Below are 144,179 nucleotides of genomic sequence, written 5' to 3' on the forward strand. Positions count from 1 at the left end.
AGTGATTTGTCCTGCATAATCATTATCAACAACTCTCTGACTTCGGGGGAGGTTTCTGGGCAGCGACCGTGGGTGAGCGGGTGACCACGAGTGATTGGGAAGGCTAGGATTGGGCTTTTAGTTTTCACTTTCTTTATGGGTTTGTTGGGGAGTGAGGGAGTCTGCATGGGGTTTGATGATGTTAGTTTGGCATCAAGGGCTTTAATCTCTTTAATGAGCTGAATATGTTCACGTTTTTGTTGCAAAATGTCTTTAAGTGAAGAAACTTCTTTGGTTAGAGAAATTTTTGCTTGTCGGATGGGGTCAATTGAAAGGGGAAATTTTTTGGATAACTCTAGATCAGGGATTTGAAATATAGGAGCACGTAGAGGGGAAATAGATTTATATGGAGGGGGTCTGAAGCTTTTATTAGAGGCACTATAAACGGCTGGCGCCGTAAGGCGCCAGGGTCTTCATTTGCATGATAGTGGACGGCTTGTTCTTCTAAGGACTCTTCATTGTTTACGTTTAAATGATTTGTTTGGTGTCTTAAAGACGTGAGTGAAGGATAAATACTTGGGATTTTAGGAGGATCAGGTTTATCGTGAGTGTCTGGAGATTTTATACTAGGTTGAGGTTTAGGAGATTCTTTAATATTAGCTGTGGGGTCTTCAGGGATATCTACGGATACTGAAGGACAGACAGAGGGTGGTCGGGAGTTTTCTTTAAGGGCTATTTCTCCTGTTTTAATTATATCTTTAATGTCAGGATCTTGAGAATGAACCTCAAGCATGTCATGAATAAGGTTCCAGTAAGAAAATGCTGAAACAGGGACTTTTTCAGGGCCAAAGGCCTGATAAAAATCTTGGAGGGCATCACCAACTCTTTTCCAACATTTATGATTGATAGTGCCTTCGAGGGGAAACCAGGGGCAAGTCTCATGAATAAAGGAAAAAAATTGTCTAAGATCTTTTCTTTTAACCCTTACTCCTCGTGTCCTGACGTACTCCTTGAGTCCGCTAAGAAATACCTCGTGGGAGTTCAGTGAGTTGCCCATTCGGACGGCTGGGATTTCAACTCTATGTAACTTGGAATTATACTAATGCGGCCGCAACCACACCAATGTTCTGAACTACTGGAGGCACTCTCATCAGCTCAGGCGAGCCCTTGCTTATGTAGGACAGTCGGCAAGTATAATTCGCTTGCTCTGACCCTCTAGGGCAGGGACTCTGTAGTCAGTGTCCCTTGTGCAGGCCCTAGAGGTGAACGACCATTAGCCCAAAGTAAGCACAAGGTTTACAGAGAGGAACAACCAGAGAACAAAACAAGGAATAAATCGCGGCAGCAAACTAGAGGGAGGGGATCAGTGAGAACTCACAAGAGGTATTTAAGATGCTTGCTTGGGTGATGTGTCTACTCACCTCTCCGGGATCTGTATTACGGATGGGTGATCCGCAGTGATCCTCAATGCAGAGTCCATATCAGGTCAATACCTGTGTGATGACTCAGAAGAATGCCTGGCCAGGGCTTCCGAACAGACGTTTCAGCAGGAGTCCCAGGGCCCCACGTTGGGCGCCAGTTGTCCCGGCCCGCGGGACGAACGTGGAGTGTACCGGAGACGCCTGCAGAAATGAGAAAAGCAAGAGACACAAAGAATGACCAGCAAGACAGGATGTCTGATCAAGCTGGCAAAGTTTATTGTTGACAGGCTCAATTTATACAAGTAGCAAGTAAGGGGTGGGTCAGGAGTTAACTGGACTTTAGGTTGCACCAGCGGGGAGGTGCAGAAGGGTGATTGGGTCTTGGTAGGCGCTGACGGGAACGGAGGACCCGAAAGAGAAGCGGGGGGTTCACCATTTTGGGGGCGGGGGAGGTGTTTCTTGCTTAACAAAGGACAGAAAAGGCACATGCTGTGAGGTAGCCCAACCGCTAACTCTGACTTAGAAATGCAAATGTTGCTAGGTAAATTAACCCCAGCTCTAACCTAGGAGTTCACTAAATGTGCTTCTTAGTGATAGGGGAAAACTTGTTTCTAACGTGTGGATGGGTTCATTGTTGCTGACTTTATAGGAAAGATTTCTAGCTGATTTTACAGGAAAGATTTTTACTCAAAACGTTGCTGTTGTCTTAAGGCTCCTGTGACCAAATCTGCTTAAAGGCCCACAGATTTGCTCCCAACATCAAAGGCCCACAGATTTGCTCCCAACAGCTTCTGGGTCTGATGTGAAGGGGAGCTCAAGATGGTGAATCAGGTTTATGGGGATGCATGGTTGACGTCAATTGTCAAGGTGACTCAGAACCACTAGGCAGGGGTACGTTTATGGTTAGCTTTTTGGAAAGCTATAGGGGCAGGGAATTGGTACGTTTAGACTGAGGGTCACTCTCCAAGGTTAGGGCAACTGTCCAATTTAGTCACAGAATTACAGTGAGGCAAGGGTGACATCCATGGTGATGGTGGAGTATCAAGCTACAGGTATGTGCTAGGGCTGGGTTAGGTAATTGTTAAAGTGTATGCTGTGGATGGGGTTATGTTTAGCTTTAGGATCCTAATCTGTTGTGTGGGCGAAGGCCAGTTTGAACTTCATCATTAAGGTATGGCATCAGTGACATCAATGCTTATGGTGAGCATTCAGGTTAAGGAACCTGAGCTAGGGATAGAGTTTTCTGTAAGGAAATGTTTATGCAGGTCTATGCAGAAAATATGGTTATGGATGGAATTAGGGTGCAATTCTGATGTGAGGGCGAGTGTGAGATCGAGTCAGAAAATTAAGGGAGTCATAGCTGATAGCAACAGTGAAGGTGAAGAATCTGGTTCAAGGGTCAGATCTAGGGTTAGGGTTATGGTTTCGATAAGGAGTACGGGTGAGATAGGGTTGCAGTTAGAATTCGGATCCGCCTCTGATGTGAGGGGGACTACAAGAATAAGTTTAAGGTTTAAGGTGAAGTGAGGGTGACATCAATGATGAAGGTGAAGTGTCAGATCCTCTCACCAGGGATAGGGTTAGCATTAGTTGTGAGGTAAGGAGTATGCAGAAGATTGAGCGAAAGTTAGAGTTCTGAACCAACGCTGACATGAGGGCAGTGGCCAGAACGAGCTTCAGGTTTATAGAGGGTAATGACAGACATCGATGCTGATGGTGACAATTCAGTGAAAGGGACCTGGGATAGGGTTAGGGTTAACTGTAATAGAAAATCTATGCAGAAGAGACGGTTACCGAGAGAATTAGGATTCTCTTCTGATGTAAGTGCGAGTGTGAGATTTAAGCTCAGTGTTAAGATGTGTCGTAGTTGACATCAATGTTGCAGGTTTAGAGTCCATTCAACGGCTTGGCACTAGGTTTAGGCTTAGATGATCAGTAAGACTTACAGGAATATGGAGTTACATTTAGTGTTCACATCTGACCGTGACGTGACAGCGAGAGCCACCTTGAGCTTCAGGCTTATGGTGTGGCATAACAGATGTTGAAGCTGTTTGTATTGGTTCAGGTAAAATGCCTAGGGTTAGAGTAAGTTTAGTGTTTTCTGTAAGGTGTACAGGAAGGATAGGGTTATGGAAAGATTTCGGGTTTATCTCTGATGGCAGGGCTAGTGCTGGATTGAGGTTAAGGTTTACGATGAAGCGCGGTTGTGTCAATGGTTACGGTGAATGGGCAGGTCCAAGAGTCATGGCTAGGTTTAGAATTACTGGTTTGGGCTGTTTTGCAGAGAAGATGAGTTAATTATTAGGGTTAGGGTCTAGCTATGATGTGAGAGAGTGTGTGAAATTGTGTTTCCGTGTTGAGGAGAACCCAGGGTGTCTCGGATGCTGACGCTTTGCATATAGGTCCAGGCATCAGTTTTAGGGTTAAAATTTTGTGTTCTCTTTGGTATACAGAGTCATTTGCATTATGGATAGAGTTAGCTTCTGGGTCTGATGTGACGGGGAGTGCAAGATGGTGGATCAGGTTTATGGTGATGCATGGTTGACGTCAATGGTCAAGGTGAGGTGTCAGGACCGCGAGCCAGGGCAAGTGTAAGGGTTAGTAGTTTGGAAAGCTGTAGGGGCAGGGTATTGGTACATTTAGACTGAGTGACCTTCTCCAAGTTCAGGGCAAGTGTCCAATTCAGTCGCAGGATTTCAATGAGGCAAGGGTGACATCCATGGGGATGGTGACGGGTCAGGCCAAAGGTATGTGCTAAGGCTAGTGTTAGGTAATTGTTAAAGTGTATGCGGTGCATGGAGTTATGTTTAGGTTTAGGATCCTACTCTGACGTGTGGGCAAAGGCCAGTTTGGACTTCATCATTACGGTATGGCATCAGTGACATCAATGCTGATGGTGAGCATTCAGGTTAAGGAACCTGGGCAAGGGTTAGGGTTTTCTGTAAGGAAAGGTCTATGCTGGTCTATGCAGATATTATGGTTATGGACAGAATTTGGGTACAATTCTGATGTGAGGCAAGTGTTAGATCGAGTCAGAGGATTAAGGGAGTCATAGTTGATAGCAACGGTGAATGTGAAGAATCTGGTTCAAGGGTCACATCTAGGGTTAGGGTTATGTGTTCGGTAAGGAGTACGGGTGAGATAGGGTCGCAGTTAGAATTCGGATCCGCCTCTGATGTGAGGGGGACTACAAGAATAAGTTTAAGGTTTAAGGTGAAGTGATGGTGACATCAATGATGAAGGTGAAGTGTCAGATCCTGGCACAAGGGATAGGGTTAGCATTAGTTGTAAGGTAAGTAGTATGCGGAAGATTGAGTGACAGTTAGTGTTCTGATCCGACTCTGACATGAGGGCAGTGGCCAGAACGAGCTTCAGGATTATGTGGAGGAATGACAGACGTTGATGCTGATGGTGGCAGTTCAGTGATGGGGCCGGGGATACGGTTAGGGTTATCTCTAAAAGAAAATCCTTGCAGTAGAGACGGTTACTGAGAGAATGAGGGTTCTCTTCTGATGTGAGTAGAGTGTGAGATTCAAGCTCCGAGTTAAGATGGGTCGTAGTTGACATGAATGTTCCAGGTGAAGAATTTAGTCCTGAGCTCGGCGCTAGTGTTAGGATTAGGTGTTCAGTAAGATTTATAAGAATATGGAGTTACATTTTGAGTTCGCATCTGACTCTGATGTGAGGGCGAGGGCCACCTTGAACTTCAGATTTATGGTGCGGCATGACAGACGTTGAAGCTGATGGTGTCGCTTCAGGTAAAGTGCCCAGGGTAGAGTAAGTGTTTTGTGTTGTGTAAGATGTACAGGAAGGATAGGGTTATGGAAAGATTTCGGTTTTGTCTCTGATTGGAGGGCAAGTGCGGGATTGAGGTTAAGGATTACGATGAAGCGTGGGTGATGCCAATGGTTACGGTGAACGGTCGGGTCCAACAGTCATGGCTAGTGTTAGAATTACTGGTTTGGGCTGTTGTACAGAAAGGATGAGTTAATTATAAGGGTTAGGGTCTAGCTCTGATGTGAGTGCGAATGTGAAATTGCATTTCCATGGTGAGGAGAACCCAGGGTGTCTCTCATGTTAATGCTTTGCGTATACGTTCAGGCAGCAATTTTAGGGTTAAAATTTTGTGTTCTCTATGGTATACAGAGACATAAACATTATGGACAGAGTTAGCTTCTGGGTCTGATGTGACGGGGAGTGCAAGAAGGTGGAACAGGTTTATGGTGAGGCATGGTTGACGTCAATGGACAAGGTGGCGAGTCAGGACCACAAGCCCAGGCTAGGGTCAGGGTAAGGTTTTGGAAAGCTATAGGGGCAGGTTGTTGGTACGTTTAGACTGAGGGTCCTTCTCCAAAGTTAGGGCATCTGTCCATTTGAGTAGCAGGATTACAGTGAGGCAAGTGTGACATCCATGGTGATAGTGGATGGTCAGGACACAGGTATGTGCTAGAGTTAGGATTAGGTAATAGTTTAAAATTTATGCGGTGGATGGGGTTATGTTTAGATTTAGAATCCTACTCTTCTGTGTGGGCATAGGCCAGTCTGGACTTCATCATTAAGGTGTGGCATCGGTGACATCAATGCTGACGGTGAGCATTCAGGTTAAGGATCCTGGGCTAGGGTTAGGGATTTCTCTAAGGAAAAGTTCATGCAGAAAATATGATGATGGAGAGATTTAGTGTGCAATTCTGATGTGATGGCGAGTGTGAGATCGAGTCAGAGGATTAAAGGAGTCATAGTTGATAGCAACGGTGAAGTTGAAGAATCTGGTTTAAGGGTCAGATCTGGGGTTAGGGTTATGTGTTCGATAAGGAGTATGGGTGAGATAGGGTTGCAGTTAGAATTCGGATCCGCCTCTGATGTGAGGGTGAATGCAAGAATAAATTTAAGGTTTACGATGAACTGAGGGTGACCTCAAAAATTAAGATGAAGTGTCTGATCCTGGCACCAGTGTAGGTTTTGCATTGGTTGTAAGGTAAGGAGTATGCGTAAGATTGAGTGTCAGTTAGAGGTCTGATCCGAGTCTGACATGAGGGCAGTGGCCAGAACGAGCTTCAGGATTATGGGGAGCAATGACATACGTCGATGTTGATGGTGGCGGATCAGTGCAAGGGTTCTGGGATAGGCTTAGGGTTATCTGTAAGAGAAAATCTATTTGGAAGCAACGGTTAAAGAGAGAATTAGGGTTCTCTTCTGATGTGAGAGCGAGTATGAGATTCAAGCTCAGTGTTAAGATGTGTCGTAGTTGACATCAATGTTGCAGGTGAAGAATCTAGTCCAGGGTTTGGCGCTAGGGTTAGAATTAGGTGTTCAGTAAGATTGACAGTAATACGCAGTAAGATTTAGTGTTCGCATCTTACCCTGACGTGAGGGCAAGGGCCACCTTGAGATTCAGGCTTATTGGGCGGCATGACAGACGTTGAAACTGATGGTGTCCGTTCAGATAAAGTGCCCAGGGCTAGAGTAAGTTTATTATGTTCTGTAAGGTGTACAGGAAGTGTAGGTTTATGGAAAGATTTCGGGTTTGTGTCTCATGGGAGGCCAAGCGCGGGATTGAGGTTAAGGATTACGATGAAGCGCAGGTGATGCTAATGGTTACGGTGAAGGGGCAGGTCCACGAGTCATGGCTAGGGTTAGAATTACTGGTTTGGGCTGTTATACAGAAAGGATAAGTTAATTATTAGCGTTAGGATCTAGCTCTGATGTGAGTGCAACTGTAAAATTGTACTTCCGTGTTGAGGAGATCCCTGGGTGTCTATGATGCTGACGCTTTGCATACAGATTCATGCATCAGTTTTAGGGTTAAAATTGTGTGTTCTCTCTGGTATACAGAGACATTCGCATTATGGATAGAGTTAGATTCTGCATCTGTTGTGACGGGGACCGCAAGATTGTGGATCAGATTTATGGTGCAGCATGGTTGACATCAATGGTCAAGGTGAGGTGCCAGGACCACGAGCCAGGGTAGGGTTAGGATTAGGATTTTGGAAAGCTGTAGGGGCAGGGTATTGGTTCATTTATACTGAGTTTTCTTCTCCAAGGTTAAGGCAACTGTCCAATTTAGTCGCTGGATTGCAGTGAGGCAAGGGTGACATCCATGGTGATGGTGGAGGTTCAGGCCACATGTATGTGCTAGGGTTACGGTTAGGTAATAGTTAAAGTGTAAGCGGTGGATGGGGTTATCTTTACATTTAGGATTCTACTCTGACGTGTGGGCGAATGCCAGTTTGGACTTCATCATTAAGGTATGGCATCGGTGACATCAATGCTGATGGTGAGCATTCAGGTTAAGGAACTTGTGCTAGGGTTTGGGTTATCTGTAAGGAAAGGTCTATGCAGAAAATGTGGTTATGGACAGAATTAGGGTGCAATTCTGATGTGAGGGTGAGTGAGAGATCGATTCAGAAGATTAAGGGAGTCATAGTTGATAGCAACCGTAAAGGTGAAGTATCTGGTTGAAGGGTCAGATCTAGGGTTAGAGTTATGTGTTCTGTAAAGAGTACGGGTGAGATAACGTTGCAGTTAGAATTCGGATCCACCTTTGATGTGAGGGTGAGTGTAAGAATAAGTTAAGGTTTAAGGTGAAGTGTGGGTGACATCAATGATGAAGGTGAAGTTTCAGATCCTGGCACCAGGGTTGGAGTTAGCATTAGTTGTAAGGTAAGGAGTATGCAGAAGATTGAGTGACAGAGTTCTGATCCTTCTCTGACATGAGGGCAGTGGCCAGAGCGAGCTTCAGGATTGTGGGGAGGAAAGACAGACTTCGATGCTGATTGTGGTGGTTCAGTGAATGGGGCCTGGGATGGGGTAGGGTTATCTGTAAGAGAAAATCTATGCTGAAGAGACGGTTACTGAGAGAATTATGGTTCTCTTCTGATGTGAGTGCCAGTGTGAGATTCGAGCTCAGTGTTAAGACGTGTCAAAGTTGACATCAATGTTGCCAGTGAAGAATCTAGTCCAGGGCTTGGCGCAAGTGTTAGGGTTAGGAGTTTAGTAAGATTTATAGGAATATGGAGTCACATTTAGAGTTCGCTTCTGACCCTGACGTGAGGGCTAGGGCCACCTTGACCTTCAAGCTAATGGTACGATATGACAGACGATGAAGCTGACGGTGTCGGTGCAGGCAAAGTGCACAGGGCTAGAGTAAGTGTATTGTGTTCTGTAACGTGTGCAGGAAGGAAAGGGTTATGGAAAGATTTAAGGTTTTTCTCTGATGGGAGGCCATGTTGCGGGATTGAGGTTAAGGATGATGATGAAGCACGGTGATGCCAATGGTTATGGTGAAGGGGCAAGTGCAAGAGTCATGGCTAGGGATATAATTATTGGTTTGGGCTTTTGTACAGAAAGGATGAGTTAATTATTATGGTTAGGTTCTATCTCTGATGTGAGTGCGAGTGTGAAATTGTGTTTCCGTGTTGAGGAGATCCCTGGGAGTCTCTGATGCTGACACTTTGCGTATAGGTCCATGCATCAGTTTTAGCGTTAAAATTTTGTGTTCTCTCTGGTATACAGAAATTCGCATTATGGATAGAGTTAGCTTCTTGGGCTGATGTGACGGGAAGCTAAAGATAGTGGATAAGGTTTATGGTGAGGCATGGTTCATGACAATGGACAAGGTGAGGTGTCAGGAACACGAGTCAGGACTATGGTTAGGGATAGGTTTTTGGAAAGCTGTAGGGGCAGGGTATTGGTATGTTTAGACTGAGGGTCCTTCTCCAAGGTTAGGGCAACTGTCCAATTCAGTCGCAGGTTTATAGTGAGGCAAGGGTGACATCCATGGTGATGGTGGAGGGTCATGCCACAGGTATGTGCTAGGGTTAAGGTTAGGTAATTGTTAAGGTGCATGCGGTGGATGGGGTTATGTTTAGATGTAGGTTCCTACTCTGATGTGTGGGCGAAGGACAGTTTGGACTTCATCATTAATGCATGTCATTGGTGACATCAATGCTGACGGTGAGCATTCATATTAAGGAACCTGGGCTAGGGAAAGGGTTTTCTTTAAGTAATGGTCTATGAAGAAAATATGGTTAAAGACAGAATTAGGGTGCAATTCTGATGTGAGGACGAGTGTGAGATCGAGTCAGAGGTTTAAGGGAGTCATAGTTGATAGCAACGGTGAATGTGAAGAATCTGGTTCAAGGGTCATATCTAGGTTTATGGTTATGTGTTCGATAAGGAGTTCGGGTGAAATAGAATTGCAATTAGAATTCGGATCCGCCTCTGATGTGAGGGTGAGTGCAAGAATAAGTTTAAGGTTTAAGGTGAAGTGAGTGTGACATCAATGATGAAGGTGAAGTGTCAGATCCTGGCACCAGGGATAGGGTTAGCATTAGTTGTAAGGTAAGGAGTATGTGGAAGATTGAGTGACAGTTAGAGTTCTGATCCCACTCCGACATGAGGGCAGTGGCAAGAACGAGCTTCAGGATTATGGGGAGGAATGACAGACGTTGATGTAGATGGTGGCGGTTCAGTGAAAGGGGCCTAGGATAGAGTTAGGGTTCTCTGTAACAGATAATCTATGCCGTGGAGATGGTTACCGAGAGAATTTGTGTTCCCTTCTGGTGTGAGTGCGAGTGTGAGATTCAATCTCCCAGTTAAGATGTGTTCTTGTTGATATCAATGTTGCAGGTGAAAAATCTAGTCCAGGGCTTGCCTCTAGGGTTAGGTTTAGGTGTTCAGTAAGACTTGAAGGATTATGGAGTTACATTTAGATTTCGCATCTGACATTGACATGTTGGTGAAGGCCTACTTCAGCTTCAGGCTTATGGTGCGGCATGACAGACATTGAAGCTGATGGTGTCGGTTCAGGTAAAGTGCCCAGGGCTTGAGTAAGTGTATTGTGTTCTGTAAGCTGTACAGGAAGGATACGGTTATGGAAAGAATTCGGGTTTTTCTCTGATGGGAGGGCACGTGCAGGATTTAGATTAAGGATTACGATGAATTGGGGGTGATGCCAATGGTTACGGTGATGGGGAAATTCCACGAGTCATGGCTAGGGTTAGAATTATTGGTTTGGGCTGTGCACACAAAGGATAAGTTAATTATTTGGGTTGGGGTCTAGCTCTGATGTGAGTGCCAGTGTGAAATTGCGTTTCCATGTTGAGGAGTTCCCTGGGTGTCTCTGATGCTGAGGCTTTGCATATAGGTCCAGGCATAAGTTCTAGGAGTAAAATTTTGTGTTCTCTCTGGTATAGAGAGACATTCGGATTATGGATAGAGTTAGCTTCTGGCTCTGATGTGGAGCGCAAGATTGTGGTTCAGGATTATGGGAAGGCATGGTTGACGTCATTGTTCAAGGTGAGGTGTCAGGACCAGGAGCCATGGCTAGGGTTTGGGGTAGGTTTTTGGACGGCTGTAGGGGCAGGATATTGGTACGTTTAGAAGGAGGGTCCATCTCCAAGGTTAGGGTAACTGTCCAATTCAGTCGCAGAATTACAGTGTGGCAAGTGTGACTTCCATGGTGATGGTATAGGGTCTGGCCACAGGTATGTTCTAGGTTTAGGGTTACGTACTTTTTAAAGTGTATGCGGTGGATGGGGTTATGTTTAGATTTAGGAAACTACTCTTACTTGTGGGCGAAGGCCAGTTTGGTCTTCATCATTAATGTATGGCATAGGTGACTTCAATGCTGATGGTGAGCATTCAGGTTAAGGAACCTGGGCTAGGTTTAGGGTTTTCTGTAAGGAAATGTCTATGCAGGAAATATGGTTATAGACAGAATTAGAGTGCAATTCTTATGTGAGGGCGTGTGAGAGATCGAGTCAGGGGATTAAGGGAGTCATAGTTGATAGTAGTGGTGAAGGTGAAGAATCTGATTCAAGGAACAGATCTAGGGTTACGGTTATGTGTTCGATAAGGAGTACGGGTGATATAAGTTTGCAGTTAGAATTCGCATCTGGCTCTGATGTGAGGGTGAGTGCAAGTATAAGTTTAAGGTTGAAGGTGAAGTGAGTGTGACATCAATGATGTAGGTGTAGTGTCAGATCTTGGCACCAGTAATAGGGTTAGCATTGGTTGTAAGTTAAGGAGTATGCGGAAGATTGAGTGACAGCTGGGTTCTGATCCGACTCTGACAGAAGGGCAGTGGCCAGAACGAACTTCAGAACTATGGGGAGGAATGACAGACGTCGATGCTGATGGTGACGGTTCAGTGAAAGGGGCCTGCGATAGGGTTACAGTTAGTGTAAGAAAATGTATGCATAAGAGACGGTTACTGAGAGAATTTGGGTTCTCTTCTGATGTGAGTGTGAGTGTGAGATTCAAGATCAGTGTTAAGATGTGTCGTAGTTGACATCAATGTTGCAGGTGATGAATCTAGTCCAGGGCTTGGTGTTAGTTTTAGGGTTAGGTGTTCAGTAGGATTTACAGGAATATGGAGTTTCATGTAGAGTTCGCATCTGACCCTGACATGAGGGTAAGGGGCACCTTCAGCTTCAGAATTATGGTGTGGCATTACAGACATTGAAGCTGATAGTGTCGGTTCAGGTAAAGTGCGCAGGGCTAGAGTAATTGATTTGTGTTCTGTACAGAGTACAGGAAGGATAGGGTTATGGAAAGATTTCGGGTTTGTCTCTGATGGGAGGGCAAGCGAGGGATTTAGATGAAGGATTACAATGAAACGCAGGTGATTCCAATGGTTTCGGTGAAGGTGCAGGTCCACGAGTCATGGCTAGGGTTAGAATTACTGGTTTGGGATGTTGCCCAGAAAGGATAAGTTAATTATTAGGGTTAGGATCTAGCTCTGATGTGAGTGTGAGTGTGAAATTGCGATTCCATGTTGAGGAAATCCCTGGGTGTCTCTGTTGCTGACGCTTTGCGAATAGGTCCAGGTATCAGTTTTAGGGTTAAAATTTTTTGTTCTCTCTGGTATACAGAGACATTCGCATTGCAGATAGAGTTAGCTTCTGAGTCTGATGTAAAGCGGAGTGCAAGATTGTGGATCAGGTTTATGGTGAGGCGTGGTTGACGTCAATGGACTAGGTGAGGTGTCAGGACCAAGAGCCAGGGCTAGGTTTAGGGTTAGGTTTTGGAAAGCTGTAGGGGCAGGGTATTGGTACATTTAGACTGAGGGTCCTTCTCCAAGGTTAGGGTAACTGTCCAATTCTTTCACAGGACTACAGTGAGGCAAGGGTGACACCCATGGTGATTGTGGAGGGTCAGGCTATAGGTATGTGCTAGGTTTAGGTTTAGGTAATTGTTAAAGTGTAAGCGGTGGATGGGGTTATGTTTAGATTTAGGATCCTACTCTGACGTGTGGGCGAAGGCAAGTTTGGACTTCATCATTAAGGTATGGCATAGGTGACATCAATGCTGACGGTGAGTATTCAGGTTAAGGAACATGGGCTAGGGTTAGAGTTTTCTGTAGGGAAGGTCTATGCAGGTCTATGCAGATAATATGGTTATGGACAGAATGAGGGTGCAATTCTGAACTGTGGGCGAGTGGAGATCGAATCAGTGGATTAAGGGAGTCATAGTTGATAGAAACGCTGAAGGTGAAGAATCTGGTTCAAGGGTCAGATCTAGGGTTAGGGTTATGTGTTTGATAAGGAGTACGGGAGAGATAGGATCGCAGTTAGAAATCGGATCCGCCTCTGATGTGAGGGTGAGTGCAAGAATAAGTTTATGGTTTAAGGTGTAGTGAGGGTGATATCAATGATGAAGGTGAAGTGTCAGATCCTGGCACCAGGGATGGGGTTAGCATTAGCTGTAAGGTAAGGAGTATGCGGAAGATTGAGTGTCAGTTAGAGTTCTGATCCGACTCTGACATGAGGGCAGTGGCCAGAACGAGCTTCAGGATTATGGGGAATAATGACCGACGTCGATGCTGATGGTGTCGTTTCAGTGAAAGGGGCCTGGGATAGGGTTAGGGTTATCTGTAAGAGAAAATCTGTGTGGAAGAGATGGTTACCGAGAGAATTAGGGTTCTCTTCTTATGTGAGTGCGAGTGTGACACTCAAGCTTCCAGTTAAGATGTGTCATAGTTGACATCAGTGTTACAGGTGAAGAATCTAGTCAAGGCCTTGGTGTTAGGGATAAGGTCAGGTGTTCAGCAGGATTTATTCTAATGTGGAGTTACATTTAGAGATCGCATCTGACCCTGAGGAGGGGACTAGGGCCACCTTGAGGTTCAGGTTTATGGTGAGGCATGACAGACGTCGAAGCTGATTTTGTCTGTTCAGGTAAAGTGCCCAGGGCTAGAGTAAGTGTATTCTGATCTGTAAGGTGTACTGTAAGGATAGGGTTATGGAAACATTTCGGTTTTGTCTCTGATGGGAGGGCAAGTGCGGGATTGAGGTTAATTATTACGATGAAGCGGGGGTGATGCCAATGGTAACAGTGAAGGGGCAGGTCCAAGAGACATGGCAGTGGTTAGAATTGCTGGTTTGGGCTGTTGTACAGAGAGGGTAATTTTATTATCAGGGTTAGGGTCTAGCTCTGAAGTGAGTGCCAGTGTGAATTTGTGTTTCCGTGTTGAGGAGATCCCTGGGTGTCTGTAATGATGACACTTTGCGTATAGGTTCAGACACCAGTTTTAGAGTTAAAATTTTTTGTTCTCTCTGGTATGCAGAGACATTAGCTTTATTGATAGAGTTGGCTTCTGGGTCTGATGTGACGGGGAGTGCAAGAGTGTGGATCAGGTTTATGGTGAGGCATGGTTTACATCAATGGACAAGATGAGGTGTCAGGACCACAAGCCAGGGCTAGGGTTACGGTTAAATTTTTGGAAAGCTGTAGGGGCAGGGTATTGGTACGGTTAGACTGAGGGTCCTTCTCCAAGGATAGGGCAACTGTTCAGTTCAGTAGCAGGATTACAGTGAGGCAAGAGTGACATCCATGGTTATGGTGGAGGGTCAGTCCACAGGTATGTGCTAGGGTTAGGGTTAGGTAATTGTTAAAGTGTATGCGGAGCATGGAGTTATGTTTAGGTATAGGATCCTACTCTGACATTTGGAATAAGGCCAGTTTGGACTTCATCATTAAGGTATGGCATCGGTGACAACAATGCTGATGGTGAGTATTCAGGTTAAGGAACCTGGGCTAGGTTTAGGGTTTTCTGTAAGGAAAGGTCTATGCAGAAAATAAGTTTATGAACAGATTTAGGGTGCATTTCTGATGTGAGGGCGAGTGAGACATCGAGTCAGAGGATTAAGGGAGTCATAGATGATAGTAACGGTGAAGGTGAAGAATCTGATTCAAGCGTCAGATCTATAGTTAGGGTTATGTCTTCGATAAGGAGTATGGGTGAGATATGGTTGCACTTAGAATTCGGATCCAACTCTGAAGTGACGGTGAGTGCCAGAATAAGATTAAGATTTAAGGTGAAGTGAGGATAACATCAATGATGAAGGTGAAGTGTCAGATCCTGGCACCAGGGATAGGGTTAGCGTTAGTTGTAAGGTAAGGCGTATGCGGAAGGTGACTGACAGTTAAAGCTCTGATCCGACTTTGACATGAGTGTAGTGGCCATTACGAGATTCAGAAAATGGGGAGGAAAGAGTGATGTCGATGCTGAGGGGGCAGTTCAGTGAAAGAGGCCTGGGACTGTGTTAGGGTTATCTTTAAGAGAAAATCTATGTGGAAGAAATGGTTACCAAGAGAATTAGGGTTCTCTTCTAATGTGACTGCGAGTGTGTCATTTCAGCTCAGTGTTAAGATGTGTCGTTGTTGACATCAATCTTGCAGGTGAAGAATCTACTTCAGTGCTTGGCGCTTGGGTTAGGGTTAGGGGTTCAGTAAGATTTACAAAAATATGGAGCTACATTTAGAGTTCGCATCTGACCCTGATGTGAGGACGAGGGCCTCCTTGAGCTTCAGCCTTATGGTGCGGCATGACAGACTTTGAAGCTGATGGTGTCGGTTCAGGTAAAGTGCCCAGGGCTAGAGTAAGTGTATAGTGTTCTGCAAGGTGTACAGGAAGTATAGGGATATGGAAAGATTTTGGGTTTGACTCTGATGTTAGGGCAAGTGCGGGATTGAGGCTAAGGGTAGCGATGAAGCGCAGGTGAAGCCAAAGGTTACGGTGAAGGGGCAGGTCCAAGAGTCATGGGTACAGTTAGAATTACTGGTTTGGCGCTGTTGTGCAGAAAGGATAAGTTAATTATTAGGGTTAGGATCTAGCTCTGATGTGAGTGCGAGTGTGAAATTGCGTTTTCGTGCTGAGGAGATCCTGGGTGTCTCTGATGCTGACGCTTTGCGTATAGGTCCAGGCATCAGATTTAGTGTTAAAATTTTGTATTCTCTCTGGAAAGAGAGACATTTGCATTATGGGTAGTGTTAGCTTCTGGATCTGATGTGACGGGGAGCGCAAGATGGTGGATCAGGTTTATGGTGAGGCATGGTTGATGTCAATGGTCAAGGTGAAGTGTCAGGACCACGAGAGAGGGGTAGGGCTAGGTTCAGGTTTTGGAATGCTGTTGGGGCAGGGTATTGGTACGTTTAGACTGAGGGTCCTTATCCAAGTTAAGGGCAACTGTGCAATTCAGTCGCAGGATAACAGTGATGCATGGGTGACATCCATGGTGATGGTGGAGGGTCAGGCCACAGGTATTGCTAGGGTAAGGGTTAGGTAATTGTTAAAATGTATGCGGTAGGTGGGGTTATGTTTAGATTTAGGATCCTTCTCTGACTAGTGGACGAAGGCCAGTTTGGACTTCATCACTAAGGTATGGCATCGGTGACATCAATACGGATGGTGAGCATTCAGGTTAAGGAACCTGGGCTAGGGTTAGGGTTTTCTGTAAGGAAAGGTCTATGAAGAAAATATGGTTACGGACAAAATTAGGGTGGAATTCTGATGTGAGGGTGAGTGTGAGATCGAGTCAGAGGATTAAGGGAGTCATAGTTGATAGCAACGGTGAAAGTGAGGAATCTGGTTCACAGGTCAGATCTAGGGTTAGGGTTATATGTTCGATAAGGATTACAGGTGAGATCGGGTTTCAGTTAGAATTCGGATCCGCCTCTGATGTGAGGGGGAGTGCAAGAATAAGTTTAAAATTTAAGGTGAAGTGAGGGTGTCATCAATGATGATGGTGAAGTGTCAGATCCTGGTACCAGGGATAGGTTTAGCCTTAGTTGTAAGGTAAGGAGAATGCGAAAGATTGAGTGACAGTTAAAGTTCTGAACCGACTTTGAGATGACTGCAGTGGCCAGAATGGGCTTCAGTATTATGGGGAGGAATGACAGACGTCGATGCTGATCGTGGTGGATCAGTGAAAGGGGCCTGGGATAGGGTTAGGGTTATCTGTAAGAGAATATCTAAGCAGAAGTGACGGTTACCGAGAGAATTAGGGTTCTCTTCGGATGTGAGTGTGAGTGCGACACTCAAGATCAGTGTTAGGATGTGTCGTAATTGACATCAATGTTGCAGGTGAAGAATCTAGTCCGGGGCTTGGTGCTAGGGTTAGGGTTAGCTGTTCAGTAAGATTTACAGCAATATGGAGATACATTTAGAGGTCGCATCTGACCCTGACGTGTGGTCGAGGGCCACCTTGAGCTTCAGGCTTATGGTGCGGCATGACAGATGTTGAAGGTGATGGTGTCAGTTCAGATAATGTGCCCAAGGCTAGTGCAAGTGCATTGTGTTCTGTATGGTGTACAGGAACAATAGGGGAATGGAAAGATTTCAGGTTTGTCTCTGATGGGAGGGCAAGTGAGGGACTGAGGTGAAGGATTACGATGAAGGGCAGTTGATGCCAAAGGTTATGGTGAAGTGTCAGGTCCAAGAGTGATAGCTACGTTTAGAATTACTGGTTTGAGCAGTTGTACAGAAAGGATAAGATAATTATTAATGTTTGGGCCTAGTTCTAATATGAGTGAAAGTGTGTAATTGTGTTTCCGTGTTGAGGAGATCCCTGGGTGTTTCTGACGCTGAAGCTTTGCGTATAGGTCCAGGTATCAGTTTTAGGTTTCAAATTTTGTGTTCTGTCTGGTATACAGAGACATTCGCATTATGAATAGAGTTAGCTTCCGGGTCTGATGTGTAGGGGAGCGAAAGATGGTGGATCAGGCATAAGGTGAGGCATGGTTGACGTCAATGGTGAAAGTGAGGTGTCAGGACCACCAGCCAGGGCTAGGGTTAGGGTTCGGTGTTTGGAAAGCTGTAGGGGAAGGGTATTGGTACGTTTAGACTGAGGGTCCTTACCCAAGGTTAGGGCAACTGTCCGATTCACTTGCAGGATTACAGTGAGGCAAAGGTGACATCCGTGGTGATGGTGGAGGGTCAGGCCACAGGTATGTGCTAGGATAAGATTTAGGTAAATTTTAAAGTGTATGCAGTGGATGAGGTTATGTTTACATTTAGGATCCTACTCTGATGTGTGGGCAAATGCCAGTTTGGAATTCATCATTAAGTTATGGCATCGGTGACATCAATGCTGACAGTGAGCATTCAGCTTAAGGAACCTGAGCTAGGGTTAGGGTTTTCTGTAAAGAAAGGTCCATTCATAAAATATGGTAATGGGCAGAATAAGGGTGCAATTCTGATGTGAGGGTGAGTGTGAGATCGAGTCAGAGGATTAAGGGAGTCATAGTTGATAGCAACGGTGAAGGTGAAGAATCTGGTTCAAGGGTCAGATCTAGGGATAGGGTTATGTGTTCGATAAGGTGTACCGGTGACATAGGGTTGCAGTTAGAATTTGGATCCGCCTCTGATGTGAGGGTGAGTGCAAGAATAAATTTAAGATTTAAGGTGAAGTGAGGGTGACATCAATGATGAAGGTGAAGTGTTAGATCCTGGCACCAGGGATAGGGTTAGCATTAGTGGTAAGGTAAGGAGTATGCGGAAGATTAAGTGACAGTTAGAGTTCTGCTCCGACTCTGACATGAGGGTGGTGGCGAGAACGAGCATCAGTATTATGGGGAGGAATGACAGACGTCGATGCTGATGGCGGCGGTTCAGTGAAAGTGGCCTGGGATAGGGTTAGGGTTATCTGTAAGAGAAAATCTATGCAGAAGAGACGGTTACCGAGAAAATTAGGATTCTCTTCTGATGTGAGTGCGAGTGTGAGATTCAATCTCACTGTTAAGATGTGTCGTAGTTGACATCAATGTTGTAGGTGAAGAATCTTATGCAGGGCTTGGCGCTAGGGTTAGGGTGAGCTGCTCAGTAAGATTTACAGGAATATGGAGTTACATTGAGAATTCGCATCTGACACTGATGTGAGGGTTAGGGCCACCTTGAGCTTCAGGCTTATGGTGCGGTATGACAGACAGTGAAGCTGAAGGTGTCGGTTCATGTAAAGTGCCCAGGGAAAGAGTAAGTTTATTGTGTTCTGTAAGGTGTAAAGGACCGATAGGTTTATAGAAAGGTTACGGGTTTGTCTCTGATGGGAGGGGAAGTGCGGGATTGACGTTAAGGATTATGATGAAACGCGGATTATGCCAATGTTTACGGTGAAAGGGCAGGTCCAAGAGTCATGGTTAGGGTTAGAATTACTGGTTTGGGCTGTTGTACAGAACGAATGAGTCAATTATTAGGGTTAGGATCTAGCTCTTTTGTGGGTGGGAGTGTGAAATTGCGTTTCCATGTTGAGGAGAACCCTAGGTGTCTCTGATGCTGATGCTTTGCGTATAGGTCCAGGCATCAGTTTTAGGGTTAAAATTTTGTGTTCTCTCTGGTATACAGACACATTCACATTATGTGTAGGTTTAGCTTCTGGGTCTGATGTGACGGGGAGTACAAGATGGTGGATCAGGTTTATGGTGAGGCATGGTTGACGTCAATGCTCAAGGTGAGTTGTCATTACCATGAGCCAGTGTTAGGGCTAGGGTAGGACATTGGAAAGCTTTAGGGGCAGGATATTCGTACGTTTAGACTGACGGTCTTTCTCCAAGGTTAGGGCATCTGTCCAATACAGTCAGAGGATTACAGTGAGGCAAGTGTGACATCCACAGTGATGGTGGTGGGTCAGGCCACAGGTATGTACTAGGGTTAGGGTTAAGTAAATGTTAAAGTGTATGTGGTGGATGGGGTTATGTTTAGATTTAGGATCCTACTCTGAGGTGTGGGTGAAGGCCAGTTTGGACTTCGTCACTAAGGTATGGCATCGGTAACATCAATGCTGATGTTGAACATTCAGGTTAAGGAACTTGGGCTAGGGTTAGAGTTTTCTGTGAGGAAAGGTCTACGTAGAAAATATGGTTATGGTCAGAATTAGGGTGCAAATCTGATGTGAGGGCGAGTGGGAATTCGACTCAGAGGATTAAGTAAGTCGTAGTTGATAGCAACGGTGAAGGTGAAGAATCTGCTTCAAAGGTCAGTTCTAGGGTTAGTGTTATGTGTTTGATAAGGAGTACGGGTGAGACAGAGTTGCCGTTAGAATTCAGATCCGCATCTGATGTCAGGGTGAGTGCTAGAACAAGTTTAAGGTTTAAGGTGAAGTGAGGGTGACATTAATGATGAAGGTGAAGTGTCAGATCTTGGCAGCAGGGATAGGGTTAGCATAAGTTGTCAGGTAAGGAGTATGCAGAAGATTGAGTGATAGTTAGAGTTGTGATCCGACTCTGACATGAGGGCAGTGACAGAACGAGCTTCAGGATTATGGGGAGGAATGACAGAAATTGATTGTGACGGTTGAGTGAAAGGGGCCTGGGATAGGTTTAGGGTTATCTGTAAGAGAAAATCTATGTGGAAGAGACGGTTACCGAGAGGATTAGGTTTCTCTTCTGGTGTGAGTGCGAGTGTGAGATTCAAACTCACTGTTTAGATGTGTTGTAGTTGACATCAATATTGCAGGTGAAGAATCTAGTCCAGGGCTTGGCGCTAGGGTTAGGGGTAGGTGTTCAGTAAGATTTACAGGAATATGGAGTAACATTTAGAGGTCGTATCTGACCCTGACATGAGGGCGAGGGCCACCTTGAGCTTCATGCTTTAGGTGCGGCATGAGAGACGTTGAAGCTGATGGTGTCAGTTCAGGTAAAGTGCCCAGGGCTAGAGTAAGTTTATTTTGTTCTGCTAGGTGTACAGGAAGGATAGGGTTATGGAAAGATTTCGGAGTTGTCTCTGATGGGAGGGCAACTGCGGTATTGAGGTTAAGGATTACGATGAAGCGGGGGTGAGGCCAATGGTTACGGTAAAGGGGCAGGTCGAAGAGTTATGGCTAGTGTTAGAATTACTGGTTTGGGCTGTTGTACAGCAAGGATAAGTTAATTATTTGGGTTAGGGTCTTGCTCTGATTTGAGTGCGAGTGTGAAATTGCTTGTCCATATTGAGTACATCCCTGGGTGTCTCTGATGTTGCCGCTTTGCGTACAGGTGCAGGCATCAGTTTCAGGGTTAAAAGTTTTTTGTTCTCTCTGGTATACAGAGACATTCGCATTATGGATAGAGTTAGCTTCTGTTTCTGATATGACGTGGAGCGCAAGATGGTGGATCAGTTTTATGGTGATGCATGGTTGACGTCAATGGTCAAGGTGAGGAGTCAGGACCACAAGCCAGGGCTAGAGTTATGGTTAGGCTTTTGGAAAGCTCTAGAGGCAGGGTATTGATACGTTTAGACTGAGGGTCCTTCTCCAAGTTTAGCGCAACTGTCCAATTCAGTCGCAGGATTACAGTGAGGCAAGGGTGACATCCATGGTGATGGTGGAGGCTCAGGCAACACTTATGTGCTAGGACTAGGGTTAGGTAATTGTTAAAGTGTATGTGGTGGATGGGGTTATGTTTAGGTTTAGGCCCCGACTTTGACGTGTGAGTGAAGGGCAGTTTGATCTTAATCATTAAGGTATGGAATCGGTGACATCAATGCTGAAGGAGAACATTCATGTTAAGGAACCTTGGGTAGGGTTTGGGTTTTCTGTAAGGAAATGTCTATGCAGAAAATATGGATATGGACAGAATTAGGGTGCAATTCTGATGTGACTGCGAGTGGGAGTTCGAGTCAGAGGATGAAGAGTGTGATAGTTTAGAGAAACGGTGAAGGTGAAGAATCTGGATCAAGGGTCACATCTAGGGTTAAGGTTATGTGTTCGATAAGGAGTATGGGTGAGATAGGGTTGCAGTTAGAATTCGGATCCGTCTGTGATGTGTGGGTGAGTGCAAGAATACGTTTAAGATCTAAGATGAAGTGAGGGTGATATCAATGACGAAGGTGAAGTGTCAGATCATGGCACCAGGGATAGGGTTGGCATTAGTTGTATGGTAAGGAGTATGCGGAATGAGTGACAGTGAGAGATCTGATCCGACTCTGACATGAGGGCAGAGGCCAGAACGAGCTTCAGGATTATTAGGAGGAATGACATACATCAATGCTGATTGTGGTGGTTCAGTAAACAGTGCCTGGCATAGGGTTAGGGTTATCTGTAAGAGAAAATCTACGTGGAAGAGACAGTTACCAAGAGAATTAGTGTTCTCTTCTGATGTGAGTGCGAGTGTGAGATACAAGCTCCGAGTTAAGATGAGTCATAGTTGACATCAATGTTGCAGGTGAAGAATCTAGTACAGGGATGGGCACTAGGGTTAGGGTTATGTGTTCAGTAAGATTTACAGGAATATGCAGTTATATTTAGAGTTCACATCTGACCCTGACCTGAGGTCGAGTGCCACCTTGAGCTTCAGGCTTATGGTGCGGCATAACAGGCGTTGAAGCTGTTGGGTTCTGGTCAGGTAAATTTCCCAGGGGTAGAGTATGTGTATTCTGCTCTGTAAGGTGAACAGGAAGGATAGGGTTATGGAAAGATTTCGGGTTTGTCTCTGATCGGAGGGCAAGTACGCGATTGAGTTTAAGGATTACGATGAATCGCTGGTGATACCAATGGTTTTTGTGAAGGGGCAGGTCCAACACTTATGGCTAGAGTTAGAATTACTGGTTTGGGTTGTTGTAGAGAAAGGATAAATTAATTATTAGGGATAGGGTCTAGCTGTGATGTGAGTGCAAGTCTGAAATTGCATTTCCATTTCGAGGAGATCACTCTGTTTCTCTGATGCTGACTCATTACGTATAGTTCCAGGCATCAGGTTTAGTGTTAAAATTTTGTGTTCCCTGGTATACAGAGACATTCGCATTATGGATAGAGTTAGCTTCTGGGTCGCACGTTACAGGGAGCGCAAGATGGTGGATCAGGTTTATGGTGAGGCTTGGTTGACATCTATGATCAAGGTGATGTGTCAGGACCACGAGCCAGGGCAAGGGTTAGGGTTAGGTTTTTGGAAAACTCTATCGGCAGGGTATTGGTACGTTTAGACCGAGGGCCCTTCTCCAAGGTTAGGGCAACTGTCCAACTCAGTCGCAGGATTACAGTGAGGCAAGAGTGACATCCATGGTGATGGTGGAGTGTCACGCCACAGGTATGTGCAAGAGTTAGCGTTAGGTAATTGTTAAAGCCTATGCGGTGGATGGCGTTATGTTTAGATTTAGGATCCTACTCTGATGTGTGGGCAAAGGCCAGTTTCGACTTCATTATTAAGGTATGACATTGGTGAGATCAATGCTGATGGTGAGCATTCAGGTTAAGGAACGTGGGCTACGGTTAGAGTATTCTTTAAAGAAATGTCCATGCAGAAAATATGGTTATGGACAGAATTAGGGTGAAATTCTGATGTGAGGGCGAGTGTTATATCGAGACAGAGGATTAAGTGAGACATAGTTGATAGCAACGGTGAAGGTGAAGAATCTGTTTCAAGGGTCAGATCTAGGATTAGGGTTACATGTTCGATAAAGATTATGGGTGAGATAGGGTTGCAGTTAGAATTCTGACCCGCCTCTGATGAGAGGGTGAGTGCAATAATAAGTTTAAGGTTTAAGGTGAAGAGAGGGTGACATCAATGATGAAGGTGAAGTGTCAGATCCTGGCACCAGGGATAGGGTTACCATTAGTTGCAAGGTAAGGAGTATGCGTAAGCTTGAGTTACAGTTAGAGTTCTGATCCGACTCTAACATGAGCTCAGTGGCCAGAACGAACTTCAGCACTATGGGGAGGAATGCAGATGTCGATACTGATGGTGGTGGTTCAGTGAAAGGGACCTCAGATAGGGTTAGCATTTCCTGTAAGAGAAAATCAATGCGGAAGAGATGGTTTCTGAGAGAATTAGGGTTATCTTCTGATGTGAGTGCGAGTGTGAGATTCATGCTCAGTGTTAAGATGTGTCGTAGGTGACTCAATGTTGCAGGTGAAGAATCTAGTCCAGGGCTTGGCGCTAGGGTTAGGGTTATGTGTTCAGTAGGATGTACAGGAATATGGAGTAACATTAAGAGTTCGCATCTGACCCTGACGTGACGGCGAGGGCCACCTTGAGCTTCAGGCTTATGGTGCCTCATGACAGATGTTGAAGCTGATGGTGTCGGTTCAGGTAAATTGCCCAGGGCTATAGTAAGTTTATTGTGTTCTATAAGGTGTAAAGAACGGATAGGGTTATGGAGAGATTTCGGGTTTGTCTCTGATGGGAGGGCAAGTGCGGGGTTGCAGTTAGAATTCGGATCCGCCTGTGATGTGAGGGTGAATGCAAGAATAAATTTAAGGTTTAAGATGAACTGAGTGCTACCTCAAAAATTAAGGTGAAGTGTCTGATCCTGGCACTGGGGTAGGGTTTGCATTAGTTGTAAGGTAAGGAGTATGCAGAAGATTGAGTGTCAGTTAGAGTTCTGATCTGAGTCTGACATGAGGGCAGTGGCCAGAACGAGCTTCAGGATTATGGGGAGGAATGACAGACGTCGATGCTGATCGTGGCGGATCAGTGAAAGGGTTCTGGGATAGGGTTAGGGTTATCTGTAAGAGGAAATCTATTTGGAAGTGACGGTTAAATAGAGAATTAGTGTTCTCTTCTGATGTGAGAGCGAGTGTGAGATTCAAGCTCAGTGTTAAGATGTGTCGTAGTTGACATCAATGTTCAAGGTGAAGAATCTAGTCCAGGGCTTGGCGCTAGGGTTAGGGTTAGGTGTTCAGGAAGATTTACAGTAATATGGAGTAACATTTAGAGTTCGCATCTTACCCTGACGTGAGGGCAAGGGCCACCTTGAGCTTCAGGCTTATTTGGCGGCATGACAGACATTGAAGCTGATGGTGTCCATTCAGGTAAAGTGCCCAGGGCTAGAGTAAGTTTATTATGTTCTGTAATGTGTACAGGAAGTGTAGTTTTATGGAAAGATTTAGGGTTTGTCTCTGATGGGAGGCCAAGCACGGGATTGAGGTTAAGGATGACGATGAAGCGCGGGTGATGCCAATGGTTACGGTGAAGGTGCAGGTCCACGAGTCATGGCTAGTGTTAGAATTACTGGTTTGGGCTGTGGTACAGAAAGGATGAGTTAATTATTAGGATTCGGGTCTAGCTCTGATGTGAGTGCGAGTGTGAAATTGCATTTTCGTGGTGAGGAGGTCTCTGTGTGTCTCTGATGCTGACGCTTTGCATATAGGCCCAAGCATCAGTTTTAGGGTTAAAATTTTATCAACTCTTTGGTATACAGAGACATTCGCATTACGGATAGGGTCAGCTTCTGGGTCTTATGTGACGGAGAGTGCAAGATGGTGAATCAATTTATGGTGAGGCATGGTTGATGTCAATGATCAAGGTGTGTTGTCAGAACCACGAAACCGGGCTACGGTTAGTGTTAGGATTTTGGGAAGCTGTAGGGGCAGGGTATTGGTACTTTTAGACTGACGGTCCTTCTCCATGGTTAGGGCAACTGTCCTATTCTGTTGCAGGATTACAGTGAGGCAAGGGTGACATCCTTGGTGAAGGTGGAGGGTCTGGCCGCAGGTATTTGCTAGGTTTAGGGTTAGGTAATTGTTAAAGGGTGTACGGTGGATGGGTTTATGTTTAGATTTAGGATTATACTCTGACATGTGGAAGAACTCCAGTTTAGACTTCATCATTAAGGTATGGCATCAATGACATCAATGCTGACGGTGAACATTCAGGTTAAGGAACGTGGGCTAGGGTTAGGGTGATCTTTAAGGAAATGTCTATGCACAAAATATGGTTAAGGACAGAATTAGGGAGCAATTCTGATGTGACTGCGAGTATGAGATCGAATCAGAGGATTAAAATACTCATAGTTGATAGCAGCGGTGTACTTGAAGAATCAGGTTCAAGGGTCAGATCTAGTGTTAGGGTTATGTGTTCGATAAGGAGCACGGGTGAGATAGGGTTGCAGTTAGAATTCGGGTCCGCCTCTGATGTGAGAGTGAGTGCAATAAGAAGTTTAAGGTTTAAGGTGCAGTGAGGGTGACATCAATGATGAAGGTGAAGTGTCAGATAATGGCACAAGGGATAGGGTTAGCATTAATTGTAAGCTAAGGAGTATGCAGAAGATTGAGTGATAGTTAGAGTTCTTATCCGACTCTGACATGATGGCAGTGGCCAGAATGGGCTTCAGGGTTATAGGGAGGAATGACAGACGTCGATGCTGATGGGGCGGTTCAGTGAAAGGGGCCTGGGATAGGGTTAGGGTTATCTGTAAGAGAAATTCTATGCAGAAGAGACAGCTACCAAGAGAATTAGGTTTTCTTCTGATGTGAGTGCGAGTGTGAGATTCAAGTTCAGTGTTAAGAAGTGTCGTAGGTGATATCAATGTTGGTGTGAATAATCTAATCCAGGGCTTGGCGCTAGTGTTAGTGTTAGGTGTTGTGTAAGATTTACAGGAATATGTAGTAATATTTAGAGCTCGGATCTTACCCTGACTTGAGGGCGAGGGCCACCTTGAGCTTCAGGCTTATGGTGCAGCATGACAGACGTTGCAGCTGATGGTGTCAGTTCAGGTAAAGTGCCCAGGGCTAGAGTAAGTTTATTACGTTCTGTAAGGTGAACAGGAAGGTTAGGGTTATGGAAAGATTTTGGCTTTGTCTCTGATGGGAGGGCAAGAGCGGGATTGAGGTTAAGGACTACCGTGAAGCGCAGGTGATGCCAACGGTTACCGTGAAGGGGTAGGTCCACGAGTCATGTCTAGGGTTAGAATTACTGATTTGGGCTGCTGTACAAAAAGGATGAATTAATTCTTAGGGTCACGGTCTAGCTCAGATGTGTGTGGGAGTGTGAAATTGCATTTCTGTGTTGAGGAGATCCCTGGGTTTCTCTGATGCTGACGCGTTAAGGTCCAGGCATCAGTTTTAGGATTAAAATGTTGTGTTCTCTCCGGTATACAGAGACATTCGCATTATGGATAGAGTTAGCTTCTGGCTCTGATGTGACGGGGAGTGCAAGAAGGTGGATCAGGTTTATGGTGAGGCATGGTTGACGTCAATGGTCCATGTGAGTCAGGACCCCTAGACAGGGATAGGTTTAGGGATAGATTTTTGGAAAGCCATACGGGCAGGGTATTGGGACGGTAACATTGACTGTCCTTCTCAAAGGTTAGGGCAACTGTCCAAATCAATTGCAGGATTACAGTGAGGCAAGTGTGACATTCATGGTGATCATAGAGGTTCAGGCCACAGGTATGTGCTAGGGTTAGGGCTGGTTATTGTTAAAGTGTATGTGGTGGATGGGGTTATGTTTAGATTTAGGATCCGACTGACGTGTAGGCGAAGGCCAGTTTGAACTTCATCATTAAGGTATGGCATCGGTGACATCAATGCTGATGGTGAGCATTCAGGTTAAGGAACCGGGGCTAGTGTTAGAGTTTTTTGTAGGAAAGTGTCTATGCAGGTCTATGCAGAAAATATGGTTATGGACGGAATTAGGGTGCAATTGTGATCTGAGGGCGAGTGTGAGATCGAGTCAGCGGATTGAGTGAGTCATAGTTGATAGCAACGGTGAAGGTGAAGAATCTGGTTCAAGGGTCATATCTAGGGTTATGGTTATGTGTTCGATAAAGAGTTTGGGTGAGGTAGGGTTGCTGTTAGAATTCCGATCCGCCTCTCCTGTGAGGGTGAGTGCAAGAATAAGTTTAAGGTTTAAGGTGAAGTGAGGGTGACATCAATGATGATGGTGAAGTTTCAGATCCTGGCACCACGGATATTGTTAGCATTCATTGTAAGGTAAGGAGTATGCAGAAGATTGAGTGAGAGTGAGAGTTTTGATCTGAGTCTGATATGAGGGCAATGGCCAGAACATGCTTCAGGATTATGGGAAGGAATGACAGACATCGCTGCAGATGGTGGTGGTTCAGTGAATGGGGACTGGGATAGGGTGAGAGTTCTCTTTAAGAGAAAATCTATGCGGAAGACACGGTTACTGAGAGAATTATCGTTCTCTTCTGATGTTAGTGCGAGTGTGAGATTCAAGCTCAGTGTTAAGATGTGTCGCAGTTGATACCAATGTTGCAGGTAAAGAATCTATTCCAGGGCTTGGAGCTAGTGTTAAGGTTAGGTATTCAGTAAGATAAACAGACATATGGAATTACATTTAGAGTTCGCATCTGACCCTGACGTGAGTGCGAGAGCCACCTTGAGCTTCAGGCTTATGGTGCAGCATGACAGACGTTGAATGTGATGGTGTCTGTTGAGGTAAAGTGCCTAGGGCTAAAGTAAGTGTATTGTGTTCTGTAACGTGTACAGGAAGGATAAGGATAGGGAAAAATTTCGGGTTTGTCTCTGATGGGAGGGCAAGTGCTGGACTGAGTTTAAGGATTACGATGAAGCCCGGGAGATGCCAATGGTTACGGTGAAGGGGCAGGTCCAAGAGTCGTGGGTAGGGTTAGAATTACTGGTTTGGACTGTTGTACAGAAAGGATGAGTTAATTATTAGGATCAGGTTCTAGCTCTGATGTGGGTGTGAGTGTGAAATTGGTTTCCATGTTGAGGACATCCCTGCGTGTCTCTGATGCTGTCACTTTGCGTATAGGTCCAGGCATCATTTTCAGGGTTAAAATTTTGTGTTCTCTCTGGTATACAGAGACATTCACATTATGGATAGAGTTAGCTTCTGAGTCTGATGTGACAGGGAGTGCAAGATGGTGGATCAGGTTTATGGTGAGGCATGGTTGATGTCAATGGAGAAGGTGAAGTGTCAGGACCATGAGCCAGGGCTAGGGATAGGGTTAGGTTTTTGGAAAGCTAGGGGCAGGTTATCGGTACGTTTAGGCTGAGGTTCCTTATCCAAGTTTAAGGCAACTGTCCAATTCAATCACAGGATTATAGTGATGGAAGGGTGACAACCATGGTGATGGTGGAAGGTCAGACCACAGTTATGGGCTTGGGTTAGGGTTATGTAATTGTTAATGTGTATGCAGTGGATGGGTATTTGTTTAGATTTAGGATCCTACTCTGACATATGGGCGAAGGCCAGTTTGGACTTCATCACTAAGTTATGGCATCGGTGACATCAACGCTGATGGTGATCATTCAGGTTATAGATACTGGGCTAGGGTTAGTGTTTTCTGTAAGGAAAGGTCTATGCACATCTATGTAGAAAATATGGTTATGTACAGAATTAGATTGCAATTCTGATGTGAGGGCGAGTGTGATTTCAAGTCAGAGGATGAAGGGAGTCATAGTTGCCAGCAACAGTGAAGGTGAAGAATCTGGTTCAAGGGTCAGATCTTGGGTTAGGGTTATGTGTTCGATAAGGAGTATGGGTGAGATAGGGTTGCAGTTAGAATTCGGATCCGCCTCTGATGTGAGGGTGAGTGCGAGAATAAGTTTATGGTTTAAAGTGAAGTGAGGGTGACACCAATGATGAAGGTGAAGTGTCAGATTCTGGCACCAGTGATGGGGTTAGCATTAGCTGTAAGGTAATTTGTATGCAGAAGATTGAGTGTCAGTTAGAATTCTGATCCGAATCTGACATGAGGGCAGTGGCCAGAACGAGCTTCAGTATTACTGGGAGGAATGACAGACGTCGATACTGGTGGTGGCAGTTCAGTGAAAGGGGCCTGGGATAGGGTAAGGGTTCTCTGTAATAGATAATCTATGCGGAAGACATGGTTTCCGATAGAATTAGGATTCCCTTCTGATGTGAGTGCGAGAGTGAGATTCAAGCTCTGAGTTAAGATGTGTCATAGTTGATATCAATGTTGCAGGTGAAGAATCTTGTCCAGGGCTTGGCACTAGGGTTAGGCTTAGGTGTTCAGTAAGATTTACAGGAATATGGCGTTACATTTAAAGTTTCATCTGACTCTGAAGTGATGGGCGAGGGCCACCTTGAGCTTCAGGCTTATGTTGTGGCATGACAGACATTGAAACTGTTAGTGTTGGTTCAGGTAAAGTGCCCAGGGGTAGAGTAAGTGTATTGTGTTCTGTAAAGTGTACAGGAAGGATAGGGTTATTGAAAGATTTCCTGTTAGTCTCTGATGGGAGGGCAAGTGCGGGATTGACGTTAAGGATAACGATTAAACGCAGGTGATGCCAATGGTTACGGTGAAGGGGCAGGTCCAAGAGTCATGGCTAGGGTTTGAATTACTGCTTTGGGCAGTTCTATAGAAAGGATAAGTTAATTATCAGGGTTAAGGTCTAGCTCTGATGTGTGACTGTGAAATTGCATTTCCGTGTTGGGAGATCCCTGGGTGTCTCTGATGCTGACACTCCGCATATAGGTCCAGGCGTCAGTTTCAGGGTTAAAATCTTGTGTTCTTTCTGGTATACAGAAACATTTGCTTTACGGATAGAGTTAGCTTCTGAGTCTGATGTGACAGGGTGCGTAAGATGGTGGATCAGGTTTATGGTGAGTCATGGATGACGTCAATGGTTAAGGTGAGGTGTCAGGAGCATGAGCCAGGGGTAGTGTTAGGGTTAGGTTTTTGGAAAGCTGTAGGGGCAGGCTATTGGTATGTTTAGACTGTGGGTCCTTCTCCAAGTTTAGGGCAACTGTCCAACTGAGTCACAGGATTTCAGTGAGGCAAGGGTGACGTCCATCATGGTGGTGGAGTCTCAGTTCACAGGTATGTGCTAGGGTTACTGTTAGGTAATTGTTAAAGTTTATGCAGTGGATGTGGTTTTGTTTAGATTTAACATCCTACTCGGATGTGTGGGCGAAGGCCGGTTTGAACTTCATTATCTAGATGTGGCATCAGTGACATCAAAGCTGACGGTGAGCATTCAGGTTAAGGATCCTGGGCTAGGTTTAGGGTTTTCTGTAAGGAAAGGTCTATGCAGAAAATATGGTTATGGACAGAATTAGGGTGCAATTCTGATGTGTGAGCGGGTGTGAGATCCAGCCAGAGGATTAAGGGAGTCATAGTTGATCGCAACAGTGAAGGTGAAGAATCTGCTTCAAGAGTCAGATCTAGGATTATACTTATGTTTTCGATAAAGAGTATGGATAAGAGAGGGTTGCAGTTAGAATTCGAATCCTACTCTGACGTGAGGGTGAGTTCAAGAATAAGTTTAAGTTTTAAGGTGAAGTGAGTGTGACATCAATGATGAAGGTGAAGCATCAGATCCTGGCACCAGGGATAGGGTTAGCATTATATGTAAGATAAAGAGTATGCGGAAGATTGAGTGACAGAGTTCTGATCGGACTCTTGACATGAGGGCAGCGGCCAGAATGAGCTTCAGGATTATGGGGAGGAATGACAGACGTCGATGCTGACGGTTGCGGTTCAGTGAAAGGGGCCTGGGACAGGGTTAGGGTTATCAGTAAGAGAAAATCTATGCGGAAGATACGGTTACTGAGAGAATTAGGGTTCTCTTCTGATGTGAGTGCCAGTATGAGATTCAAGCTCTGTGTTAAGATGTGTCGTAGTTCACATCAATGCTGCAGGGGAAGAGTCCAGTCTAGGGTGTGGCGCTAGTGTTAGGGTTAGGTGTTCAGTGGGAATTTACAGGAATATGGAGTTACATTTAGAGTTCGATTCTGACCCTGACGTGAGGGCGTGGGCCACCTTGAGCTTCAGGCTTATTGGGCAGCATGACAGACGTTGAAGCTGATGGTGTCAGTTCAGGTAAAGTGCCCAAGGCTAGAGTAAGTTTATTATGTTCTGTAGGGTGCACAGGAAGTGGAAGTGTAGGATTATGGAAAGATTTCGGGTTTGTCTCTGATGGGTGGCCAAACCCTGGATTGAGGTTAAGGATTACGATGAAGGAAAAGTCTTTGCAGAAAATATGGTTATGGACAGAATTAGGGTGCAAATCTGATGTGAGGGCGAGTGTAAGTTCGAGTCAGAGGATTAAGGGAGTCATAGTTGATAGCAACGGTGAAGGTGAAGAATCTGGTTCAAAGGTCAGATCTAGGTTTAGGGTTATGTGTTCGATAAGGTGTATGGGTGAGATAGGTTTGCAGTAACAATTTGGATCCACCTCTGATGTGAGGTTGAGTGTAAGAATAAGTTTAAGTTTTAAGATGAGGTGAGGGTGACATCAATGATGAAGGTGAAGTTTCAGATCCTGGCACCAGGGTTAGGGTTAGCATTAGTTGTAAGGTAAGGAGTATGCGGAAGATTGAGTGACAGTTAGAGTTCTGATCAGACTCTGACATGAGGGCATTGGCTGAACGAGCTTCAGGATTATGGGGAAGAATGACCGACGTTGATGCTCATGGTGTTGGTTCAGTGAAAGTGGCCTGGAATAGGGTTAGGTTTATCTGTAAGAGAAAATCTGTGTGGAAGAGACGGTTACCGAGAGAATTAGGGTTCTCTTCTGATGTGACTGCGAGTGTGAGACTCAAGCTCCCAGTTTAGATGTGTTGCAGTTGACATCAGTGTTGCAGGTGAAGAATCTAGTCCAGGTCTTGGCGCTAGGGATAGGGTTAGGTGTTCAGAAGATTTACGTAATATGGAGTTACATTTAGTTTTCGCATTTGACCCTGACAAGGGGACGAGGACCACCTCGAGCTTCAGGCTTGCGGTGCAGAATGACAGACGTTGACGCTGCTAGTGTTGCTGCAGGTAAAGTGCCCAAGGCTTGAGTAAGTGTATTGTGTTCTGTAAGGTGTACAGGAAGGATAGGGTTATCGAAAAATTTCGGGTTTGTCTCTGATGGGTGGGCAAAGCCCACCAAGTGCGCGATTGATGTTAATTATTGCAATGAAGCGGGGGTGATGTCAATGGTTATGGTGAAGGGGCAGGTCCAAGAGACATGGCTATAATTAGAATATACAGGTTTGGGCTGTTGTGCAGCAAGGATAAGTTAATTATTAGGGTTAGGGTCTACCTCTGATGTGAGTGCGAGTGTGAAATTGCGTTTCCATGTTCAGTAGCTGCCTGGGTGCCTCTGATGCTGATGATTCGTGTATAGGCCAAGGCATCAGTTTTAGGGTTAAAATTTTGAGTTCCCTCTAGTATACAGAAACATTCGCATTATGGGTAGAGTTAGCTTCTGGGTCTGATGTGACGGGCAGTGCAAGATGGTGGATCAGGTTTATGTTGAGGCATGGTTGATGTCAATGATCATGGTGAGGTGTCAGGATCACGAGCCAGGGCTTTTTTATGGTTAGGTTTTTGGAAAGCTGTAGGGGCAGGGTATTGGTCCTTTAGACTGAGGGTTCTTTTCCAAGTTTAGGGCAACTGTCCAGTTCATTCGCAGGATTACAGTGAGGCAAGGTTGACATCCCTGGTGATGGTGGAAGGTCAGGCCAGTGGTATGTGCTAAGGTTAGGTTTATGTAATTGTTAAATTGTATGGGGTGGATGGGGTTATGTTTAGATTTAGGATTCTATTCTGATGTGTGGGCGAAGACCAGTTTGGTCTTCATCATTTAGGAATGGCATCGGTGCCATCAATGGTGACGGTGAGCATTCAGGGTAAGGAACCTGGGCTAGGGTTAAGCTGTTCTGTAAGGAAAAGTCTATGCAGAAAATATGGCTTTGGACAGTATTAGGGTTTAATTCTGATGTGAGTGTGAGTGTGAAATCTAGTCAGAAGATTAAGGGAGTAATAGTTGAAAGCATCGGTGAAGGTGACGAATGTGGTTGATGGGTGAGATCTAGGGTTAGGGTTATGTGTTCGATAAGGAGTACGGGTATAATAGGGTTGCAGTTAGAATTCGGATCCACCATTGATGTGAGGCTGAGTGCAAGAATAAGTTTAACGTTTAAGGTGAAGTGAGGGTGACATCAATGATGAAGGTGAAGTGTCAGATCCTGGCACCAGGGTTAGGGTTAGCATTAGTTGTAATGTAAGGAGTATGCGGAAGATTGAATGACAGTTAGAGTTCTAAAGTGACTCAGACATGAGGCCAGTGGCCAGTACTAGCTTCAGGATTATGTGGAGGAATGACAGACGTCGATGCTGATGGTGGCGTTCAGTGAATGGGGCCTGGGATAGGGTAAGTTTTATCTGTAAGAGAAAATCTATGCTGAAAAGACAGTTACGGAGAGAATTAGCGCTCTCTTATGATGTGAGTGCGAGTGTGAGATTCAAGCTCCGAGTTAAGATGTGTCGTAGTTGCCATCAATGTTTGCAGGTGAAGAATCTAGTCGAGTGCTTGGCGCTACGGTTAGGGTTAGGTTTTCAGTAAGATTTACAGGAATATGGAGTTACATTTAGAATTCGCATCTGACTCTGACCTTTGGGCTAGTGCCACCTTGAGCTTCAGGCTTATGGTGCAGCATAACAGACGTTGAAGCTGATGGTGTCGGTTCAGGAAAAGTGCACAGGGCAGGAGTAAGTTTATTGTGTTCTGTAAGGTGTGCAGGAAGGATAGGGTTATGGAAAGATTTCGGGTTTGTCTCTGATGGGAGGGCAAGTGCGGGATTGAGGTTAAGGATTACGATGCAGAGCGGGTGATGCCAATGGTAACGGTGACGGGGCAGGTCAAAGAGTCATGGCTAGGTTTCGAATTACTGGTTTGGGCTGTTGTACAGGAAAGATGAGTTAATTATTTGGCTTAGGGTCTAGCTCTGATGTGAGTGTGAGTGTGAAATTGCGTTTCCGTGTTGAGGAGATCCCTGGGTGTCTCTGAAGCTGACGCTCGGCGTATAGGTCCAGGCATCAGTTTTAGGGCTAAAATTTTGTGTTCTCTCTGGTATACAGAGACATTCGCATTATGGATGGAGTTAGGTTCTGGGTCTGATGTGACGGGGAGCACAACATGGTGGATCAGATTTATGGTGAGGCATGGTTGATGTCAATGGTCAAGGTGAGATGTCAGGACCATGAGCCAGGGCTAGGTTTAGGATGAGGTTTTTGGAAAGCTGTAGGGGCAGGGTATTAGTACGTTTAGTTTGAGAGTCCTTCTCCAAGGTTAGGGCAACTGAGCAATTAAGTCGCAGGATTAGTGAGGCAAGGGTGACATCCATGGTGATGGTGGAGGATCACGCCACAGGTATGTGCTAGGGTTACGGTAAGGTAATTCTGAAAGTGTATGTGGTGGATGGGGTTATGTTCAGATTTGTGGTCCTATTTTGACGTGTTGGGGAGGGCCATCATTAAGGTATGGCATCGGTGACATCAATGCTGATGGTGAGCATTCTTGTTAAGGAACCTGGGGTAGGGTTAGGGTTTTCTGTAAGGAAAGGTCTATGCAGAAAATATGGTTATGGACAGAATTCTGATAGGAGGGGGAGTGGGAGATCGAGTCAGAGGATTAAGGGAGTTATAGTTGATATCAACGGTGAAGGTGAAGAAGCTGGTTCAAGGGTCAGAACTAGGGTTAGGGTTATGTGTTCGATAAGGAGTATGGGTGAGATAGGGTTGCAGTTAGAATTCTGATCTTCCTCTGATGTGAGGGTGAGTGCAAGAATATGTTTAAGGTTTAAGGTGAAGTGAGGGTGACATCAGTTATGTAGGTGAAGTGTCAGATCCTGGCACCAGAGATAGGTTTAGCATTAGTTGTAAGGTAAGGAGTATGCGGAAGATTGAGTGACAGTTAGAGTTCTGATCTGACTCTAACATGAGGGCAGTGGCTAGAATGAACTTCAGGATTATGGGGAGGAATAACAGACGTCAATACTGATGGTGGTGGTTCAGTGAAAGTGGACTGGGATAGGGTTACAGTTCTCTGTAAGAGAAAATCTATACAGAAGAGACAGTTACCGAGAGAACTAGGGTTGTCTTCTGATGTGAGTGCGAATGTGAGATTCAAGCACAGTGTTAGGATGTGTCGTAGTTGACATCAATGTTGCAGGTGAAGAATCTAGTCCAGGGTTTTGCGCTAGGGTTAGGGTTAATTGTTCAGTAAGATTTACAGGAATATGGACTTACGTTGATAGTTCATATCTGACCCTGACGTGAGGGCGAGGGCCATCCTGAGCTTCAGGCTTATGGTGCGGCATGACGGACATTGAAGCTGTTGGTGTCGCTTCAGGTAAAGTGCCCCAGGCTAGAGTAAGTTTACTGTGTTCTGTAAGGTGTACAGGAAGGATAGGGTTATGGATAGCTTTCGGGTTTGTCTCTGATGGGAGGGTAAGTGCGTGATAGAGGTTAAGGATTATGATGAAGCGCGAGTGATGCCAATGATTACAGTGAAGGGGCTAGTGTTAGAATTCCTGGTTTCGGCTCTTATACAGAAAGTACAAATTAATTATTGGGGTTAGGGTCTAGCTCTGATGTGAGTGCGTGTGTGCATTAGCGTTTCTGTGTCGAGGTGTTGCCTGGGTGTCTCTAATGGTGACGCTTTGTGTTTAGGTCCACGCATCCGTTTAAGGGTTAAAGTTTGTGTTCTCTGTGGTATATAGAGACATTCGCATTATGGATAGAGGTAGCTTCTGGGTCTCATGTGACGTGGAGCCCAAGACTGTGGATCAGGCTTATGGTGAGACATGGTTGACGTCAATGGTAAAGGTGAGGTGTCAGGACAATTAGCCAGGGCTAGGGTTAGGTTTAGGTATTTGGAAAGCTGTAGGGGCAGGGTATTGGTACGTTTAGACTGATGTTTCCTCTCCAAGGTTAGGGCAACTGTCCAATTCAGTCGCCGGATTACAGGGAGGCAAGGGAGACATCCATGGTGATGGTGGAGGTTCAGGCCACAGGTATGCACTATGGTTAGGGTTAGGTAATTGTTAAAGTGTGTGCGATGAATGGGGTTATGTTTAGATTTATGATCCTACTGTGACGTGTGGGCGAAGGCTATTTTAAACTTCATCATTAAGGTATGGCATTGGTGGCATCAATGCTGACAGTGAGCATTCAGGTTATGGAAATTGGGCTAGGGTTAAGGTTTTCTGTAAGGAAAGGTCTATGCACGTCTATGCAGAATATATGGTTATGGAAAGAATTAGGGTGCAATACTGATGTGAGGGCGAGTGTGATTTCGAGTCACAGGATGAAGGGAATCATAGTTGACAGCAACGGTGAAGGTGAAGAATCTGGTTCAAGTGTCAGATCTAGATTTAGGTTTATGTGTTCAATAAGGAGTACGTGTGAGATAGGGTTGCAGTTAGAATTCGGATCTGCCTCTGATGTGAGGGTGAGTGCGAGAATAATTTTATGGTTTAAGGTGAAGTGAGGGTGACATCAGTCATGAAAGTGAAGTGTCAGATCTTGCAGCCAGGGATGGCGTTAGCATTAGCTGTAAGGTAAGGAGTATGCGGAAGATTGAGTGTCAGTTAGAGATCCGATCCGAGTCTGACATGAGGGCAGTGGCCAGAACGAGCTTCAGGATTATTGGGAGGAATGACAGACGTCGATAATGATGGTGGCAGTTCAGTGAATGGGGCCTGGGATAGGGTAAAGTTTCTCTGTGATATATAATCTATGCAGAAGACATGGTTACCAAGAGAATTAGGGTTCTCTTCCGATGTGAGTGCGAGTGTGAGATTCAAGCTCCGAGTTAAGATGTGTCGTAGTTGACATCAATGTTGCAGGTGAAGAATCTAGTCCAGGGCTTGGCGCTAGGGTTAGGGATAGGTGTTCAGTAAGATTTACAGGAATATGGAGTTACATTTAGAGTTTGCATCTGATCCTGACGTGAGGGCGAGGGCCACCTTTAGCTTCAGGCTTATGGTGTGGCATGACAGATGTTGAAATTGATGGTGTCGGTTCAGGTATAGTGCCCAGGGGTAGAGTAACTGTATTGTGTTCTGTAAAGTGTACAGGAAGGATAGGGTTATGGAAAGATTTCGGGTTTGTCTCTGATGGGAGGGCAAGTGTGGGATTGAGATTAAGGATTACGGTGAAGCGCAGGTGATGCCAATGGTTACGGTGAGGGTGCAAGTCCACGATTCAAAGCTAGGGTTAGAATTACTGGTTTGGGCTCTTTGTACAGAAAGGATAAGTAAATTATTAGGGTTAGGATCTAGCTCTGATGTGAGTGCGAGTGTGAAATTGCGTTTCCATGTTGAGGAGATCCCTGGGTGTCTCTGATGGTGACCTTTTGTGTATAGGTCCAGGCATCAGCTTTAGGGTTAAAATTTTGTGTTCTCTGTGGTATACAGAGACATTCGAATTATGGATAGATTTATCTTCTGGGTCTGATGTGATGGGGAGTGCAAGTTGGTGGATCAGGTTTATGGTGAGGCATGGTTGAAGTCAATGGTCAAGGTGAGGTGACAGGACCATGTGCCAGGGCTAGAGTTAGGGTTAGGAATTTGGTAAGATGTTGGGGCAGGGTATTGATACGTATTGACTGAGTGTCCTTTTCCAACTTTAGGGCAACTGTCCAATTCATTTGCAGGATTACAGTGAGGCAAGGGTGACATTCATGGTGATGGTAGAGAGTTAGGTCACAGGCATGTGCTAGAGTTAGGGTTAGGTAATTGTCAAAGTGTATGCGGTGGATGGAGCTATGTTTAGATTTAGGATCCTACTCTAAATTGTGGGCGAACGCATGTATGGACTTCATCATTAAGGTATGACATCAATGCTGACAGTGAGCATTCAGGTTAAGGAAACTGGGCTAGGGTTAGGGTTTTCTGTAAGGAAATGTCTATGCAGAAAATATGGTTTTGGACAGTATTAGGGTTCAATTATGATGTGAGGGCGAGTGTGGGATCGAGTCAGAGGATTAAGGTATTCATAGTTGATAGCTACCATGTAGATGAAAAGTCTGGTTCAAGGGTCAGACCTAGGGGTAGGGTTCTTTGTTCGATAAGGAGTACGGGTGAGATAGGTTTGCAGTTAGATTCGGATATGCCTCTGATGTGAGGGTGAGTGCCAGACTAAATTTAAGATTTAAGGTGAAGTGAGGATGACATCAATGATGACGGTGAAGTGTCAGATCCTGGCACCAGGGATAGGGTTAGCATTACGTGTAAGTTAAGGAGTATGCAGAAGATTGAGTGACAGTTAGACTTCTGATCCATCTCTGACATGAGGGCAGTGGCCAGAACTAGCTTCAGGATTATGGGGAGGAATGACAGACGTGAATACTGAGGGGGGTGGTTCAGTGAAATGTGCCTGGGATAGGGTTTGGGTTATCTGTAAGAGAAAATCTACGCAGCAGAGACGGCTACCGAGAGAATTATTGTCCTATTCTGATGTGAGTGCGAGTGTGACTTTCCAGCTCAGTGTTAAGATGTGTCATAGTTCACATCAATGTTCAGGTGAAGAATCTATTCCAGGGCTTGGCGCTAGGGTTAGAGTTAGGGGTTCAGTAAAATGTACAGCAATAGGGACTTACATTTAGAGTTCGCATCTGACCCTGACATGAGGGTGAGTGCCACCTTGAGCTTCACGCTTATGATGCGGCATGGAGACGTTGAAGCTGATGGTGTCGTTTCAGGTAAAGTGCCCCGGGCTAAAGTAAGTGTATTGTGTTCTGTAAGGTGTACAGAAAGGATAGGTTTATGGAAAGATTTCAGGTTTGTCTGTGATGGGAGGGCAAGTGCGGGATTGAGGTTAAGTAATACGATGAAGGGCGGGTGATGCCAATGGTTACGGTGTAGCGGCAGGTCCAAGAGTCATAGTTAGGGTTAGAATTACTGGTTTGGGCTGTAGTACAGAAAGGACAAGTTAATTATTAGGCTTAGGGTCTAGCTCAGATGTGAGTGCGAGAGTGAAATTGTGCTTCTCTGTTGAGGAGATCCCTCCGTATCTCTGATACTGATGCTTTGTGTATATGTCCATTCATCAGTTTTAGGGTTAAAATTTTGTATTCTCTCTAGTATACAGAGACATTCGCATTATGGATAGAGTTAGCTTCCAGGTCTGATGTGACGGGGAGTGCAAGATGGTGTATTAGGTTTATAGTGAGGCATGATTTACGTCAATGGTCAAGGTGAGGTGTCTGGACCACGAGCCAGGGCTAGGGTAAGGGTTAGTTTTTTTGAAAGTTGTAGGGGCAGTTTATTGGTATGTTTAGACTGAGAGTTCCTCTCCAAGGTTAAGGCAACTGTCCAATTCAGTCACAGAATTACAGTGAGGAAAGGGTGATATCCATGGGGATGGTGGAGGATCAGGCCAAATTTATGTGCTAGGGTTAGGGTAAGGTAATTGTTAAAGTGTATGCCGTGCATGTTGATATGTTTAGATTTAGGATCCTACACTGATGTGTGGGCGAAGGCCAGTTTGGACTTCATCATTAATATATGGCATCGGTGTCATAAACGCTGACAATGAGAATTCACGTTAAGAAACCTGGGCTAGGGTTAGGGTTTTCTGTAAGGAAATGTCTATGCAGAAAATATGGTTATGGACAGAATTAGGGTGCAATTCTGATGTGACGGGCTGAGTGAGATCTATTCAGAGGATTAAGGGAGTCATAGTTGATAGCAGAGGTGAACTTGAAGAATCTGGTTTTAGGGTCAGATCTAGGGTTAGGGTTATGTGTTCGATAAAGAGTACGGGTGAAATAGGGTTGCAGTTAGAATTCTGATCCGCCGCTGATGTGAGGGTGGGTGCAAGAATAAGTTTCAGGTTTAAGATGAAGTGAGGGTGACATGAATGATGAAGGTGAACTGTCAGATCATGGAACCAGCGATACGGTTAGCATTAGTTGTAAGGTAAGGAGGATGCGGAAGATTGAGTGACAGTTAGAGTTCTGATCCAAATCTGACATGAGGGCAGTGGCCAGAACGAGATTCAGGATTATGGGGAGGAATGACAGACGTTGATGCTGATGGTGGCGGTTCAGTGAAAGGGCCTGGGATAGGGTTGGGGTTATCTGTAAGAGGAAATCAGTGCGGAAAAGAGGGTTTCCAAGAGAATTAGGGTTCTCTTCTGATGTGAGTGCGAGTGTGAGATTCAAGCTCCTAGTTAAGATGTGTCGTAGTTGACATCAATGTTGCAGGTGAAGAATCTAGTCCAGGGCTTGGCGCTAGGTTTAGGGTTAGGTGTTCAGTAAGATTTACAGGAATTTGGAGTTACATTTAGAGTTCACATTTGACTCTGACGTGAGGGTGCGGGCCACCTTGAGCTTCAAGCTTATGGTTCAGCAAGATGGACGTTGAAGCTGACGGTGTCTGTTCAGGTTACGTTCCAAGGGCTAGAGAAAGTTTATTGTGTTCTGTAAGGTGTACAGGAAGGATAGGGTTATGGAAAGATTCAGGTTTGTCTCTGATGGGAGGGTAAGTGCAGGTTTGAGGTTAAGGATTTCGATGAAGCGTGGGTGATGTCAATGGTTACGGTGAAGGGGCAGGTATAAGAGTCATGGCTAGGGTTAGAATTACTGGTTTGTGCTGTTGTACAGAAAGAAAAAGTTAATTATTAGTGTTAGGGTCTAGCTCTGATGTGAGTGCAAGTGTGAAATTCTGTGTAGAGGAGATCCCTGGGTGTCTCTGATGCTGACACTTTGCGTATAGGTCCAGCCACCATTTTCAGGCTTAAAATTTTGTATTCTCTCTGGTATACGGAGAAATTCGCATTATGGATAGAGTTATCTTCTGTGTCTGATGTGATGGGAAGCGCAAGACGGTGGATCAGGTTTATGGTAAGGCATCGTTGACATCAATGGTGAAGGTGTGGTGTCCGAACCACGAGCCAGGGCTAGGGTTAGGGTTAGGTTTTTGGAAACCCGTAGGGGCAGTGTATTGGTACGTTTAGTGTGTGGGTCTTTCTACAACGTTAGGGAAACTGTCCAATTCATTTGTAGGATTACACTGAGGCAAGGGTGACATCCATGGTAATGGTGGAGGGTCAGTCCACAGGTATGTGCTCAGGTTAGGGTTAGGTAATTGTTAAAGTGTATGCAGTGCATGGGGTTATGCTTAGATTTAGAATCCTACTATGATGTGTGGGCGAAGGCCACTTGGGACTTCATCATTAAGGTATGGCATCAGTGACATCAATGCTGATGGTGAGCATCCAGGTTAAGGAACCTGGGCTAGGGTTAGAGTTTTCTGTAGGATAGGTCTGTGCAGTTATATGCAGATAATATGGTTATGGACAGAATTAGGGTGCAATTCTGGATTGTGGGAGATTGTGAGATTGATTCAGAGGATTAAGGGAGTCAGAGTTGATAGAAACGGTGAAGGTGAAGAATCTGGTTCAAGGGTCAGATCTAGGGTAGGGTTATGTGTTTGATAAGGAGTACGGGTGGGATAGGGTTTCATTTAGAATTCGTATCCGCCTCTGATGTGAGGGTGAGTGCAAGAATAAGTTTATGGTTTAAGGTGAAGTGAGGGTGACATCAATGATGAAGGTGAAGTGTCAGCTTCTGGAACCAGGGATAGGGTAAGCATTAGTTGTAAGGTAAGGAGTAAGAGGAAGATTGAGTGACAGTTAGAGTTCTGATCCGACTCTGTCATGAGGGCAGTGGCCAGAACGAGCTTCAGGGTTATGGGGAAGAATGACAGACTTCGATGCTGATGGTGTCGGTTCAGTGAAAGGGGACTGGGATAGGGTTAGATTTATCTGTAAGAGAAAATCTATGCGGAAGAGACGGGTACCGAGAGAATTAGTGTTCTCTTCTGATGTGAGTGCGAGTGTGAGTTTCAAGCTCCGAGTTAAGATGTGTCGTAGTTGACATCAATGTTTCAGGTGAAGAGTCTTGTCCAGGGCTTAGCGCTAGGGTTAGGGTTAGGTGTTCAGTAAGATTTACAGGAATATGGAGTTAATTTAGAATTTGCATCTGACCCGGACTTCAGGGCGAGTTCTACCCTGAGCTTCAGGCTTATGGTGCGGCATGACAGACGTTGAAGCTGATGGTGTCGGTTCAGGTAATGTGCCCAGGGCTACAGTAAGTGTATTATGTTCTGTAAGGTGTACAGGAAGGATAGGATCATGGAAAGTTTTCGGGTTTGTCTCTGATGGGAGCTCAAGTGCGGGAATGAGGTTAAGTTTTACGTTGAAGTGCGGGTGTTGCACATGCTTACAGAGAAGGGGCAGGTCTAAGAGACATGGTTAGGGTTATAAATACTGGTTTGTGTTGTTGTACAGAAAGAATGAGTTAATTATTATTGTTAGGGTCTAGCTCTGATGTTTGTGCGAGTGTGAAATGTATTTTCCATGTTGAGGAGATCCCTGGCCTCTCTGATGCTGACGGTTTGCATATAGGTCCAGGCATCAGTTTTAGGGTTGAAATTTTGTGTTCTCCCTGGTACACAGAGACATTTGCATTATGGATAGAGTTAGCTTCTCGGTCTGATGTGACGGGGAGTGCAAGATGGTGGATCAGGTTTATGGTGAGGCATGGTTGACGTCAATTTTCAAGGTGAGGTGTCAGGACCAAGAACCAGGGCTAGGGTTAGGGTTAGGTTTTTGGAAAGCTGTAGGGGCAGGGTATTGGTCCGTTTAGACTGAGGGTCCTTCTTCAAGGTTAGAGCAACTGTCCTATTCAGTCGCAGGATTACAGTGAGGCAAGGGTGACATCCATGGTGATGCTGGAGGATCTGGCCACAGGTATGTGCTACGGCTAAGTTTAGGTTATTGTTAAAGTGTATGCCATGGATGGGGATATGTTTAGCTTTAGGATCCTACTCTGACATGTGGGCAAAGGCCAGTTTGGACTTCATCATTAAGGTATGGCATCTGTGACATCAATGCTGACGGTGAGCATTCAGGTTAAGGAACCTGGGCTAGGGTTAGGGTTTTCTGTAAGGAAAGGTCTATGCAGAAAAGATGGTTATGGACAGAATTAGGGTGTAATTCTGATGTGAGGGCGAGTGTGAGATCGAGTCAGAGGATTAAGGGAGTCATAGTTGATAGCAATCGTGAAGGTGAAGAATCTGGTTCAAGGTTCAGATGTAGGGTTAGGGTTATGTGTTTGATAAGGAGTACGGGTGAGATAGGGTTGCAGTTAGAAACGGATCCGCTTCTGATGTGAGGGTGAGTGCAAGAATAAATTTAAGGTTTAAGGTGAATTGAGGGTGACATCTCTGATGAAGGAGAAGTGTCAGATCCTGGCACCAGTGATTAGCATTAGTTGTAAGGTAAGGAGTATGCGGAAGATTGAGTAACAGTTAGGGTTGTGATCCGACTCTTACAAGAGGGCAGTGGCCAGAACGAGCTTCAGGATTATGGGGACGAATGACAGACGTCGATGCTGATGATGGCGGTTCAGTGAAAGTGTCCTGGGAGAAGTTTAGGGCTATCTGTTAGAGAAAATCTATGCGGAAGAGACGGTTACCTAGAGAATTAGGGTTCTCTTCTGTTGTGATTGAGAGTGTGAGATTCAAGCTCCGAGTTAAGATGTGTCGTAGTTGACATCAATGTTGCAGGTGAAGAATCTAGTCCAGGGCTTGTACCTAGGTTTAGGGTTAGGTGTTCAGTAAGATTTACAGGAGTGTGGAGTAACATTTAGAGTTCGCATCTGTCCCTGACATTGGGGCGAGGGCCACCTTGAGCTTCATCCTTATGGTGCGGCACGGCAGACATTGAAGCTGTTGGTGTCGGATCAGATAAAATGCTGAGGGCTAGAGTAAGTTTATTGTGTTCTGTAAGTTGTAGAGGAAGGATAGGTTTACGGAAAATTCCGAGTTTGTATCTGACGGGAGGGCACGTTCGGGATTCAAGTTTAGGATTACGATGAAGCGCTGGTGATGCCAATGGTTACGGTGAAGGGGCAGGTCCAAGTGTCATGGCTAGGGTTTGAATATACAGGTTTGGGCTGTTGTGCAGAAAGGATAAGTTAATTATTAGCGTTAGGGTCTACCTCTGATTTGAGTGCGAGTGTGAATTTGCATTTCTATGTTGAGGAGATCCATGGGTGTCTGTGATGATGACGCTTTGCTTGTATGTCCAGGCACCAGTTTTAGAGTTAAAATTTTTGTTCTCTCTGGAATGCAGAGACATTGGCTTTATGGATAGAGTTCTCTTCTGGGTCTGATGTGACGGGGACTGCAAGAGTGTCGATCTGGTTTATGGTGAGGCATGGTTTACGTCAATGGACAAGATGAGGTATCAGGACTACGAGCCAGGGCTAGGCTTAGGGTTAGGATTTTGGTAAGATGTAGGGGCAGGGTGTTGGTACGTTTAGACTGAAGGTCCTTCTCCAAGGTTAGGGCATCTGCCCAATTCAGTCACAGGATTACAGTGAGGCAAGGGTGACATCCCTGGAGATGATGGTGGGTCAGGCCACAGGTATGTGCTAGGGTTAGGGATAGGTAATTGTTAAAGTGTATGCCATGCATGGGGTTATATTTAGATACAGGATCCTACTCTGACGTGTGGGTGAAGGCCAGTTTGGACTTCATCATTAAGGTATGGCATCGGTGAGAACAATGCTGATGGTGAGCATCCAGGTAAAGGAACCTGGTCTAGGGTTAGAGTTTTGTGTAAGGAAAGGTCCATGCAGGTCCATGCAGATAATATGTTTATTTACAGAATTAGGGTGCAATTCTGAATCGAGGGCGAGTGTGAGATCAAGTCAGAACATTAAGGGTGTCATAGTGGGTAGCCACAGTGAAGGTGAAAAATCTGATTCAAGGGTCAAATCTAGGGTTAGGGTTATGTGTTCGATAAGGAGTACAGGTGAAATAGGGTTGCAGTTAGAATTCGGATCCGCCTCTGATGTGAGGGTGAGTGCAAGAATAAGATTATGTTTAAGGTGAAGTGAGGCTGACATCAATGATGAAGGTGAAGTGTCAGATCCCGGCACCAGGGATAGGGTCAGCATAAGTTGTAAGGTAAGGAGTATGCTGAGGATTGAGTAAGAGTTAGAGTACTGATCCAACTCTGACATGAGGGCAGAGGTCAGAACAACCTTCAGGATTATGGGGAGGAAAGACGGACGTCGATGCTGATGGTGGCGGTTCAGTGAATGGGGCCTGGGATGGGGTAGGTTTATCTGTAAGGAAAATCTATGCGGAATACAGTTACTGAGAGAATTAGGGTTCTCTTCTGATGTGAGTGTCATTGTGAGATTCAAGCTCAGTGTTAAGACGTGTCATAGTTGACATCAATGTTGCCGGTGAAGAATCTAGTCCAGGGCTTGGCGCTAGAGTCAGGGTTAGGTGTTCAGTAAGATTTACAGGAATATGGAGTAACATTTAGAGTTCGCTTCTGACCCTGACGTGAGGGCAAGGGCCACCTTGACCTTCAAGCTAATGGTACGATATGACAGACGTTGAAGCTGATGGTGTTGGTACAGGTAAAGTGCACGGGGCTAGAGCAAGTGTATTGTGTGCTGTAAGGTGTGCAGGAAGGATAGTGTTATGGAAAGATTTAACGTTTTTCTCTGATGGGAAGTCAAGTGCGGGATTGAGATTAAGGATAATGATGAAGCGCGGGTGATGCCAATGGTTACGGTGAAGGGCAAGTGCACGATTCATGGCTAAGGATAGAATTATTGGTTTGGTCTGCAGTACAGAAAGGATAAGTTAATTATTAGGGTTAGGGTCAAGGTCTAATGTGAGTGGGAGTGTGAAATTGCGTTTCTGTGTTGAAGAGATCCCTTGGTGTCTCTGATGCTGACACTCTGCGTATAGGTCCAGGCATCAGTTTCAGGGTTAAAATATTTTGTTGTCTCTAGTATACAGAAACATTCGCTTTATGGATAGGGTTATCTTCTGGGTCATATGTGACGGGGAGTGCAAGATGGTGGATCAGGTTTATGGTGAGGCATGGTTGACATCAATGGTCAAGGTGATGTGTCAGGACCACGAGCCAGGGGTAGGGTGAAGGTTAGGTTTTTGGAAAGCTGTAGGGGCAGGGTATTGGTACGTTTAGAGTGAGGGTCCTATTCCAAGTTTAGGTCAACTGTCCAATTCAGTCAGAGGATTTCACTGAGGCAAGGGTGATATTCATGGTTATAGTGGAGGGTCAGGTCACAGGTATGTGCTAGAGTTAGGCTTAGGTAATTGTTAAAGTTTATGCGGTGGATGGGGTTATGTTTAGATTTAGGATCCTACTCTGATGTGTGGGCAAAGGCCAGTTTGGACTTCATCATTAAGATGTGGCATCGGTGACATCAATGCTGACGGTGAGCATTCAGGTTAAGGAACCTGGACTAGGGTTAAGCTTTTCTGTAAGGAAAAGTCTATGCAGAATATATTGCTTTGGACAGAATTAGGGTTTAATTCTGATGTGAGTGCGAGTGTGAAATCGATTCAGAATATTAAGGGAGTAACAGTTGAAAGAAACGGTGAAGGTGAAGAATGTGGTTAAAGGTTCAGATCTAGGGTTAGGATTATGTGTTCGATAAGGAGTACGGGGAAGATAGGGTTGTAGTTAGAATTCAGATCCGCCGCTGATGTGAGGCTGAGTGCAAGAATAAGTTTAACGTTTAAGGTGAAGTTAGGGTGACATCAATGATGAAGGTGAAGTGTCAGAACCTGGGACCAGGGTTAGGGTTAGCATTAGTTGTAATAAAAGGAGTATGCGGAAGATTGAGTGACAGAGTTCTGACGCGACTCTGACATGAGGACAATGGCCAGAACGAGCTTCAGGATTATGGGGAGGAATGACAGACGCCTATGCTGATGGTGACGGTTCAGTGAATGGTGCCTGGGATAGTGTAAGTTTTATCTGTAAGAGAAAATCTTTGCGGAAGAGACGGTAATAGAGAATTAGGGTTCTCTTCTGATGTGAGTGCGAGTGTGAGATTCAAGCTCCGAGTTAAGATGTGTCGTAGTTGACATCAATGTTTGCAGGTGAATAATCTAGTCGAGTGCTTGGCGCTGTTGTTAGGGTTAGTTGTTCAGTAAGATTTACAGGAATATGAAGTTACATTTAGAGTTTGCATCTGACCCTGATGTTAGGGCTAGTGCCACCTTGAGCTTCAGGCTTATGGTGCGGCATAACAGTCATTGAAGCTGATGGTGTCGGTTCAGGTAAAGTGGACAGGGCTAGAGTAAGTTTATTGTGTTCTGTAAGGTGTGCAGGAAGGATAGAGTTATGGAAAGATTTCGGGTTTGTCTCTAATGGGAGGGCAAGTGCGGGATTGAGGTTAAGGATTACGATGAAGCACGGGTGATGCCAATGATTACGGGGAAGGGGCAGGTCCAAGAGTCATGGCTAGGGTTAGAATTACTGATTAGGGCTGTTGTACAGAAAAGATGATTTAATTATTAGGGTTATGGTCAAGGTCTAATGTGAGTGGGAGTGTGAAATTGCGTTTCTGTGTTGAGGAGATCCCTGGGTATCTCTGATGCTGACACTCTGCGTATAGATCCAGGCATCAGTTTCAGGGTTAAAATATTGTGTTGGCTCTAGTATACAGAAGCATTCGCTTTACGGATAGGGTTATCTTCTGGGTCTGATGTGACGAGGAGTGCGAGATGGTGGATCTGGTTTATGGTGAGGCATGGTTGACATCAATGGTCAAGGTGATGTGTCAGGACCACGAGCCAGGGGTAGGATGAGGGTTAGGTTTTTGGACAGCTGTAGGGGCAGGGTATTGGTACGTTTAGAGTGAGAGTCCTTCTCTAAGTTTAGGTCAACTGTCCATTCAGTCAGAGGATTTCACTGAGGCAAGGGTGACATTCATGGTGATGGTGGATGGTCAGGTCACAGGTATGTGCAAGGGTTAGGCTTCGGTATTTGTTACAGTTTATGCGGTGGATGGGGTGATGTTTAGATTTAGGATCCTACTCTGATGTGTGGGCGAAAGCCAGTTTGGACTTCATCATTAAGATGTGGCATCGGTGACAAAAGTGCTGACGGTGAGCATTCAGGTTAAGGAACCTGGGCTAGGGATGAGCTTTTCTGTAAGGAAAAGTCTACGCAGATAAATATTGCTATGGACAGAATTAGGGTGCAATTCTGATGTGAGTGCATGTGTGAGATCGAGTCAGAGGATTAAGGGAATCATGGTTGATAACAACGTGAGGGAGAAGTATCTTGTTGAAGGGTCAGATCTAGAGTTAGGGCTATTTGTTCGATAAAGAGTGTGGGTGAGATAGGGTTGCAGTTAGAATTTGTATCCGCCTCTGATGTGAGGGTAAGTGCAAGAATAAGTTTAAGGTTTTATGTGAAGTGAGGGTGACATCAATGATGAAAGTGAACTGTCAGATCCTGACACCAGGGTTAGGGTTAGCAATAGTTGTAAGGTAAGGACTATGCGGAAGATTGAGTGACAGTTAGAGTTCTAATCCGACTCTGACATTAGGGCAGGGGACCGAACGAGCTTCAGGATTATGGGAAGGGATGACAGCCGTTGAAGCTGATGGTGTCAGTTCAGGTAAATTGCCCCGGGATATAGTCAGTTTATTGTGTTCTGTAAGGTGTACAGTGAGGATAGGGTTCTGGAAAGATATTGTTTTTGTCTCTGATGGGGGGTCAAGTGCGGGATTTCGTTTAAGGATTTCGATGAATCGCGGGTGTTGCCAATGGTTACAGTGAAGGGGCCGGTCCAAGAGTCATGGCTAGGGTAAGAATTAATGGTTTGGGCTGTTGTACAGAGAGGATGATTTAATTATTAGGGTTTGGGTCTAGCTCTGATGTGAGTGCGAGTGTGAAATTGCATTTCCATGTTGAGGATATCCCTGGGTGTCTCTGATGCTGATGCTTTGCGTATAGGTCCAGGCATCAGTTTTAGGGTTAAAATTTTGTGTTCTCTCTGGTATACAGAGACATTCGCATTATGGATAGAGTTAGCTCTCGGTCTGATGTGACGGGGAGCAAGATGGTGGATCAGGTTTATGGTGAGGCATGGTTGACATCAATGGTCAAGCTGAGGTGTCAGGACCACAAGTCTTGGCTAGGGTTTGTGTTAGGTTTTTGGAAAGCTGTAAGGGCAGAGTATTGATATGATTAGACTGAGGGTCCTTATCCAAGATTAGGGCAACTGTCCAATTCAGTCGCAGGATTACCCTGAAGCAAGGGTGACATCCATGGTGGTGGTGGAGGGTCAGGCCATAGGTATGTGCTAGGGTTAGGGTTAGGTAATTGTTAAAGTCTATGCAGTGGATGGGGTTATGTTTAGATTTAGGATCCTACTCTCAGGTTTAGGCGAAGGGAAGTTTGGCCTTCATCATTAAGGTATGGCATCGGTGACATCAATGCTGATGGTGAGCATTCATGTTAAAGAACCTGGGCTAGGGTTAGGGTTTTCTGTATGGAAAGGTCTATGCAGAAAATATGGGTATGGAGAGAATTAGGGTGCAATTCTGAATTGAGGGTGAGTGTGAGATCGAGTCAGAGGACTAAGGGAGGCATAGTTGATAGCAACCGTGAAGGTGAAGAATCTGGTGAAGTGATGGTGACATCAATGATGAAGGTGAAGTGTCACATCCCGGCCACAGGGATAGGGTTAGCATTAGTTTTAAGGTATGCAGTATGCGGAAGATTGAGTGACAATTAGAGTTCTGATGTGACAATTACATGAGGGCATTGGCCAGAACGCACTTCAGGATTATGGGGAGGAATGATAGACATCGATGGTGATGGTGGCGGTTCAGTGAACGGGGCATGGGATATTGTTAGGGTTATCTGTAAGAGAAAATCCAAGTGGAAGAAACGGTTACTGAGAGAATTAGGGGTCTATTCTTATGTGAGAGCGAGTGTGAGATTCAAGCTCAGTGTTGAGATCTGTCGTAGTTGACATCAATGTTGCAGGTGAAGAATATAGTCAAGGGCTTGGCGCTAGGGTTAGGGTTAGGTGTTCATTAATATTTACAGGAATATGGAGTAACATTTAGAGTTCGCATATGACCCTAATGTGAGGGCGAAGGCCACCTTGAGCTTCATCCTTATGGTGCAGCATGACAGACGTTGAAGCTTATGGTATCGGTTCAGTTAAATTGCCCAGGGGTAGAGTAAGTTTATTGTGTTCTGTAAGGTGTACAGGAAGGATAGGGTTATGGAAGGATTTCGGGTTTGTCTCTGATGGGAGGGCAAGTGCGGGATTGAGGTTCAGGAATACGATGATGCGTGGTGATGCCAGAGGTTACCGTGAAGGGGCAGGTCCAGGAGTCATGGGTACGGTTACAATTAACATTTTGGGCTGTTGTACAGAAAGGATGAATTAATTATTAGGGATAGGGTCTTGCTCTGATGTGAGTGCGAGTGTGAAATTGCACTTCCATGTTGAGGATATCCCTGGGTGACTCTGATGCTGACGCTTTGCGTATAGGACCAGGCATCAGTTTTAGGGTTAAAATTTTGTGTTCTCTCTGGTATACAGAGACATTCGCATTATGGATAGAGTTAGGTTCTCGGTCTAATGTGATGGGCAGCGCAAGATGGTGGATCAGGTTTATGGTGAGGCATGGTTGACATCAATGTTCAAGGTGAGGTTTCAGGAACACGAATCAGGGCTAAAGTTTGTGTTAAGTTTTTGGAAATCTGTAGGGGCAGGTTATTGGTACATTTAGACTGAGGGTTCCTCTCCGAGGTTAGGGCATCTATCCAATTCAGTCGCAGGATTACAGTGAGGCAAGGGTGACATCCATGGTGATGGTGGAGAGACAGGCCACAGGTATGTGCTAGGGTTAGGGTTAGTTAATTGTTAATGTCTATGTTGTGGATGGGGTTATGTTTAGATTTAGGATCCTACTCTCAGGTGTGGGCGAAGTCATGTTTGGACTTCATCATTAACGTATGTCAACGGTGATATCAATGCTGACTGTGAGCATTCATGTTAAGGATCCTGGGCTGGGGTTAGGTTTTTCTGTAAAGAAAGGTCTATGCAGAAAATACAGTTATGAACCTAATTAGGGTGTAATTCTTATGTGAGGTCGAGTGGGAGAACGAGTTAGAGGATTAAGAGAGTCATATTTGAAAGCAACGGTGAAGGTGAATAATCTGGTTTAAGGGTAAGATCTAGGGTTAGGGTTATGTTTTCGATAAGGAGTACGGGTGAGATAGGGTTGCAATTAGAATTCGGATCCACCTCTGATGTGAGGGTGAGTGCAAGAATAAGTTTAAGGTTTAAGGTGAAGTGTGGCTGACATCAATGATGAAGGTGAAGTGTCAGATCCTGGCACCTGGGATAGGGTTAGCATTAGTTGTAAGATAAGGATTATGGGGAAGATTGGGTGACAGTTAGAATTCTGATCCAACTCTGACATGAGGAGAGTGCCCATTACGACATTCAAGATTATGGGGAAGAAAGAGAGACGTCAATGCTGAGGGGGACTGTTCAGTGAAATGGTCCTGGGATAGGGTTAGGGTTATCTGTAAGAGAAAATCCTTGCGAAAGGGAGATTTACCGAAAGAAATAGGGTTCTCTTCTGATGTGAGTGCGAGTGTGACATTCAAGCTCAGTGTTAAGATGTGTCGTAGTTGACATCAATGTTTCCGGTTGAAGAATCTATTAGAGGGTTTGGCACTAGGGTTAGGGTTAGGTATTCAGCAAGATTTACAGAAATATGGAATTACATTTAGAGATTGCATCTGACCCTGACGTGAGGGCGAGGGCCACCTTGAGCTTCAGGCTTATGGTGCGGCATGACAGACGTTGAAACTGATGGTGTCGAGTCAGTAAACGAGCACAGGGCTAGAGTAAGTATTCTGTGTTCTGTAAGGTGTACAGGAAGGATAGGGTTATGGAAAGATTTCGGGTTGCTCTGTGATGGGAGGGCGAGTGCGGGATTGAGGTTAAGGATTATGATGAAGCGCGGGTGATGCCAATGGTTACGGTAAAGGGTTAGGTCCAAGAGTCACAGCTAGGGTTAGAATTAGTCTTTTGGGCTATTGTACAGAAAGGATGAGTTAATTATTAGGGTTAGGGTCTAGCTCTGATGTGAGTGCGAGTGTGAAATTGCGTTTCCGTTTTGAGGAGATCCCTGGGTGTCTTCGATGCTGACGCTTTGCGTATATGTCCAGGCACCAGATTTAGGGTTAAAATATTGTGTTCTCTCTGGTATAGAGAGACATTCGCATTATGGATAGAGTTATCTTCCGGGTCTGATGTGACGGGGAGTGCAAGATGGTGTATCAGGTTTATAGGGAGGCGTGGTTGACGTCAATAGGCAAGGTGAGGTGTCAGGACCGCGAGCCAGGTGTAGGGATAGGGTTAGGTTTATGGAAAGCTGTAGGGGCAGGCTATTCGTATGTTTAGACAGAGGTTCTTTCTCCCAGGTTAGGGCAACTGTCCAATTGAGTCACAGGATTACAGTGAGGCAAGTGTGACACCCATGGTGATTGTGGAAGGTCAGGCCAAAGGTATGGGCTAGGGTTAGGGTTAGGTAATTGTTGAAGTGTATGCTGTGGATGGGGTTATGTTTAGATTTAGGATCCTACTCTGATGTGTGGGATAAGGCCAGGTTGGACTTCAACATTCAGGTATGGCATCAGTGATATCAATGCTGACGGTGAGCATTCAGGTTAAGGAACCTGGGCTAGTGTTAGGGTTTTCTGTAAGGAAAAGTCCATGAAGAAAATACGGTTATGCACAGAATTAGGGTGCAATTCTGATGTGAGGGCGAGTGCGAGATCGAGTCAGAGGATTAAGGGAGGCATAGTTGAAAGCAATGGTGAAGGTGAAGAATCTGGATCAAGTGTCAGATCTAGGGTTAGGGTAATGTGTTTGATAAGGAGTATGGGTCAGATAGGCTTTCAGTTAGAATTCGGATCCGCCTCTGATGTGAGGGTGAGGGCAAGAATAAATTTAAGTTTCAAGGTGAAGTGAGGGTGACATCAATGATGAAGGTGAAGTGTCAGATCCTGGCACCAGATAGGGTTAGCATTAGTTGTAAGGTAAGGAGTATGCGGAAGATTGACTCATATTTGGAGTCCTGATCCGACTCTGACATGAGAGCAGTGGCCAGAACGAGCTTCAGGTTTATGGGGAGGAATGACTTATATCGATGGTGACGCTGGCAGTTCAGTGAACGGGGCCTGGTATAGGGTTAGGGTTATCTGTAAGAGAAAATCTATTTGGAAGAGACATTTACCTAGATAATTAGGGTTCTTATGTGAGTGCAAGTGTGAGATTCAAGCTCAGTATTAAGATGTGTTGTAGTAGACATCAATGTTGCAGGTGAGGAATCTAGTCCAGGGTTTGGCGCTTGAGTTATGGTTAGTTGTTCAGTAAGATATACATGAATATGGAGTAACATTTAGTGTTTGCATCTGACCCTGACGTGAGGGCGAGGGCCACCCTGAGCTTCAGGGTAATGGTGCGGCATGAATGACGTTGAACCTGATGGTGTCAGTTCAGTTAATGTGCCCAGTGCAAGAGTAAGTTTATTGTGCTCTTTAAAGTGTACAGGAAGGATAGGGTTATGGAAAGATTTTGGGTTTGTCTCTGATGGGAGGGCAAGTGTGGGATTAAGGTTAAGTATTACGATGAAGCGCTGGTGATACCAATGACTACGGTGTAGGGGCAGGTCCAAGAGACATGGCTGGGCTGGGTTTAGAATTACATGTTTGGGCTGTTGCACAGAATGGATGAGTTAATTATTAGGGTTAGGATCTAGCTCTGAAGTGAGTGCGAGTGTGAAATTGCGTTTCCATGTTGAGGAAACCCCTGGGTGTCTCTGATGCTGACGCTTTGCATATAGGTCCAGGCATCAGTTTTAGGGTTAAAATTTTGTGTTCTCTCTGGTTAACAGAGACATTCGCATTATGGATAGAGTTAGCTTCTGCGTCTGATATGACGGGGAGTGCAAGATGGTGGATCAGATTTATGGTTAGGCATGGTTGACGTCAATGGTCAAGGTGAGGTGTCAGGACCCCGAGCCAGTGCTAGGGTTAGGGTTTGGTTTTTGGAAAGCTTTAGGGGCACGTTATTTGTATGTTTAGACTGAGAGTCCTTCTCCAAGGTTAGGGCAAGTGACCAATTCAGTCAAGGGAATACAGTTAGGCAAGGGTGACATCTATGGTGATGGTGGAGGTTCAGGCCACAGGTATGTGCTAGGGTGAGGGTTAGGTAATTGTTAAAGTGTATGCGGTGGGTGGGGTTATGTTTAGATTTAGGATCCTACCCTGACGTGTGGGCGAAGGCCAGTTTGGGCTTCATCATTAAGTTATGGCATCGGTGACATCAATGCAGTCAGTGAGCATTCAGGTTAAGTTTCACTGGCTAGAGATAGGGCTATCTGTAAGGAAAGGTCTATGCAGAAAATATGGTTATGGACAGAATTAGGGTGCAATTCTGAATTGTGGGCGAGTGTGAGATCGAGTCAGAGGATTAAGGGAATCATAGTTGATAGCAACAGTGAAGGTGAAGGTTCTGGTTCAAGGGTCAGATCTAGGGTTAGGGTTATGTGTTCAACAAGGAGTACGAGAGAGATAGTGTTGCAGTTAGAATTCGGATCCACCTCTGATGTGAGGGTGAGTTCAAAAATAAGTTTAAGGTTTTAGGTGAAGTGAGGGTGACATCAAAGTTGAAGGTAAAGTGTCTGGTCCTGGCACAAGGGATACGGTTAGCATTAGTTTTAAGATAAGGGCTCTGCGGAGATTGACAGATAGAGTTCTTATCAGACTCTGATATGGGGGCAGTGGACAGAACGAGCTTCAGGATTATGGGGTGGAATGACAGACGTCTATGCTGATGGTGGACGTTCAGTGAAAGGGGCCTGAGATAGGGTTAGGGTAATCTGTAAGAGAAAATCTATGCAGAAGAGACAGTTACCGAGAGAATTAGGGTTCTCTTCTTATGTGAGTGCGAGTGTGAGATTCAAGCTCAGTGATAAGATGTGTCGTAGTTGACATCAATGTTGCACGTGAAGAATCTAGTCCAGGGCTTGGCGCTAGGGTTAGGTTTAGGTGTTGAGTAAGACTTACAGGAATATGGAGTAACATTTAGAGTTCGCATCTGACCCTGACGTGAGGCCAAGCTCAATATAATTGAGCTTCAGGCTCATGTTGCAGCATGGCATACGTTGAAGGTGATGGTGTCAGTTCAGGTAAAGTGCCCAGGGCTAGAGAAAGCTTATTGTGTTTTGTAAAGTGTACAGGAAGGATAGGGAACTGGAAAGATTTTGGGTTTGTCTCTGATGGGAGGGCAAGTGCAGTATTGTGGTTAAGGATTATGATGAAGCGTGAGGAATGGCAATGGTTACGGTGAAGCAGCAGGTGCAAGAGTCATGGCTAGGGTTAGAATTACTGGTTTGGGCTGTTGTACAGACAGGGTAAGTTAATTATTAGGGTTAGGGTCTAGCTCTGATGGGAGTGCAATTGTAAAATTACGTTTCCGTGTTTAGGATGTCCCTGGGTGTCTCTGATGCTGACGCTATGCATATAGGTCCATGCATCAGTTTTAGAATTAAAGTTTTCTGTTCTCTCTGGCATACAGAGTTATTCACTTTACGGATAGAGTTAGCTTCTCGGTCTGACGTGACAGGGAGCGCAAGATGGTGGATCAGGTTTATGGTGATGCATGGTTGACGTCAACGGTCAAGGTGAGGTGTCAGGACCACGAGTCAGGTCTAGGGTTTGTGTTAGGTTTTCGGAAAGCTGTAGGGGCATCGTATTGGTATGTTTAGACTGAGTGTCCTTCTCCAAGGTTAGGGCAACTCTCTAATTCCATCGCAGGATTACAGTGTGGCAAGGGAGACATCCATGGTGATGGTGGAGGGTCAGGCAACAGGTACGTGCTAGGGTTAGGGTTAGGTAATTGTTAAAGTGTATGCGGTGTGGATGGGGTTATGTTTATATTTAGGATCCTACTCTGACGTGTGGGCGAAGACCAGTTTGGACTTCATCATTAAGGTATGGCATCGGTGACATCAATGGCGATGGTGAGTATTCACTTTAAGGTACCTCGGCTAGGGTGAGGGTTATCTGTAAGGAAAAGTCTATGCAGAAAATATGGTTATGGACAGAATTAGGGTGCAATTCTGATGTGAGGGCGAGTGTGAGATCGAGTAAGAAGATTAAGGGAGTCATAGTTGATAGCAACGCTGAAGGTGAAGAATCTGGATCAAAAGTCAGATCTAGGGTTAGGGTTATGTGTTCGATAAGGAGTATGGGTGAGATAGGGTTGCAGTTAGAATTCAGATCTGCCTCTGATATGAGGGGGAGTGCAAGAATAATTTTAAGTTTTAAGGTGAAGTGAGGGTGACATTAATGGTGAAGGTGAAGTATCAGATAAAGGCACCAGCGATAGGGTTAGGATTAGTTGTGAGGTAAGGAGTATGCGGAAGATTGAGTGACACTTAGAGTCCTGGTCCATCTCTGACATGAGGGCAGTGGCCAGAACAAACTTCAGGATTATGGGGAGGAATGACAGATGTTGATGCTGATGATGGCGTTTCAGTGAAAGGGGCCTGGTATAGGGTTACCATTTTCTGTAAGAAATAATCCAAGCAGAAGAGACTATTACCGAGAGAATTAGGGTTCTCTTCTGATGTGAGTGCGAGTGTGAGATTCAAGCTCAGTGTTAAGATGTGTCGTAGTTGACATCAGTGTTGCAAGTGAAGAATCTAGTACAGGCCTTGGCACTAGGTTTAGGGTTAGATGTTCAATAAGATTTACAGGAATATGGAGTTACATTTAGAGGTCACATCTGACCCTGACGTGACGGGGAGAGCCACCTTGAGATTCAGGCTTATGGTGCGGCATGACAGACGTTAAAGCTGATGGTGTTGGTTCAGGTAAAATGCCCAGGGCTAGAGAAAGTGTATTGTGCTCTTTAAGGTGTACAGGAAGGATAGGGGTATGGAAAGATTTCAGAGTTGTCTCTGATGCGAGGGCAAGTGCAGTATTAAGGTTAAGGATTACGATGAAGCACGGGTGGTGCCATTGGTTATGGTGAAGGGGCAGGTTCAAGAGTCATGGCTAGGGTTAGAATCACTGGTTTGGGCTGTTGTACAGAAAGGATGAGTTAATTATAAGGTTTAGGGTTTAGCTCTGATGTGAGTGCGAGTATGAATTGCATTTCTGTGTTGAGAAGATCCCTGGGTGTTTCTGGTGCTGATGCTTTGCATATAGGTACCGGCATCAGTTTTTGGATTAAAATTTTTAATTCTCTCTAGTATACTGAGGATTCGCATTATGGATACAGTTAGCTTCTGGGTTTGATGTGATGGGGAGAGCAAGAGAGTGGATCCGGTTTATGGTGAGGTATGGTTGACGTCAATGGTCAAGTTGAGGATTCAGGACCACGAGCCAGGACAAGGTTTAAGGTTAGGTTTTTGGGAAGCTGTAGGGGCAGGGTATTGGTAAGTTTAGACTGAGGGTTCTTATCCAAGGTTAGGGCAACTGTCCAATTCAGTCGCAGGATTAGAGTGAGGCAAGAGTGACATCCATGGTGATGGTTGACGATCAGGTGACAGGTATGTGATAGGGTTAGGTTTAGTTAATTATTAAAGTGTATACTGTGGATGGGGTTATGTTTAGATTTAGGATCCTACTATGACGTGTGGGCGAAGGCCAGTTTGGACTTAATCATTAAGTTATGGCATCGGTGACATCAATGCTGACGGTGAGCATTCACGTTAAGGAACCTGGGCTAGGGTTAGGATTTTCTGTAAGGAAATCTCTATGCACAAAATGTGATTATGGACAGAATTAGGGTGCAATTCTGATGTGAGGGCGAGTGTGAGACCGAGTCAGTGGACTAAGGGAGTCATAGTTAATAGCAAGGGTGAAGGTGAAGGATCTGGTTCAAGGTTAGATCTAGGTTGAGAGTTATGTGTTCGATAAGGAGTACGGGTGAGATAGGGTTGCTGTTATAATTCGCATCCATCTCTGATGTGAGAGTGAGTGCAAGAATAACTTTATGGTTTAAGGTGAAGTGAGGGTGCCATCAATGATGAAGGTGAAGTGTCAGATCCTGGCAACAGGGTTAGGGTTAGCATTAGCTGTAAATTAAGGAGTATGCATTAGATTGAGTGAAAGTTAGAGTTCTGATCCGACTCTGACATGAGGGCAGTGGCCAGAACGAGTTTCAGGATTATTGGGAGGAATGACCGACGTCGATTCTGATGGTGGCGTTTCAGTGAAGGAGGCCTGGGATAGGGTTAGGGTTATCGGAAAGAGTAAATCTATGTGGAAGAGACGATTACCGAGAGAATTAGGGTTTTCTTCTGATGTGAGTGCGATTGTGAGATTCAAGTTCAGTGTTAAGAAGTGTCGTATTTGACATCAATGTTGAGGTGAATAATCTAGGCCAGGGCTTGTTGCTAGTGTTATGGTTAGGTGTTGTGTAATATTTACAGGAATATGGAGTAACATTTAGAGCTCGTATCTGACCCCCACATGAGGGCGAGTGCAACCTTGAGCTTCAGGCTTATGGTGGGGAATGATAGACGTTGAAGCTCATGGTGTCGGTTCAGGTAAAGTGCCAAGGTCTAGAGTAAGTTTATTGTGTTCTGTAAAGTGTAAAGGATGGATAGGGTTATGGAAAGATTTCGGGTTTGTCTCTGATGGGAGGTCTAGTGCAGTATTGAGGTTAAGGATCATGATGAAGTGCAGGTGATGCCAATGGTTACGGTGAAGGGGCAGGTCCATGAATCATGGCTAGGGTTAGAATTACTGGTTTGTGCTGTGGTACAGAAATTATGAGTTAATTATTAGGGTTAGGGTCTAGCTCTGATGTGAGTGCGAGTGTGAAATTGCTTTTCCGAGTTGAGTAGGTCCCTGGGTGTCTCTCATGCTGACGCTTTGCATATAGGTCCAGGAATCAGTTTTAGGTTTAAAATTTTGTCATCTCTCTGGTATACAGAGACATTCGCATTATGGATAGAGTTAGCTTCTGGGTCTGATGTGACAGGGAGTACAAGTTGGTGGATCAGGTTTATGGGGAGGCATGGTTGACGTAAATGATCAAGGTGTGTTGTCAGAACTGCTAACCAGGGCTAGGGTTAGGGTTAGGATTTTGGGAAGCTGTAGGGGCAAGGTATTGGTACGTTTAGACTAAGGGTTGTTCTCCAAGGTTTGGGCAACTGCCCAATTCAGTCACAGGATTACAGTGAGGCAAGTTTGACATCCATGGTGATGGTGGAGGGTCTGGCCACAGGTATGTGCTAGGGATACGGTTAGGTAATTGTTAAAGGGTGTGCGGTGGATGGGTTTATGTTTAGATTTAGGATCCTATTCTGATGTGTGGGCGAAGGCCAGTTTGGACTTCATCAGTAAGGTATGGCATCAGTGACATCAATTCTGGTGGTGAGCATTCAGGTAAAGGCATCTGGGCTAGGGTTAGAGATTTCTGTAAGGAAAGGTCTTTGCAGGTCTATGCAGAAAAACTGGTTATGGACAGAATTAGGGTACAATTCTGAATTGAGTTCGAGTGTCAGTTCGAGTCAGAGGATTAAGGGAACATAGTTGATAGCAATGGTGAAGGTGAAGAATCTGGTTGAAAGATCAGATGTAGTATTAGGGTTATGTGTACGATAAGGGGTACGGGTGAGAGAGGGTTGCAGTTAGAATTCGGATCCCCCTCTGATGTGATGGTGAGTGCAAGAATGAGCTTAAGGTTTAGGGTGTTGTGAGGGTGACATCAATGATGAAGGTCAAGTGTTAGATCCTGGCACCAGGGATAGGGACAGCATTAGTTGTAAGGTAAGGAGTATCCGTTATATTGAGTGACAGTTAGAATTCTGATCTGGCTCTGACATGAGGGAAGTGGCCAGAACGAGCTTCAGGATTATGGGGAGTAATGACAGACGTCGATGCTGATGGTGTCGTTTCAGTAAATAGGGCCTGGAATAGGGTTAGGGTTATCTGTAAGAGAAAATCTATGTGGAAGAGCGGCTACTGAGAGAATTAGGGTTCTCTTCTGATGTGAGTGCGAGTGTGAGATTGAAGCTCAGTGTTAAGATGGATCATAGTTGATATCAATGTTGCAGGTGAAGAATCTAGTCCAGGGCATTGCGCTAGGGTTATGCTTAGGTGTGTAGTAAGATTTACAGGAATATGGAGTTACATTTAGAGTTCACATCTGACCCTGACGTGAGGGCGAGGCCCTCCTTGAGCTTCAGACTTATGGTGCGGCATGACAGACGTTGAAGCTGACACTGTCAGTTCAGTTTACGTGCCAAAGGGTAGAGATTGTGTATTGTGTACTGTATGGTGTACAGGAAGGATAGGATTATGGCAAGATTTCGGGTTTGTCTCTGATGGAAGTGCAAGTGCGGGATTGAGGTTAAGGATTATAATGAAGCGCGGTTGATGCCAATGTTTACAGTGAATTGGCAGATCCAAGAGGCATGGCAACATTTAGAATTACTGGTTTGGGCTGATGTACAGAAAGGATGAGTTAATTATTAGGGTTAGGGTCTAGCTCTGATGTGAGTGCGAGTGTGAAATTGGGTTTCCGTGTTGAGGAGATCCTTGGGTGTCTCTGATGCTGATGCTTTGCCTATAAGTCCAGGCATCAGTTTTAGGGTTAAAATTTTGTGTTCTCTCTGGTACACAGAGACATTCGCTTTGTGGATAGAGTTAGCATCAGTATCTGATGTGATGGGGAGCACCAGATGGTGGATCAGGTTTATGGTGAGGTATGGTTGACGTCAATGGTCAAGGGGAGGTGTCAGGACCATGAACAAGTGCTAGGGTTAGGGTTAGGATTTTGGAAAGCTGTAGTGGCAGGGTATTGGTACGTTTAGACTGAGGGTGCTTCTCCAAGCTTAAGGCAATTGTCCAATTCAATCACATGATTAAAGTGAGGCAAGTGTGACATCCATGGTGATGGTGGAGGGTCAGGCCACAGGTATGTGCTAGGGTTAGGTTTAGGTAATTGTTAAAATGTATGCGGTGGATGGGGTTATGTTTAGATTTAGGATCCTACTCTGACGTGTGGGCAAAGACCAGTTTGGACTTCATCATTAAGTTAAGGCATCGGTGACATCAATGCTGACGGTGAGTGTTCAAGTTAAGGTACCTGGGCTATGGTTAGGGTTTTCTGTAAGGAAATGTCTATGCAGAAAGTATAGTTATGGACAGAATTAGGGTGCAATTCTTATGTGAGGGCGAGTGTGACATTGAGTCAGAGGATTAAGGGAATCATAGTTGATAGCAACGGTGAAGGTGAAGAATCTGGTTCAAGGGTCAGATGTAGGGTTAGGGTTATGTGTTCGATAAGGAGTATCAGTCATATAGGTTTGCAGTTAGAATTCTGATCCGCCTCTGATGTGAGGGTGAGTGCAGAATAAGTTTAAGGTTTAAGGTGAAGAGAGGGTGACATCAATGATGAAGGTGAAGTGTCAGATCCTGCCACCAGTGATTAGGATTACTCATAAGGTAAGGAGTATATGGAAGATTGAGTGATAGTTAGAGTTCTGATCCGGCTCTGACAGGAGGACAGTGGCCAGAATGAGCTTCAGGATTATGGGGACGAATGACAGACGTCGATGCTCATGATGGCGGTTCAGTGAAAGGGTCCTGGGAGAGGGTTAGGGCTATCTGTAAGAGAAAATCTATGCAAAAGAGATGGTTACCAAGAGATTTAGGGTTCTCTTCTGTTGTGATTGAGAGTGTGAGATTTAAGATCCGAGTTAAGATGTGTCGTAGTTGAGATCAATGTTGCAGGTGAAGAATCTAGTCCAGGGATTGGCGCTAGGGTTAGGGTTAGGTGTTCAGTACGATTTACAGGAATGTGGAGTAACATTTAGAGTTCGCATCTGATCCTCATGTGAGCTCGAGGGCCACCTTGAGCTTCATGCTTATGGTTTGCCACGACAGGCATTGAAGCTGTTGGTGTTGGATCAGGTAAAATGCCGAGGGCTAGAGTAACTTTATTGTGTTCTGTAAGGTGTAGAGCAAGGATAGGTTTATGGAAAAATTTCGAGTTTGTCTCTGATGGGACTGCACGTTTGGGATTGAAGTTTAGGATTACGATGAGGCACGGGTGATGCCAATGGTTACGGTGAATGCGCAGGTTCAAGATTCATGGCTAATGTTTGAATATACAGGTTTGCGCTGTTGTGCAGAAAGGATAAGTTAATTATTAGGGTTAGGGTCTACCTCTGATGTGAGAGTGAGTGTGAATTTGCGTTTCCATGTTGAGGAGATCCGTGGGTGTCTGTGATGATGACGCTTTGCGTATAGGTCCAGGCACCAGATTTAGAGTTAAAATTTTTTGTTCTCTCTGGTATGCAGAGACATTGGCTTTATGGATAGAGTTGGCTTCTGGGTCTGATGTGACGGGGAGGGCAAGAGTGTGGATCAGGTTTATAGTGAGGCATGGTTTACGTCAATGGTCAAGGTGAGGTGTCAGGACAACGAGTCAGGGCTAGGTTTAGGGTTAGGTTTTGGAAAGCTGTAGGGGCAGGGTATTGGTACATTTAGACTGAGGGTCCTTCTCCAAGGTTAGGGCAACTGTCCAATTCTGTCGCAGGACTACAGTGAGGCAAGGGTGACATCCATCGTCATTGTGGAGTGTCAGGTCATAGGTATGTGCTAGGGTTAGGTAACGGTTAAAGTGTATGCGGTGGATGGGGTTATATTTAGATTTAGGATCCTACTCTGATGTGTGGGTTAAGGCCAGTTTCGAGTTTATCATTAAGGTATGTTATCGGTGACATCAATGCTGACGGTGAACATTCAGGTTAAGGCACCTGGGCTAGGGTTAGAGTTTCCTGTAGGGAAGGTCTATGCAGGTCTATGCAAATAGTATGGTTATGGACAGAATTAGGGTGCAATTCTGAATTGTGGGCGAGTGGAGATCGAGTCAGAGGATTAAGGGAGTCATAGTTGATAGCAACGGTGAAGGTGAAGAATCTGGTTCAAGGGTCAGATCTAGGGTTAGGGTTATGTGTTTAATAAAGAGTGCAGGAGAGATAGGGTTGCAGTTAGAATTCGGATCCGCCTGTGATGTGAGGCTGAGTGTAAGAATAAGTTTATGGTTTAAGGTGAAGTGAGGGTGACATCAATGATGAAGGTGAAGTGTGAGATCCTGGCACCAGGGATGGGGTTAGCATTACCTGAAAGGTAAGGAGTATGCGGAAGAGTGAGTGTTATTTAGAGTTCAGATCCGAATCTGACATGAGGGCAGTGGCCAGAACGAGCTTCAGGATTATGGGGAAGAATGACCGACGTCGATGCTGATGGTGTCGCTGCAGTGAATGGGGCCTGGGATAGGGTTAGGGTTATCTGTAAGAGAAAATCTGTGTGGAAGAGACGGTTACAGAGAGAATTAGGGTTCTCTTCTTATGTGAGTGCGAGTGTGACACTCAAGCTCCCAGTTAATATGGAGTTACATTTAGATTTCACATCTGACCCTGACGAGGGGATGATGGCCACCTTAAGCTTCAGGCTTATGGTTAGGCATGACAGACGTTGAAGCTGATGGTGTCGGTTCACGTAAAGTGCGCAGGGCTAGAGTAAGTTTATTGTGTTCTGTAAGGTGTACTGGAAGGATAGGTTACGGAAAGATTTCGGTTTTGTCTCTGATGGGAGGTCAAGTGCGGGATTGAGGTTAATTATTATGATGAAGCGGGGGTGATGCCAATGGTTACAGTAAAGATGCAGGTCCAAGAGACATGGCTATGTTTAGAATTTCTGGTTTGGGCTGTTGTAGAGAAAGGATAAGCTTATTATCAGGGTTAGGTTCTAGCTCTGAAGTGAGTGCGAGTGTGAGTTTGCATTTCAGTGTTGAGGAAATCCCTGGGTGTCTGTAATGATGACGCTTTGCGTATAGGTCCAGGCACCAGTTTTAGAGTTAAAATTTTTTGTTCTCTCTAGTATGCAGAGTCATTGGCTTTACGGATAGGGTTGGCTTCTGGGCCTGGTCGATCAGGTTTATGGTGAGCATGGTTTACGTTAATGGACAATATGAGGTGTCAGGACCACGAGTCAGGGCTAGGGTGAGGGTTAAGTTTTTGGAAAGCTGTAGGGGCAGGTTATTGGTACGTTTACACTGAGGGTCTTTCTCCAAGGTTAGGGCAACTGTCCAATTCAGTCGCAGGAATACAATGAGGCAAGGGTGACATCCATGGTGATGGTGTATAGTGAGTCCACAGGTATGTGCTAGGGTAAGGGTTAGTTAATTGTTAAAGTGTATGCAGAGCATGGAGTTATGTTTCGGTATAGGATCCTACTCTGACGTTTGGATGAAGGACAGTATGGACTTCATCATTAAGGTATGGCATCGGTGACATCAATGCTGATGGTTAGCATTGAGGTTAAGGAACCTGGGCTAGGCTTAGGGTTTTCTGTAAGGAAAGGTCTATGCAGAAAATATGATTATGGAAAGATTTACGGTGCATTTCTGATGTGAGGGCGAGTGAGAAATCGAGTCAGAGGATTAAGGGAGTCATAGATTATAGCAATGGTGAAGGTGAAGAATCTGTTTCAAGCGTCAGATCTATGGTTAGGGGTATGTGTTCGATAAGGAGTTCAGGTGAGATAAGGTTGCACTTAGAATTCGGATCCGCCTCTGATGTGATGGTGAGTGCCAGAATAAGTTTAAGATTTAAGGTGAAGTGAGGGTGACATCAGTGATGAAGGTGAAGCATCAGATCCTGGCACCAGGGATAGGGTTAGCATTAGTTGTAATGTAAGGCGTATGCAGAAGGTGTCTGACAGTTAAAGCTCTGATCCAACTCTGACATGAGGGTAGTGGACATTACGAGATACAGGATTATGGGGAAGAAAGAGTGATGTCGATGCTGAGGGGGCAGTTCAGTGAAAGAGGCCTGGGATTGCGTTAGGGTTATCTGTATGAGAAAATCTATGCAGAAGAGACGGTTACCAAGAGAATATGGTTCTCTTCTTATGTGAGTGCGAGTGTGACATTCCAGCTCACTGTTAAGATGTGTCATCATTGACATCAATGTTGCAGGTGAAGAATCTACTGCAGTGCTTGGCGCTTGGGTTAGTGTTAGGGGTTGATTAAGGTTTACAAAAACATGGACCTACATTTAGAGTTCGCATCTGACCCTGACGTGAGGACGAGGGCCACCTTGAGCTTCAGCCTTATGGTGTGGCATGACAGACGTTGAAGCTGATGGTGTCGTTTCAGGTAAAGTGCCAAGAGCTAGAGTAAGTGTATAGTGTTCTGTAAGTTGTACAGGAAGGGTAGGGGTAAGGAAAGATTTCGGGTTTGTCTCTGATGGTAGGGCAAGTGCGGGATTGAGGTTAAGGATAACGATGAAGCGCGGGTGAAGCCAAAGTTTTCCGATAAGAGGCAGGTCGAAGAGTCATGGCTACAGCTAGAATTACTGGTTTGGGCTGTTGTGCAGAAAGGATAAGTTAATTGTTAGGGTTTGGGTCTAGCTCTGATGTGAGTGACTGTGTGAAATTGTGTTTCCATGTTGAGGAGATCCCTGGGTGTTTCTGAACCCGACGCATTGCATACATGTCCATTCATCAGTTTTAGGGTTAAATTTTTGTGTTCTCTCTGGTATACAGAGACATTCACATTATTTATAGAGTTAGCTCCGGGTCTGATGTGACGGGGAGTGCAATATGGTGGATCAGGTTTATGGTGAGGCATGGTTGACGTCAATGGTCAAGGTGAGGTGTCAGGACCATGAGCAAGGGGTAGGGTAAGGTTCAGGTTTTTGGAAAGCTGTAGGGGCAGGGTATTGGTACGTTTAGGCTGATGGTCCTTATCCAAGTTTAGGGAAACTGTCCAATGCAGTCACAGGATTACAATGAGGCAATGGTGACATCCATGGTGATGGTGGAGGGTCAGGGCACAGGTATTGCTTGGGTAAGGGTTAGGTAATTGTTAAAATGCATGTGGTAGGTGGGGTTATGTTTAGATTTAGGATCCTTCTCTGACGAGTGGGGGAAGGCCAGTTTGGACTTCATCACTAAGGTATGGCATCGGTGACATCAATGCTGATGGTGAGCATTCAGGTTAAGGAACCTGGGCTAGGGTTAGGATTTTCTGTAAGGAAAGGTCTATGAAGAAAATATTGTTATGAACAAAATTAGGGTGCAATTCAGATGTGAGGGCGAGTGTGAGATCGAGTCAGAGTATTAAGGGAGGCATAGATGATAGCAACGGTGAAGGTGAAGAATCTGGTTCAAGGGTCAGATCTAGGGTTAGGGTTATGTGTTCAATAAGGAGTACAGATGAGAGAGGGTTGCAGTTAGAATTCGGATCCACCTCTCATGTGAGGGTGAGTTCAAGAATAAGTTTAAGATTTAAGGTGAAGTGAAGGTGACATCAAGGATGAAGATGAAGTGTCAGATCCTGGCACCAGGAATAGGGTTAGCATTAGTTGTAAGGGAAGGAGTATGCGAAAGATTGAGTGACAGTTAGAGATCTGAGCCGACTCTGACATGAGTGCAGTGGCCAGAATGAGCTTCAGTATAATGGGGAGGAATGACCGACGTCTATGCTTATGGTGGCGGTTCAGTGAAAGGGGCCTGGGATAGGGTTAGGATTATCTGTAAGAGAAAATCTAACAGAAGAGATGGTTACTGAGAGAATTAGGGTTATCTTCTGATGTGAGTGCGAGAGTGAGATTCAACCTCAGTGTTAAGATGTGTCCTAGTTGACATCAATGTTGCAGGTGAAGAATCTACTCTAGGGCTTCGCACTAGGATTAGGGTTAGGTGTTCAGTAAGATGTACAGGAATATGCAGTTCAATTTAGAGTTCGCATCTGACCCTGACCTGAGAGTGAGGGCCACCTTGAGGTTCAGGCTTATGGTGCGTCATGACAGACGTTGAAGCTTATGGTGTCGGTTCAGTTAAATTTCCCAGGGGTAGAGTAAGTGTACTGTGTTCTCTAAGGTGTACAGGTAGGATAGGGTTATGGAAAGATTTCAGGTTTATCTCTGATCGGAGAGCAAGTGCGGGATTGAGTTTAAGTATTAAGATGAAGCACAGGTGATGCGAATGGTTACGGTGAAGGGGCAGATCGAAGAGTCATGGCTAGGGTTAGAATTAATGGTTTGGGCTTTTGTACAGAAAGGATGTGTGAATCATTATGGTTAGGGTCTAGCTATGATGTGAGTCCGAGTGTTAAATTACGTTTCCGTTTTGAGTGTTCCCTGGGTATCTCTGATGCTGACTCTGCGTATAGGTCCAGGCATCAGGTTTAGGTTTAAAATTTTGTGTTCTCTCTGGTATACAGAGACATTCGCATTATGGATAGAGTTAGCTTCTGGATCTGATGTGACAGGGAGCGCAAGATGGTGTATCAGGTTTACGGTGAGGCATGGTTGACGTCAATTGACAAGGTAAGGTGTCAGGACCACGAGCCAGGGATAGGGTTAGGGTTAGGTTTTTGGAAAGCTGTAGGGGCAGGGAATTGGCTGGTTTACACTGAGTGTCCTTCACCAAGGTTAGGGAAACAGTCCAATTCATTCGAGGATTACAGTGAGGCAAGGGTGACATCCATGGTGATGGTGGATGGTCATGCCACAGTTATGTGATTGGGTTAGGGTTAGGTAATTGTTAAAGTGTATCCGGTGAATGGGGTTATGTTTAGATTAGGGATCCTACTGTGATGTGTGGGCGAATGTCAGTTTGACTTCATCATTAAGGTATGGCATTGATGACATCAATCCTAACGGTGAGCATTCAGGTTAAGGAAGATGTGATAGGTTTAGTGTTTTCTGTAAGGAAAGGTCTATGCAGAAAATATTGCTATTGACAGAATTAGGGTGCCATTCTGATATGAGGGTGAGTGTGAGATCGAGTCAGACGATTAAGGGAGTCAAAGATGAGAGCAACCATGTAGTTGAAGAATCTGTTGCAAGGGTCAGGTCTAGGGTTAGGGTTATGTGTTCGATAAAGAGTACGGGTGAAATAGGTTTGCAGTTAGAATTCGGATCCGCCTCTGATTTGAGGGTGAGTGCAAGAATGAGTTTAAGGTTTACGGTGAAGTGAGGGTGACATCAATGATGAAGGTGAAGTGTCAGATCCTGGCACCAGGGATAGGGTTATAATTAGTTGTAAGATAAGGAGTATGTGGAAGATTGAGTGACAGTTAGAGTTATTATCCGACTCTGAGATGAGGGAAGTGGCCAGAACGAGCTTCAGGATTATGGGGAGGAATGACAGGCGTCGATGCTGATGGTGGCGGTTCACTGAACAGGGCGTGGTATAGGGTTAGGGTTATCTGTAAGAGAAAATCTATGTGGAAGAGACAGTTACCGAGAGAATTAGGGTTCAGATCTGATACGAGTGCTAGTGTGATATTCAAGCTCCGAGTTGAGATGTGTTGTAGTTGACATCAATGTTGCATGTGAAGAATTTAGCCCAGGGCTTGGTGCTAGGGTGAGGGTTAGGTGTTCAGTAAGATTTACAGGATTATGGAGTTACATTTAGAGTTCGCATCTGAACCTGACGTGAGGGTGAGGGCTACCTTGGGCTTCAGGCTCATGGTGCTGCATGACAGACATTGAAGCTGATGGTGTCGTTTCAGGTAAAGTGCCCAGGGCTAGAGTAAGTTTATTGTGTTATGTAAGGTGTAGAGGAAAAATAGGGTTATGGAAAGATTTCGGGTTAGTCTCTGAGTAGCACCTTGAGATTAGGGAGGGAAAGTGCGGGATTGAGGTTAAGGAATATGATGAAGTGCAGGTGATGTCAATGGTTATGGTGAAGCGCCAGGTCCAAGAGTCATGGCTAGTGTTAGAATTACTGGTTTCGGCTGTTGTACAGAAAGGATGAGTTAATTATTATGGTTAGGGTCTAGCTGTGATGTGAGTGCGAGTGTGAAATCGCGTTTGCATGTTGAGGAGACCCTCGGTGTCTCTGATGCTGGCACTTTGCGTATTGGTCCAGGCATCAGTTTTAGGGTTAAAATTTTGTGTTCTCTCTGGTATACAGAGACATTCGCTTTATGGATAGAGTTAGCTTCTGGGTCTGAGGTGATGGGGAGCACAAGATGGTGGATCAGGTATATGGTGAGGCATGGTTGACGTCAATGGTGAAGGTGAGGTGTCAGGACCACGAGACAGGGCTAGGGTTAGGGTTAGGATTTTGGAAAGCTGTATGGGCAGTGTATTGGAATGTTTAGACTGAGGGTCCTTCTCCTAGGTTAGGGCAACTGTTGAACTCTGTCGCAGGATTACAGTGAGGCAAGGGTGACATCCATGGTGATGGTGGAGGTTCAGGCCACAGGTATGTGCTAGGGTTAGGGTTAGGTAATTTTTAAAGTGTATGCGGTGGATGGGGTTATGTTTAGATTTAGGATCCTACTCTAACCTGTGGGCGAACACCAGTTTGGACTTCATCATAAAGGTATGGCATCGGTGACATGAATGCTGACGGTGAACATTCAGGTTAAGGAACCTGGGCTAGGGTTAGGGTTTTCTGAAAGGAAAGGTCTCTGCACGTCTATGTAGAAAATAAGGTTAAGGACAGAATTAGGGTGGAATTCTGATGTGAGGGCGGGTGTGAGATAGAGTCAGAGGATTAATGCAGTCATAGTTGATAGCAATGGGGAAGGTGATGAATCTGCTTCAAGGGTCAGATCTAGGGTTAGAATTATGTGTTCGATAAGGAGTACAGGTGAGATAGGGTTGCAGTTAGAATTCGGATCCGGCTCTGATGTGAGGGTGAGTGCAAGAATAAGCTTAAGGTTTATGTTGAAGTGAGGGTGACGTCAATGATGAAGGTGAAGTGACAGATCCTGGCCCCAGGGATAGGGTTAGCGTTAGTTGTAAGGTAAGCAGTATGCGGAAGATTGAGTGACAGTTAGAGATCTGATCCATCTCTGTCATGAGGGCAGTGTCCAGAACGAGCTTCAGTATTATGGGGAGGAATGACAGACGTCGATGCTGATGGTGGTGGTTCCGTGAAACAGGCCTAGGATAGATATAGGTTTATCTGTAAGAGAAAATCTATGTGAAAATGTCGGTTACCGACAGAATTAAGGTTCTCTTCTGATGTGAGTGCGAGTGTGAGATTCAAGCTTCGAGTTAATCTGTGTCATAGTTGATATCAATGTTGCAGGTGAAGAATGTACTCCAGGGCTTGGCTCTTATGATAGGTTTAGGTATTCAGTCAGATTTACAGGAATATGGAGTTACATTTAGAGTTTGCATCTGACCCTGACGTGATGGTGAGTGGCACCTTGAGATTTAGGCTTATGGTGTGGCATGACAGATGTTGAAGCTGATGGTGTTGCTTCAGGGAAAGTGCCCAGGTCTAGATTATGTTTATTGTGTTCTGTAAGTGTGTACAGGAAGGGTAGCATTATGGAAAGATTTCGGGTTTTTCTCTGATGTGAGGGCAAGTGCGGGATTGAGGTTAAGGATAATGATGAAGCGCGGTGATGCCAATGTTTACGGTGAAGCAGCCGGTCCATGATACATGGCTGTGGTTAGATTAATGGTTTGGGCTGTTTTACAGAAAGGATAAGTTAATTATTAGGGTTAGGGGCTAGCTCTGATGTGAGTGCGAGTGTGAAATTGCGTTTCCGTGTTGAGGAGATCCTGGGTGTCTCTGATGCTGATGCTTTGTGTATAGGTCCAGGCATCAGTTTTAGAGTTAAAATTTTGTGTTTTCTCTGGTATACAGAGACATTCGCATTATGTATAGAGTTCGCTTCTGGGTCTGATGTGACGGGGAGCGAAAGATGGTGGATCAGGTTTATGGTGCGGCATGGTTGCTGTGAATGGTCTCGGTGAGTTGTCAGGCCCATGAGTCAGGGCAAGGGTTAGGGTTAGATTTTTGGAAAGCCATAGTGGCAGAGTATTGGTACGTTTAGACTGAGGGTCCTTCTTCAAGGTTAGGGCAATTACCCAATTCAGTCACAGGATTACAGTGAGGCAAAAGTGACATCCATGGTGTTGGTGGAGGGTCAGGCCACAGGTATGTGCTAGGGTAAGGGTTAGGTACTTGTTAAACTGTATGCAGTGGATGGGGTAATGTTTAGATTTAGGAACCTACTCTGACGTGTGGGCGAAGGCCAGTTTGAACTTCATCATTAAGGTATGGCATCGGTGACATCAATGCTGATTGTGAGCATTAAGGTTTAGGAACCTGGGCTAGGGTTAGGGATTTCTGTTAGGAACGGTCTATGCAGAAAATATGGTTATGGACAGTATTAGGGTGCAATTCTGATGTGAGTGCGAGTGTGAATTCGCGTCAGAGGATAAAGGGAGTCATAGTTGATAGCAACAGTGAAGGTGAAGAATCTGGTTCAAGGGTCAGATATAGGGTTTGGTTTATGTGTTCGATAAGAAGTATGGGTGAGATAAGGTTGCAGTTTTGAATTCGGATCCGCCTCTGATGTGAGGGTGATTGCAAGAATAAGTTTAAGGTTTAAGGTGAAGTGAGGGTGACATCAATGATGAAGGTGAAGTGTCAGATTCTGGCACCATGGATAGGGTTAGCATTAGTTGTAAGGTAAGGTGTATGCGGAAGATTGAGTGACAGTTAGAGTTCTTATCCGACTCTGACATGTGGGCAGTGGCCAGAAGGAGCTTCAGGATTATGGGGAGAAATGAGAGACGTCGATGATTATGGTGGCGGTTCAGTGAAAGGAGCCTGAGATAGGGTTAGCATTTACTGTAAGAGAAAATCCATGTGGAAGAGGCAGTTCCCGAGAGAATTAGGGTTATCTTCTGATGTGAGTGCGACTGTGAGTTTTAAGCTCAGTGTTGAGATGTGTCGTAGTTGACATCAATATTGCAGGTGAAGAACCTAGTCCAGGGCTTGCCACTAGGTTTAGGGTTAGTTTTTCAGTAGGATTTACAGGAATATGGAGTTACATGTAGAGTTCGCATCTGACCCTGACATGAGAGTGAGGGCCACCTTGAGGTTCAGGCTTATGGTGCGGCATTACAGACTTTGACACTGACGGTGTCGGTTCAAGTAAAGTGCCCAGGGCTAGAGTAAGTTTATTGTGTTCTGTAAGGTGTACTGGAAGAATAGGATAATGGAAAGATTTCGGGTTTGTCTCTGATGGGAGGGCAAGTGCAGGATTGAGAGTAAGGATTACGATAAAGCTCTGGTGATGCCAATCCTTACGGTGAAGGGGCAAGTCCACGAGTTATGGTTAGGGTTAGAATTTCTGGTTTGGGCTGTTGTACAGAAAGGATAAGTTAATTATTAGGGTAAAGATCTACCTCTGAAGTGAGTGAGAGTGTGAAATTGGGATTCCGTGTTGAGTAGATCCCTGGGTGTCTCTGATGATGACGCTTTGCATATAGGTCCAGGCATCAGTATTTGGGTGAAAATTTTGTGTTCTCTCTGGTATACATAGACATAGGCCTTATGGATAGAGTTAGCTGCTAGGTCTGATATGATGGGGACCGCGAGATGTTGAATCAGGTTTATGGTGACACATGGTTGATATCAGTTGTCAAGATGAGGTGTCAGGAACACGCCCCAGGGCTAGGGTTAGGGTTATGTATTTGGAAAGGTGTAGGGGAAGGGTATTGGTACGTTTAGACTGAGGGTCCTTCTCCAAGTTTAGGGCAACTGTCCAACTCAGTCGCAGGATTACAGTGAGGCAATAGTGACATCCATGGTGATGGTGGAGTGTCACGTCACAGGTACGTGCTAGAGTTAGCGTTAGGTAATTGTTAAAGTCTAAGCGGTGGATGGGGTTATGTTTAGCTTTAGGATCCTACTCCGATATGGGGGCGAAGGACAGTTTCGACTTCATTGTTAAGGTATGGCATCGGTGACATCAATGCTGACGGTGAGCATTCAGGTTAAGGAACCTGGGCTATGGTTAGAGTATTCTGTAAAGAAAGGTCTATGTAGAAAATATGCTTATGGACAGAATTAGGGTGCAATTCTGATGTGAGAGCGAGTGTGATATCGAGACAGAGGATTAAGGGAGTCATAGTAGATAGCAACAGTGAAGGTGAAGAATCAGGTTTAAGGGTCAGATATAGGATTAGGGTTACATGTTCGATAAAGATTATGGGTGAGATAGGGTTGCAGTTAAAATTCGGAGCTGCCTCTGATGAGAGGGTGAGTGCAATAATAAGTTTAAGGTTTAAGGTGAAGTGAGGGTGACATCAATGATGAAGGTGAAGTGTCAGATCCTGGCACCAGGGATAGGGTTACCATTAGGTGCAAGGTAAGGAGTATGCGGAAGCTTGAGTTACAGTTAGAGTTCTGATCCAACTCTGATATGAGGGCAGTGGCCAGAATGAGCTTCAGCATTATGGGAAGGAATGACACATGTCGATACTGATGGTGGAGGTTCAGTGAAAGGGGACTGGGATAGGGTAAGCATTTTCTGTAAGAGAAAATCCATGCGGAAGAGATGGTTACCGAGAGAATTAGGGTTATCTTCTGATGTGTGTGCGGGTGTGAGATTCATGTTCAGTGTTAAGAAGTGTCATAGGTGACATTAATGTTGCACTTGAAGAATCTAGTCCAGGGCTTGGCGCTATTGTTAGGGTTACGTGTTCAGAAGGATGTACAGGAATATGGAGTAACAATTAGAGTTTGCATCTGACCCTAACCTGTGGGCGAGGGCCACCTTGAGCTTCAGGCTTATGGTGCAGCATGACAGACATTGAAGCTGATGGCGTCGGTTCAGGTAAATTGCCCAGGGCTAGAGTAAGTTTATTTTGTTCTGTAAGGTGTAAAGGACGGATAGGGCTATGGAAAGATTTTGGGTTTGTCTCTGATGGGAGGGCAAGTGTGGGATTGAGGTTAAGGATTACAGTGAATCGCGGATGATGCCAATGGTTACGGTGAAGGGGCAGGTCCACGAGTCATGGCTAGTGTTAGAATTACTGTTTTGGGCTGTGGTACAGAAAGGATGAGTTAATTATTAGGGTTCAGGTCTTGCTCTGATGCGAGTGCGAGTGTGAAATTGCATTTCTGTGTTGAGGAGGTCCCAGGGTGTCTCTGATGCTGACGCTTTGCATATAGGTCCTGGCATCAGTTTTAGGGTTAAAATTTTGTCATTTCTCTGGTATACAGAGACATTCGCATTATGGATAGAGTTAGCTTCTGGGTCTGATGTGACGGGGAGTGCAAGACGGTTGATCAGGTTTCTGGTGAGGTATGGTTGACGTCAATGATCAAGGTGAGCTGTCAGAACCACGAACCTGGGCTAGGGTTAGGGTTAGGATTCTGGGAACTTGTAGGGGCAGGGTATTGGTACGTTTAGACTGAGGGTCCTTCTCCAAGGATAGGGCAACTGTCCAATTCAGTCTCAGGATTACACTGAGGCAGGTGTAACATTAATGGTGATTGTGGTGGGTCTGGCCGCAGGTATTTGCTAGGGTTAGGGTTAGGTAATTGTTTTGTGGACAAGTCCTAGCTCAAGAACTCAAACAGTTTCACCATGATCACCCCGAGTCCACTTTATTACAATATGTAGATGATCTTCTACTCTGCAGTCCCTCGTGGGACAGTCTCAACTTGACACTGCATCTCTACTTAACCTTCTAGCTTCCAGAGGTTACCGGGTATCCCCCGTCAAAGCTCGAATCTCTTCCCCTTCCGTCACTTTCCTTGGATTCCTTCTGTCTCAACAAAGAAAGTCCATTACCTTAGACAGAAAACGACTCCTCTCTGACCTGCCCGTTCCCAAAACCAAGACAGAAATCCTTTCCTTTCTAGGCCTGGCTGGGTATTTTAGAGCGTGGATCCCTAACTTCTCCCTGTTGGCAAGACCCCTATACGACCTCAGCAAGGGCCCCCCTGAAGAACCATTATCATCCTCACCCCAACACTCCTTCATTAAGCTCCACCAAGCCCTTGCAGAAGCTCCATCTCTCCATCTCCCTGATTTGTCAAAACCCTTCTCATTATACATTCATGAGAGGTCCAGTCAAGCTCTAGGAGTCCTAGGCCAATATTATGGCCCATCCTTTGCCCCAGTAGCTTATCTCTCTAAGCAATTAGACCCCACAGTTCGGGGATGGGCCCCCTGCATACGGGCATTAGCCGCTGGACAGCTCTTGCAGAAAGAAGCTCATAGACTAACATTCGGAGCAACCCTTACCATTCTGTCCACACATCACCTAAAAGATCTCTTAACCTACAAAATTTTAGAGACTCTCCCTCCCTCCAGACTGCTGACCTTACTGTCCTCTTTCCTCCAAAATCCAGACATTTTATTCCTCCCCTGCCAGCCCCTGAATCCGGCCACACTTCTTCCTCTACCCTACTCTCCTCATGCTCCCTCACATGATTGACTGGAAGCCCTTCACAACTTCCTTCCGTGCCACTCCACGATCTCCAAAGGAGCCCTCTTACACTCTGACCTCATCTGGTTTACTGATGGGTCCTCCTTTAAACATGAGGGCATCCACTACTCAGGATACGCAGTAGTCTACCTCGAAGATGTCACTGAGGCACGAGCCCTACCCCCTGGTACAACCAATCAGCATGCTGAACTCAGTGCAGCCACCAGAGCTTGCACTCTGGCCCAGGACACGTCTTTCACATTGTACACTGACTCCAAGTACATATTCCACATTCTCTTCTCCCACGCGGCAGTATGGAAAGAACGCGGCCTCCTCACCACAAAAGGGAATTCCTTAACTAATTCAGCCTTAATTACTAAACTTCTAGAGGCTTCACAACTCCCACACCGACTAGGCATAGTCCACTGCAAATCACATCAAAAAGATAACTCCCCCATTGCAAGAGGTAACAACAAAGCCGACAGAGTAGCCCGGTCAGTTGCCCTATCAGAAAACACACCAGACAACAATCCATCTGCCTTGCAGTTTTAGCCTTATCACAAGACACCCTCTGCTCCCAGGACAAAGAGTTTCTCTTCCGCCTCTTACATGACGTGTTCCATCCCAGCCCCCAATCCTTGATCCATTTTTTACAATCTTTTTTTCCTCTCTCTCCTGCAGACAAAACCCTACTTAACCAAATCACCTGCAAGTGCACCATCTACCAACGCACTAACCCTAATTCCCCCCTCAGAGCTTGACCCTTCCCGGCTCCTCAAGCAAGGGGTAATGTCCCCGCTGCAGATTGGCAAATAGACTTCACTAACATGCCCCCTGTACGACGTACCAGATACCTACTCGTGCTAGTAGATACATTTTCAGGATGGCTCGAAGCTTTCCCCACCACTAACAAACTAGCGCCCGTGGTTGCCTCTATCCTCCTCACCCAGATCTTTCCTAAGATCGGGATGCCCACTTCCCTCCAGTCAGATAACGGCCCTAAGTTCACTGCCCAAATTATCCAGAACCTCTCCAAGTCGCTCTCGCTCCCCTGTCATTTACATTGTCCTTATCGACCACAAGCTTCAGGGAAAGTAGAAAGAGCCAATAGGACTCTAAAGGACATCCTGACAAAACCATCTCTAGAACTACACCTTGACTGGGTTCACTTGCTTCCCTTAGCTCTACTCCGCATTCGAGCCCCCCCAAAGAAACCTTCCTTCTTGTCACCCTTTGAGATCATGTACTGCCACCTTGAGATTCAGGCTTATGGTGCAGCATGACAGGCATTAAAGCTGATGGTGTCAGTTCAGGTAAAGTGCCCAGGGCTAGAGTAAGTGTATTGTGTTCTGTTAGATGTACAGGGAGGATATGGTTATGAAAAGATTTCAGGTTTTTCTCTCATGGTAGGGCAAGTGCAGGATTGAGGTTAAGGATTATGATGAAGCTCTTCTGGTGCCAATGGTTACAGTGAAGGGGCAGATCCTAGAGTCATGGCTAGGGTTAGAATTAATGGTTTGGTCTGTTGTACAGAAAGGATGTGTGAATTATTATGGTTAGGGTCTAGCTGTGAAGTGAGTCCGAGTGTGAAATTGCATTTCTGTTTTGAGGAGTTCCCTGGGTGTCTCTCATGGTGATGCTTTGCGTATAGGTTCAAGCATCAGTTATAGGGTTAAAATTTTGTGTTCTCTCTGGTATACAGAGACATTCGCATTGTGGATAGAGTTAGCTTCCGGATAGGGTTATCTGTAAGAGAAAATCTATGCGGAAGAGATGGTTACCGAGAGAATTAGGGTTCTCTTCTGATGTGAGTGCGAGTGTGAGATTCAAGCTCAGTGTTAAGATGTGTCATAGTTGACGTCAATGGTGCAGGTGAAGAATTTAGTCCAGGGCTCGACGCTAGGGATAGGGTTAGGTGTTCAGTAAGATTTACAAGAATATGGAGTTACATTTAGAGTTTGCTTCTGACCATGGCGTAAGGGCGAGTGCCACCTTGAGCCATAGGCTTATGGTGCAGCATGACACACGTTGAGCTGGTGGTATCGGTTCAGGTAAAGTACCCAGGCCTTGAGTAAGTGTATTGTGTTCTGAAAGGTGTACAGGAAGGATAGTGTTACGGAAAGATTTCGGGATTGTCTCTGATGGGAGGGCAAGTGCGGTATTGAGTTTAAGGATTACGATGACGCACGGGTGATGCCAATGGTTACGGTGAAGGGTCAGGTCCAAGATTCATGGCTAGGGTTAGAATTACTGGTTTGGGCTGTTGTACAGAAAGGACGAGTTAATTATTAGGGTTAGGGTCTAGCTCTGATGTTAGTGCGAGTGTGAAATTGCGTTTCCTTCTTGAGGAGATCCCTGGGTGTTTCTGATGCTGACGCTTTGCTTACAGGTCCAGGCATTAGTTTTAGGGTTAAAATTTTGTGTTCTCTCTGGTATACAGAGACATTTGCATTATGGATAGCATTAGCTTCTGGGTCTGATGTGACAGGGAGCGCAAGATGGTGGATCAGGTTTAAGGTGAGGCACAGTTGACGTCAATGTTCAAGGTGAGGAGGCATGACCACCAGCCTTGTCTAGGGATAAGGTTAGGTTTTTGGGAAGCTGTAGGGCAGTGAATTGGTACGTTTAGATGGAGGGTGTTTCTCCATGAATAGGGCTACTGTCCAATTCAGTCGCAGGATTACAGTGAGGCAAGGCTGACATCCATGGTGATGGTGGAAGGTCATGCCACAGGTATGTGCTAGGGCTGGTTCAGGTAATTGTTAAAGTCTATGCAATGGATGGGGTTATGTTTAGGTTTAGGATACTACTCTGACGTGTGGGCAAAGGCCAGTATGGACTTCATCATTAAGTTATGGCATCATTGACATCAATGCTGACGGGGAGCATTCAGTTGAAGGAACCTGGGCTATGGATAGGCTTTTCTGTAAGGAAAGGTGTAAGCAGAAAATATGGTTGTGAATAGAATTAGGGTGCAATTCTGATGTGAGGGTAAGTGTGAGATCGAGTCAGAGGAAGAAGGGAGTCACAGTTGAAAGCAATGGTGAAGGTGAAGAATCTGGTTCAAGGGTCAGATCTAGGGTTTGGGATATGTGTTCGATAAGGAGTACAGGTGAGATAGGGTTGCAGTTAGAATTTGGATCCGGCTCTGATGTGAGGGTGAGTGCAAGAATAAGCTTAAGGTTTAAGTTGAAGTGAGGGTTACATCAATGATGAAGGTGAAGTGTCAGATCCTGGCACCAGGTATAGGGTTAGCATTAGTTGTAAGGTAAGGAGTATGCGGAAGATTGAGTGACATTTAGAATTCTGAATTGACTCTGATGTGAGGGCAGTGGCCAGAACGAGCTTCAGGATTATGGGGAGGAATGACAGACTTCGATGCTGATGGTTGCGGTTCAGTGAACGAGGCATGAGGTAGGGTGAGGGTTATCTGTAAGAGAAAATCTATGTGGAAGAGACGGTTACTGAGAAAATTAAGATTCTCTTCTGATGTGAGTGCGAGTGTGAGATTCAAGCTCCGAGTTAAGATGTGTCGTAGTTGACATCAATGTGGCAGGTGAAGAATCTAGTCCAGGGCTTGGTGCTAGGGTTATGGTTAGGTGTTCAGTAAGATATAGAGGAAGATGGAGTTACATTTAGATTTTGGATCTTACCCTGACGTGAGGGCGAGTGCCACCTTGAGCTTCAGGCTTATGGTGCGGCATGACAAATGTTGAAGCTGATGGTGACGGTTCAGGTAACGTGCCCAGGACTATAGTAAGTTTACTGTGTTCTGTAAGGTTTACAGGAAGGATAGGGTTATGGAAAGTTTTCGGGTTTGTCTCTGATGGGAGAGCAAGTACGGGATTGAGGTTAAAGATTACGATGAAGCGCGTGTGATGCCAATGGTTAAAGTGATGGGTCAGGTCGAAGAGTCATGGCTCGGGTTATAATGACTGGTTTGGGCTGTTGTATAGACAGGATGAGTTAATTATTAGGGTTAGGGTCTATCTCTGATATTAGTGCGAGTGTGAAATTGCGTTTCCTTCTTGAGGAGATCCCTGGGTGTTTCTGATGCTCACGCTTTGCATATAGGTCAGGAATCAGTTTTAGGGTTAAAATTTTGTGTTCTCACTGGTATACAGAGACATTCCCATTATGGATAGAGTTGGCTTCTGGGTCTATTGTGATAGGGAGCTCAAGATGGTGGATCAGGTTTATGGTGAGGCATGGTTGATGTGAATGGTCAAGGTCAGGTGTCAGGACCATGAACCAGGGCTAGGGTTAGGGTTAGGATTTTGGAAAGTTGTATGGGCAGGGTATTGGTACGTTTAGACTGAGGAACCTTCTCCAAGGTAGGGCAACTGTCCAATTCAGTTGCAGGATTACAGTGAGGCAAGGGTGATATCCATGATGATGGTGGAGGGTCAGGCCACAGGTATGTGCTAGGGAAAATGTTAGGTAATTGTTAACGTGCATGCGGTAAATAGGGTTATGTTTAGATTTAGGATCCTACTCTGTGTGTGGGCAAAGGCCAGTTTGTACTTCATCATTAAGGTACAGCATCGGTGCCATCAATGCGGAAAGTGAGCATTCAGGTTAAGGAACCTGTTCTAGGTTTAGAGTCTTCTGCAAGGAAAGGTCTTTGCAGGTCTATGCAGAAAATATGGTTGTGGGCAGAATTAGGGTGCATTTCTTATGTGACGGCGAGTATGAGATCGAGTCAGCGGATTAAGGGAATCATAGTTGATAACAACAGTGAGGGAGAAGAATCTGGTTGAAGGGTCAGATCTAGAGTTAGGGCTATGTGTTTGATAAAGAGTATGGGTGAGATAGGGTTGCAGTTAGAATTCGGAACCTCCTCTGATGTGAGTGTGAGTGCAAGAATAAGTTTAAGTTTTAAGGTGAAGTGAGGGTGACATCAATGATGAAGGTGAAGTGGCAGATCCGGGCACTAGGTATAGGGTTAGTGTTAGTTGCAAGGTAAGGTGTATGCGGAAAATTGAGTGACAGAGTTCTGAACCGACTCTGACATGAAGGCAGTGGCCAGAACGAGCTTCAGGATTATGGGGAGGAATGACAAACGTCGATGCTGATGGTGGCAGTTCAGTGAATGCGGCCTGGTATAGGGTTACGTTTACTGTAAGAGAAAATCCATGCAGAAGAGATGATTACCGAGAGCATCAGGGTTATCTTATGATGTGAGTGCAAGTGTGAGATTCAAGCTCAGTGTTAAGATGTGTCGTAGTTGACATCAATGTTGCACGTGAAGAATCTATTCCAGGGCTTGTCGCTAGGGTTAGGTTAGGTGTTCAGTAGGATTTACAGGAATATGGAGTTACATGTAGATTTCGCATCTGAGCCTGACGTGATGGCGAGGGTCACGTTGAGCTTCAGGCTTATGGTGCGGCATGACAGACGTTGAAGCTGATGGTGTCAGTAGAGGTAAAGTGCCCAGGGCTAGAGTAAGTGTATTGTGTTCTGTAAGGTGTACAGGAATGACGGGGTTATGGAAAGATTTCGTGCTTTTCTCTGATGGGAGGGCAAGTGCGCGATTAAAGTTAAGGATTAAAATGAAGAGTGGATGATGCCAATGGTTATGGTGAAGGTGCAGGTCCAACACTCATGGCTAGGGATAGAATTACTGGTTTGGGCTGTTGTTCAGAAGGGATAAGTTAATTATTAGGGTTAGGGTCTAGCTCTGATGTGAGTGCGAGTGTGAAATTGCGTTTCCATGTTGAGGAGATCCCTGGGGGTCTCTGATGCTGACGATTTGTGTATAGGTCCAGGCATCAGTTTCAGGGTTAAAATTTTGTCATCTCTCTGGTATACAGAGACATTCGCATTATGGGTAGAGTTAGCTTCTGGGTCTGATGTGACAGGAGTGCAAGATGGTGGATCAGGTTTATGGTGAGGCATGGTTGACGTCAATGATCAAGTTGAGTTGTCAGAACCACGAACCAGGTCTAGGGTTAGGGTCAGGTTTTTGGGAAGCTGTAGGGGCAGGGTATTGGTACGTTTAGACTGAGGGTCCTTCTCCAAGTTTAGGGCAACTGTCTACTTCAGTTGCAGGATTACAGTGAGGCAAGGATTACATCCATGGTGATGGTGGAGGGTCTGGCCACAGGTATGTGCCAGGGTTAGGGTTAGGTTCTTGTTAGAGTGTGCGCGGTGGATGGGGTTATGATTACATTTATGATCATACTGTGACATGGGGGTGTACGCCAGTTTAGACTTCATCGTTAAGGAATGGCATCGGTGACATCAATGCTGATGGTGAGCATTCAGGTTATGGAACCCTGGCTAGGGTTAGGGTTTTGTGTAAGGAAATGTCTATGCACAAAATATGGTTATGGACAGAATTAGGGTGCAATTCTGATGTGAGGGCATGTGTGAGATCGAGTCAGAGGATTAAGGGAGTGATAGTTGATAGCAACGGTGAAGGTGAAGAATCTGGTTCAAGGTTCAGATCTAGGGTTAGGTTTATGTCTTTGATAAGGGGTATGGGTGAGATAGGGTTGCAGTTAGAATTCGGATCCGCCTCTGATGTGAGGCTGAGTGCAAGAAAAAGTTTAAGGTTTAAGGTGAAGTGAGGGTGACATCAATGATGAAGGTGAAGTGTCATATACTGGCAAAAGGGATAGGGTTAGCATTATTTTTGAGATAAGTAGTATGCGAATATTGAGTGACAATTAGAGTCCTGATCCGATTCTGACATGAGGGCACTGTCCAGAACGAGCTTCAGGATTATGGGGAGGAATGACAGATGTCGATGCTGATGGTGGGGGTTCAGAGAAAGGGGCCTGGGAAAGGGTTTCCATTTTCGGAAAGGAAAATCCATGTGGAAGAGACGGTTACCAAGAGAATTAGGGTTTTATTCTGATGTGTGTGCGACTGTGAGATTCAAGCTCAGTTTTAAGATGTGTCATAGTTCACATCAATGTTGCAGGTGAAGAATCTAGTCCAGGGCTTGGCGCTAGGTTTAGGGTTAGATGTTCAGTAAGTTTTACAGGAATATGGAGTTGTATTTCGAGTTCACATCTGACCCTGACGTCAGGGCGAGGGCCACATTGAGCTTCAGGCTTATGGTGCGGCATGACAGACATTGAAGCTGATGGTGTAGGTTCAGGTAATATGCCAAGGATAGAGTAAGTTTATTGTGTTCTGTATGGTGTACAGAAAGGATAGGGTTATTGAAAGATTTCCAGTTTCTCTGTGATGGAAGGAGAAGTGTAGGATTGATGTTAAGGATTAAGATGAAGGGCGCATGATGCGAATGGTTACGGTGAAGGTGCAGGTCCAAGAGTAATGGCTAGGGTTAGAATTACTCTTTTGGGCTGTTGTACAGAGAGGATGAGTTAATTATCAGGGATAGGGCTTTCTCTGATGTGAGTGCGTGTGTGAAATTGTGCTTCCATGTTGAGGACAACCCACGGTGTCTCGGACGCTAACGCTATGCGTATAGGTCCTCGCATCAGTTTTAGGGTTAAAATATTGTGTTCTCTCTGGCATACTGAGACATTCGCATTATGGATGGAGTTAGGTTCTGGGTCTGATGTGATGGGGAGCGCAACATGGTGGATCAGATTTATGGTGAGGCATGGTTGACGTCAATGGTCAAGGTGAGGTGTCAGGACCACGACCCAGGGCTAGGGTTAGAGTTATTTTTTTGGAAAGCTGTAGGGGCACGGTATTGGTACGATTAGACTGCGGGTCCTTCTCCAAGTTTAGGGCAACTGTCCAATTCAGTCGCAGGATTACAGGGAGGCAAGGGTGACATCCATGGTGATGGTGGAGGGTCAGGCCACAGGTATGTGGTAGGGTTAGAGTTATGTAATTGTTAAAGTGTATACGGTGGATGTTGTTATGTTTAGATTAAGGATACTACACTGACGTGTGGGCGAAGGCCAGCTTAGACTTCATCATTAAGTTATGACATTGGTGATATCAATGCTGTTGGTGAGCATTCAGGTTAAGGAGCATGGGCCAGTTTTAGGGTTTTCTGTAAGGAAATGCCAATGCAGAAAATATGGTTATGGACAGAATTAGGGTGCAATTCTGATGTGAGGGCGAGTGTGAGATGTAGTCAGAAGATTAAGGGAGTCATAGTTATTAGCAAGGGTGAAGGTGAAGAATCTGGTTGAAGGGTCAGATATAGATTTACTGTTATGTGTTCAATAAGGTGTATGGGTGAGATAGGGTTGCAGTTAGAATTTGAATCCTCCTCTGATGTGAGGGTGAGTGTAAGTATAAGTTTAACATTTAAGATGAAGTGAGGGTGACATCAATGATGAAGGTGAAGTGTCAGATACTGGCACAAGGGATAGGTTAGCATTAGTTTTTAAGGTAAGGTGTATGCAGAAGATTCAGTGACAGTTAGAGTTCTGATCCAACTCTGACATGAGGGCAGTGGCCAGAACGAGCTTCAGGATTATGGGGAGGAAAGACAGACGTCAATGCTGATGGTGACGGTTCAGTGAAATGTTACTGGGCTAGGGTTAGGGTTATCTGTTAGGGAAAATCTATGTGGAGGAGACGGTTACAGAGAGAATTAGGGATCTCTTCTGTTGTGAGTGTGAGTGTGAGATTCAAGCTCCGAGTTAAGATGTGTCGTAGTTGACATCAATGTTTCAGGTATAGAATCTAGTCCAGGGCTTGGCGCTAGGGTTAGGGTGAGGTGTTCAGTAAGATTTACAGGAATATGGGGTTACATTGAGAATTCGCATATGACACTGATGTGAGGGTTAGGGCCACCTTGAGCTTCAGGCTTATGATGCGGCATGACAGACGTTGAAGCTCAAGGTGTCGGTTCATATAAAGTGCCCAGGGCTAGAGTAAGTGTATTGTGTTCTGTAAGGTGTACAGGAAGGATAAGATTATGGAAAGATTTCGGGTTTGTCTCTGATGGGAGGGCAAGTGTGGGATTTAGATTAAGGATTACGATGAAGCGCTTGTGAAACCAATGGTTATGGTGAAAGGGCAATTCCACGAGTCATAGCTAGGGTTACAATTACTAGTTTCGGCTGTTGTACAGAAAGGATAAGTTAATTATTAGGGTTAGGATCTAGCACTGATGTGAGTGCGAGTGTGAAATTGGGTTTCCATGTTGAGGACATCCCCAGGTTTGTCTGATGCGGATGCTTTTCGTATAGGTCCAGGCATCAGTTTTTGGTTTAAAATTTTGTCTTCTGTCTAGTATACAGATACATTCACATTATGGATAGAGTTAGCTTCTGGGTCTGATGTGAAGGGGAGCGCAAGATTTTGGATCAAAATTATGGTGAGGCATGGTTGACATCAATAGTCAAGGTGAGGTGTCAGGACAACGAGCCAGGGCTAGGGTTTGGGTTAGGATTTTGGAAAGCTATAGGGGCAGGTTATTCGTATGTTTAGAATGATGTTCCTTCTCAAAGGTTAGGGCAATTGTCCAATTCAGTCGCAGGATTACAGTGAGGCAAGGCTGACATCCATGGTGATGTTGGAGGGTTAGGCCACAGGGATATGCCAGGGTTAGGGTTAGGTAATTGCTAAAGTGTATGCAGTGGATGGGGTTCTGTTTAGATTTAGGATCCTACTCTGACGTGTGGGCGAAGGCCAGTTTGGATTTCATCATTAAGTTATGGCATCGGTGACATCAATGCTGACAGTGAGCATTCAGGTTAAGGAACCTGGGCTACGGATAGGATTTTCTGTAAGGAAAAGTCTATGCAGAAAATTTGGTTAAGGACAGAATTAGGGTGCAATTCTGATGTGAGGGCGAGTGTGACTTCGAGTCAGAGGATTAAGGGAGTCTTAATTGATAGCAACGGTGAAGGTGAAGAATCTGGTTCAAGGGTTAGATCTAGGGTTAGGGTTATGTGTTTAATAGTTAGTACAGGTGAGATAGGGTTACCGTTACAATTCGGATCTGCCTCTGATGTGAGGGTGAGTGCAAGAATAAGTTTAAGTTTTAAGGTGAAGTGAGGGTGATATCAATGATGAAGGTGAAGTGTCAGATCCTGGCACCAGGGATAGGGTTAGCATTAGTTGTCAGGTACAGAGTATGCGGAAGAGTGAGTGACAGTTAGAGTTCTGATCCGACTCAGACATGAGGGTAGTGGCCAGAAAGAGCTTCAGGATTATGGGGAGAAATGACAGACGTCTATGCTGATTGTGGCGGTTCAGAGAAAGGGGCCTGGGATAGGGTTAGGTTAATCTGTAAGAGAAAATCTACACAGAAGAGATGGTTACCGAGAAAATTAGTGTTCTCTTCAGATGTGAGTGCCAGTATGATATTCAAGGTCCGAAATAAGATGTGTCGTAGTTAACATCATTGTTGTAGATGAAGTATCTACTCCAGGGCTTGACTCAAGGGTGAGAGTTAGGTGTTCAGTAAGATTTACAGGAATATGGAGTTACATTTAGAGTTCGCATCTGACCCTGTCGTGAAGTTGAGGGCCACATCGAGCTTCCGGCTTATGGTGTTGCATGACAGACGTTGAGGCTGATGGTGTCGGTTCAGGTAAAGTTCCAAGGGCTAGAGTAAGTTTATTGTGTTCTGTAAGGTGTACAGGAAGGATAGGGTTATGGAAAGATTTTGGGTTTGTCTCTGATGGGAGGGCAAGTGCCTAATTGAGGTTAAGGATTACGATGAAGCATTGGTGATGCCAATGTTTACAGTGAAGGGGCAGGTCCAAGAGTCATGGCTAGGGTTAGAATTACTCGTTTGGGCTGTTACACAGAAAATATAAGTTAATTATTAGGGTTAGAGTCTAGCTCTAATGTCAGTGTGGTTGTGAAATTGCTTTTCTGTGTTGAGGAGAACCCTGGATGTCTCTGATGCTGACACTCTGGGTATAAGACCAGGCATCAGTTTCAGGGTTAAAATTTTGTGTTCTCTCTGGTATACATAAACATTCACTTAACGGATAGAGTTAGCTTCTGGGTCTGATGTTACAGGGAGCGCAAGATGGTGGATCACGTTTATGGTAAGACATGGTTGACATCAATGGTCAAAGTGAGGTGTCAGGGCCATGAGCCACTGCTAGGTCTAGGGTTAGGATTTTGGAAAGCTGTACGGGCAGGGTATTGGTACGTTTAGACTAAGGGTCCTTCTCTAAGGTTAGGGCATCTGTCCAATTCAATCGCAGGATATCAGTGAGGCAAGGGTGACATCCATGGTGATGATGGAGGGTCAGGCGACAGGTATGTGCTAGGGTTAGAGTTAGGTAAATGTTAAAGTGTATGTGGTAGATGGGGTTATGTTTAGATATAGGAACCTACTCTGTCGTGTGGGTGAAGGCCAGATTGGACTTCATCATTAAGGTATGGCATCGGTGACATCAATGATGATGGTGAGCATTCAGTTTAAAGAGCCTGGGCTAGGGTTAGAGTTTTCTGTAAGGAAAGGTCTTTGCAGATCTATGCATATAATATGGTTATGGACAGAGTTAGGGTGCAATTCTGAATTGAGTGCGAGTGTGAGATCAAGTCAGACCATTAACAGAGTCATAGTGGTTAGCAACGGTGAGGTGAATAATCTGATTCTAGGGTCAGATCTAGGGTTAGGGTTATGTGTTCGATAAAGAGTACGGGAGACATAGGGTTGCAGTTAGAATTCGGATCCGCCTCCAATGTTAGAGTCAGTTCATGAATAATTTTAAGGTTTAAGTTCCAGTGAGGGTGACATCAATGATGAAGATGAATTGTCAGATCCTGGCACCAGTGATAGGGTTAGAATTAGTTGTAAGGTAAGGAGTATGTGGAAGATTCAGTGACAGTTAGAGATCTGAACTGACTCTAACATGAGTGTAGTTGCCAGAATGAGCTTCAGAATTATGGGGAGGAATGACAAACGTCGATGCTGATGGTGGCGGTTCAGTGGAAGGTGCCTGTGATAGGGTTAGGGTTATCTGTAAGAGAAAATCTATGCAGAGTACACGATTACCGAGAGAATTAGGGCTCTCCTCTGATGTGAGGGTGAGTGCGAGACTGAAGCTCAGTGTTATGATGTGTCGTAGTTGACATCAATGTTGCAGGTGAAGAATCTAGTGTAGGGCTTGGGGCTAGGGTTAGGGTTAGTTGTTCAGTAAGTTTTACAGGAATATGGAGTTACATTTAGATTTCGCATCTGACCCTGACGTGAGTGGGAGGGCAACCATGAGCTTCATGCTTACGGTGCAGTATGACAGATGTTGAAGCTGATGGTGTCTGTTCAGCTAAAGTGCCCAGGGCGAGAGAAAGTGTATTGTGTTCTGTAAGGTGTACAGGAAGGATAAGCTTATGGAAAGATTTTGGGTTTGTCACTAATGGGAGGGCAAGTGTGGAGTTGAGTTTATGGATTACGATGAAGCGCACGTGATGCCAATGGTTACGGTGAAGGGGCAGGTCCAAGAGTCATGGTTAGGGTTTGAATTACAGGTTTGGGCTGTTGTACAGGAAGGATGAGTTAATTATTTCGGTTAGGGTCTAGCTCTGATGTGAGTGCGACTGTGAAATTGTGTTTCCGTGTAGAGGAGATCCCTGGGTGTCTCTGAAGCTGACGCTCTCCGTATAGGTTCAGGCATCAGTTTTAGTGTTAAGATTTTGTTTTCTCTCTGGTATACAGAGACATTCGCATGATGGATGGAGGTACATTCTGAGTCTGATGTGACGGGGAGCGCAACATGGTGGATCAGATTTATGGTGATTCATGGTTGATGTCAATGGTCAAGGTGAGTGTCAGGACCACGAGCCAAGGCTAGGTTTAGGGTTAGGTATTTGAAAAGCTGTAGGGGCAGGGTATTAGTACATTTAGACTGAGATTCCTTCTCCAAGGTTAGGGCAACTGTCCAATTAAGTCACAGGATTACAGTGAGGCCAGGGTGACATCCATGGTGATGGTGGAGGATCAGGCCACAGGCATGTTTCTAGGGTTTGGGATAGGCAATTGTTAAAGTGTATGCGGTAGATTATGTTATGTTTAGATTTAGGATCCTACTCTGACGTGTGGGCGAAGGCCAGTTTGGGCTTCATCATTAAAGTATGGCATCGGTGACATCAGTCCTGACGGTGAGCATTCAGGTTAAGTAACCTGGGCTAGGGTAAGGGTTTTCTGAAGGGAAAGGTCTTTGCAGAAAATATGGTTATGGACAGAGTTAGGGTACAATTCTGATGTGAGCACGAGGGTGAGATCGAGTCAGAGGAATAAGGGAGTCATAGTAGATAGCAATGGTGAAGGTGAAGAATCTGGTTCAAGGGTCAGATCTAGGGTTAGGGTTATGTGTTTGATAAAGAGTACGGGTGAGATAGGGTTGCAGTTAGAATTCGGATTCGCCTCTGATGTGAGGGTGAGTGCAACAAAATGTTTAAGGTTTAAGGTGAAGTGAGGTTGATATCAATGATGAAGGTAAAGTGTCAGATCCTGGCACCAGGGATAGGGTGAGCATTAGTTGTAAGGTAAGGTGTATGCGGAAGCTTGAGTGACAGTTAGAGTTATGGTCCGACCCTGACATGAGGACAGTGGCCAGAACGAGCTTCAGGATTATGGGGAGGAAAGACAGATGTCGATGCTGATGGTGGCGGTACACTGAAAGGGGCATGGGATAGGGTTAGGGTTATCTGTAAGAGAAAATCTATGTGGAAGATACTGTTACTGAGAGAATTAGGGTTCTCTTCTGATGTGAGTGCGAGTGTGAGATTCAAGCTCTTAGTTCAGATGTGTCATAGTTGACTTCTATGTTACAGGGGAAGAATCTAGTCCAGGGCTTGGTGCTAGGGTGATGGTTATTTGTTCAGTAAGATTGACAGGAATATGGAGCTACATATAGAATTCGCATCTGACACTGACTTGAGGGCAAGGGCCACCTTGAGCTTCAGGCTCATGGTGCGACATGACAGACACTGAAGCTGATGTTGTCGTTTCTGGTAAAGTGCCCAGGGCTAGAGTAAGTTTATTTTGTTCTGTAAGGTGTAGAGGAAGGATAGTGTTATGGAAATATTTCAGGTTAGTCTCTGATTGGAGGGGAAGTGTGGGATTGAGGTTAAGTATTACAATGAAGCGCAGGTGATGCCAATGGTTACAGAGAAAGTGCAGGTCCAAGAGTGTTGTATACAGATAGAATTACTGGTTTGGGCTGTTGTACAGAAAGGATGATTTAATTATTAGGGTTATGGTCTAGCTCTGATGTGAGTGCGAGTGTGAAATTACGTTTCAGTGTTGAGGAGATACCTGGGTGTCTCTGATGATGACGCCATGCGTAAATGTCCAGGCATCAGTTTTAGGGTTAAAATTTTGTGTTCTCTCTGGCATACAGAGATATTCGCATTATGGATAGAGTTAGCTTCCGGGTCTTATGTGACGGCGAGCACAAGATGGTGGGTCAGTTTTATGGTGAGGCAAGGTTGACGTCAATGGTCAAGGTGAGGTGTAAAGACCATGAGCCAGGTATAGGGTTAGGGTAAGCTTTTTGGAAATCTGTAGTGGCAGGGAATTGGTACGTTTAGACTGAGGGTCCATCTCCAAGGTTAGGGCAACTGTCCATTTCAGTCACAGGATTACAGTGAGGCAAGGGTGACATCCATGGTGATTTTGTAGGGTCAGGCCACAGGTATGTGCTAGGCTTAGGGTTACATAATTGTTAAAGTTTATGCGGTGGATGGGGTTATATTTAGCTTTAGGATCCTACTCTGTAGTGTGGGGGAAGGCCAGTTTGGACTTCATCATTAAGGTATGGCATCGGTGACATCAATGATGATGGTGAGCATTCAGGTTAAGGAACCTGGGCTAGGGTTAGAGTTTTTTGTAAGGAAAGGTCTATGCAGAAAATATGGTTATGGACGGAATTAGGGTGCAATTGTGATGTCAGGGCGAGTGTGAGATCGAGTCAGAGGATTAAGATAGTCATAGTTGATAGCAATGGTGAAGGTGAAGAATCTGGTTCAAGGGTCATATCTAGGGTTATGGTTGTTTTTGATAAGGAGTACGGGTGAGATAGGTTTGCAGTTAGAATTCGGATCCGCCTCTGATGTGAGGGTGAGTGCAAGAATAAGTTTAAGGTTTAAGGTGAAGTGAGGGTGACATCAATGATGAAGGTGAAGTGACAGATCCTGGCACCAGGGATAGGGTTAGCATTAGTTGTAAGGTAAGGAGTATGCAGAAGATTGAGTGACAGTGAGAGTTTTGATCCGACTGTGACATATTAGGGCAATGGCCAGTACGAGCTTCAGGATTGTGGGGAGGAATGACATACGTTGATGCAGATGGTGGCGGTTTAGTGAATGGGGCCTGGGATAGGGTTAGGGTTATCTGTAAGAGAAAATCTATGCAGAAGAGTCGGTTATTGAGAGAATTAGGGTTCTCTTCTGATGTGAGTGCGAGTGTGAGATTCAAGCTCAGTGTTAGATGTGTCCCAGTTGATACCAATGTTGCAGTTGAAGAATCTAGTCCAGGGATTGGCTCTAGGGTTAGGGTTCGGTGTTACAGGAATATGGAGTTACATTTAGAGTTAGCGTCTGATGCTGATGTGAGGGCGAGAGCCAACTTGAGCTTCTGGCTTCTGTTGCGGCATGACAGACTTTGAAGCTGATGATGTTGATTCAGGTAAAGTGCCCAGGGCTAGAGTAAGTTTACTGTATTCTCTAAGGTGCACAGGAAGGATAGGGTTATGGAAAGATTTCAGGCTTGTCTCTGATGGGAGGGCAAGTGCGGGATTGTGGTTCAGGATTCAGGTGAAGCACGGGTGATGACAATTTTTACGGTGAAGTGGCTAGTCGTAGACTCATGGCTAGGGTTAAAATTACTGGTTTGGGCTCTTGTACAGAGAGGATGAGTTAATTATTAGGGTTAGGGTCTAGCTGTGATGTGAGTGCATGTGTGAAATTGCGTTTCCATGTTGAGGATATCACAGGGTGTCTCTAATGCTGATGCTTTGCGTAAAGGTGCAGGTATCAGTTTTAGGGTTAAAATTTTGTGTTCTCTCTGGTATACAGAGACATTCGCATTATGGATAGTGTTAGCTTCTGGGTTCTATGTGACAGGGAGCACAAGATGGTGAATCAGGTTTATGGTGAAGCATGGTTGACGTCAATCATCAAGGTGAGGTGTCAGGACCACGAGCCAGGCTAGGGATAGGGTCAGGATTTTGGAAAGCTGTAGGGGCAGGGTATTGGTATGTTTAGACGGAGGGTCCTTCTCCAAGGTTAGGAGAATTGTTCAATTCAGTCACAGGATTACATTGAGGCAAGGGTGTCATCAATGGTGATTGTGGAGCATCAGGCCACAGGGATGTGCTAGGGTTAGGGTTAGGTAATTGTTAAAGTGTATGCAGTGGATGGGGTTATGTTTACATTTAGGATCCTACTCTGACGTGTGGGCGAAGGCCTGTTTGGACCTCATCAGTAAGTTATGGCATCGGTGACATCAATGCTAATAGCGAGCATTCAGGTTAGGGATCCTGGGCTACAGTTAGGGTTTTCTTTAAGGAAAGGTGTATGCAGAAAATATTTTTATGGACAGAACTGGGATGCAATTCTGATGTTAGTGCCAGTGTGAGATCGAGTCAGAGGATTAAGGTAGTCATAGTTGATAGCAACGGTGAAGGTGAAGAATCTGGTTCAAGCGTCAGATCTAGGGTTAGGGTTATGTGTTCGATAAGGAGTACGGTTGAGATAGGGTCGCAGTTAGAATTTAGATCCTCCTCTGTTGTTAGTGAGAGTGCAAGAATAAGTTTAAGGTTTTAGGTGAAGTGAGGTTGACATCAATGATGAAGGTGAAGTGTCAGATCCTGGCAACAGGGATAGAGTTAGCAGAGGTTGTAACGTAAGCAGTATGTGGAAGATTGAGTGACAGTTAGAGTTCTGATGTGACTCTGACATGAGTGCAGTGGCCAGAATGAGCTTCATGATTTTGGGGAGGAATGACAGACATCGATGCTAATGGTGGTGTTTCAGTGAAAGGGGACTGGGATAGGGTTACGGTTATCTGTAAGAGAAAATCTGTGCGGAAGAGATCGTTACCGAGAGAATTAGGCTTCTCTTCTGATGTGAGTGCGAGTGCAAGTCTCAAGCTCAGTGTTACGATGTGTCGTAGTTGACATCAATGTTGCAGTTGAAGAATCTAGTGCAGTGCATGGCGCTAGGGTTAGGGTTAGTTCAGTAAGATTTACAGGAATATGGAGTTACATTAAGAGTTTGCATCTGACCCTGACATGAGGGCGAGGTCCACCTTGAGCTTTAGGGTTATGGTGACGTATAACAGACGTTGAAGCTGATGGTGTCGGTTCACGAAAAGTGCCCAGGGCTAGAGTAAGTGTATTGTGTTCTGTAAGGTGTACAGGAAGGATACTGTTATGGAAAGATTTCGGGTTTGTCTCTGATGGGAGGGCAAGTGCGGGATTGAAGTTAAGGGTTACGATGAAGCGCGGGTGGTGCCAATAGTTACAGTGAAGGGGCTGTTCCAACAGTCATGGCTAGTGTTAGAATTACAGTTTTGGGCTGTTTTGTAGAATGGATGAGTTAATTATTAGGGTTAGTGCCTAGCTCTGATGTGAGTGCAAGTGTGAAATTGCGTTTTCATTTTCAGGAGATCCTTGTGTGTCTCTGATGCTGACACTTTGCGTATATGTCCATTCATTAGTTTTAGTGTTAAAATATTGTGTTCTCTCTGGTATACAGAGCATTTGCATTATGGATAGCGTTAGCTTCTGGGTCTGACGTGATGGGGAGCGCAAGATGGTGGGTCAGATTTATGGTGAAGCATCATTGACGTCAATGAAAAAGGTGAGATGTTAGCAAGACAAGCCACGTCTAGGGATAGAGTCAGGTTTTGGAATGCTGTAGGGGCAGGGTATTGGCACATTTAGACTGAGGGTCATTTTCCAAGTTTCGGGCAAGTGTCCAATTCAGTCACAGGATTACAGTGAGGCAAGGGTGACATCAATGGTGATGGTGGAGGATCAGGCCACAGGTATGTGCTCAGTTAGGGTTACATAATTGTTAAAATGTATGCGGTGGATGTGGTTATGTTTAGATTTGGGATCCTACTGTGACATGTGGGTTAAGGCCAGTTTGGGCTTCATCATTAAGGTATGGCATCGGTGACATCAATGCTGACGGTGAGCATTCAGGTTAGGGATCCTGGGCTACAGATAGGGTTTTCTTTAAGGAAAGGTCTATGCAGAAAATATGGTTATGGAGAGAAATAGGGTGCAATTCTCATGTGAGGGCGAGTGTGAGATCGAGTCAGAGGATTAAGGGAGTCATAGTTGATAGCAACGCTGAAGGTGAAGAATCTGGTTCAAGGTTCAATCTAGGGTTAGGGTTATGTGTTCCATAAGGAGTACGGGTGATATAGGGTTGCAGTTAGAATTTGTATCCGCCTCTGATGTGAGGGTGAGTGCAAGAATAAGTTTAAGTTTTAAGGTGAAGTGAGGGTGACTTCAATGATGAATGTGAAGTGTCAGATTCTGGCACCAGGGATAGGGCTAGCATTAGTTGTGAGGTAAGGAGTATGCGGAAGATTGAGTGACAGTGTCCTGATCCCACTCTGACATGAGGGAAGTGGCCAGAGCGAGCTTCAGGATTATGGGGAGGAATGACAGATGTAGATGCTGTTGGTGGCGGTTCAGTGAAAGGGGCCTGGGATAGGGTTAGGATTATCTGTAAGAGAAAATCTATGCGGAAGAGATGGTTACCGAGAGATTAGTGTTCTCTTCTGACGTGAGTGAGACTCTGAGATTCAAGCTCAGTGTTAAGATGTGTCGTAGTTGACATCAATGTTGCAGGTGAAGAATCTAGTCCAGGCCTTGGCAATAGGGTTAGGTTTATGTTTGCAGTAAGATTAACAGGAATATGGAGTTACATTTAGAGTTTGCATCTGACCCTGACGTGAGTGCGAGGGCCACCTTGAGCTTCAGGCTTATGGTGCGGCATGAGAGACGTTGAATCTGATGGTGTCAGTTCAGGTAAAGTGCCCAGGGCTAGAATATGTTTATTGTGTTCTGTAAGGTGTACAGGAAGGACAGGGTTATGGAAAGATTTTGGGTTTTTCTCCAATGGGAGGGCAAGTGAGGGATTGAGGTTAAGGATTACGATGAAGCGCAGGTGATACCAATGGTTACTGTGAAGGGGCATGTCCAAGCATCATGGCTCAGTTTACAATTACTGGTTTGGGCTGTTGTACAGAAAGGATGAGTTAATTATTAGGGTTAGGGTCTAGCTCTGATGTGAGTGCGAGTGTGAATTTGCTTTTCTGTGTTGAGGAGTTCCATTTGTATCTCTGATGCTGACCTTTCTGTATAGGTCCATGCATCAGTTTTAGATTTAAAATTTTGAGTTCTCATTTATATACAGAGACATTGTCATTATGGATAGAGTTAGCTTCTGGTTCTGACGTGATGGGGAGCGCAAGATGGTGGATCAGGTTTATGGTGAGTCATGGTTGATATCAATGGACAAGGTGAGGTGTCAGGACCACGAGACAGGGTTAGGGTTAGGGTTAAGATTTTGGAAAGCTGTAGGGGCAGGGTATTGGAAGATTAAACTGAGGGTCCTTCTCCATTTTGAGGGCAACTGTCCAATTCAGTCGCAGGATTACAGTGAGGCAAGGGTGACATCCATGGTGATGGTGGAGGGTCAGTTTGTGAGCATTCAGTTTAAGGAACCTGGGATACGGATAGGGTTTCTGTGAGGAAAGGTCTATGCCGAAAATAATGTTAAGGACAGAATTAGGGTGCAATTCTGATGTGAGGGCGAGTGTGAAATGGAGTCAGAGGAATAAGGGAGACATAGTTGATAGTAACAGTGAAGGTGAAGAATCTGGTTCAAGGGTCAGATCTAGGGTTAGGGTTATGTTTTTGATAAGGAGTACGGTTGAGATAGGGTTGCAGTTAGAATTCTGATTCACCTCTGATGGGAGAGTGAGTGCAAGAATAACTTTAAGGTTTAAGGTGAAGTGAGGGTTACATCAATGATGGAGGCGAAGTATCAGATACTGGCAGCATGGATAGGGTTAGCATTTGTTGTAAAGTAAGGAGTATGCGGAAGATTGAGTGACAGAGTTTTGATCCGACTCTGACATCAGGGCACTGGCCAGAACGAGCTTCAGGATTATGGAGAGGAATGACAGACGTCAATGCTAATGGTGGCAGTTCACTGATCGGGGCATGGGATAGGGTTAGGGTTATATGTAAGAGAGAATCTATGCGGAAGATAAGGTTACTGAGACAATTAGGGTTCTCTTCTGCTGTGAGTGCGAGTGTGACATTCAAGCTCTGAGTTAAGATGTGTGTAGTTGACATCTATGTTACAGGTGAAGAATCTAGTCCAGGGCTTGGTGCTAGTTAGAGGGTTACGTGTTCAGTAAGATTGACAGGAATATGGAGTTACATTTAGAGTTCGCATCTGACCCTGACGTGAGGGCGAGGGCCACCTTGAGCTTCAGGCTCATGGTGCGATATGACAGACATTGAAGCTGATGTTGTCGTTCAGGTAAAGTGCCCAGGGCTAGAGTAAGTTTAATGTGTTCTGTAAGGTGTACAGGAAGGATAGGGTAATGAAAATATTTCGGGTTAGTATCTGATTGGAGAGGAAGTGCGGGATTGAGGTTAAGGATTACGATGAAGCGCAGGTGATGTCAATGGTTACGGAGAAGGGGCAGCTGCAAGAGTCTTGTCTATGTTTAGAATTACTGGTTTGGGCTGTTGTACAGAAAGGATGATTTAATTATTAGTGTTTCTGTCTAGCTCTGATGTGAGTGCGAGTGTGAAACTGCGATTTAGTGTTGAGGAGATACCTGGGTGTCTCTGATGCTGACGCCTTGCGTATAGGTCCAGGCATCACTTTTAGGGTTAAAATTTTGTGTTCTCTCTGGTATACAGAGACATTCGCATTATGGATAGAGTTAGCTTCTGGGTATGATGTGACGGGGAGTGCAAGATGGTGGATCTGGTTTATGGTGAGGCATGGTTGACGTCAATGATCAAGGTGAGGTGTAAAGACCACCAGCCGGGGATATTGTTAGGGTAAGGTTTTTGTAAAGCTGTAGGGGCAGGGTAATGGTACGTTTAGACCTCCAAGGTTAGGGCAACTGTCCAATTTAGTAGAGGGATTACAGTGAGGCAAGGGTGACATCCATGGTTATGGTGGAGTGTCTGTTCACAGGTATGTGCTGGGGTTAGGGGTAGGTAATTGTTTAGGTGTGTGTGGTGGATGGGGTTATGTTTAGATTTAGGATCATACTCTGACATGGGTGCAAATGCCAGTTTAGAGTTCATGATTAAGGTATGGCATTGGTGACATCAATGCTGACTGTGAGTATTCAGGTTAAGGAAACTGGGCTAGGGTTAGGGTTTTCGGTAAGGAAATGTCTATGCACAAAATATGGTTATGGACAAAATTAGGGTGCAATTCTGATTTGAGGGTGAGTGTAAGATCGAGTCAGAGGATTAAGGGAGTCATAGTTGAAAGCAAGGGTGAACTTGAAGAATCTGGTTCATTGGTCAGATCTAGGTTTAGGGTTATGTGCTCAATAAGGAGTACAGGTGACATAGGGTTGCAGATAAATTTCAGGTCTGCCTCTGATGTGAGGGTGAGTGCAAGAATAAGTTTAAGGTTTAAGATGAGGTGAGGGTGACATCAATGATGAAGGTGAACTGTCAGATCCTGGCACCAGGATTAGGGTTAGCATTAGTTGTAAGGTAAGGACTATGCGGAAGATTGAGTGACAGTTAGAGTTCTCATCCACCTCTGACATGAGGGCAGGGGCCAAAACGAGCTTCAGGATTATGGGGAGGAATGACAGACGTCGATGCTGATGGGTCGTTTCAGAGAAAGGGGCCTGTGATAGGGTTAGGGTTATCAGTAAGAGAAAATCTATGTGGAAGAGACAGTTACCGAGATAATTAGGGTTCTCTTCTGATGTGAATGCGAGTGTGAGATTCAAGCTCAGTGTTAAGTTATGTCGTAGTTGACATCAATGTTGTAGGTGAAGAATCTAGTCCAGTGCTTGGCGCTAGGGTTATGGTTAAGTGTTCAGTAAGATTTATAGGAATATGGATTTACATTTAGAGTTCACATAGGACCCTGACCTGAGGTCGAGTGCCACCTTGAGCTTCAGGGCTATGGTGCGGCATGACAGACGTTGAAGCTGATGGTGTCGGTTCAGGTAAAGTGCCGAGGGCTCGAGTAAGTGTATTGTGTTCTCTAAGGTGTACAGGAAGGGTAGGGTTATGGAAAGATTTCAGGTTTGTCTCTGGTGGGAGGGCATGTGAGGGATTGAGTTTAAGGATTACGATGAAGCACGGGGTATGCCAATGGTTATGGTGAAGGGGCCGGTCCAAGAGTCATGGCTAGGAATATAATTACTGGTTTGGGCTGTTTTACTGAAAGTGTAAGTTAATTATTAGGGTTGGGGTCTAGGTCTGATGTGAGTGCGAGTGTGTAATTGCGTTTCCATTTTGAGGAGATCCCTGGGTTTCTCTGGTGCTTCGCTTTGCGTATAGGTCCAGGCATCAGTTTTAGGGTTAAAATTTTGAGTTCTCTCATGTATACAGAGACATTCGCTTTATGGATAGAGTTTGCTTCTGGGTCTGATGTGACGGGGGGCGAAGATGGTGGATCGGGTTTATGGTGAGGCAAGGTTGACGTCTATGGTCAAGGTGACGTGTCTGGACACGACCCAGAGCTATGGTTAGGGTTACGTTTTTGGAAAGCTTTAGGGCCAGGGTATTGGTACGTTTAGACTGAAGGTTCCTCTCCAAGGTTAGGGCAACTGTCCAATTCAGTCACAGGATTACAGTGAGGCAAGGGTGACATCCACGGTGATGGTGGAGGGTCAGGCCACAGGTATGTGCTAGGGTTAGGGTTAGGTAATTGTTAAGGTATATGCGGTGGATGGGGTTATTTTTAGAGTTTTGATCCTACTCTGACGTGTGGGCGAAGGCCAGTTTGGACTTCATAATTAATGTATGTCATCGGTGACTGAAACGCTGACATTGAGCATTCATGTTAAGGAACCTGGGCTAGGGTTTGGGTTTTCTGTAAGGAAAGGTCTATGCAGAAAATATGGTTATGGACATAATTAGGGATCAATTCCTATGTGACGGCGTGTGTGAGATCTAGTCAGAGGATTAAGGGATTCATAGTTGATAGCAATGGTAAAGGTGAAGAATCAGGTTCAAGGGTCAGATCTAGGGATAGGTTTATGTGTTCGATTAGGAGTACGGGTGTGATAGGTTTGCAGTTAGAATTCGGATCCGCCTCTGATCTGAGGGTGAGTGCAAGAATTAGTTTAAGGTTTAAGGTGATGTGAGGGTGACATCAATGAAGAAGGTGAAGTGTCAGAACCAGGCACTAGGGATAGGGTTAGCATTGTTTGAAAGGTAAGGAGTATGCGGAAGTTTGAGTGACAGTTACAGTTCTGATCCGTCTCTGACATGAGGGCAGTGGCCAGAACGAGCTTCAGGATTATGGGGAGGAAAGACAGACGTCGATGCTGAGGGGGGCGGTTCAGTGATAGTGGTCTGGGATAGGGTTACAGTTACTGTAAGAAAATCTATGCATAAGAGACGCTTACTGAGAGAATTTGGGTTCTCTTCTGATGTGAGTGTGAGTGTGAGATTCAAGCTCAGTGTTAAGATGTGTCATAGTTGACATCAATGTTGCAGGTAATGAATCTAGTCCAGGGCTTGGCGTTAGGGTTAGGGTTAGAGTTCTGTAGCATTTACAGGAATATGGAGTTACATGTAGAGTTCGCATCTGACCCTGACATGAGGGTAAGTGGCACCTTCAGCTGCAGAATTATGGTGCAGCATTAGAGACGTTGCAGCTGATGGTGTCGGTTCAGGAAAAGTGCCAAAGGCTAGAGTAAGTGTATTGTGTTCTGTAAAGAGTACAGGAAGGATAGGGCTATGGAAAGATTTCGGGTTTGTCTCTGATGGGAGGGCAAGCGAAGGATTTAGATGAAGGATTACAATGAAGCACGGGTGATTACAATGGTTTCGGTGAAGGGGCATGTCCCCGATTCATGGCTAGGGTTAGAATTACTGGATGGGCTGTTGCACATAAGGGATAAGTTAATTAATAGGGTAAGGATCTAGCACTGATGTGAGTGTGAGTGTAAAATTGGGTTTCCGTGTTGAGGATATTCCTGGGTGTCTCTGTTGCTGACCCTTTGCATATAGGTCCAGGCATCAGTTTTAGGGTTAAAATTATGTGTTCTCTCTAGTATACAGAGACACTTGCTTTATGGATAGAATTAGCTTCTGGGTCTGATGTGACAGGGAGCACAAGATGGTGGATCAGGTTTATGGTGAGACATGGTTGACGTCAGTGGTCGAGGTGAGGTGTCAGGACAACAAACCATGGCTAGGGTTAGGGTTAGGTTTTTGGAAAGCTGTAGGGGCAGTGTATTGGTATGTTTAGACTGAGGGTCCTGCTCCAAGGTTTGGGCATCTGTCCAATTCAGTCACAGGATTACAGTGAGGCAAGTGTGACATCCATGGTGATGGTGGAGGGTCAGGCCACAGGAATGTGCTAGGATTAGTGTTAGGTAACTGTTAAAGTGTATGCAGTGGATGGGGTTATGTTTAGATTTAGGATCCTACTCTGACGTGTGGGCAAAGGCCTGTTTGGACTTCATCATTAAGGTATGACATCGGAGACAGCAATGCTGATGGTGAGCCTTCAGGTTAAGGAACCTGGGCTAGATTTAAGGTTTTCTGAAAGGAAAGGTCTATTCAGAAAATATGGTTATGCACAGAATTAGGGTGCAATTCTGATATGAGGGCGAATGTGAAATCGAGTCAGAGGATTAAGGGAGTAATAGTTGACATCAGCGGTGAAGGTAAAAAATCTGGTTCAAGGGTCAGATCTAGGGTTAGGGTTACGTGTTCGATAAGGTGTATGGGTGAGATAGGTTTGCAATTAGGATTCTGATCCGCCTCTGATGTGAGGGTGAGTGCAAGAAAAAGTTTAAGGATTAAGGTGAAGTGAGGGTGACATCTATGATGAAGGTGAAGTGTGAGATCCTGGCACCAGGGTTAGGGTTAGCATTGGTTGTAAGGTAAGGAGTATGCAGAAGATTGAGTGAATGTTAGAGTTCTGATCCAACTCTGACATGAGGGTAGCGGCCAGAACGAGCTTCAGGATTATGGTGAGGAATGACACACGTCCATGCTGATGGTGGCGGTTCAGTGAAAGGGGCCTGCGATATGCTTTGGGTTATCTGTAAGAGAATATCAGTGTGGAAAAGACGGTTTCTGTGACAATTAGTTTCCCTTCTGATGTGAGGGTGAGTGTGATATTTAAGATACGAGTTAAGATGTGTCGTAGTTGACATCATTGTTGCAGGTGAGTAATCTAGATCAGGGCTTGGCGGAAAGGTTAGTGATAGGTGTTCAGTAAGATTTACAGGAATATGGAGTTACATTTAGAGTTTGCATCTGACTCTGATGTGAGGGTTCGGGCCACCTTGAAGTTCAGGCTTATGGTGCGGCATGACAGACGTTGAAGGTGATGTGTCGGTTCAGGTAAAGTGCCCAGGGCTAGAGTGAGCTTATTGTGCTCTGTAAGGTGTACAGGAACGACAGCATAATGGAAAGATTTCAGGTTTGTCTCTGATGGGAGGGCAAGTGCGGGATTGAGGTTTAGGTTTACGATGATACGCGGATTATGCCAATGTTTACGGTGAAGGGGCTGGTCCAAGTGTCACGGCAAGGGTTAGAATTACTGTTTTGGGCTGTTGTACAGGAAGGATAAGTTAATGATTAGGCTTAGGGTCTAGCTCTGATGTGATTTTGAGTGTGAAACTGTGTATCCGTGTTGAGGAGATCCCAGAGTATCTCTGATGCTGTCGCTTTATGTATACGTCCAGGCATAAGTTTTAGGGTTAAAATTTTGTGTTCTCTCTGGTATACAGAGATATTCGCATTATGGATAGAGTTAGCTTCTGGGTCTGATGTGACGGGGAGCGCAAGTAGGTGGATCAGGTTTATGGTGAAGCATGGTTGACGTCAATGTTCAAGGTGAGTTGTTAGGACGACAAGCCAGGGCTAGGGTTAGGGTTAGGCTTTGGAAAGCTGTTTGGGCAGGTTATTGGTATATTTAGACTGAGGGTCCTTCTCCAAGATTATGGCATCTGTCCAATTGAGTCACAGGATTACAGTGAGGCAAGTGTGACATCCATGGTGATGGTCGATGGTCAGGCACAGGTATGTGCTAGGGTTAGGCTGAGGTAATTGTTAAAGTGTATGCGGTGGATGGGGTTCTGTTTTGATTAGGATCCTACTCTGACATCTGGGCAAAGGCCAGTTTGGACTTCAACATAAAGGGATGACATCGGTGATATCAATGCTGACAGTGAGCATTCAGGTTAAGGAACCAGGCCTACAGTTAGGGTTTTCTGAAAGGAAAGGTCTATGCAGAAAATATGGTTATGGACAGAATTAGGGTGCAATTATGATGTGAGGGTGAGTGTGAAATCGAGTCAGAGGATTAATTGAGTAATAGTTGATAGCAACGGTGAATGTGAAGAACCTGGTTCAAGGTTCGATCTAGGGTTGGGGTTATGTGTTCGAGAAGGAGTACGGGTCAGATAGGGTTGCAGTTAGAATTCGGATCCTCCTCTGATGTGAGGGTGAGTGCAAGAAAAAGTTTAAGGTTTAAGGTGAAGTGAGGGTGACATCAATGATGAAGGTGAAGTGTGAGATCCTGGCACCTGGGTTAGGTTTAGCATTTGCTGTAAGGTAAGGAGTATGCGGAAGATTGAGTGACAGAGTTTCTGATCCAACCCTGTCATGAGGGCAGCGGCCAGAACGAGCTTCAGGATTATAGGAAGGAATGACAGACGTCGATGCTGATGGTGGCGGTTCAGTGAAAGGGGCATGGGATACGCTTAGGGTTATCTGTAAGAGAAAATCAGTGCGGAAAAGACGATTTCCGAGAGAATTGGGGTTCCCTTCTGATGTGAGTGCGAGTGTGAGATTCAAGCTCTGAGTTAAGATGTGTCATAGTTGACTCATTGCTGCAGGTGAAGAATCTAGTCCAGGGCTTGGAGCTAGGGTTAGAGTTAGGTGTTCAGTAAGATTTACAGGAATATGTAGTAACATTTAGATTTCGCATCTGACCCTGACGTGAGAGCTTCAGGCTTATGGTGTGGCATGACAGACGTTGAAGCTGATGGTGTCTTTTCAGGTATAGTAAGTTTATTGTGTTCTGTAAGGTGTACAGGAAGGATAGGGTTATGGAAAGTTTTCGGGTTTGTCTCTGATGGGAGGGCAATTGCAGGATTGAGGTTAAGCATTACGATGAAGCGTGGGTGATGCTAATTGTTACGATGAAGGGGCATGTCCAAGAGTCATGGCTAGGTTTAGAATTACTGATTTGGGCAGTTGTACAGAAAGGATAAGTTAATTATTAGGGTTAGGGTCTAGCTCTGATGTGAGTGTGAGTGTGAAATTGTGTTTCCGTGTCGTGGAGATTCCTGGGTGTCTATGATGCTGACACTCTGCGTATAGGTCCAGGCATCAGTTTCAGGGTTAAAATTTTGTGTTCTCTCTGGTATACAGAAACATTCGCTTTACAGATAGAGTTAGCATCTGAGTCTGATGTGACGGGGAGTGCAAGATGGTGGATCAGGATTATGGTGAGGCATGGTTGACGTCAATGGTCAAGGTGAGGTGTCAGGACCACCAGCCAGGTGTAGTGTTAGGGTTAGGTTTTTGGAAAGGTGTAGGGGCAGGCTATTGGTACGTTTAGACTGAGGGTCCTTCTCCAAGTTTAGGGCAACTGTCCAATTGAGTAGAAGGATTTCAGTGAGGCAAGGCTGACGTCCATGTTTATAGTGGAGGCTCAGGTCACAGGTATGTGCTAGGGTTAGGGCTGGGAATTGTTAAATTTTATGCGGTGGATGTGGTTATGTTTAGATTTAAAATCCTACTCTGATGTGTGGGCGAAGGCCAGTTTGGACTTCATCATCAAGATGTGGCATCGGTGACATCAATGCTGACGGTGCGCATTCAAGTTAAGGAACCTGGGCTAGGGTTAGGATTTTCTGAAAGGAAAGGTCTATGCAGAAAATATGGTTATGGACAGAATTAGGGTTCAATTCTGATGTGTGTGCGAGTGTGAGTTCGAATCAGAGGATTAAGGGAGTCATAGTTTATAGCAACGGTGAAGGTGAAGAATCTGGTTCAAGCATCAGATCTGGGGTTAGGGTTATGCGTTCAATAAGGAGTATGGGTGAGATAGGGTTACTGTTACAATTCGGATCCGCCTCTGATGTGAGGGTGAGTGCTAGAATAAGTTTAAGGTTTAAGGTGAAGTGAGGGTGATATCAATGACGAAGGTGACATGTCAGATCCTGGCACAAGGGATAGGTTTAGCATTAGTTGTCAGGTAAGGAGTATACGGAAGATTGAGTGATAGTTAGAGTTCTAATCCGACTCTTAAATGAGGGCAGTGGCCAGAAAGAGCTTCAGGATTATGGGGAGGAATGACATACAACGATGCTGATGGTAGCGGTTCAGAGAAAGGGGCCTGGGACAGGGATAGGGTTATCTGTAAGAGAAAATCTATACAGAAGAGACGGTTACTGAGATAATTAGGGTTCTCTTCAGATGTGAGTTCGAGTGTGAGATTCAAGCTCCGAGTGAATATGTGTCGTAGTTGACATTATTGTTGCAGATGAAGAATCTACTCCAAGGCTTGGCGCAAGGGTGAGGGTTAGGTGTTCAGTAAGAATTACAGGAATATGGAGTTATATTAAGGTTCGCATCTGACCCTGTCGTGAGTTCAAGGGCCACCTCGAGCTTCCGGCTTATGGTGTGGCATGACAGACGTTGAAGGTGATGGTGTCGGTTCAGGTAAAGTTCCAAGGGCTAGAGTAAGTTTATTGTGTTCTGTAAGGTGTACAGGAAGGATAGGGTTATGGAAAGATTTCGGGTTTGTCTCTGATGGGAGGGCAAGTGCGGAATTGAGGTTAAGGATTACGATGAAGTGCGGGTGATGCCAATGGTTACAGTGAAGACGCAGGTCCAAGAGTCATGCCTAGGGTTAGAATTACCTGTTTGGGATGTTATACAGAAAATATAAGTTAATTATTAGGGTTAGAGCCTAGCTCTGATGTCAGTGTGGGTGTGAAATTGCGTTTACGTGTTGAGGTGGTCCCTGCATGTCTCTGATGCTGACGCTTTGTGTACAGGTCCAGGCATCAGTTTTAGGGACAAAATTTTGTGTTCTCTCTGGTATACACAGACAATCGCATTATGGATAGTGTTAGCTTCTTGGTCTGATGTGACTGGGAGGGCAAGATGGTGGATCAGGTTTACGGTGATGCATACTTGACGTCAGTGGCCAAGGTGAGGTGTCAGGACCATGATCCAGGGCTATGGTTAGGGTTATGTTTTTGGAATGCTGCAGGGGCAGGGTGTTGGTACGTTTAGACTGAGGGTCCTTCTACAAGGTTAGGGAAACTGTCCAATTCAGTTGCAGGATTACAGTGAGGCAAGGGTGACATCCATGGTGATGGTGGACGGTCAGGCCACAGGTATGTGCTAGGGTTGGTGTTATGTAATTGTTAAAGTGTATGCAGTGGATGGGGTTATTTTTAGATTTAGGATCCTACTCTGACGTGTGGGCAAAGGCCAGTTTGGACTTCTTCATTAAGGTATGGCATCAGTGACATCAATGCTGAAGGTGAGCATTCAGGTGAAGGAACCTGGGCTAGGGTTAGGGTTTTCTGTAAGAAAGGTCTAGGCAGAAAATATGGTTATGGACAGAATTAGGGTGCAATTCTGATGTGAGTGCGAGTGGGAGATCGAGTCAGAGGATTAAGGGAGTTATAGTTGATAGTAAAGGTGAAGGTGGAGAATCTGGTTCAAGGGTCAGATCTAGGGTTAGGGTTATGTGTTCGATAAGGAGTATGGGTGAGTTAGGGTTGAAGTTAGAATTCGGATCCGCCTCAGATGTGAGGGTGAGTGCGAGAATAAGTTTAAGGTTTATGGTGAAGTGAGGGTGATATCAATGACGAAGGTGAAGTGTCAGATCCTGACAACAGGGGTAGGGTTAGCATTAGTTGCAAGATTAGGTGTATGTGAAAGATTGAGTGATAGAGTTCTGATCTGACTCTGACATGAGGGCAGAGGGCAGAACGAGCTTCTGGATTATTGGGAGGAATGACAGATGTCGATACTTATGGTGGCGGTTCAGTGAAAGGGGCCTGAGACAGGGTAACGGTTCTCTGTAAGAGAAAATCTATGCAGAAGAGACGTTACAGAGAGAATTAGGGTTCTCTTCTGATGTGAGTGCTAGTGTGAGATTCAAGCTATGTGTTAAGATGTGTCGTAGTTGACATCAATGTTGCAGGTGAAGAATATTGACCAGGGTTTGGCGCTTGGGTTAGGGTTCTGTGTTCCATAACATTTACAGGAATATGGAGTTACATTTAGAGTTTGCACCTAACCCTCACGTGAGGGCGATGGCCACCTTGACTTTAAGGCTTATGTTGAGGCATGACAGACGTTGAAGCTGATCGTGTCATTTCAGGTAATGTGCCCAGGGCTAGAGTACGTTTATTGTATTCTGTAAGGTGTACAGGAAGGATAGGGTTATGGAAAGATTTCGGGTTTGTTTCTGATGGGAGGGCAAGTGCGAGTTTGACGTTAAGGATTATGATGAAGCACGGGTGATTCCAATGGTTACGGTGAAGGGGCAGTTCCAAGAGTCGTGGCTAGGATTAGAATTACTGATTTGGGCTGTTGTACAAAAACGACGAGTTAATTCTTAGGGTTAGGGTCTAGCTCTGATGTGAGTGCGAGGGTGAAGTTGCATTTCTGTGTTAAGGAGATCCCTGGGTATCTCTGATGCTGACGCTTTGCGTATAGGTCCAGGCATCAGTTTTAGGTTTATAATTTTGTGTTCTCTCTAGTATACAGAGACATTCACATTATGGATAGAGTTCACTTCTGGGTGTGATGTGATGGGGAGCGCAAGATGGTGGATCAGGTTTATGGTGAGGCATGGTTGACGTCAATGGTCAAGGTGAGTCAGGACCACTAGCAAGGTGTGCATTTATGGTTAGGTTTTTGTAAAGCTATTGGGGCAGGGATTTGGTACGTTTAGACTGAGGGTCCTTCTCCAAGGTTAGGGCAACAGTCCAATTTAGTCACAGCATTATAGTGAGGCAAGGGTGATATCCATGGTGATGGTGGAGGGTCAGGCCACAGGTATGTGCTAGGGTTAGGGTTAGGTAATTTTTAAAGTGTATGTGGTGGATGGGGTTATGTTTAGATTAAGGATCCTACTCTGACGTGTGGTCGAAGGCCTGTTTGGACTTCATCATTAAGTTATGGCATCAGTGACATCAATGCTGATGGTGAGCATTCAGGTTAAGGAACCTGGGCTAGGGATAGAGTTTCCTGTAGGGAAATGTTTATGCAGTTCTATGCAGAAAATATGGATATGGACGGAATTAGGGTGCAATTATGATGTGAGTGCGAGTGTGAGATCGAGTCAGAGGATTAAGGGAGTCATAGTTGATAGCTACTGTGTAGATGAAAAGTCTGGTTTAAGGGTCAGATCTAGGGGTAGGGTTATTTGTTCAATAAGGAGTACTGGTGAGATAGGGTTGCAGTTAGATTCGGATCCGCCTCTGATGTGAGGGTGAGTGCAAGAATAACTTTAAGGTTTAAGGTGAAGTGAGGGTGACTTCAATGATGACAGTGAAGTGTCAGATCCTGGCACCAGGGATAGGGTTACCATTACTTGTAAGGTGAGGAGTATGCGGAAGATTGAGTGACAGTTAGAGTTCTGATTCATCTGTGACATGAGGGCATTGGCCCGAACTAGCTTCAGGATTATGGGAAAGAATGACTGACGTCGATACTGAGGGGGGCGGTTCAGTGAAATGCGCCTGGGATAGGGTTTGGGTTATATGTAAGAGAAAATCTATGTGGAAGAGTCGGTTACCGAGAGAATTATTGTCCTCTTCTGATGTGAATGCGAGTGTGACATTCCAGCTAAGTGTTAAGATGTGTAGTAGTTGACATCAATGTTGCAGGTGAAGAATCTAGTCCAGGGCATGGCGCTAGGGTTAGTGTTAGGGGGTCAGTAAAATGTACAGAAATATGGAGTTACATTTAGAGTTCGCATCTGACCCTGACCTGAGGGCGAGTGCCACCTTGAGCTTCAGGCTTATGGTGCGGCAAGACAGACGTTGAAGCTGGTGGTGTCGGTTCAGGTAAAGTGCCCAGGGCTAAAGTAAGTATATTGTGTTCTGTAAGGTGTACAGGAAGGATAGGTTTATGGAAAGATTTCAGGTTTGTCTCTGATGTGAGGGCTAGTGCGGGATTGAGGTTAAGTATTATGATGAAACGCGGGTGATGCCATTGGTTACGGTGAAGGGGCAGGTCCAAGAGTCATAGCTAGGGTTAGAATTACTGGTTTGGGCTGTTGTACAGAAAGGATAAGTTAATTATTAGGGTTAGGGTCTAGCTCAGATGTGAGTGCGAGAGTGAAATTGTTTCTCTGTGTTGAGGAGATCCCTGGGTGTCTCTGATGCTGACGCTTTGTGTATATGTCCATTCATCAGTTTTAGGGTTAAAATTTTGTGTTCTATCTAGTATACAGAGACATTCGCATTTTGGATAGAGTTAGCATCCGGGTCTGATGTGATGGGGAGCGCAAGATTGTGGATCAGGTTTATGTTGAGGCATGGTTGACGTCAATGGTCAAGGTGAGGTGTCAGGACCACGAGCTAGGGCTACGGTTAGGTGGAGGTATGTGCCAGAATTAGGTTTAGGTAATTGTTAAAGTTTATGCGGCAGATGCAGTTATGTTTAGATTTAGGATCCTACTCTGACGTGTGGGTGTATGCCAGTTTGGACTTCATCATTAATGTATGGCATCGGTGTCATTTACGCTGACGGTGAGCATTCAGGTTAAGGAACTTGCGCTAGGGTTAGGGTTTTCTGTAAGGAAGTGTCTATGCACAAAATATGGTTATGGACAGAATTAGGGTGCAATTCTGATGTGAGGGCAAGTGTGAGTTCGATTCACAGGATTAAGGGAGTCATAGTTGATAGCAATGGTGAAGGTTTAGAATCTGGATCAAGGGTCAGATCTAGGGTTAGGGTTATGTGTTCGAGAAGGAGTATGGGTGAGATAGGGTTGAAGTTACAATTTGGATCCGCCTCTGAAGTGAGGGTAAGTGCAAGTATAAGTTTATGTTTTAAGGTGGAGTCATTGTGAGATCAATGATGAAGGTAAAGTGTCAGATCCTGGCACCAGGGGTAGAGTTAGCATTAGTTGTAAGGTAAGGAGTATGCAGAAGACTGAGTGACAATTAGTGTTCTGATCCGACTCTGACATGATGGCAGTGGCCAGAACTAGCTTCAGGATTGTGGGGAGGAAAGACTGACATCGATGCTGATGTTGGCAGTTCAGTGAAAGGAGCCTGTGATAGGGTTAGGGTTATCTGTAAGAAAAAATCTTTGCAGAGGAGACGGTTGCCAAGAGAATTAAGGTTCTCTTCTGATGTGGGTGCGAGTGTGAGATTGAAGCTCAGTGTTAAGATGGGTCGTAGTTGATATCAATGTTGCAGGTGAAGAATCTAGTCCAGGGCAAGGCGCTACGTTTATGGTTAGGTGTTTAGTAAGATTTACAGAAATATGGAATAATATAAGAGTTCACATCTGACCCTGACGTGTGGGCGAGGGCCACCTTGAGCTTCAGGCATATGGTGCGGCATGACAAACGTTGAAGCTGATGGTGTCATTTCAGGAAATGTGCCCAGGGCTAGAGTAAGTGTATTGTGTTCTGTAAGGTGTACAGGAAAGATTTCGGGCTTGTCTCTGATGGGAGGGCAAGTACGGGATTGAGGTTAAAGATTACGATGAAGCGTTGGTGATACCAATGGTTACGGTGTAGGGGCAGGTCCAGGAGTCATGGCCAGGTTTAGATTTACAGGTTTGGGCTGTTGTAGAGAAAGGATGAGTTAATTATTAGGGTTAGGGTCTAGCTCTGATGTGAGTGGGAGTGTGATATTGTGTTTCCGTGTTGAGGAGCTCCATGGGTGTCTCTGATGCTGACGCTTTGCATACAGGTCCTGGCATCAGTTTTAGGGTTAAAACTTTGTGTTCTCTCTGTTATACAGTCACATTCGCATTATGGATAGAGTTAGCTTCTGGGCCTGATGTGACGGGGAGTGCAAGATGGTGGATCAGGTTTATGCTGAGGCATGCTTGACGTCAAAGGTCAAGATGAGGTGTCAGGACCACGAGCCAGGGCTAGGGTTAGGGTTAGGTTTTTGGAAAGCTGTAGGGGCAGGGTATTGGTACGTTTAGACTGAGGGTCCTTCTCCAAGTTTATGGCAACTGTCCAATTCAGTAACAGGATTAAAGTGAGTCAAGGGTGACATCCATGGTGATGGTCGAGAGTCAGGCCACAGGTATGTGCTAGGGTTAGGGTTAGATAAATGCTAAAGTGTATGCGGTGGATGGGGTTATGTTTAGATTTCGGATCCTACTCTCACGTGTGAGCGGAGGCCATTTTGGACTTCATTATTAAGGTATGGCATTGGCGACATCAATGCTGACAGTGAGCATTCAGGTTAAGTAACCTGGGCCAGGGTTAGGGTTTTCTGAAAGAAAGATCTATGAAGAAAATATGAGAAAATATGGTTATGGATAGAATTAGGGTGCAATTCCAATGTGAGGGCGAGTGTGACATCGAGTCAGAGTATTAAGGGAGTCGTAGTTGATAGCAACAGTGAAGGTGAAGAATCTGGTTCAAGGGTCAGATCTAGGGTTAGTGTTATGTGTTCTATAAGGAGTACAGATGAGTTAGGTTTGCAGTTAGAATTCGGATCCGCCTCTGATGTGAGGGTGAGTACAAGAATAAGGTAAAGTTTTAAGGTGAAGTGAGGGTGACATCAATGATGAAGTGAAGTGTCAGATCCTGGCACCAGTGATAGGGTTACCATTATTGGTAATGTAAGGAGTATGCGGAAGATTGAGTGAGAGTTAGAGTTCATATCCGACTCTGACATGAGGGCAGTGGCCAGAATGAGATTCAGGATTATGGGGAGAAATGAAAGACGTCGATGCTGATGGTGGTGGATCTGTGAACAGGGCTTGGGATAGGGTTAGGGTTATCTGTAAGAGAAAATCAATGCGGAAGGGACCGTTACAGAGAGAATTAGGTTTCTCTTCTGATGTGAGTACGAGTGTGAGTTTCAAGCTCCGAGTTAAGATGTGTCGTAGTTGACATCAATGTTTCAGGTGAACAATCTAGTCCAGGGCTTGGCGCTAGGGTTATGGTTAGGTGTTTAGTAAGATATACATGAATATGGAGTTACATTTAGAGTTTGCATCTGACCCTGACGTGAGGGTGAGTGCCACCATGAGCTGCAGGCTTATGATGTGAGATGACAGACTTTGAAGCTGATCGTGTCATTTCCGGTAAAGGGCCCAGAACTAAAGTAATTTTATTGTGTTCTGTAAGGTGTACAGTAAGGATAGGGTTATGGAAAGTTTTCGGGTTTGTCTTTGATGGGAGTGCAAGTGCGGGACTGTGGTTAAGGATTATGATGAAGCTCGGGTGATTCCAATGGTTACGGTGAAGGGACAGGTCCAAGAGTCATGGCTAGAGATAGAATTACTTGTTTGGGCTGTTGTACAGAAAGGATGAGTTAATTACTAGGGTTAGGGTTTAGCTGTGATGTGAGTGCGAGTGTGAAATTGCATTTCCATGTTGAAAAGATCTCTGGTTGTCTCTGATGCTGATGCTTTGCTTCTACGTCCAGGCATCAGTTTTAGGGTGAAAATTTTGTGTTCTTTCTGGTATACAATGACATTCGCATTATGGATAGATTTAGCTTCTAGGTCTGATGTGACGACTAGCGCAAGATGGTGGATCAGGTTTATGGTGAGGCATGGTTGATGTCAATGGTCAAGGTGAAGTGTCAGGTCCATGAGCCAGGGATAGGGTTAATATTAGTTTTCTGGAAAGCTGTAGGAACAGCGTATTGGTATGTTTAGACTGACGGTCCTTCTCCAAGGTTCGGGAACTGTCCAATTCAGTTGCAGGAATACAGTGAGGCAAGGGTGACATCCATGGTGATGGGGGACTGTCAGGCCACAAGTAGGTGCTCGGCTAAGGGTTAGGTAATTGTTAAAGTATATGCGGTGGATGGGGTTATTTTTAGATTTAGGATCCTACTCTGACGTGAGGGCGAATTCCAGTTTGGACTTCATCATTAAGGTATGGCATCGCTATCATCAATGCTGACGGGGAGCATTCAGGTTAAGTAACCTGGGCTAGGGTTAGGGTTTTCTCTAAGGAAAGTTCTATGCAGAAATTATGGTTATGGACAGAAATAGGGCGGAATTCTGATGTGAGAGTGAGGGTGAGATCAGGTCAGCAGATTAAGGGAGTCATAGTGGATAGCAACGATGAAGGTGATGAATCTGGTTCAAGGGTCAGATCTAGGGTTAGGGTTATGTGTTCGATAAGGAGTATGGGTTAGATAGGATTGCAGTTAGAATTCGGATCCGCCTCTGATGTGAGGGTGAGTGCAAGAATAATTTTAAGGTTCAAGGTGAAGTGAGGGTGACATCAGTGACGAAGGTGAAGTGTCAGATTCTGGCACCAGGGATAGGTTTAGCATTAGTTGTAAGGTAAGGAGTATGCGGAAGATTGAGTGACAGTTAGAGTTCTGATCTGACTCTGACATGAGGGCAGTGGCTTGAACGAGCTTCAGGATTATGGGGAGGAATGAGAGATGTCGATTCTGATGGTGGCGGTTCAGTGAAAGTGGCCTGGGATAGGGTTAGCGTTTTCTGTAAGAGAAAATCCATGCAGAAGGGAAGGTTACTGAAAGAATTAGGGTTATCTTCACATGTGAGTGCGAGTGTGAGATTCAACCTCAGTGTTAAGATGTGTACTAGTTGACTTCAATGTTGCAGGTGAAGAATCTAGTCCAGGGTTTGGCGCTAGGGTTAGGGTTAGGTGTTCACTAAGATGTACAGGAATATGCAGTTCAATTTAGAGTTCGCAACTGACCCTGACATGAGAGCGAGGGCCACCTTGAGCTTCAGGCTTATGGTGCGGCATGACAGACGTTGAAGCTGATGGTGTCGGTTGAGTTAAATTTCCCAGGGGTAGAGTAAGTGTATTGTGTTCTGTACGGTGTACAGGTAGTAAAGGGTTATGGAAAGAATTCGGGATTGTCTCTGATGGGAAGGCAAGTGCGGAATTGAGTTTAAGGTTTACGATGAAGTGCGGGTGATGCCAATGGTTACAGTGAAGGGGCATGTCGAAGAGTCATGGGTAGGGTTAGAATTACTTGTTTGGCCTGTTGTACAGAAAGGATGAGTTAATTATTAGGGTTAAGGTCTAGCTCTGATGTGAGTGTGAGTGTGAAATTCGTTTCTGTTTTGAGGAGATCCCTGGGTGTCTCCGATGCTGACACTTTGCTTGTAAGTCCAGGCATCAATTTTAGGGTTAAAATTTTGTGTTCTCTCTTGTATACAGAGACATTCGCATTATGGATAGAGTAAGCTTCTGTGTCTGATGTGACGGGGAGCACAAGATGGTGGATCAGGTTTATGGTGAGGGATGGTTGGCGTCAATGGTCAAGGTGAGGTGTCAGGACCATGAAGAAGGGCTCGGGTTAGGGTTAGTTTTTTGGAAAGCTGTAGGGGGAGGTTATTGGTACGTTTAGACTGAGGGTCCTTCTCCAAGTTAAGGGCAAATGTCCAACTCAGTCACAGAATTACAGTGAGGCAAACGTGACATCCATGGTGATGGTGGAGGATCAGGGCACAGGTATGTGCTTGGGTTCCTGTTAGGTAATTGTTAAAGTGTATGCAGTGGATGGGTTATGTTTGGATTTAGGATCCTTCTATGACGTGTGTGCGAAGGCCCGTTTGGACTTCATCATTAATGTATGCCATCGGTGACATCAATGCTGACTGTGAGCATTCAGGTTAAGGAACCTGGGCTAGGGTTACAGTTTTCTGCAAGGAAAGGTCTCTGCAGTTCTAGGTAGAAAATAAGGTTATGGACAGAATTAGGGTGCAAATCTGATGTGAGGGCGAGTGTGAAATAGAGTCAGAGGATTATGGGAGTCAAAGTTGATAACAATCGTGAATGTGAAGAATCTGCTTCAAGGGTCAGATCTAGGGTTAGGATTATGTGTTTGATAAGGTGTACGTGTGAGATAAGTTTGCAGTTAAAATTCGGATCCAGCTCTGATGTGAGGGTGAGTGCAAGAAGAAGCTTAAGGTTTAAGTTGAAGTGAGGGTGACATCAATGATAAAGGGGAAGAGACAGATCCTGGCACCAGGGATAGGATTAGCATTAGTTGTAAGGTAAGGAGTATGCAGAAGATTGAGTGACAGTTAGAGTTCTGATCCGACCCTGACATGAGGGCAGTGGCCAGAAGGAGCTTCAGGATTATGGGGATGAATGACAGATGTCAATGCTGATGGTGACGGTTCAGTGAAACGGGCCTGGGATAGGGTTAGGGTTTTCTGTAACAGAAAATTCATGTTGAAGAGACGGTTACCGAGAGAATTAGGGTTATCTCTGATGTGAGTGTGAGTGTGAGATTCAAGCTCCAAGTTAAGATGCGTCGTAGTGGACATCAATGTTGCAGGTGAAGAATCTAGTCAAGGGCTTGGCGCCAGGGTTAGGGTTAAGTGTTCACTAGGATTTACAGCAATATGGAGATACATGTAGAGTTTGCATCTGACCCTGACGTGAGTATGAGGGCCACCTTCAGCTTCAGGAGTAAGGTGAGGCATTACAGATGTTAAAGCTGAAAGTGTCGGTTCAGGGAAAGTGCCCAGGGCTAGAGTCAGTGTATTGTGTTTTGTAAGGTGTACAGGAAGTATAGGGTTATGGAAAGATTTCGGGTTTGTCTCTGATGGGAGGGCTAGTGCGGGATTTAGATTAAGGATTACGATCAATCGCGGGTGATGCCCATGGTTACAGTGAATGGGTAAGTACACGAGTCATGGCTGGGTTTAGAATTAGTGGTTTGGGCTGTTGTACAGAAAGGATAAGTTAATTATTGGGGTTGGCTCTAGCTCTGATGTGAGTGCGAGTGTGAAATTGCGTTTCCATGTTGAGGAGATCCCTGGGTGTCTCTGATGCTGAGGCTTTGCGTATAGGTCCAGGCATCAGTTTTAGGTATAAATTTTGTGTTCTCCCTGGTATACAGAGACATTCGCGTTATGGATAGTGTTAGCTTCTTGGTCTGATGTGATAAGGAGCGCAAGATGCTGGATCAGGTTTATGGTGTGGCATGGTTGACGTCAATGTTCAAGGTGAGATGTAAGGACCACGAGCCAGGGCTAGGGTTTGGGTTAGGTTTTTGGAAAGCTGTAGGCTCAGGTTATTGGTACGTTTAGAATGAGGGTGCTTCTCCAAGCTTAGGGCAACTGTCCAACTCAGTCGCAGCATTACAGTGAGGCAAGGGTGACATCCATGGTGATGGTGGAGGGTCAGGCCACAGTTATGTGCTAGGTTTAGGATTAGGTAATTATTAAAGTGTATGCAGTGCATGGAGTTATATTTAGGTTTAGTATCCTACTCTGACGAGTGGGCGAAGGCCACTTTGGACTTCATCATTAAGGTATGGTATCGGTGACATCAATGCTGACGGTGAGCATTCATGTTAAGGAACCTTGGCTAGGGTTAGCCTTTCTGTAAGGAAAGGTCTATGCAGAAAATATGGTTATGCACAGAATTAGGGTGCAATTCTGATGTGAGTGCGAGTGTGAGATCGAGTCAGAGGATTAAGGGAGTCATAGATGATAGCAACGCCTAAGGTGATGAATCTGGTTCAAGGGTCAGATCTAGGGTTAGGGTTATGTGTTCGATAAAGTGTACGGGTGAGATAGGGTTACAGTTAGAATTCTGATCCGCCTCTGATGTGAGGGTGAGTGCAAGAATACGTTTAAGGTTTAAGTTGAAGTGAGGGTGACATCAATGATGAAGGTGAAGTGTTAGATACTGGCAACAGGGATAGGGTTAGCATTAGTTGTACGGTAAGGAGTTTGCGAAGATTGAATGACAGAGTTCTGAACCGACTCTGACATGAGTGCAGTGGCCAGAATGAGCTACAGGATTATGGGGAGGAATGTCAGACGTCGATGCTAATGGTAGCGGTTCAGTGAAATGGGCCTGGGATAGGGTTAGGGTTATCTGTAACTGAAAATCTATGCACAAAGAGATGGTTACTGAGAGAAGTAGGGTTCTATTCTGATGTGAGTGCGAGTGAGACATTCAAGCTCAGTGTTAATATGTGTCGTAGTTCACACCAATGTTGCAGTGAAGAATCTAGGCCAGGGCTTGGCGCTGATTTAGGGTTAGATGTTCAGTATGATTTACAGTAATACGGAGTAACATTTAGAGTTCACATATCACCCTGACTTGAGGGCGAGAGCCACCTTGAGCTTCAGGCTTATGGTGAGGCATGAGAGAAGTTGAAGCTGATGATGTAGGTTCCGGTAAAGGCCCCAGGTCTAGAGAAGGTTAATTGTGTTCTGTAAGGTTTACAGGAAGGATAGGGTTATAGAAAGATTTCGGGTTTGTCTCTCATGGGAGGACAAGTGTGGGATTGAGGTTAAGGATTACAATGAAGCATGAGTGATGCAAATGGTTATGGTGAAGGGGCAGGTCCAAGAGTCATGGCTAGGGTTAGAATCACTGGTTTGTGCTGTTGTACAGAAAGGATGAGTTAATCATAAGTGTTAGGGTCTAGCTCTGAAGTGAGTGCAAGTGTGAAATTGCGTTTCCATGTTGAGGAGGTCCCTGGGAGTCTCTGAGGCTGATGCTTTGCGTGTAGGTCCAGGCATCAGTTTAAGGGTTAAAATTTTGTGTACCCTCTGGCATACAGAGACATTGACATTATGGATGGAGTTAGCTCTGGGTCTGATATGACGGGGAGCGCAAGATGGTGGATCATGTTTATGGTGAGGCATGGTTGATGTCAATGGTCGAGGTGAGGTGTCAGGACCACGAGCCAGGGTTAGGGTTAGAGTTAGGGTTTTGGAAAGCTGTAGGGGCACGGTATTGTTACGTTTAGACTGAGGGTCCTTCTCCAAAGTAAGGGCAACTGTCCAATTCAGTCGCAGTATTACAGTGAGACAAGGGTTACATCCATGGTGATTGTAGAATTTCAGGCCACAGGTATATGCTACGGTTACTGTTAGGTAATTGTTAAAGTGTATGCGGTGGTTGGAGCTATGTTTAGATTTAGGATCCTACTCTGACCTGTGGGCGAATGCCTGTTTCGACTTCATAATTAACGTATGGAACGGTGATATCAAAGCTGATGGTGAGCATTCAGGTTACAGATGCTGGGCTAGGGTTAGGGTTTTCTGTAAGGAAAGGTCTATGCACATCTATGCAGAAAATATGGTTATGGACAGAATTAGAGTGCAATTCTGATGTGAGGGCGAGTGATTTCGAGTCAGAGGATGAAGGGAGTCATACTTGACAGCAACGGTGAAGGTGAAGAATCTGGTTCAAGAGTCAGATCTTGGGTTAGGGTTATGGGTTTGATAAGGAGTACGGGTGAAGTAGGGTTGCAGTTAGAATTCGGATCCGCCTCTGATGTGAGGGTGAGTGTGTGAATAAGTTTATGGTTTAAGGTGAAGTGAGGGTGACATCAATGATGAAGGTGAACTGTCAGATCCTGGCACCAGGGATGGGGATAGTATTAGCTGTAAGGTAAGGAGTATACAGAAGATTGAGTGACAGTTAGAGTTCTGATACGAATCTGACATGAGGGCAGCGTCCAGAACGAGCTTCAGGATTATGGGGAGGAATGACAGACGTCGATGCTGATGCTGGCGGTTCAGTGAAAGGGGCCTGGGATACGCTTAGGGTTATCTGTAAGAGAAAATCAGTGCGGAAAAGACGGTTTCCGAAAGAATTAGGGTTTTCTTCTGATGTCAGTGCGAGTGTGAGATTCAAGCTCCGAATTAAGATGTGTCGTAGTTGACATCATTGCTGCGGGTGAAAAATCTAGTCCAGGGCTTGGCACTAGGGTTAGGGTTAGGTGTTCAGTAAGATTGACAGGATTATGCAGTTACATTTAGAGTTCGCATCTGTCCCTGACATGCGGGTGACGGCGACCTTGAGATTCAGGCTCATGGTGCGGCATGACAGACGTTGAAGCTGATGGTGTCGGTTCAGGTACAGTTCCAAGGGCTAGAGTAAGTTTAGTTTTGTTCTGTAAGGTGTACAGGAAGGATAGGGTTATGGAAAGGCTTCAGGTTTCTCTCTGACGGGAGGGCAAGTGCGGGATTGAGGTAAAGGGTTACGATGAAGCGTGAGTGATGCCAATGGTTATGATTAAGGGGCATGTCCAAGAGTCATGGCTAGGATTAGAATTACTGGTTCGGGCTGTAGTACAGAAAGGGTAAGTTAATTATTAGGGTTAGGGTCTAGCTCTGATGTGAGTGCGAGTGTGAAATTGCGTTTCCGTGTTGAGGAGATCCCTGGGTGTCTCTGATGCTGACACTCTGTATATAGGTCCAGGTATCAGTTTTAGGGTTAAAATTTTGTGTTCTCTCTGGTATACAGAAACATTCTCTTTATGGATAGAGTTAGCTTCTGAGTCTGATGTGACAGGGTGCGCAAGATGGTGGATCAGGTTTATGGTGAGGCATGGTTGAAGTCAATGGTCAAGGTGAGGTGACAGGACCACGAGCCAGGGCTAGAGTTAGGGTTAGGTATTTGGTAAGCTGTAGGGTCAGGCTATTGGTACGTTTAGACGGAGGGTCCTTTTCCAAGGTTAGGGCAACTGTCCAATTCAGTTGCAGGATTACAGTGAGGCATGGGTGACATCCATGGTGATGGTGGAGGGTCAAGACACAGGTATCTGGTAGGGTTAGTGTTAGGTAATTGTTAAAGTGTATTCGGTTTATGGGGGCTATGTTTAGACTTAGGATCCTACTCTGACGTGTGGGCGAACGCCAGTATGGACTTCATCATTAAGGTATGGCATCGCTGACATCAATGCTGACAGTGAGCATTTAGGTTAAGGAACCTATCCTATGGTTTTCTGTAAGGAAAGGTCTATGCAGAAAATATGGTTATGGACAGAATTAGGGTGCAATTCTGATGTGAGGGCGAGTGTGAGATCGAGTCAGATGATTAAGGGAGTCATAGTTGATAGCTACCGTGAAGATGAAGAGTCTGGTTCAAGGGTCAGATCTAGGGGTAGGGTTATTTGTTCGATAAGGAGTACAGGTGAGATAGGGTTGCAGTTAGATTCGGATCCCCCTCTGATGTGAGGATGAGTGCAAGAATAACTTAAAGGTTTAAGGTGAAGTGAGAGTGACATCAATGATGACGGTGAAGTTTCAGATCCTGGCACCAGGGATAGGGTTTTAGTTGTAAGGTAAGGAGTCTGCGGAGAGTGACATTTAGATCCGACTCTGACATCCAGAACTGCTTCAGGATTGACGAATGACAGACGTCGATGCTGATGTTTCAGTGAAAGGGTCCTGGGTGAGGGTTAGGGCATCTGTGAGAGAAAATCAAGGACGGTTATAGGGTTCTCTTCTGTTGTGATCATTAAGATGTGTCTTAGTTGACATCAATGGTAGGTGAAGGTCCAGGCTAGGGTTAGGGTTAGGTGTTCAGTAAGATTGGAGTGAGTAACATTTAGAGTTCATCTGCCCTGACCGAGCCAGGCTTACGGTGCGGCACAGACATTGAGTGCAGGTAAACTGGCTAGAGTAAGTTTATTGTGTTCTGTAAGGTGTAGGAAGGATAGGTTTATGGAAAAATTTCCTCTCCGATGGGAGGGCAAGTATTGAGCGATGAAGCGCAGGTGATGCCAATGGTTATGTTAAAGAGTCATGGCTAGGCTTTTCTATTAGGGCTAGAAAGGATAAGTTAATTATTAGGGTTAGGGTCTAGATGTGACATGTGAATTTGCTTTCCGTGTTGATCCCTGGGTGTTTGTGATGACGATAGGTCCAGGCACCAGTTTTAGCTCTGGTATGCAGAGACATTGGGGATAGAGTTAGCTTCTGGGTCTGATGTGATGGGGTACGGAATATGGTGTATCAGGTTTGTGGGGAGGCATGGTTGACGTCAATGTTCAAGGTGAGGTGTCAGTAACACGAGTCAGGACTAGGTTTAGGGTTAGGTTTTTTGAAAGCTGTAGGGGCAGGGTATTGGTATGTTTAGACTGATGGTCCTTCTCCAAGGTTAGAGCAACTGTCCAATTCTGTTGCAGGTTTACAGTGAGGCAAGGGTGACATCCATGGTGATGGTGGAGGGTCAGGCCACAGGTATGCGTTAGGGTTAGGGTTAGGTAATTGTTAAAGTGTATGCAATGGATAGGGTTATGCTTAGATTTAGGATACTATTCTGACGTGTGGGCGAAGGCCAGGTTTGACTTCATCAGTAAGGTATGGCATCGGTGACATCAATTCTGGTGATGAGCATTCAGGTAAAGGCATCTGGGCTAGGGTTAGAGATTTCTGTAAGGAAAGGTCTTTGCAGGTCTATGCAGAAAATATGGTTATGGACAGAATTAGGGTACAATTCTGAATTGAGTTCGAGTGTCAGTTCGAGTCAGAGGATTAAGGGAGTCATAGTTGATAGCAATGGTGAAGGTGAAGAATCTGGTTGAAAGATCAGATCTAGTATTAGGGTTATGTGTACGATAAGGGGTACGGGTGACAGAGGGTTGCAGTTAGAATTCAGATCCGCCTCTGATGTGAGGGTGAGTGCAAGAATAGGTTTAAAGTTTAAGGTGAAGTGAGGATGAAATCAATGATGAAGGTGATGTGTCAGATTCTGGCACCAGGGATAGGGTTAGCATTAGTTGTTAGGGAAGGATTTTTCGGAAAATTGAGTGACACTTAGAGTTCTGATCCAACTCAGACATGAGGGCAGTGGCCAGAACGAGCTTCAGGATTATGGGGACGGATGACAGACGTCGATGCTGTTGGTGGCGGTTCAGTGAAAGGGCCTGGGATAGGGTTATGGTTATGTGTAAGAGAAAATCTATGTGGAAGGGACGGTTACCGAAAGAATTAGGATTGTCTTCTGATGTGAGTGCGAGTGTGAGATTCAAGCTCCCAGTTGAGATGTGTCATAGTTGATATCAATGTTGCAGGTGAAGAATCTAGTCCATGGCTTGGCGGTAGGGTTAGAGTTAGGTGTTCAGTAAGGTTTACAGGAATATGGAGTTACAATTAGAGTGCACCCTGACATGAGGGCGAGGGCCACCTTGAGCTTTAGGCTTAAGGTGCGGCATGACATACATTGAAGCTGATGGTGTCGGTTCAAGTAAAGTGCCCAGGGCTAAGGTCAGTGTATTGTGCTCTTTAAAGTGTAGAGGAAAGATAGGGTTATGGAATGATTTCGGGTTTGTCTCTTTTGAGAGGGCTAGTTCAGGATTGAAGTTAAGGATTCCGATGAAGCGTGGGTGATAACAATGGTTATGGTGAAGGGGCAGGTTCAATAGTCATGGCTAGGTTTAGAATTAATGGTTTGGGCTCTTGTACAGGAAGGAGGAGTTAATTATTTGGGTTAGGGTCTAGCTCTGATGTGAGTGCAAGTGTGAAATTGCATATCCGTGTTGAGGAGATCTCTGGGTGACTGTCTTGGTGCCACTCTGCGTATAGGTCCAGGCATCAGTTTTTGGGTTAAAATTTTGTGTTCTCTCTGGTACACAGAGACATTCGAATTATAGATAGAATTAGCTTCTGGGACTGATGTGACAGGAAGCGCAAGATGGTGGATCAGGTTTATGGTGCAGCATGGTTGATGTCAATGGTCAATGTGAGGTGTCAAGAACACTAGCCAGGGCTAGGGTTAGGGTTAGGTTTTTGGAAAGCTGTAGGTGCAGGGTATTGGTACATTTAGACTAAGGGTCCTTCTCCATGTTTCGTGCAACAGTCCAATTCAATCGCAGGATTGCAGTGAGGCAAGGGTGACATCCGTGGTGATGGTGGAGGTTCAGGCCACAGGTATGTGCTAGGGTGAGGGTTAAGTAATTGTCAGAGTGCATGCATTGGATGGGGTTATGTTTAGATTTAGGATCCTACTCTGACGTGTAGGCGTAGGCCTGTTTGGACTTCATCACTAAGCTATGGCATCGGTGACATCAATGCTAATGGTTAGCATTCAGATTAGGGATCCTGGGCTAGGGTTTCAGTTTTCTGTAAGGGAAGGTCTCTGCAGGAAATATGTTTATGGACAGAATTAGGCTGCAATTCTGATGTGAGTGCGAGTGTGAGATCGAGTCAGAGGATTAAGGGAGTCATAGTTGATAGCAATAGTGAAAGTGAAGAATCTGGTTCAAGGGTCTGATCTAGGGTTAGGTTTATGTGTTCGATAAGGAGTACTGGTGAGATACGGTTGCAAGTAGAATTCAGATCCTCCTCTGATGTGAGGGTGAGTGTAAGAATAAGTTTCAGTTTTAAGGTGAAGTGAGGCTGATATCAATGATGAAGTTGAAGTGTCAGATCCTGGAACCAGGGATAGGGTTAGCATTAGTTGTAAGGTAAGGAGTATGCGGAAGATTGAGTGACAGTTAGAGTTCTGAACTTTCTCTGACATGAGTGCACTGGCCAGAATGAGGTTCAGGATTATGGGGAGGGATGACAGACGTCGATGCTAATGGTGGTTTTTCAGTTAAAGGGGACTGGGATAGGGTTATGGTTATCTGTAAGAGAAAATCTATGCAGAAGAGACGGTTACTGAGACAACTAGGGTTCTCTTCTGATGTGAGTGTGAGTGCGAGACTCAAGCTCAGTGTTACGATGGGTCATAGTTGACATCAATGTTGTAGGTGAAGAATCTAGTGCAGGTCATGGCGCTAGTTTTAGCGTTAGTTGTTCAGGAAGATTTACAGGAATATGGAGTTACATTAAGAGTTTGCATATGACCCTGACGTGAGGGCAAGTGCCACCTTGAACTTCAGGCATATGGTGCGGCATGAAAGACGTTGAAGCTGATGGTGTCTGTTCACGTAAAATGCCCAGGGTGATTGTAAGTGTATTGTGTTTTGTAAGGTGTACAGGAAGGATAGTGCTATGGAAAGATTTCGGGTTTGTCTCTGATGGGAGGGCAAGTGCGGGATTGAGTTTAAGGATTACGAAGAAGCGCGGGTGATGCCAATGGTTACAGTGAAGGGGCAGGTCCAAGAGTCATGGCTAGGGTTAGAATTACTGGTTTGGTCTGTTGTGCAGAAAGGATGAGTTAATTATGAGGGTTAGGGCCTAGCTCTTATGTGAGTGCAAGTGTGTACTTGCATTTCTGTTTTGAGGAGATCCTTGGGTGTCTCTGATGCTGACGCTTTGCGTATATGTCCATTCATCAGTTTTAGTGTTAAAATATTGTGTTCTCTGTGGTATACAGAGACATTCGCATTATGGATAGAGTAAGCTTCCAAGTCTGATGTGACGGGGAGCACAAGATGGTGGATCAGGTTTATGGTGAGGCATGGTTGATGTCAATGGTCAAGGTGAGTTGTCAGGACCATCAGCCAGGTCTAGGGTTAGGATTAGGTTTTTGGAAAGATGTAGGGGTAGGGTATTGGTACGTTTAGATTGAGGGTCCTTCTCCAAGGTTAGGGCAACTGTCCAATTCAGTCGCAGGATTACAGTGAGGCAAGGGAGACATCCATGGTTATGGTGGAGGGTCACGCCATAGGGATGTGCTATGGTATGGTTAGGTAATTGTTAAAGTGTATGCGGTAGATGGGGTTATGTTTAGATTTCGGATCCTACTCTGACGTGTGGGCGAAGGCAAGTTTGGACTTCATCACTAAGGTATGGCATCGGTGATATGAATGCTGATGGTGAGCATTCAGGTTAAGGAACCTGGGCTAGGGTTAGGGTTTTTTGTAAGGAAAGGTCTATGCAGAAAATATGGTTATAGACAGAATTAAGGTGCAATTCTGATGTGAGGCCGAGTGTGAGATCGAGTCAGAGGATTAAGGTAGTCATACTTGATAGAAACAGTGAATGTGAAGAATCTGGTTCAATGGTGAGATCTAGGGTTGGGTTTATCTGTTCTATTAAGAGTACGGGTGAGATAGGTATGCAGTTAGAATTTGGATCCGCCTCTGATGTGAGGGTGAGTGCAAGAATAAGTTTAAGGTTTAAGGTGAAGTCAGGGTGACATCAATGATGAAGGTGAAGTGACAGATCCTGGCACCAGTAATAGGGTTAGCATTAGTTGTAAGGTAAGCAGTATGCAGAAGGTTGAGTGACAGTGAGAGTTTTGACCCGACTCTGACATGAGGGTAATGGCCAGAACGAGCTTCAGGATTATGGGGAGGAATGACAGACGTCAATGCAGATGGTTGCGGTTCAGTGAACGGGGCCTGGGATAGGGTTAGGGTTATGTGTAAGAGAAAATATGTGTGGAAGAGTCGGTTATTGAGAGAATTAGGTTCTCTTCTGATGTGAGTGCGAGTGTGAGATTCAAGCTCAGTGTTAGATGTGTCGCAGTTGATACCAATGTTACAGGTGAAGAATCTAGTCCAGGGATTGGCGTAGGGTAAGGGTTCAGTGTTCAGTATGATTTACAGGAATATGGAGTTACATTTAGAGTTAGCGTCTGACGCTGATGTGAGGGCGAGTGCCACCTTGAGCTTCTGGGTTCTGGTGCGGCATGACAGACTTTGAAGCTGATGATGTTGGTTCAGGTAAAGTGCCCAGGGCTAGAGCAAGTTTATTGTATTCTGTAAGGTGCACAGGAAGGATAGGGTTATGGAAAGATTTTGGGCTTGTCTCTGATGGGAGGGCAAGTGCGGGATTGTGGTTCAGGATTCAGGTGAAGCGCGGGTGATGACAATGGTTACAGTGAATTGGCAGGTCCAAGAGTCATGGCTAGGTCCATAATTACAGGTTTGAGCAGTTGTACAGAATGGATAAGTTAATTATTTTGTTTAATGTCTAGGTCTGATAGGAGTGCGAGTGTGAAATTCCGTTTCCGTGTTGAGGAGATCACAGCATGTATCTGATGCTGATGCTTTGCATGTAGGTCCAGACATAAGCTTTAGGGTTAAAATTTTTTGTTCTCTCTGTTATACAGAGACATTCAGGTTATGGATAGAGTTAGCTTCTGGGTCTGATCTGACGGGGAGCGCAAGATGTTGGATCAGGTTTATGGTGAGGCACGGTTGACGTCAGAGGTCAAGGTGAGGAGTCATGACCACGAGCCAGGTCTAGGGTTGCGTTAGGTATTTGGAAAGCTTTAGGGGCAGGGTATTTGTATGTTAAGACTGAGAGTCCTAATCTTGGTTAGGGCAACTGTCCAATTCATTCACAGGATTACAGTGAGGAAAGGGTGACATCCGTGGTGATGGTGGAGGGTCAGGCCACAGGTATGTGCTAGGGTAAGGGTTATGTAATTGTTAAAGTGTATGCGGTGGATGGGGTTATGTGTAGATTTAGGAGCCTACTCTGACTTGTGGACGAAGGCCAGTTTGGACTTCAACATTAAGGTATGGCATCGGTGACATCAATGCTGACCGTGAGCATTCAGGTTAAGGGAACTGGGCTAGGGTTAGGGTTTTCTGTAAGGAAAGTTCTATGCAGAAAATATGGTTATGGACAGAATTAAGGTGCAATTCTGAATTGAGGGCGAGTGTGAGATCGAGTCAGAGGATTAAGGGAGTCATAGTTGATAGCAATGGTGAATGTGAAGAATCTGGTTCAATGGTCAGATGTAGGGTTAGGGTTATGCGTTCTATAAGGATCACGGGTGAGATAGGGTTGCAGTTAGAATTCGGATCGGCCTCTGATGTGAGTGTGAATTCAAGAATGTGTTTAAGGTTTAAGGTGAAGTGAGTGTGACATCAATGATGAAGGTGAAGTGTCAGATCCTGAAACCAGGGATAGGGTTAACATTAGTTGTAAGGTAAGGAGTATGCAGAAGATTGAGTGACCGAGTTATCATCCGACTCTGACATGAGGGCAGTGGCCAGAACGATCTTCAGGATTATGGGGAGGAATGACAGACGTCGATGCTGATGGTGGCGGTTCAGTGAAAGGGGCCTGGGATAGGGTTAGGGTTATCTGCATGAGAAAATCTATGCGTAAGAGACGGTTACCAAGAGAATTAGGGTTCTCTTCTGATGTGAGTGCGAGTGTGAGATTGAAGCTCCGAGTTAAGGTGTGTCATAGTTGACATCAAAGTTGCAGGTGTAGAATCTAGTCCAGGGCTTGGCGCTAGGTTTAGGGTTAGGTGTTCAGTAAGATTTACAAGAATGTGTACTTACACTTAGAGTTCGCATCTGACCCTGATGTGAGGGCGAGGGCCACCTTAAGCTTCAGGCTTATGGTGCGGCATGACAGGCATTGAATCTGATGGTGTCGGTACAGGTAAAGTGCCCAGGGGTAGAGTAAGTGTATTGTGTTCTGTAACGTGTACAGGAAGGATGGGTTATGGAATGATTTTGGTTTGTCTCTGATGACAGGGAAGTACGAGATTTAGTTTAAGGATTACAATGAAGCACGGGTGATGATAATGGTTATGGTGAAGGGGCAAGTGCAGGAGTAATGGCTAGGGCTAGAATTAATGGTTTGGGCTGTTGTACAGAAAGGATATGATAATTATTAGGGTTACGATCTAGCTCTGAGGTGTGTGCAAGTGTGAAATTGCGTTTCCGTGTTGAGGAGATCCCTGGGTGTCTCTGATGCTGATGCTTTGTGTATAGGTCCAGGTGTCAGTTTTAGGGTTAAAATTTTGTGTTCTCTCTGGTATACAGAAACATTCGCATTATGGATAGAGAAAGCTTCTGGGACTGATGTGACCGGGAGTGCAGGAAGGTGGATCAGGTTTATGGTGAGGCATAGTTGACTTCAATGTTCAAGGTGAGGTGTCAGGAACACAAGCCAGGGGGAGGGTTAGGGTTAGGATTTGGAGTGCTGTACGAGCAGGGTATTGATATGTTTAGACTGAGGGTCCTTCTCCAAGATTTGGGCAATGGTCCAACTCAGTCACAGAATTACAGTGAGGCAAGGGTGATATCCATGGTGATGGTGGAGGGTCAGGCCACAGGTATGTGCTAGCTTAGGGTTAGGTAATTGTTAAAGTGAATGAGGTGGATGGGGTTATGTTTAGATTTAGGATACTACTCTGACGTGTGGGCGAAGGCCAGTATGGACGTCATCATTAAGGTATGGTATCGGTGACATCAATTCTGATGGTCAGCATTCAGGTTAAGGATCCTTGGCTAGGGTTAGAGTTTTCTTAAGGAAATGTCTATGCAGGTCTATGCAGATAATATGGTTATGGACAGAATTAGGGTGTAATTCTGATGTGAGGGCCAGTGTGATATCGAGATAGAGGATTAAGGGAGTCATAGTTGATATCGACGGTGAAGTTGAAGAATCTGGTTCAAGGGTCAGATCTAGGGTAAGGGTTACATGTTCGATAAGGATTATGGGTGAGATAGGGTTGCAGTTAGAATTCGGACCAACCTCTGATGAGAGGGTGAGTGCGAGAATAAGCTTAAGGTTTAAGGTGAAGTGAGGGTGACATCAATGATGAAGGTGAAGTGTCAGATCCTGGCCCCAGGGATAGGGTTAGCATTACATGTAAGGTAAGGAGTATGTGGAAGTTTGTGTGACAGTTAGAGTTCTGATCCGACTCTGACATGAGGGCAGTGGCCAGAACGATCTTCAGGATTATGTGGAGGAATCACAGATGTCGATGCTGGTGGTGGCTGTTCAGTGAAAGGGACCTGGGATAGGGTTAGCGTTTTCTGTAAGAGAAAATCCATGCGGAAGATATGATTACCGAGAGCATTAGGGTTATCTTCTGATGTGAGTGCGAGTGTGAGATTTAAGCTCAGTGTTAAGATGTATCGTAGTTGACATCAATGTTCCAGGTGAAGAATCTAGTCCAGGGCTTGTCGCTAGGGTTAGGTTTAGGTGTTCAGTAGGATGTACAGGAATATGGAGTTACATGTAGAGTTCGCATCTGACCCTGACGTGACGGCGAGGGTCACCTTGAGCTTCAGGGTTATGGTACGGCATGACAGATGTTGAAGCTGATGGTGTCAGTTCAGGTAAAGTGCCCAGGGCTAGAGTAAGTTTGTGTACTGCAAGGTGTACAGGAAGAATAGGGTTATGGAAAGATTTCAGGTTTGTCTCTCATGGGAGGGCAAGTGCGGGATTGAGGTTAAGGATTACGATGAAGCACGGGTAATGCCAATGGTTTCGGTGAATGGGTGTGTCCAAGAGTTATGGCTAGGGTTAAAATTACTGGTTTGGGCTGTTGTACAGAAAGGATAAGTTAATGATTAGGGTTATGATCTAGCACTGATGTGAGTGCGAGTGTGAAATTACATTTCTGTTTTGAAGAGATCCCTGGGTGTCTCTCATGCAGACGCTTTGCGTGTACTTCCAGGAATCAGTTTTAGGGTTTAAATTTTGTGTTCCCGCTGGTATACAGAGACATTCGCATTCTGGATAGAGTTAGCATCTGGGTGTGATGTGACAGGGAGTGAAAGATGGTGGATCAGGTTTATGGTGAGCCATGGTTGATGTCAATGGTCAAGGTGAGGTTTCAGGACCACGAGCCAGACCTAGGTTTAGGGTTTGGTTTTCGGAAAGCTGTAGGGGCAGGGTATTGGTACGTTTACACTGATGGTCCTTCTCCAAGATTAGGGAAACGGTCCAATTCAGTCGCAGGATTACAGTCAGGCAAGTGTGACATCCATGGTTATGGTGGAGGGTCAGGGCACAGGTATGTGCGAGGGTTAGGGTTAGGTAATTGTTAAAGTTTACGTGGTGAATGGGGTTATGTTTAGATTTAGGATCCTACTCGGACGTGTGGGCGAAGGCCAGTTTGGACTTCATCATTAAGGCATGGCATCGTTGACAGCAATGCTTATGGTGAGCATTCAAGTTAAGGAACCTGGGCTAGGGTTAGGGTTTTCTGTAAGGAAAGATCTATTCAGAAAATATGTTTATGGATAGCATTACGGTGTATTTCTGATGTGAGGGCGAGTGTGAGATCAAATCAGAGTATTATTGGAGTCGTTGAATGCAAAGGTGAAGGTGAAGCATCTGGTACAAGGGTCAGATCTAGGTTTAGGGTTATGTGTTGGAAAAGGAGTACAGGTGAGATAGGGATGCATATAGATTTCGGGTCCGCCTGTGATGTGAGGGTGAGTGCAAGAATAAGTTTAAGCTTTAAGGTGAAGTGAGGGTGACATCAATGATGAAGATGAAGTGTTAGATATTGGCACCAGTTTTAGGGTTAGCATTAGTTGTAAGGTAAGGAGTATGCGGAGGATTGATTGACAGTTATAATTCTGATCTGACTCTGACATGAGGGCAGGGGCCAGAACGAGCTTCAGGATTATGGGGAGGTATGACAGATGTCGATGCTGTTGGGTCGTTTCAGTGAAAGTGGCCTGGGATAGGGTTAGGGTTATCTGTAAGAGAAAATCCATGTGAAAGAGACGGTTACCAAGAGAATTAGGGATCTCTTCTGATGTGAGTGCGAGTCTGAGATTCAAGCTCCCAGGTAAGATGTGTCGTAGTTGCTATCAATGTTGCAAGTGAAGAATCTAGTCCACGGCTTGTCGCAAGCATTAGATTTAGGTGTTCAATAAGATTTACAGGAATATGGAGTTACATTAAGAGTGCACATCTGACCCTGACGTGAGGGCGAGGGCCACCTTGAGCTTCAGGCTTATGGTGCGACATGACAGACATTGAAGCTGATGGTGTAGGTTCAGGTAAAGTTCCCAGTGCTAGGGTCAGTGTATTGTGTTCTGCAAGGTGTACAGGAAGAATAGGGTTATGGAAAGATTTCGGGTTTGTCTCTTATGGGAGGGCAAGTGAGGGATTGAGGTTAAGGATTACGATGAAGCTCGGGTGATGCCAATGGTTACGGTGAAGCGGCAGGTCCAATAGTCATGGCTAGGTTTAGAATTACTGGTTTGGGCTGTTGTACAGGAAGGAGGAGTTAATTATTTGGGTTAGCGTCTAGCTCTGATGTGAGTGCGAGTGTGAAATTGCGTATCCGTGTTGAGGAGATCCCTGGGTGTCTCCGTTGCTGCCGCTCTGCGTATAGGTCCATGCATCAGTTTTAGGGTTAAAATCTTGTGTTCTCTCTGGTATACAGAGACATTCGCATTATGGATAGAGATAGCTTCTGGGACTGATGTGAAGGGGAGTGCAAGATGGTGGATCTGGTTTATGGTGCAGCATGGTTGACGTCAATGGTCAAGGTAAGGTGTCAGGACCACTAGACAGGGCTAGGGATAGGGTTAGGTTTTTGGAAAGCTGTAGGTGCAGGGTATTGCTGCATTTAGACTGAGGGTCCCTCTCCATGTTTAGTGCACCAGTCCAATTCAGTCTCAGGATTACAGTGAGGCAAGGTTGACATCTATGGTGATAGTGTAGGGTCAGGACACAGGTATGTGCTAGGGTTAGGGTTAGGTAATTTTTAAAGTGTATGCGATGGATGGGGTTATGTTTAGATTTATGATCCTACTCTGACGTATGGAGGAAGGCCATTTTAGACTTCATCATTAAGGTATGGCCTTGGTGGCAGAAAATGCTGATGGTGAGCATTTAGGTTAAGGAACTTTGCTAGTGTTAGGATTTTCTGTAAGGGAATTTCTATGCAGAAAATATGCTTATGGACAGAATTAGAGTGCAATTCTGATGTGAGGGTGAGTAGGAGATCGAGTCAGAAAATTAAGGGTGTCATATTTGATAGCAACGGTGAAGGTGAAGAATCTGGTTCAAGTGCCAGATCTAGGGTTAGGGTATGTGTTTGATGAGTAGTAAGGGTGAGATAGGGTTGCAGTTTGAATTTGGATCCACCTCTGATGTGAGGGTGAGTTCAAGAATAAGTTTAACGTTTAAGGGAAATTGAGGGTGACATCAATGATGAAGGTGAAGTGTCAGATCCTGGCACCAGGGATAGGGTCAGCATTAGTTGTACAGTAGGGAGTATTCGGAAGATTGAGTGACAGTTAGAGTTCTGGTCCAACTGTGACATGAGGGCAGTGGCCAGAACGAGCTTCAGGATTATGTGGAGGAATGACAGACATCGATGCTGATGGTTGCCGTTCAGTGAAAGGGGACTGGGATATGGTTTGGGTTGTCTGTAAGAGAAAATTTATGTGGAAGAGATGGTTACTGAAACAATTAGGGTTCTCTTCTGCTGTGAGTGGGAGTTTGAGATTCAAGCTCCGAGTTAAGATGTGTCGCAGTTGACATCAATGTTGCAGGTGAAGTATCTATTCCTGGGCGTGGCGCTAGGGTTATGCTTAGGTGTTCAGTAAGATTTACAGGAATATGGAGTTACATTTAGAGTTCTCATCTGACCGTGACGTGAGGGCGACTGCCACCTTGCTCTTTAGAGTTATGGTGCGACATGACAGACATTGAAGCTGATGGAGTCATTTCAGTAAAGTGCTCAGGGCTAGAGTAAGTTTATTGTGTTCTGTAAGTTGTACAGGAAGAATAGGGTTATGGAAAGATTTCGGGTTTGTGTCTAATGGGAGGGCAATTGCGGGATTGAGGTTAAGGAGTACGATGAAGCGCTGGTGATGCCAATGATTACGGGGAAGGGGCATGTCCAAGTGTCATGGCTAGGGTTATAATTACTGGTTTGGGCTTTTGTACAGAAAGGATAATTTAATTATTAGATTTAGGGTTTTTCTCTGATGTGAGTGCGAGTGTGAAATTGCGTTTCCGTGTTGAGGAGATCACAGGGTGTCTCTGATGCTGACGCTTTGCGTATAAGCCCAGACATAAGCTTTAGGGTTCAAATGATGTTTTTTTTCTGATATACAGAGACTTTCTCATTATGGATAGAGTTAGGTTCTGGGTCTGATGTGACGGGGAATGGAAGATGGTGGATCAGGTTTGTGGGGAGGCATGGTTGACGTCAATGGTCAAGGTGAGGTGTCAGGACAACGAGCCAGGGCTAGGGATAGGGTTAGGTTTTTGGAAAGCTTATAGAGGCACTGTATTGTTATGTTTAGACTCAGGGTCCTTCTCGAAGTTTAGGGCAACTCTCCAGTTCAGTCTCAGGATTACAGTGAGGCAAGGGTGACATCCATGGTGAATGTGGATGGTCAGGCCACAGGTATGTGCTAGAATTAGGTTTAGGTAATTGTTAAAGTTTATGCGGTGGATGCGGTTATGTTTACATTTAGGACGCTACTCTGATGTGTGGGCGAAGGCCAGTTTGGACTTCATCATTAAGGTATGGCATTGGTGACATCAATGCTGATGGTGAGCATTCAGGTTAAGGAACCTGGAATTGGGTTAGGATTTTCTGAAAGGAAAAGTCTATGCAGAAAATATGGTTACGGACGGAATTAGGGTGCAATTCTGATGTGAGGGCGAGTGTGAGTTCGAGTCAGAGGATTAAGGCAGTCATAGTTGATAGCAACGGTGAAGGTGAAGAATCTGGTTCAAGGGTCAGATCTAGGGTTAGGGTTATGTGTTCGATAAGGGGTACAGGTGAGTTAGGGTTGCAGTTAGAATTCGGATCCGCCTCTGATGTGAGGGTGAGTGCAAGAATAAGTTTAAGGTTTAAGATGAAGTGAGGGTGACATCAATGATGAAGGCGAAGTGTCAGATCCTGGCACCAGGAATAGGGTTAGCATTAGTTCTAATGTAAGATGTATGCGGAAGATTGAGTGACAGTCAGAGTTCTGATGCGACTCAGACATGAGGGCATTGGCCAGAACGATCTTCAGGATTATGGGGAGGAATGACAGACGTCGATGCTGATGGTGGCGCTTCAGTGAAAGGTGCCTGGTGTAGCGTTAGGATTATCTGTAAGAGAAAATCTATACGGAAGTGAAGGTTACCAAGAGAATTAGGATTCTCTTCTGATGTGAGATGGTTACCGAGAGAATTAGGGTTCTCTTCTGTTGTGATTGTGAGTGTGAGATTCAAGCTCAGTGTTAAGATGTGTCGTAATTGACATCATTGTTGCAGGTGAAGAATCTAGTCCAGGGTTTGGCGCTAGGGTTAGGGTTAGGTGTTCAGTAAGATTTACAGGAATATGGATTTATATTTAGAGTTCGCATCTGAGCCTAACTTGAGGGCGAGGTCCACCTTGAGGTTCAGGTGTATGGTGCAGCATGACACACGTTGAAGCTGATGGTGTCGGTTCAGTTAAAGTGCACAGGGCTAGAGAAAGTTTATTGTGTTCTGTATGGTGTACAGGTAGGATGGGGTTCTGTAAAGATTTCAGGTTTGTCTCTAATGGGAGGGCAAGTGTGGGATTGAGGTTAAGGATTACGATAAAGTGCGGGCGATGCCAATGGTTACGGTGAAGTGGTACTTCCAAGAGTCATGGCTAGGGTTAGAATTAATTGTTTGGTCTGTTGTACAGAAAGAAAGAGTTAATTATTAGGGTTAGGGCTTAGCTCTGATGTGAGTGCGAGTGTGAAATTGGGTTTCCATGTTGATGAGATCCCTGGGAGTCTCTGATGCTGACACTTTACGTATAGGTCCAGGCATCAATTTTATGGCTAAAATTTTGAGTTCTCAGTTGTATACAGAGACATTCGTATTATGGATAGAGTTAGCTTCTGGGTCTGATTTGACCGGGAGCGCAAGATGGTGGATGAGTTTTATGGTGAGGTATGGTTGAAGTCAATGGTCAAGGTGAGGTGTCAGGACCACGAGCCAGGGCTAGGGTTAGGGTTAGATTATTGGAAAGCTGTAGGGGCAGGGTATTGGTACGTTTAGACTGAGGGTCCTTCTCCAAGGGTAGGGCAACTGTCCAATTCAGTCGCTGAATTACAGTGATGCTAGGGTGATATCCATGGTGATGGTGGAGGGTCAGGACTCAGGTATGTGCTAGGGTTAGAGTTAGGTAATTCTAAAAGTGTATGCGGTGGATGGGGTTATGTTTAGATTTAGGATCATACTCTCATGTGTGGGGAAGGCCAGTTTGGACTTCATCATTAAGGTATAGCATCGGTGACATCAATGCTGACGGTGAGCATTCAGGTTAAGGAACGTGGGTAGGGTTAAGGGTTTCTGTAAGGAAAGGTCTATGCAGAAATATGGTTATGGACAGAATTAGGGTGCAATTCTGATGTGATGGCGATTTTGAGATCGAGTCAGATTATTAAGGGAGTCATAGTTGATAGCAACCGTGAAGGTGAAGAATCTGGTTCAAGGGTCAGATCTAGGGTTAGGGTTATGTGTTTGAGAAGGAGTACGGGTGAGATAGGGTTGCAGTTAAAAGACGGATCCGCCTCTGATGTGAGGGTGAGTGCAAGAATAAGTTTAAGGTTTAAGGTGAAACTAGGGTGACATCAATGATGAAGGTGAAGTGTCAGGTCCTGGTACCAGGAATAGGGTTAGCATTAGTTGTAAGGTAAGGAGTATGCGGAAGATTGAGTGACACTAAGAGTTCTGATTCGACTCTGACATAAGGGCAGTGGCCAGAACGAGCTTCAGGATTATGGGGAGGAATGACAGGCGTCGATGCTGATGGTGGTGGTTCAGTGAAAGTGGCCTGGGATAGGGTTATGGCTATCTGTAAGAGAAAATCTATGTGGAAGAGACGGTTACCGAGAGAATTAGGTTATCTTCTGATATGAGTGCGAGTGTGAGATTCAGGCTCCCAGTTAAGATATTTCATAGTTGACATTAATGTTGCAGGTGAAGAATATACTCCAGGGAATGGCGCTAGGGTTAGGATTAGGTGTTCAGTAGGATTTACAGGAATACGGAGTTACATGTACAGTTCGCATCTGACCCTGACATGAGGTTGAGGGCCACCTTCAGCTTCAGGATTATGGTACGGAGTTACAGACATTGAAACTGACGTTGTCGGTTCAGGTAAAGTGCCCAGGGCTAGAGTAAGTGTATTGTGTTCTCTTAGGTGTACAGGAAGGATAGGTTTATGGAAAGATTTCACGTTTGTCTCTGATGAGAGGGCAAGTGCGTCATTGAGATTAAGGATTACAATGAAGCACGGGTTATGCCAATGTTTACGGTGAAGAGGCAAGTCCACGAGTCATGGCTAGGGTTAGAATTACTGGTTTGGGCTGTTGTACAGGAAGGATAAGTTAATTATTAAGGTTAGGATCTAGCTCAGATGTGAGTGCAAATGTGAAATTGCGTTTCCATGTTGAGCATATCCCTGGGTGTCTCTGATGCTGACGCTTTGCGTATAGGTCCAGGCTTCAGTTTTAGGGTAAAAATTTTGTGTTCTCTGTGGTATAGAGACAGATTCACATAATGAATAGAGTTACCTCCTGGGTCTGATGTGACGGGGAGCGCAAGATGGTGGATCAGTTTAGTGGTGAGGCATGGTTGACGTCAAAGTTCAAATGAGGTGTCAGGTCCATGAGCCAGGGCTAGGGTTAAGTTTAGGTTTTTGGAAAAATTTAGGGGCAGGTTATTGGTATGATTAGACTAAGGGTCCTTCTAAAAGGTTGGGTCAACTGTCCAATTCATTGGCAGGATTACTGTGACACAAGGGTTACATCCATGGTGATGGTTTAGGGTCAGGCCACAGGTTTGTGCTAGGGTTAGGGTTAGGTAATTGTTAAAGTGTATGTGGTGGATGGGATCATGTTCTGATTTAGGATCCTACTCTGATGTGTGGGCGAAGGCCAGTTTGGAGTTGATCATTAAGTTTTGGTATCGGTGATATTAATGCTGACGTTGAGCATTCAGGTTAAGTAACCTGGGCTAGGGTTAGGGTTTTCTGTAAGGAAAGGTCATTGCAGAAAATATGGTAATGGACAGAATTAGGGTGCAATTCTGATGTGAGGGCGAGTGTGAGATCGAGTCAGAGGATTAAGGTAGTGATAGTTGATAGCAACGGTGAAGGTTAAGAATCTGGTTCAAGTGTTAGATCTAGGGTAAGGTTTATGTGTTCGATAAGGAGTATGGGTGAGATAGGGTTGCAGTTAGAATTCGGATCCGCCTCTGATGTGAGGCTGAGTGCAAGAAAAAGTTTAAGGTTTAAGGTGAAGAGAGGGTGACATCAATGATGAAGGTGAAGTGTCAGATACTGGCAAAAGGGATAGGGTTAGCATTATTTGTGAGGTAAGGTGTATGCAGAAGATTGAGTGACAATTAGAGTCCTGCTCCGACTCTGACATGAGGGCAGTGTCCAGAACGAGCTTCAGGATTATGGGGAGGAATGAGAGACGTTAATGCTGATGGTGGTGGTTCAGTGAAAGTGTCTGGGATAGGGTTAGGGTTATCTGTAAGAGAAAGTCTATGCGGAAGAGATGGTTACCGAGAGAATTAGGGTTCTCTTCTGATATGAGTGCGACTGTGAGATTCAAGCTCAGTTTTAAAATGTGTCGTAGTTCACATCAATGTTGCAGGTGAAGAATCTAGTCCAGGTCTTGCGCTAGGTTTAGAGTAAGATGTTCAGTAAGATTTACAGGAGTATGGAGTTTCATTTAGAATTCATATCTGACCCTGATGTGAGTCCGAGGGCCACCTGAGCTTCAGGCTTATGTTGAGGCAAGACGGACGTTGAAGCTGATGGTGTAGTTTCAGGTAAATTGCCCAAGTATAGAGTGAGTTTATTGTGTTCAGTAAGGTGTACAGAAAGGATAGGGTTATGGAAAGATTTCGGGTTTGTCTCTGATGGAAGCACAAGTGCAGGACTGAGGTTAAGGATTAAGATGAAGTGAAGGTGATGCCAATGATTACGGTGAAGGGGCAGGTCCAAGAGTCATGCTAAGGGTTAGAATTACTGGCTTGGGCGGTTGTACAGAGAGGATGAGTTAATTATCAAGGTTAGGGTCTATCTCTGATGTTAGTGTGTGCTTAGTAGTTAGTTAGTGATGTTAGTGAAATTGTGCTTCCGTGTTGAGGACAACCCATGGTGTCTCGGAAGCTGACGCTTTGCGTATAGGTTCACGCATCAGTTTTAGGGTTAAAATTTTGTGTTCTCTCTGGTATACAGAGACATTCGAATTATGGATAGAGTTAGCTTCTCAGTCTGATGTGACTGGGAGCACTAGATGATGGATCAGGTTTATAGTGAGGCATGGTTGACACCAATGGTCAAGGTGAGGTGTCAGTACCAGGAGCCAGGGCTAGGGTTAGGGTTAGGTTTTTGGAAAGCTGTAGGGACAGGGTATTGGTACGTTTAGACTGAGGGTCCTTCTCCAAGTTTAGGGCAACTGTCCAATTCAGTCGCAGGATTACAGGGAGGCAAGGGTGACATCCATGGTGATGGTGGAGGGTCAGGCCACAGGTATGAGCTAGGGTTAGGGTTTGGTCATTGTTAAAGTGTATACGGTGGAAGGGGTTATATTTAGATTTAGGATCCTACTCTGACGTGTGGGCGAAGGCCAGTTTAGACTTCATCATTAAGTTATGGCATCGGTGACATCAATGCTGACGGTGAACATTCAGGTTAAGGAAGCTGGGCCAGGTTTAGGGTTTTCTGTAAGGAAATGCCTATGCAGAAAATATGGTTATGCACAGAATTAGGGTGCAATTCTGATGCAAGGGCGAGTGTGAGATCGAGTCAGAAGATTAAGGGAGTCTTAGTTAATAGCAAGGGTGAAGGTGAAGAATCTGATTCAAGAGTCAGATATAGGTTTAGTGTTATGTGTTCGATAAGGTGTATGGGTGAGATAGGTTTGCAGTTAGAATTCGGATCCTCCTCTGATGTGAGGGTGAGTGCAAGTATAAGTTTAAGGTTTAAGTTGAAGTGAGGGTGACATCAATGATGAAGGTGAAGTGTCAGATACTGGTACCAGGGATAAGGTTAGCATTAGTTGTAACTTAAGGTGCATGCGGAAGATTCAGTGACAGTTAGAGTTCTGATCCGACTCTGACATGAGGGCAGTGGCCAGAACGAGCTTCAGGAATATGGGGAAGAAAGACAGATGTCGATGCTGATGGTGGCGGTTCAGTGAAATGTTATTGGGCTAGGGTTAGGGTTATCTGTAAGGGAAAATCTATGTGGAGGAGACGGTTTAAAAGAGAATTAGGGATCTCTTCTGTTGTGAGTGTGAGTGTGAGATTCAAGCTCCGAGTTAAGATGTGTCGTCGTTGACATCAATGTTGCAGGTGAAGAATCTAGTCCAGGGCTTGGCGCTAGGGTTAGGTTGAGGTGTTTAGTAAGATTTACAGTAATATAGAGTTACACTGAGAATTCGCATCTGACATTGATGTGAGGTTTAGGGCCACCTTGAGCTTCAGGCTTATGGTGTGGCATGACAGACGTTGAAGATGAAGGTGTTGGTTCATGTAAAGTGCCCAGGGTAAAAGTAAGTTTATGGTGTTCTGTAAGGTGTAAAGGACCGATAGGTTTATTGAAAGGTTTCAGGTTTGTCTCTGATTGGAGGGGAAGTGCGGGATTAACGTTAAGGATTATGATGAAGCATGGGTAATGCCAATGTTTACGGTGAAGGGGCAGGTCTAAGAGTCATGGCTAGGGTTAGAATTAATGGTTGGGTCTGTTGTACAGAAAGAATGAGTCAATTATTAGGTTTAGCGTCTAGCTCTGTTGTGAGTGGGAGTGGGAAATTGCGTTTCCATTTTGAGGAGATCCCTGGGTGTCTCTGATGCTGATGCTTTGCATATAGGTCCAGGCATCAGTTTTAGGGATAAATTTTGTGTTCTCTCTGGTATACAGACACATTCGCATTATGGGTAGGGTTTGCTTCTGGGTCTGATGTGACGGGGAGTGCAAGATTTTTGATGCGGTCTATGGTGAGGCATGGTTGACGTCAATGCTCAAGGTGAGTTGTCAGGACCATGAGCCAGGTCTAGGGCTAGGGGTAGGTTATTGGAAAGCTGTAGGGGCTGGGTATTGGTACGTTTAGACTGAGGGTCCTTTTCCAAGGTTAGGTCAACTGTACAATTCAGTCGCAGGATTACAGTGAGGCAAGGGTGACATCCACGGTGATGGTGGTGAGTCAGGCCACAGGTATGAACTAGGGTTAGGGTTAGGTAAATGTTAAAGTGTATGTGGTTAATGGGGTTATGTTTAGATTTAGGATCCTACTCTGAAGTGTGGGTGAAGGCCAGTTTGGACTTCATCACTAAGTTATGGCATCAGTAACATCAATGGTGATGTTGAGCATTCAGGTTAAAGAACCTGGGCTAGCGTTAGGGTTTTCTGTGAGGAAAGGTCTACGTATAAAATATGGTTATGGTCAGAATTAGGGTACAAATCTGTTCTGAGGGCGAGTGGGAATTCAACTCAGAGGATTAAGTAAGTCGTAGTTGATAGCAACGGTGAAGGTGAAGAATCTGGTTCAAGGGTCTGTTCTAGGGTTAGTGTTATGTGTTCGATAAGGAGTACGGATGAGATAGGGTTGCTGTTAGAATTCGGATCCGCCTCTGATGTGAGGGTGAGTGCTAGAATAAGTTTAAGGTTTTAGGTGAAGTGATGGTGACATCCATGATGAAGGTGTAGTGTCAGATCTTGGCAGCAGGGATAGAGTTAGCATTAGTTGTCAGTTAAGGAGTATGCAGAAGATCGAGTGACAGAGTTGTGATCCATCTCTGACATGAGGGCAGTGGGCAGAACGAGCTTCAGGATTATGGGGAGGAATGACAGAAATTGATGGTGGCAGTTGAGTGAACGGGGCCTGGGATAGGGTTAGGGTTATCTGTATGAGAAAATCTATGTGGAAGAGACGGTTACCGAGAGGATTAGGTGTCTCTTCTGGTGTGAGTGCGAGTGTGAGATTCAAACTAAGTGTTTAGATATGTCGAAGTTTACATCAATATTGCAGGTGAAGAAGCTAGGGTTAAGTGTTCAGTAAGATTTACAGGAATATGGAGTTACATTTAGAGTTCGCATCTGACCCTGACATCAGGGCGAGGGCCAACTTGACCTTTACGCTTATTGGGCGGCAAGACAGATGTTGAAGCTGATGGTGTTGCTTCAGGAAAAGTGCCCAGGTCTAGATTATGTTTATTGTGTTCTTTAAGGTGTACATGAAGGATAGCATTATGGAAAGATTTTGCGTTTGTCTCTGATGTGAGGGCAAGTACGGGATTGAGGTTAAGGATAACGATGAAGCGCAGTGATGCCAATGTTTATGGTGAAGAGGCCGATCCATGAGACATGGCTGTGGTTAGATTAATGGTTTGGGCTGTTGTACAGAAAGTATGAGTTAGTTATTAGGGTTAGGTTCTAGCTCTGATGTGAGTGCGAGGTTGAAATTGCGTTTCCATGTTGAGGAGAACCCTGGGTGCCTCTGATGCTGTCGCATTGTGTATAGTTCCAGGCATCTCTTTTAGGGTTAAAATTTTGTGTTCTCTCTCGTATACAGAGAAATTCGCATTATGGGTAGAGTTAGCTTCTGGGTCTGATGTGACGGGGAGCACAAGATGGTGGATCAGCTTTATGGTTAGGTATGGTTGTCGTCAATGGTCAAGGTGAGGTGTCAGGACCACGAGCCAGGGCTAGGTTTAGGGTTAGGTTTTTGGAAAGCTGTAGGAGCAGGTATAGGCACATTTATACTAAGGGTCCTTCTCCAAGGTTAGGGCAACTGTCCAATTCAGTCGTAGGATTAGAATGATGCAAGGGTGACATCCGCGGTGATGGTGGAGCTTCCGTCCACAGGTATGTGCTAGTGTTATGGTTAGGTAATTCTTAAAGTGTATGCAGTGAATGGGGTTATGTTTAGATTTAGGATCCTACTCTGACGTGTGAACGAAGGTCAGTTTGGGCTTCATCATTAAGGTATGGCATCGGTGACATCAATGTTGATGGTGAGCATTCAGGTGAAGTAACCTGGTCTACGGTTAGAGTTTTTTTATAATGAAAGGTCTATGCAGGTCTCTGCAGAAGATATGGTTATGGAGAGAATTAGGGTGCAATTCTGATGTGAGGGCGAGTGTGAGATCGAGTCAGAGGATTAAGAGACGCATAGTTGATAGCAACGGTGAAGGTGAAGAATCTGGTTCAAGGGTCAGATATAGGGTAAGTGTTATGTGTTCGATAAGGAGTACAGTTGAGATAGGGTTGCAGTTAGAAATCGGATCCGCCTCTGATGTCAGGGTGATGGCAAAAATAAGTTTAAGGTTTAAGGTGAAGTGAGGGTGACATCAATGATGAAGGTGAAGTGTGAGATCCTGGCAGCAGGGATAGGGTTAGCATTTGTGGTAAGGTAAGGAGTATGCGGAAGATTGAGTGACAGTTATAGTTCTGATCAGACTCTGACGTGAGGGCACCGGCCAGAATGAGCTTCAGGATTATGGGGAGGAATGACAGACGTTGATGCTGATGGTGGCGGTTCAGTGAAAGGGGCCTGGGATAGGGTTAGGATTATCTGTAAGAGAAAATCCATGCAGAAGTGATGGTTACTGAGAGAATTAGGGTTCTCTTCTGATGTGAGTGCAAGTGTGAAATTCAAGGTCAGTGTTAAGATGTGTAGTAGTTGACATCAATGTTGCAGGTGAAGAAACTTGTCCAGTGATTTTGCACTAGGGTTAGAGTTAGGTGTTGAGTAAGATTTACAGGAATATGGAGTAACATTTAGAGTTCGCATCAGACCCTGACGTTAGGGCGAGGGCCACCTTCAGCTTCATGCCTATGGTGTGGCATGACAGACGTTGAAGTTGATGGTATCGGTTCAGGTATAGTGCCCAGGGCTAGAATATGTTTATTGTGTTCTCTAAGGTGTACAGGATGGATAGGTATATGGAAAGATTTCCGGTTAGTCTCTGATGGGAGGGTAAGTGCGGGATTGAGGTTGAGGCTTACGATGAAGCGCGGATGATGCCAATGGTTATGGTGAAGGGGCAGGTTCAAGAGTCATGCCTAGGGTTTGAATTACTGGTTTGGGCTGTTGTACAGAAAGGATGAATTAATTATTAGCGTTAGGGTGTAGCTCTGATGTGAGTGCGAGTGTAAAATTGCGTTTCCGTGTTGAGGAGGTCCCTGGGTGCCTCTGATGCTGACCCTTTGTGTACAGGTCCAGGCTTCAGATTTAGGGTTAAAATTTTGTGTTTTGTCGGGTATACAGAGACATTCGCATTATGGATAGAGTTAGCTTCTGGGTCTGACATGACGGGGAGCACAAGATGGTGGATCAGGTTTATTGTGAGGCATGGTTGACATCAACAGTCAAGGTGAGTTGCCAGGACCACGAGTCAGGTCTAGGGTTTGTGTTAGGTTTTGGAAAGCTGTAGGGGCATGGTATTGGTATGTTTAGACTGAGTGTCCTTCTCCAAGTTTAGGGCAACTGTTCAATTCCGTCGCTGGATTACAGTGTTGCAAGGGAGACATAAATGGTGATGGTGGATGGTCAGGCCATAGGTATGTGCTAGGGTTAAGGTTAGGTAATTGTTGAAGTGTATGCGGTGGATGGGGTTATGTTTATATTTAGGATCCTACTCTGACGTGTGGGCAAAGGCCAGTTTGGACTTCATCATTAACGTATGGCATCGGTGACATCAATGCTGATGGTGAGTATTCATTTTAATGTACCTGGGCTAGGGTGAGGGTTTCCTGTAAGGAAAAGTCTATGCAGAAAATATGGATATGGACAGAATTAAGGTGCAATTCTGAAGTGAGGGCGAGTGTGAGATTGAGTCAGAGGATTAAGGGAGTCATAGTTGATAGAAACGGTGAAGTTGAAGAATCTGGTTCAAGGGTCAGATCTAGGGTTAGGGTTATGTGTTCAATAAGGAGTATGGGTGAGATACGGCTTCAGTTATAATTCAGATCCGCCTCTGATGTGAGGGTGAGTGCAAGAATAAGTTTAAGCTTTAAGGTGAAGTGAGGGTGACATCAATGATGAAGGTGAAGTGTCAGATCCTGGCACCAGGGATAGGGTTACCATTAGTGGTACGTTAAGGAGTATGTGGAAGATTGAGTGACAGTTAGAGTTCTGATCCGAATCTGACATGACGGCAGTGGCCAGAACGAGCTTCAGGATTATGGGGAGGAATGACAGGCGTCGATGCTGATGTTGGCGGTTCAGTGAAAGGGGCCTGGGATAAGGTTAGGGTTATCTGTAAGAGAAAATCTATGCAGAAGAGATGGTTACTGAGAGAATTAGTGTTCTCTTCTGATGTGAGTGTGAGTGTGACATTCAAGCTCCGAGTTAAGATGAGTCGTAGTTGACATCAATGTTGCAGGTGAAGAATCTAGTCCAGGGCTTGGTGCTACTGTTTGTGCTTGGTATTCAGTAATATTTACAGGAATAAGGAGTTAATTTAGAGTTCGCATCTGTCCCTGACGTGTGGGCAAGGGCCACCTTGAGATTCAGGCTTATTGTGCGGCATGACAGACGTTGAAGGTGATGGTGTCGGTTCAGGTAAATTTCCCAGGGCTAGAGTAAGTTTATTGTGTTCTGGAAAGTGTACAGGACGGATAGGGTTATTGAAAGATTTCTGCTTTGTCTCTGATGGGAGGGCAAATGCGGGATTGAGGTTAAGGATTACGACAAAGCACGGGTGATGCAATGGTAACGTTGAAGGGGCAGGTCCAAGAGTCATGGCTGGTGTTACAATTACTGGTTTGGGCTGCTGTACAGAAAGGATATATTAATTACTAGAATTAGGGTCTAGCTCTGATGTGAGTGCCAGTGTGAAATTGTGTTTCCGTGTTTAGTAGATGCCTGGGTGCCTCTGATGCTGACGCTTTGTGTATAGGTCAAGGCATCAGTTTTAGGGTTAAAAGTTTGGGTTCCCTCTAGTATACAGAAACATTCGCATTATGGATAGAGTTAGCTTCTGGGTCTGATGTGATGGGGAGTGCAAGATGGTGGATCAGGTTTATGGTGAGGCATGGTTGACATCAATGGTGAAGGTGAAGTGTCATGACCACGAGTCAGGGCTAAGGTTTGTGCTAGGTTTTGGGAAAGCTGTAGGGGCAGGGTATTGGTATATTTAGACTGACGGTACTTATCCAAGGTTAGGGCAACGGTCCAATTCAGTCACAGGTTTACACGGAAGCAAAGCTGACATCCATGGTGATGGTGGAGAGTCTGGCCACAGGTATGTGCTAGGGTTAGGGTTAGGTAATTCTTAAAGTCTATGCGGTGGATGGGGTTATGTTTAGATTTATGATCCTACTCTCAGGTGTGGGCGAAGGCAAGTTTGGACTTCATCATTAAGGTATGTCATTGGTGACATCAATGCTGACGGTGAGTATTCATGTTAAAGAACCTGGGCTAGGGTTAGGGTTTTCTGTAAGGAAAGGTCTATGCAGAAAACATGGGTATGGACAGAATTAGGGTGTAATTCTGAATTGAGGGCGAGTGTGAGATCGAGTCTAGAGGACTAAGGGAGTCATTGTTGATAGCAATTGTGAAGGTGAAGAATCTGGTTCAAGGGTCAGATCTAGGGTTAGGGTTATGTGTTTGATAAGGAGTACGGGTGAGACAGGGCTGCAGTTAGAATACAGGTCCTCCCCTGTTGTTAGGGTGAGTGAAAGAATAAGTTTAACGTTTTAGGTGAAGTGAGGGTGACATCAATGATGAAGGTGCAGTGTCACATCCTGGCCACAGGGATAGGGTTAGCATTAGTTGTAAGGTAAGCAGTATGCGGAAGATTGAGTGACAGTTAGAGTTCTGATACGACTCTGACATGAGGGCATTGGCCAGAACGTGCTTCAGGATTATGGGGAGGAATGACAGACATTGATGGTGTTGATGGCGGTTCAGTGAACGAGGCATGGGATAGGGTTAGGGTTATCTGTAAGAGAAAATCCGTGCAGAAGAAACGGTTACTGAGAGAATTAGGGTTCTATTCTTATGTGAGTGTGAGTGTGAGATTCAAGCTCAGTGTTAAGATATGTCGTAGTTGACATCAATGTTGCAGGTGAAGAATCTAGTCCAGGGCTTGGCGCTAGGGTTAGGGTTAGGTGTTCATTAAGATTTATAGGAATATGGAGTATCATTTAGAGTTTGCATCTGACCCTAAAGTGAGGGCGAGGGTCACCTTGAGCTTCAGCCTTATGGTGCAGCTTGACAGACGTTGAAGCTTATGGTATCAGTTCAGTTAAATTGCCCAGGGGGAGAGTAAGTTTATTGTGTTCTGTAAGGTGTAC

This window comes from Manis javanica, chromosome 14 (assembly GCF_040802235.1).
Source record: "Manis javanica isolate MJ-LG chromosome 14, MJ_LKY, whole genome shotgun sequence".
NCBI lineage: Eukaryota > Metazoa > Chordata > Mammalia > Pholidota > Manidae > Manis > Manis javanica.